The 144,179-nt window shown below is 42.6% G+C and overlaps 5 protein-coding genes across 5 annotated transcripts; 3 read left to right on the forward strand and 2 right to left on the reverse strand.

The window, feature by feature from the left end:
- Positions 1-2,473: 2,473 nt before the first annotated feature.
- Positions 2,474-4,852, forward strand: LOC306789098 (tripartite motif-containing protein 16-like). The gene has a single exon (XM_079284886.1). The coding sequence runs from the start codon at positions 2,507-2,509 to the stop codon at positions 4,184-4,186; it is 1,680 nt and encodes a 559-aa protein (XP_079141012.1). The 5' UTR covers positions 2,474-2,506; the 3' UTR covers positions 4,187-4,852.
- Positions 4,853-32,835: 27,983 nt separating this feature from the next.
- Positions 32,836-35,135, reverse strand: LOC306789096 (tripartite motif-containing protein 16-like). The gene has a single exon (XM_079284884.1). It carries the CDS (start codon positions 35,118-35,120, stop codon positions 33,441-33,443), a length of 1,680 nt encoding a protein of 559 aa, XP_079141010.1. The 5' UTR covers positions 35,121-35,135; the 3' UTR covers positions 32,836-33,440.
- A 4,426-nt stretch (positions 35,136-39,561) lies between these two features.
- Positions 39,562-45,086, reverse strand: LOC306789742 (uncharacterized protein; the record flags this gene model as incomplete). Its single annotated transcript, XM_079285815.1, has 3 exons — positions 43,359-45,086; positions 41,415-41,433; positions 39,562-41,262 (listed from the first exon to the last, which is right to left on the reverse strand). Exons 1-3 carry the CDS (start codon positions 45,035-45,037, stop codon positions 39,562-39,564), a joined length of 3,399 nt encoding a protein of 1,132 aa, XP_079141941.1. The 5' UTR covers positions 45,038-45,086.
- A 3,261-nt stretch (positions 45,087-48,347) lies between these two features.
- LOC306789094 (contactin-associated protein-like 4) lies at positions 48,348-111,799 on the forward strand (the record flags this gene model as incomplete). Its single annotated transcript, XM_079284882.1, has 24 exons — positions 48,348-48,432; positions 68,512-68,622; positions 75,079-75,272; positions 77,836-77,983; positions 78,430-78,636; positions 83,225-83,397; positions 83,581-83,727; positions 84,986-85,253; positions 86,308-86,457; positions 86,749-86,920; positions 90,315-90,421; positions 91,272-91,391; positions 92,182-92,382; positions 93,021-93,183; positions 94,323-94,450; positions 95,044-95,214; positions 98,513-98,731; positions 102,470-102,709; positions 103,691-103,915; positions 104,820-104,953; positions 106,715-106,802; positions 109,437-109,655; positions 110,755-110,826; positions 111,603-111,799. The coding sequence occupies 24 exons, from the start codon at positions 48,348-48,350 to the stop codon at positions 111,797-111,799; spliced, it is 3,939 nt and encodes a 1,312-aa protein (XP_079141008.1).
- Positions 111,800-125,337: 13,538 nt separating this feature from the next.
- Positions 125,338-127,485, forward strand: LOC306789095 (tripartite motif-containing protein 16-like). The gene has a single exon (XM_079284883.1). The coding sequence runs from the start codon at positions 125,353-125,355 to the stop codon at positions 127,033-127,035; it is 1,683 nt and encodes a 560-aa protein (XP_079141009.1). The 5' UTR covers positions 125,338-125,352; the 3' UTR covers positions 127,036-127,485.
- Positions 127,486-144,179: the final 16,694 nt, after the last annotated feature.

Here is a 144,179-nt window from a genome sequence, read left to right on the forward strand (position 1 = left end):
ATACTTTGATTGGACGACATGAAAGACAACACCTCTGCAGTAAAGCCAGGCTGGTTCGACTCTTTAGTGCTTCAGATTACTTTCCTACAGGAATTGGATGTTACAGAACTTCAATCCAATTTGCCCATTTGAATATTTATTTTGTGAATGGATTAATAAAGACTAAATTGACCCTGACTGAACTGAGAGTTTTGAAACCAGTCTTTTAAATTCATGGTTTCAATTCACTGCTTAATAAATGGTAATTTAATGCTCAGCATCGCTCCACTTCCCCCGTCTTTGCTAAGTGAACCTATTTCACCGTGAAATCCACTGACCTCTGATTCATAGTCTGAATCTCCATTTGTGTGTGTGTGTGTGTGTGTGTGTGTGTGTGTGTGTGTGTGTGTCACAGAGCCACACAGTCGTAAATGTCCTCGGTAGCTCTGCCTCCAGGAAAGCAGTTCAAAGTGAGAGGAAAATCTCCATTAACCTCTTCACTGTCAGTGTTCTCAATGTTTCTCTCTAATTTCTTTTGAAGTGAGATAAAAAGAAAATCCACTGTGTTATTTATTCCTCTTTATCTGCTTTCCCCAGGTTCTTCTTCTGCAATATCATGCATATGGAGAGGCTCTTCCCTCAGTAAAACATGAGGTTGGGTGCGATGCTGCAGGGCGCTTGAGACGGAGGAAAAGCAGGTGAGAGGAGGTTGTCATGAGACTAATTGATTGTTTGCCAAATGTCAATTTCCCGAAAACGAACCTGTCCAACGGAATTACATCTAAACTGCACTCTCAGTTACGTCCTGAGGGGAAACCTTTTCTCCTGGATGATGGTCGCAGTTTTTAACAATTTGAAACACGTGGTTGAAGCTGTAAATTCAAACAAAACAAAACAAAAAAACTCGACTGAAGTTCTTGGTTAGGTTTAGTTAAAATGACAAAAATGGAAGAAAAATACAACAAAAGTACATTTGAAACTTTGGTCAAAATCAAATGTAATCCACAACAAAATATGTTTCCCCCCAAAACATAATTCACAAAGCAGTTTCGTTAAATGGGAACCCATATGTTAAGAAGACAGGGCCGACCAGTTAGAGGGCCAGAGAGAAAGAGAGGAGGAGGAAGAGGAAGAAGATACAAACGCATTATTGTTTGCATGTCATCGGAAGCTTTTCTGCTGACGATGTGATGGTCAATGAAAGATGTGACACTCTTTCTATTTTGCTTCAGCTGAATGGACCGTTGGCGACGTGGGAAGAGGGCCGGAGCCGACTGTGAGTCGGCTGTGAGGTAAAGAGTGTTGAGCTCACTGGGCTTCAGGTACACGGACATACTTTCTCTTTGTCATTCGAGGCATGAAGCGTATGTTGTGGTCTATCATAACCAGGTCTCTCTTGAGAATGAGACCTCATGTCTCAATGAGACCACCTGTTCTAAATAAAGTACGTTTAAGTACAAATGGACCAGTCGTGGTGAAGTTAAATCCACCAGACGTAAGAACTAATCATTGTACATGTACTACGTGTGCTGTGACGTTGTGCAGACTGAAATCTGAAACAAACAAGTTGAAGCTGTAGATGTCATGTCCTCTTATTTTTTATCTCAGAAAGGTGTCTTGAAAAACACCGGTACTACAGATTTGTATTGTATTTTATTATTTTTCATGTATTTCTTGTGTTGGTTGTTTTTGTTTTTCCTGGGCTTCTTTCTGTTCAGTTAGAGACACAATGTCAGATTGAATTGATGCTTTCCAACCCTCTGCCTTAATCCACGATCACACCGTCTGTCCGTCCCTCTCCTGACACACACAGATACTCAGACATTAGAACCTGCAGCCTGACGAGTTGCCTCTCATTACGTGTTGCCACATCCTCTCTCTTCACAAGAATACAGACTTAAAAATATGAGTGTTCAACACTCATATTTTTTACTTTTAAACATAACTCTCTCAAAAGTTTTGAAAGAAATGTTTAAAAGTTTAACATTAAATATGAGAGAAAGGTATTATACGACAATTTAAATGTTTCATATTAGTTTAATCTGATAACTCTTTTGTCAGCCAGCTGTTTTTAAGCAGTGAAAGAAAACTGAACAGAATTAGTCTTTTGATGGCTTCATGTTTGTCTATAACTCTTCCTCTGAGGAGACAAGAAATATTGAACAACTAAAGAAATGAAATGTTTTCAAAGGTGGAGCAGGTTTTAACCGAGGCTCTGTTTGTGAATGAGGAAACAAAGTTCACATTCACAGCGCTGCTCCTCTTCCTGGAATGAAGCACAGCTTGATAAGCCCTCCTTCTTCCTCCTGCTCTCAAACACAGCCGGCTCCACTCTGTCCACATGTCTCCTTGTTCCCTCCCCTTCAGATCTACAGTTTTAAAGATGGGTGTAACCAACATGGTGGTGCAGCGATAGAGCTGACAGCCTCCATTCACTGAACAAACACATGTTGTTCAGATCAGAAGTCAAAGCAGAGTCGCTTCTAGTGAAGTGAAACTCAGACAGTCGTTGTTACTGAGAGGTGAAATGGCGCAGAAAGGAGTTCAGCTGGATCGGGAAACCTTCTCTTGTTGCATCTGTCTGGATCTACTGAAGGATCCGGTGGCTACTCCCTGTGGACACAGCTACTGCATGAACTGTATTAAAAGCTTCTGGGATGAAGAGGATGTGAAGAAACTCCACAGCTGCCCTCAGTGTAGGCAGACCTTCACACCGAGGCCTGTCCTGCTGAAAAACACCATGTTAGCAGTTTTAGTGGAGGAGCTGAAGAAGACTGGACTCCAAGCTGCTCCTGCTGATCACTGCTATGCTGGACCTGAAGATGTGTCCTGTGATGTCTGCACTGGGAGGAAACGGAAAGCCTTCAAGTCCTGTCTGCAATGTGTGATCTCTTATTGTGAGAAACACCTCCAGCCTCATTATGAATCCTCTGCCTTTGAGAAACACAAGCTGGTGGACCCCTCCAAGAAGCTCCAGGAGAACATCTGCTCTCGTCACGATGAGGTGATGAAGATGTTCTGCCGTACTGATCAGCAGTGTATCTGTTACCTCTGCTCTGTGGAGGAACACAAAGGCCACGACACAGTCTCAGCTGCAGCAGAAAGGACTGAGAGGCAGAGAGAGCTGGAGGTGAGTCGACTAAACATCCAGCAGAGAATCCAGGACAGAGAGAAAGACGTGAAGCTGCTTCAACAGGAGGTGGAGGCCGTCAATCGCTCTGCCGACGAAGCGGTGAAGGACAGCGAGAAGATCTTCACCGAGCTGATCCGTCTCATGGAGAAAAGAAGCTCCGATGTGAAGCAGCAGGTCAGATCCCAGCAGAAAAGTGAAGTGAGTCGAGTCAAAGAGCTTCAGGAGAAGCTGGAGCAGGAGATCTCTGAGCTGAAGAGGAAAGACGCTGAGCTGAAGCTGCTCTCACACACAGAGGATCACAACCAGTTTCTACACAACTACCCCTCACTGTCACCACTCAGAGAAGCTACAGACTCGTCTGCCATCCACATCCGTCCTCTGAGCTACTTTGAGGACGTGACGGCGGCTGTGTCAGAAGTCAGAGATAAACTACAGGACGTTCTGAGAGACAAGTGGACAAACGTCTCACTGGCAGTGACTGAAGTGGACGTTTTACTGTCACCTTCACAAGCAGAGCCCAAGACCAGAGCTGAGTTCTTAAGATATTCAAGTGAAATCACACTGGATCCAAACACAGCAAACACACATCTGTTATTATCTGAGGGGAACAGAAAAGCAACATTAATGAGAAAACAACAGTCTTATTCTAGTCACCCAGACAGATTCACTGCATATCGTCAGGTCCTGAGTAGAGAGAGTCTGACTGGACGTTGTTACTGGGAGGTGGAGTGGAGAGGAGGAGTTAATGTAGCAGTCGCATACAAGAATATCATCAGAACAGGGAGCGATGATGAATGTGGATTTGGATTCAATGACAAATCTTGGGCGTTAGATTGTGACAAAAACAGTTTTGCATTTTGGTACAACAAGATCAAAACTCCCGTCTCTGGTCCTCAGTCCTCCAGAGTAGGAGTGTACCTGGATCACAGAGCAGGTATTCTGTCTTTCTACAGCGTCTCTGAAACCATGACTCTCCTCCACAGAGTCCAGACCACATTCACTCAGCCTCTCTATGCTGGACTTTTGATTCATGGTGATTATGGAAACACTGCTGAGTTCTGTAAACTAAAATAGTCAGAAGTGATTTAAGGAACAGCAAATTCATTTCTGTGTTTTAATCCTGAAACTCATTTTGTCTCCATCATTGTCTCTTAATTGCTGATGTTTCTTCAGCTGTCAATCAAACATTGTGGGCGGTGCTTTGACGTCTTCTCATTATTGTTGTGTAAATGTTTGAGTGTCTTTAGGTGGAGCTCCTTTCTGTGTCTGTTTAGCCATGGAGGCTATCACTGCTCATGATGATCTTTGTTGACCTGAACTGATATTTCTCTTCATGAAAATGTAAACTGCTCTGAGGTTTAAATCTTTGATAAATATTAGTATTGATGCATTTGTTAGTTGTTGCTTCTCTTCCACTGCATGGCTCTTAAAGAGAGAAATCACCAGAGCTTCTTTCATCAAAGAGATTTAGTTCTCAGCACTCTTTGTAAAGATTCCTTTCAGTGAAATTATGTTTATTTTCTACAACAGATTAAATGTTGTTCTTGTTGTTTTCTTAATCGTTGTACAAAAGAGGTACTATGATGTATTATATAACTAATTATTATAATCATAATCAATAAGTGAATCATTCATTATTCTCTTTACAGAACTGAGATTCTGGTCAAACAAATAGATTGTGAGGATGAAGTGAATGTGTTGATGAAATCATTGAACAAGAGTCATTGAACAGACTTTACTGATGGGATGTGAACAAACTGAAGGTTTACATGATGAATAAAGTATTTCTTGATTCAAGAATGAACAAAGTCTTTTCTTCTTGTCTTATTTACAGGGTTTCATACAAAGCTGATGGAGAAAATGTGAAACTAATATGAGAGTATAACTGAGTCAGTTTTCCTCCTGAAACACCACAAAGTACAGAGTTCATGTTTAGAGCAGAAGAACATGAGTCAGTCAGTCTCTGTCTTTTAAAGCTGCTCGGTGGCAGGTTTTCTTGAACAAACGCTGACTTTCTCTCCGTCTCCTCTCTCTCACAGAGTCAGACACACTGATACAGAATGAACCAACGAGGAAATGAAACAACCGTTTACGAGACGTCAGAGTTTTGGTTTGTCCGTCTTTTCAACGGTGTGTTTTGACCTCATGTTCAAATACTACACAGAGTCAAATCAGCCTCAGCTTACAGTGAATCATCAGCATGTACTTCCTGTTGTTCAGTGAATGGAGGCTGTCAGCTCTATCGCTGCACCACCATGTTGGTTACACCCATCTTTAACTGACTCAGAGTTTTCACTCAACCTGTTTTCTGAAACAGGGCCCTGGATGGTTCGCTGTAAGTCTGTGTGTTCACTTTGTGAATAGAATAATATGAACCATCACTTCTACTCCTGTTAGCATACATCCCCCACTGCTTCTTCTGATCAATTCATAGAGAGCTACGTATTAATTATAGGAAATAACAAATGTAAAAAAGGTTTATTAAGCTTCATTTCACTCCATCCAAATATCCAGTAGCTGATTTCAGCAGACTTGGGCCTCAGAGGCTGACGTAGAGCCAGTGTTGTCTTCATGGGAAGAGAGACTTGTTGAGGTAAACACAGAAATGGAGGCTGGAAAGAGGCTGCACATGCACCAACCAAAGCTGATGAAGCAGAAGGGCTGGAGGAAGCATCACATGTCTGTCCTTTTATAACAGCTAGTTGTTCATGCGTTTGTTTTGTTCTCCCCAGTTCTTCACCAGGAAGTCAGAAAACAAGATGACAACACTGAACAATGAAGCAAAGTTTTTTCTTCAACGTTTCTGAAAGTGTGAATAACATTGAAAGTCTAATTGTTATGAGCTGAGCACATGGACTGTATATAAGAAGGCTGAGTGTCATAACTGTTCTTACTGCACGTTGTATTGACAGATAACACACCCGGCCTCTCACATGAAGCTACACGTGAGGAATGCAGTAGAGCCTGAAAACTCCTCCCTGTGTCTCCTGCTGTCAAACACAGTGAGCTCCACCTCATCAAGGTATTTGCTTGTTCCCTCCCCTTCACAGGTCTGAAGGTCTAAAGTACAGGTATAAACAGGATGTTGTGAAATGAGGGAGGAACCACACGGGGCCTTCTGCTCATGAAGCTCGGGACCCGCATCCTGCAAGACAAAGAGCCAGCGAGACAGAAGATACATGGACATCTAAGGAAAGGAGGAGAGATCCAGCAGCTGCTCCTGATGAGCTCAGCTTATGTCTGATTGTCAACATGAGTTCCTTTATCATCAGGACATTTACCTCTACAGTATTTACCAAATCTCTAGAAACTGGAATATTACCAAATGAGCAGAAAGTAGCACCTGTGGGTAAATGTGAAGTCCATTCAACAACTACCTCCTCTTTCTGTCCCTCCATGTTTCTCAAAGAAGTTGGTAAAGTTGGTTTACAATAAAATGCAGGAGTGGAACTTCCTGTATTACCAGCAGTATGGATTCTGAAATAAAGGTTTGACGTAATTGTCTGTGCTTCAAACTTGTTGCTTTAAAAAACAAGCAATATGCTTCATGAATATTTAGTATTTGACTCTGTGAATCAAACCAATTTACAAAATGGTTCCAATTTAAATCTCTCAATGTCTAAAAATCACATTTGCTGAAAGTCTTTGGTGAATCAGTGAATTAGCCACAGGTCTCATCCACAGGTTTCCTTTGAGTCCTGATTGATGAAACTCTGAGCTTGAAGAGTCATATTCTGTCTGTTTTCAATTAAACATCTAAATCAACATCGTTGGAAGTTTCAAAGTTTGCTTCACTAAAAGTGTTCAACAACTTTCTACGCTGAAAAAAATGATTCGGCACCCCTTATTCTGAATCTAGTTTATTTCATTGATTTTAATGTGTAATTGAATCCTACGTATCTTTTTTAATTGATCTTAAAATGTACTGCGCTCGTTTAAAATGAGTTAATTCCATTCAGGTAAAAGTGATGAGAAAGAAATATGTACAATTTAATTTCCACACGCTTTCCTGTCTGCGCATGGGCAGACTGCTAGAAATTCAAATTCTGAAGGCGGGATTTTTATAACCATATGTGTGTTGTATTTGTTCTAAAACAGAGTTTTCTTTACGCTTTAAAAAAGTGTTTGATAGAAAAAATACTACTTTAGCTAACGTCACAACAGCTAACGTTACAACAGCTAGCTTAGTTGTGTAGTAACATAATGTGAAGGTGATATGTATGTTAACATTAAGCTAACATGATGTTGCTCTCACGTGTAATGCTAGGTGAATTCAATGTTAGTAGCTTTTAGACTCTTTTAGTAGCGTGTGGACTTCACAAACATGCAAATGTTAATGTCCTATTTAATGAGAAGTATTCTCTGCAGAGGTTTGGTGACACCGAATCAAGAGAAAACAATAATTTAAAGGGAGAATATAATGTCTGAATATGATGAGCTATCCAGATTAGCTTGTTAGTCGCGCACAAAGAAAAATAAGATGTGCTCAGTGATGAAGAAGCCTTTGTAAGCTTCAATCAGAATGTTCTTACTGTATCAAACAGCGTGTCAACCTTAAATTGAAGGGTAAAACACTATTTGGGAGTCACTTGCTGGCATTATGAGCTTATCCACACTCTGCAGCTGTGCACGTAGCAGGGATGAATATCTTTTGGTTAAAAGGAAAAAAACATCCGAGACATCCAGCTCCATTTTAAAGTCACGGCTGATGCTCTCATCCACAGAAACGATCAATGAGAGAACCTCCAGCGCTTTGTTATTCTCAGCTCATGAATGTCTACTGGCTGTATTGTAGCTGTGACACAGGTCGTTGCTAGGAGGCACAATATCAGATCAATGCCAACATTCCTCCTCCATGCCTGAGGGTGCAGTTGTCTCCATCAAGGGCAAATAATGGAGCCGATTAGCACAGCGAGTGCATAAGCAAGTGTGAAGAAACAGCTCAGGGATTTGTTGCCACCCTTCTGCTAAACACCGTCTCCAGTAAATGTATTCAGAGCAGAAGATAACTATGAGCCTCTTGAGGAAAATGCTCCTCCATCCAGGATCTCTGAGGATCTGCTGTGGGAAAGAAATTGTAATTTTTCTCTCCACATAATTTCCCCTATAATATCTAAAAAAAACCCCACTGTTGCCTGTGGAGGCGTGTTGGCAGGAAGTGGAGATGTTTGTGTTTTCTCCACGTTTCCATCACTAATCGCCGTTTTGCTGAAACCTGCCAGAGCAACACAACAGTCCAGGAAATCACAGCAGCGTGAATTAAAGTGTGGGAATCCTTTTGCTGTGTGTGATGCAAGCTAACAGGTTTAACTGTGGAGCTGAGAATAACGCCGGGACGCTGCAGGACTGAAGAGAGGAGAATGAAAAGAGAAGCAGAGATGCTGAGAGAGAGAGACAGCCAGTCGTTCTGAGTTATGGACATTCCCAGAAGCTGCTTCCAGTCATCGTGTCCTTTGTAGATTGTGGTGTAGTTGTGCTGCTGTTTGCTGCTGATAAACCTTTGGAAGAGTCCGGTCTCCACTGGATTCTATCAGGAGGCCGTCAGACACAAAGTTTTGGCTCAGCCAGGCAGACAGGATTAGTTTTTCAGTAGCAGACGTTTTTCTTCTTCTTCTTCTTTCTGCACCAACAAGATGACGCAGCATGTGAAGAGAAGACAGAAGCAGCAGACGGAGACAGATATCAACACCTCGGTGTCATCACATGTACATGCAGCTCTTATCTGCAGCAGCTCACAGTGCTGAGAGTGCACGGACTCTGAGTTCAGACGGCCCCAGTGGAAATAGAACCAGTGACTGTGGAGGAGACTCGTCTCTCTGCTGTCTGCGGCGCCATCAAAACACCGTGCTGACAGTTTGCTCTCCAGTATCTCAAAACGTTTGAACACTGAAGGTCTTGATGCGACAAAGATTGAAATAGTTCAGAAGTCTTTCTAAAGCCAGATTTAAGTGACATATATCTATCTGAGTTGCTGATTCCTTCCTGTCTTGGTGGAAGTGGAAGGAACAAGTCCTTAGATTTTTCCGTCAGGAGTTTGTAATGATAAAAAAGTTTTAACATGTCCTCATTATATTTTCTGTGAGATATGTTGCTGTTAGAAAATTCATTTGTACGGGCGTCTGGATGTCTGAACACATTGACATATTTGTTCTAGTACAAAGGTCACTTTTCTATCATATTCGGGACAAGCGACCGACGTGTTCTTTCTGCAATCAACTGCTTCTTGTTGGACTAAACATTTCTGCCTTCGTCTCCTGTGTGTTATCTGTCTCCTCTGTGCCGGCCGGTATAAATACCTTGTTTTGATTCTGCGTCTCCAGAGCATTTCACAGTTCGCTGCAATACGTGGTTGTGTTTGTGTTCTCTGTTTGCAAACATTAAATAATAATGAACCTTTGATCATTCATCAAGACTCTGTTTTTATGTTAAACACTTTGGATAAAACCAATTTCACTCCTGAACTTTTGAAGGAAATATTCCAAAACAAGTTGGTGGAGACCAAAACAGAGTTCAGGGAAATATTGGCCTTAAATATTGACCTTGCGGACACAAACACATGGATGCTAATGAGTTGGCTGCTTGTGTAAAATGACTGTTTACTTATATGTCTGCATGATCAACTTTAGAAGGTGATTTTAAGTGTTTAAATGTTTAAGTGTTTTAAGTGTTTTAAGTGTTTTATGCAGGTTTGAGTGAAAAAATCCTTTGATTAATGTAATCTCTGTCTTGGCCAATCAAGAACCAGCATGACTCTGTGTCTTGACATGAAGTAGAAGTGCTCCCAGGGCGAATACGTCCTTAAAAACACTTCAATCAGGTGGTTATGCATCATTTCCTCAAGCGTCCTCAGCAGTCTTGAATTTTGGAGGAGATCAAAAAAGAATTCCCATTTCATTAATTTGATGTGAACATGACTTTCCATCATATCATCGGTGTTAATCCGCATCAAACGCGCAAAAACGTGTCACTCGTCAAAAATAGGGGAAAAATCATTTGAAACAAGTAAAGAATTAACATCGTATAGTTCAAGTGGCTTTCAATAATGTCTGTAAGAACATAAGAAATCAGCATGGTCAAAGTTTTGATTTGAATTTAATGAGTGTCTGAGATATTAAGGACCAGGTTTGAGTTTCTCCTCTGATTTCATTTGAATGACAAACAATTCATCCAAAGGAATTCATCTTTCTGCTTTGAGCTTAATAAACTCAGTTCACACATTGCAAACAAATTGAAAACTTTAATAATTAAAATGTTAATGAAGCAGTGACAATAATAATTCACGCCACTAAACCGAAACATCGGCACAACCGGCACAACCGGCTCTTCATGCGTTCAGTCATTAAATCCGACCCGCTTCAATCATCTGCTTTAATGGCGTTAAAGGGAAATCCTCCTCACCGAATACGTTTATGTTCACTTCTCTCAGGAGTAGTTCAGAGGACAGAGCTGTTTGATGACTGGAAGTCTCTCAGTGACCTGAGGTAGAGGAAGAGGAAGAAGGATGAAGGCTGCATACTCACACAAAGACATCAGCTTTTCAGGAATATATGATCAAAGTGGATTTCCCTCACTGTGTTTAAGGATTTTAAGGCGATGCAGTTCAGTGAAATAAACTATAAAAAGAAAAATAATTTAAACATGAAAGTAAAAGCAAGCATCACAGAGCTTATGAATAGATAATAATTCATGAGTGAAAAAGTTGTTTCACATTTAGAAATGGAAAACAATTAAATTGTAACATATTTGAACATGAAGCAAATGATAAATGAGCCACACATTTCATACCCGGTTTAATGTTCTCTACATAATGCATAAAAAGACATTAGAAATACGGCGTGAACCATTTAAAAGAAATTATAACGGTAGAAATGAAATGAAAAAGATAAGATCTCAACAAGCAAACAGTTGCCTCGGGCACTAAAGCAGCATCACGCTCACTGAGAGAGACGTTTAACTTCTCTGTTCATCCGTTTCTAACCGTTTCTTTAATTGTTGTTGTTCTCAGGCATCAACAGGTCACAATGTGAATTTGGTGTTCAACTCTTATGCAAATTGATATTCTTATGCTAACGAAGACACACAGACTGCGTCCTGCAGCTATAAATCACATTTAAATCACTTGAAAGCTGAAGCCGAGTCATTTAATGGACCTGTGACCCGAAGCAGTAGCGACCATCAACCACCGACCTCGTCCAGGCTGAGTGACAGCTGGGTGAAAGCTGCCACTCCTGTAGTGCCGAGGCTGCATTAATAGGAGCCCATTAACAATGTAATTGGGGGTAATTAATGGCAACTCAGAACCCCTTTCATTTCATCAAAGTAAATCACTTTTACTGTCGGCATCTCTCTCTCTGCAGCCACAGAGATGTCGTGCGCTGTTCAGAAGAAACAACTTGTCGTCATGACATTGTGTCAAACACAAATAAGATTTAAATGAGATTAAATTGCTGTCACAGGTTTAAACATGATAATGAATTGAAATCAACTTGTTAACACTGTCAATTAAGTGTTCATCACTATCACTCCTGGTGTATTATCAATAAGGTTGAAAGCAATAAGTAAGTCACACCGCTTCATCGTACTTCAGCACCACGGACAACGACAGAGCTTTACAACAACTACTGTTCGATGCTGCAGACACACCTGCCTCTAATTACTTGTTAACCAGATAGTAAAGTCATTAGGGATACAGCTAATGAAGCAACTGTGTTAGTCAGACACCAAACAATAAACCTGCAGCTTTGCTCTTCAAGAGAAAAGCTCCAAACAAACCCCTTACAACTGTGGTTGCCTGGCTCTCTGAGGACTCTTGATCTGCTGCAGCTGAATGCTGATAAAGACAAAAAATCCTCACAAGCGACAGACGGCTTTGTTTCAAACTCTCCCAAACACAGCAAGTCCAAGGTCATTTCACCGCTGCAACAACAACAACAACAACAACAACAGGAGGTGTTTCTGTCCGATGGGAGTCGGATTTATTCGGACTTGACTGGAACTTGTTGGAGCTGAAGGACGTTCTTCAGCTAAACAGACGAGATGAGCAGTGAGCTCTGATAAAAGAGAAGCTCTTCGAACTCATTTCATAATCTCCAGAGAGACACTTCGCTGTCATCATGGCTCTGTGTCACCGTAACGCTGAACAATAAGAACAAAATCCTGAACAAAAGATCACCAATCAATATTCAATGCATTTTGGGAACTTGTGTTGTCCGAAGCTGTTAATCCTTTATGAGCTACGATAAATGAAACAGAGTCTGTAGCTCTGGAGAACAGGAGGACGGTAACATATCCCAGACCGGCTGTCTGCCCAAAGGCAGCCAGAGGCATGTTGCTGTAAAGTCATCAACTCATAATGAGCTCATGCGTAAAACTCTGTCTCCTGTTTTCACAAAACCACTTTCAAAAAGAGCTTACCATGTGAGATTAAAAACACAAAGTGCTGCGGTTTCAAAGCTGAACAGAACAGCACATCCAGTCAGTGAAACAATGGCTGAACATGGTACACATTGTACACATCAGCATGTTGATGTTTTTCTGCTGGAATGCGTGTCTCCTGCAGTAGTCTGTATTTAAACCTATGATTTGGGTTGAGAACAGTCCCAGCTGAGCCTGCATGCTGTGCGAATTACTGGCAGGTTTTACACCCACGTGCACAACATTTTAATGATGAACCATCTGCAGGTGGAGAGTCAACTGTGTTTTAAAAAGAGAAGCTGAGAACTCTGCCAAAACTTCAGGAGGCAGACATTCAGCACAACGTTTCCAGTCGGACTAAAGCGATCGCAGCTATTAGCTGCTGATGGACAGCTGAGCGTGTCTGTGAATTCATTGTCCTTTAATCTCTAAGTAAGTGATGTTTTCTTTCCCTCACACATAATTAGATATGATTAAAATATTTGAACTCCCACTGAAGTGTTATTTCTGATATTTCAGGCTCAGCTGGCTTTATTCTCACAGTATCTTTTTTTTTATTAGGAGAGGATTTACGTGTGACGCTAAAAGTGCACCTGCCATATTAAAAATAAGGTATAAAATGGTTGTTAATGGAGAAAACTACTTGGCTTCGGTTAGATTAAGTCTGTTAGTTACGAAAAAAAAGGTATGGTAAAGTAAGTCAACACAGATTTGTCAGAGAACAAATGTAAAATCTGAAAACTGTGACTTGAATCTGACTTGAGTACCTCAGAACCGTCTGATGTGGGTCTGGTCTCTGTGACAGCGGGCTCATTCCTGCCGGCTGGATGTTTGCTGATAGGAACACGACACCTGACAGACAGACGCTATCGTGTCCCACGGCCAAACCCGAGGGAATACCTCAGAGCTCATTTCTATTTCCTTCCAAGTGAAAGTTTCATCTTTCCCGTTCGGAGACTTTGTGGATGACTCTGATCCGTTTCATCGTCAGTTGGACCTCAGTGATTGGCCGGGTCGGTTTCCATAGTAACCATGTGGTGACAGGAGCATGGCCAGAGGAGAAACGTGACCTCTTCTTCTTCTGCTCTTCCTCCTTTGTGTTTTCATTGTTTCATGATGGCAGATTACTGTGTTACTCTGCGGTAGAGGGAAGCCAACAGAGGACAATTCAACCCCATCGATTGGTGAATAGATCAAAATAATTTGTTTAATCGATAACTGAACTCTGACTCTAAAACAAAAAGTAAATGTATACTAAAATACTTCTGTGTGTTTGTATTTGTGTGTCTTCGACGAGCTTCTATTTAAATCTTTCGCCTTCAGGCTTCAGTGGTTTAACGCCCACATTTCGTGACCCGTGTTGTCCCACGGAGGCTACGAGTGTCTTTCATCCGGCATACGAGCAGCACTCATGATATTGAGTCATCAAAAACAAGCATGCCCAACTAAATAGTAGGATCAGAGGTTCAGATATTTATTTGATGCTGGGTTTGATCTTTAGAAGTTAGTTTTATTTGCCATTTTGTGAAAACAGGGGTTTTCCTTGTTTTATAGCAGTTGAAGTTCCATGTCTTCTGCATTTCTTTGTTCTAGTTATCAAAGTAATAGTTACATAACTATGGATCATTGTGAAGTACATCTGGTTATTCTCTCTCTCTCTCTCTCTCTGACTACCGAAAATAAATTTGAAACAATTTTTCAACAAAGCTCTTAGTGTTGTGAGGAACAGCACATTTTCATGATAAGCATTATATTAAAACGAAGTGCTGACTGACAGAGTTCAGCTCCTAAATGCAGAGACACTTGTTGCTGCCTCGAGGTTAATTAAATCAGGAACACAGTGTTAAAATGTCACCACTCATACAAAGTCACAGTGTCTCCTCATCAAGTTGGGTGACCTTCTATCCCCGAACATGCTGGTTGCAAAGTCTGCGCTCCTACTTGGTCAAATGTGTCCACGACACATGCACACACATACACCAAAAAGGTTTGAGTCGTCTGTGTGTGGATGATTTGAGCAAAGCACTTCTAAGAAACGTATTATTCTACAAATTTGTTGTCACTTAGAATACCTACAAAGAAACACAATAAAGCAGCTGAAGACAGATAAGGAAGCGTCTTTACTCAGGTCAAAAGGATGACTTACAGCTGACTTGAGGCAACTAAGTTGCTGCTATTGTTGCTGTGTATCTTAATGAGGGAAAGAGGAACAGGTGTGCAGGTGGTAGCTGTGAGTGACAGTTCATAGGGTGCTTGCATACCTTTCATACATACACAAATGTGTTCTGCACCTGAGATGTATTGGCATGAAGGTGTCAACACTGTGATTAATAACGTCATTTAGATCAAAAGGCCGCTTAACTCGAGACCTCTGAATTACAGTTTAGAGAAAATAAGGTCATCAGAGAGAGCTGGAGCTATAAGCCAGCTCTCTCTCTGCAGCCAACACAAGCTTCTGCTTCTGAATAAAGCACATTTGACTCCCTCTCACTCAGCAGTGCACCTGGCTCAGTTGAGGTTTGAATCCCTCCTCTCGGCAGCGTTCATTACGTGTGTAATTGTCCTGCTTCTTTCGCGGCTGACTTTGCCTGCAGCTCAGAGAGCAGAACAGAGCTGCAGCCGGGTTGTTAATGACGGCGGAGAAAAGCCACAGAGTCAGACTGAAGGTTCAGGAGACTCACCGACAAGACCGGCGTTACCTGCTTCACTGATTTAATCAAAGATGATGACCGTGGTGGGAACAGATGTTGAAGTGCGCTTCTTCTTCATGTCGCCCTCCCGGATGCACGAGCACCCCTGAACTTATATTCCCCGTTAAATAAATCCACTCTGCTCCAGCGGATGCTGTGCACATTACGCTCTGCACAAACAGAAACAAAGAGATGAGCCGTGGTAATGAGGTTGTTTCCACGTGCTGCAAGTAATTATTATTTCATTTTGACAGCATCTTTGATCAGAATTTTGGTCCCTCAATGTAGCAGTCTGGGTGAAGCAGAGTTGGTCTGAGGAAAGCAGCAAAGACACAACTGCAGTCCTCATCCTCCCAATGCACACCAAAGATTCCCTCTCTCTTCACTTCTATTCATAGTTTTCTTCATTCCATTTGAGTTCAGTATCAGCTGGATGTGTGTGTGTGTGTGTGTGTGTGTGTGTGTGTGTCTACCCTGCAGCTGCGAACATACAAAAAAGCTCTCCATGTTGATCTCTGGTGTTCAGAGCTCAAACACTTCTCCGTGGATAAATGTTGTTAAATTACGCTGAATCAAACATAACAAGGTTCCCATTTCCAAACACACAACAACTTCTCTGTACTGACAGGCGGCTGCAGATGAAGTCGGGTTCATGATGCTCTGGTGCTGAACTGTGATGCTGAGGGCAGTTCATGGCCCACGTCTTCAAAAAGGGATTTTTCTGTTTCTTTGGATTTTTTTTACCATTCCTTCTGGAGTCTTTCTTCTTCTTCTTCTTCTTCTTCTTCTTATGTCTTCATGCTGAGTTTAGGATCTGAGTTTGAGTGGCGTTCCATTGTAATCTTTCTAGCAGGAGATCAAAAAAATGTCGATTTCAGAGTTTTAATTATAAACTGTTGACATTCTGCCAACATGACAGTGTTGCAGCTGGAAACATCTGTCAGCACAGCAACAAACAAACTCGCTCTCAGTCATCTCGGACTGGCTAATGAGCCGAGGAAGAAACTGAAATGGAAGATAATTATAAGCTTTGGTGTAATAATTGATACAAATCTCCAGCTGCAGACACAACCCAGTGCTCAGAAAACAATTACATTTCTTCTGCAGTTTTGACATTTCTGAACCAAAGATATGTTTCATAACTACGTTTTATATCAGCCTCCTATCACGCTTACAGAAACGTACAATGCCGCGCGGTAAATGTTGTGAAAAAAGAGCCCGTTTGTGTTGAAATAATAACATGACATCCGTAACCGTCCTCAGCGGACCAGTGCTGACTTGTTTCACACGGGACACAAACAGTGGTCTCCTGGGTGAAAGTCCCGTGTTTGTCTGTCCCATCGACGACCACCCTCAGTGAACGTTCTCTCTTCTTATACCTCCTAACTTTCAGTAACGGTCGCTCGGTATACTACGTCACCTTCTCTGACCGAATGCAAAAGACGTACCGTGTCCGTGGTTTCGTACAATGCCAGCATCGTTTCGTGGCGACGGGGCCTGCTGCCATCTCCCTGCAAACTATCATGGCTGGTTAGATGGAAGATATACTGCATGATGAGGTAAAGGACTCACTGTAATAAAACTGCAATGTGTCTCTTCCGTTCAGCTTGTTTCAATCTGCAGAGTTCACAGAAAACAACCACAGTGCCCCTTTAATCTACCGGGAGGAGATGAAGATGTTCAAAACTTTTCCTAATCAGAGATTTAAGGAGTTTGAATCGAAATAAATTAAATATACAACTAAATCTGAAGCAGTTACTCAGAACACGAGTAGTATGAGTACCTCTCAGTCTGAGAGTTCTGTTTCTAAAATGTAATCAAAGTGCTGTTTGAAGCCTCCTCTACCTCTAAGGGCAGACGCTGAATGCTGAACTGCCTCCATGAAACACACCAGCAACAACTCAACAAGGAGGAGGATGGAGGACGTCGACTCAATAACAACCAGGAACAGATTCTAGTGTCCCTTCTTTACTTTCCGTGTGAGTGACCATCTGATATGCAACACGATGAAAATATGAAAAGACAGAATGCATTAAACAGGCTGCGAGAAAAAGCTGGTCTTTAATCTGTTCGGGCTTTGTCACCGCATCCTATTCGTGAGGGAATGAACATAAATGCTCCAATTCGAGTGCTTTATGGTCTTTAACTCTTTAATGTCTGCGTCGGGTGGAGAACAACATGTGTGAGTGAATCTGCAGCATTTAAAGTAGTAGTCGTTAAAGTCATTGAAGTAAATTATCTGACGAACATTATCAGAAGAAAGGCAACAATGCAAAACAAAACATCTTTGTCTTTAATGTAGTTTTAATGTTTAGCTTGATACACAAATACACACAGAGAATCAGCTGTAAACAAGCTTCCCCAAGTGTTAATTCTCAGAGATTTGTGATTTTGTTTTGTTTTAATGATAATAAGTTAACTTATGGAAGACTTTAAAGTTTACACTTCTTGTGTGGTATTAGTACGTCTAGGACCTGAATACTTCTTTCACTGCTGCTTAATACACTACACCCTGCACATCCAAACTAAAAACAGGTGGATTTTACCAATATTAAAATCTTAATAACTGGTGTATTTTAATATTGGTAAAATATTAAATATTAAAATATTTCTCTTTTTACCTTTCACCGTTTCCTGAATGTCTTGTTGCATCTTTTTGTTGAAAATGTTGGAGTCGTTAGCAGTGTGCTATTATTTTCGAATTCACTTTTGAGAATATCACACGACCAGAACCGCAAACTTCAGCTTTGTTCTTAAGCTGCTTCCTCATCCATGGGGCCCGGCCCAGCCTCGCTCTCTGCCTCGTTCACATGAAAGGAGGAAGGAAAATAACTCTGGACATGGCCGTTAGTGCTTTGTACATTATTAAGTTGATTTTACGTAAGTAGGCTTCGGTACATACAGTATGTGACATCACGAGGCTACTTTACATAGTGTTACGCAACTTATATTCAAATTTCACATTGTACAACAGTCTTAGGTAAAAGTCATGTGTTTTTTGACCCAACCATCCACCCCAACCTCCTCTCTACGCATCTTAATCATGTTTTCCTTTAATAAATCTGTCAAACGCTTCTATTTCATATTGTGGTCCTTGCTAGTGTATCGCTTATTGTAAGTATCTCTTTTCTCCAAAAAGTACAAGAGGCAGATCCTGTCGAAAAGAACATGTTTCAACATAACTTACAAAGTATTTTAAAGAGTTCAGAAGGTATGAAACCAACATCCTGAACAACTATGTGCCACAAGTCATTTTCATAGTCTGGTCATTCACACAGACATCATAGTCTGGTTTAAAATGACACTGGTTATAAGGAAACGTAAGCTACAGACGCAATGTCATGTGATTATCTGTCAGATGTACACGTAACACACCGTTCGTCGTTATCATTTTTAACTGTAAAATCTTTCTTTTACATTTTTTTCCTCTTAATTTAAAGAACCATGAGCTGCATTTCTTTTATGAAATGGAAGTTTATCTTATTTATTTCACGTCTAAACTTCTTTCTACCAGTGCAGCACACTTGTTTTTTACATGATCCATCTTGTTTTATTGCAATTACTGTGACTTGCTTGACATGAGGAACTTATGATGTTCAATCTCTGAGAAGAAGTTTATGAGCAACAATTAGCCAGCAGGGCCATTAGCCTGCCAGTCAGGCCTTCACAAAGAAAATCAGCGACTGTTTTTTCACTGAGGGGCGTAATGAGGCTTATCAGAGCCAAGGCCAGCTCAGCTGATGTGGGAAACCATACGATTTATTCAATATTTATTCATCACCTAAAGAAAGGTATGAGGCAGTTTGAGATGTTTTTTCTTTTCTTCTCTTTTGTCGGGTCGAGTCGAGTCATTCAGTGATGTGACAAAAAGGGAACATTCAGCATTTAATACGTCTTGGCAGAACATAAATGAGTGTAACTATGAATAAATGACCTGCTGCATCACGGCAGATGGTTAACACCTTTGAGGAGAATTAGAATGAGTTTGCAGGTTGCAGAAGAAAGAGGGAAGAAGGCCAGTTACACACTTATTTTCCTCGCCTCTCCTCAGATCACCATATTACCACATTATTTCTGCCAGAAATAGTCCATTCACCCTTTGAACCTGCAGCCACTGAGGCACTCTGATTCAGTGGAGTCATTAGCGTCTCCATTAGTTCTCCACACTCAGCAGGTCGGCTCCCAGACAACAATCCAAACAGCCCGTGGACTAAACAAGCATGTCTTCAGTCACTGAGAAGAAGCTCATTACAGCAGAGCCAATCGGTTCAAAGTCACAATTCAAATAAAGCTGTGCAGGTCAACCACTACGAGACTGAACCAACAGAAGATTGGTGACATTTAGGACAGTCGTGAGCTCTGAGAAACGTTGCGGCTCACACATTAAAAACGCTGAATTGTCGTATGATTGCTTGACCTTTCGTTAGCAAAGTGCTGATGGGAAATGAGCTGCTGAACTTACTCTGTGTCGGTCTGAGCGTGAGTGTCAGCGTAGATCGAGTCAGACCTTTGATGGGACTGAGCAGGAATCCCACACAAGGTAAAAAAAAAAGAAGCATCTGGCAGTTTTATGCCCCGGTATGGAGATTTCCTCACGTTCCTCCTTTAAGGAAACTGCCACACAAGGTTTCATCATCCTTCATTAAATCTTGTTCAGTTTAATGTTACGTCCTTAATGACGGATGATATGTTGGATGTAAAACATGACAGGAAAGAGCTGAACCTTAATGTGAGCAGAGAATAAGGGCAGGCCTTTTATCTTTGAAACCCAACAAGCACCATCGGCAAACACAAACAGCAACTAGCTGCTGGAGATTTAAGCAGCAGGAGTTGGTGGAGATCAAACCAGAGCTAAGAAGAGACTGAAGATTGGACTTGGATGAATCAGGTGCACACGAACACGACTCTAAAAGAATGCTAATGTTGCTCCATGTCTGCTCGATTCAAAATAACAATAACAAATTCAAAAAAATGCCAAAAGTCAATTCACGTTCGATGTAATCTTGAATGCTTCTGTGAGCAAGAGGATTCTATCGGTCAGTGATATCTGATGGAGCTACATGCACATTCGCAATGAGTTGTGTCTGTTTTTTTTGTATTCCAGGAACAAAATGAGTCCAGCTGTGATTTGATCACATCGGCTCTTTCTCGTCGGCTCACTTGCTGCCGCCACATGGGCAGCAGCGGCAGCAGCAGATGTCCTGTCCTGTAGCGAGCTGTTGTTGGAAGAACATGGGAGGAGTTTGCCTTCGGGGCTTTTACGACCGAAATCGCCGAACAAACGTACTTCGTTCGGTTTAGGAAAAGATCGTGTTTTGTGTTCAAATCAACCCTTTCCGGCAGACAGCCCCGAAGGCACACTTCTCCTGTGTGCCTGTTGGAAACAACTGATGCTCAGAGTTGTTGCAATAGAATCTGACTGCTGCATGAAATTGTCCTCACCTGTTGTGGAATTGAGGTCAAAGATTTGTTGGTTAATGCAACAACTCCCAGTAGCATCTCACCTCTCTCTACTTCTGTCTCTCTCTGTCTCTCTCTACTTCTGTCTCTCTCTGTCTCTCTCTACTTCTGTCTCTCTCTGTCTCTCTCTACTTCTGTCTCTCTCTGTCTCTCTCTACTTCTGTCTCTCTCTGTCTCTCTACCTCTGTCTCTCTCTGTCTCTCTCTACTTCTGTCTCTCTCTGTCTCTCTCTGTCTCTCTCTGCCTCTCTCTACTTCTGTCTCTCTCTGTCTCTCTCTGTCTCTCTCTGTCTCTCTCTGTCTCTCTCTACTTCTGTCTCTCTCTGTCTCTCTCTGTCTCTCTCTACTTCTGTCTCTCTCTGTCTCTCTCTACTTCTGTCTCTCTCTGTCTCTCTCTGTCTCTCTCTGTCTCTCTCTACTTCTGTCTCTCTCTGTCTCTCTCTGTCTCTCTCTGTCTCTCTCTACTTCTGTCTCTCTCTGTCTCTCTCTACTTCTGTCTCTCTCTGTCTCTCTCTGTCTCTCTCTACTTCTGTCTCTCTCTGTCTCTCTCTCTCTCTCTGTCTCTCTCTCTGTCTCTCTCTGTCTCTCTCTACTTCTGTCTCTCTCTGTCTCTCTCTGTCTCTCTCTGTCTCTCTCTGCCTCTCTCTACTTCTGTCTCTCTCTGTCTCTCTCTGTCTCTCTCTGTCTCTCTGTCTCCTCTCTCTCTGTCTCTCTCTGTCTCTCTCTGTCTCTCTCTCTCTCTGTCTCTCTCTCTCTCTCTCTCTCTCTGTCTCTCTCTGTCTCTCTGAGTGGACGGAGGTGTGCGGAGCTGCAGGAGCGGAGTTTTTGAGAGCGAGGATTTACGGTTTTTTCGGCATTTTTCTTCGTTGGGTAATGTTGGGGATGGTAGTGTAGTGTAGTGTGGAGGGTTCACGGGGTGTGTGTGCACTTTTAGGGACTTTGTTTGGGGGTGTTTGTAGCCGATCAGCGCGAGCTGTCGGTGGCTAGGCGCCGCCATGAGCCTCATTGATTTGACCAGGAAGCACGGGGTGCGGATCCCGCCGCTGTTCGGGTGTTCGGTGGAGCAAATCAGTCTGGCAGTAGGTGATCTTATCGGCCACAGCAGCGTGAAGTCCGCAGCACGGATGAACAGCAATGTGGTCGTCTTTTTGGATTGCGTAGAAGCTGCGGAAGTGGTGGCGGAGACCGGGGTGGAGGTGGGCGAGCTTTTCCTACCCGCGTACGCTCTCAGCTCACCGGCGGTAACAGTTACCGTATCAAACGTTCCTCCGTTCATTAGGAACGAGGACATCATCAGAGAGCTGGCCAAACACGGGAAGGTGGTGTCTCCGGTTAGGAGAATGTCCTCGGGGTTCAAGTCCCCGCTGTTACAACACGTAGTGTCTCACAGGAGACAGGTCCGCATGATCCCCAGCAACAGGAGCAGGGAGGTGAACCTCGTGTTCAAAATCACTGTCGAGGACTTTGACTATGTCATTTTTGCGAAGACTGAGGGGTTTAAATGTTACAGCTGTGGGAAAGACGGACATATGAGCAGAGAGTGTCGTGGGGAAAATGGGTCTCATGAGGACCAGAACCAGAAAGGCACTGAGGAGGAGGGCAGAGGGGACAAGCAGGACGGACATGAGGGGACAAGTGGAGCTCAGGAGGCGAGGGTGGAGGAGACAAGTGTGGCCCAGGAGGCGGGGGGGGAGGAGACAAGTGCGGCCCAGGAGGTGAGGGGGGAGGAGACAAGTGTGGCCCAGGAGGTGAGGGGGGAGGAGACAAGTGCGGCCCAGGAGGTGAGGGGGGAGGGGACAAGTGCGGCCCAGGGGGTGAGGGTGGAGGAGACAAGTGCGGCCCAGGAGGTGAGGGGGGAGGAGACAAGTGTGGCCCAGGAGGTGAGGGGGGAGGAGACAAGTGCGGCCCAGGAGGTGCGGGGGGAGGCGATAAGTGTGGCCCAAGAGGTGAGGGTGGAGGGGACGGGTGTGGCCCAGGAGGTGAGGGTGGAGGAGACGGGGGTGGCCCAAGAGGTGAGGGGGGAGGAGACAAGTGGGCTGCAGGGAGTGAGGAAGAGTACTGGAGGACAGGTGGAGGAAGGTAGTGAGGTAGATATGGAGGCAGACGAGGAGCAGCTCAAGGGTCCTCGGATGAAGAGAAAGAAGGGGGAAAATCGTGGAAATTCACAGGCCAAAAAAGTGGCGATGACAGCAAGTGTAGGTGCTGCTGAGAGTGAGCCCAGTCTGGAGACGGACTCTGAATCCAGTCTGGAGAAAGACGCTGCTGCTGAAAGTGAGCCCTCTAAACACGAGGCTGGCAGCCGGAAAGACTCTGAAGGATACAGTGTGGAGGAGATACAGGAGTATCTGAAGAAGAGCAAGAACGTGAAAGGAGCCAGAGTGGAGGACTACCTCTCTGACACGGAGAAGCTCTCCAGCTCGGCCAGATCGCACATGAGGTGCAAGGACAGAGGAGGCCTCACGAAGCAGGAGGGCTTCAGACTAAAGAAGATCGTTCAGACATTAAGGAAAGGGATGAACAAAGATGGAGTTAAGTAAAGGGACCGGGGCCCACGTCCCCACACCGGCTGTTTTACGGACCGCTGGGGGACGGAGCCAGGACGGGCATCCAGGACGGCACGACCCAGGTCTCAGCAGCATGCTGGACCCTCTGAGGACTCAACCGGCGGAGCAGGAGCATCCTGAACTCCTGACTCTACAGATCAGTTTCAGATCTCGGATTAAGTGCAGAGCTGAATGAACTCAACGATTCGTGTACATATTGTGAAAAGACACTATTTTTGATTGGTTTTTGTTTTGGTTTTGTTGTGCAGAGTTGCTTCTAATCCGTTGCCACGGCAACGATGTTTTTGTTTGTTCATATTACTTGAGGAAAGACCAAAAAAAAAAAAAACGTAAAATAAAGGTTTTTTAAAAAATCAAAAAATCTCTGTCTCTCTCTCTGTCTCTCTCTCTGTCTCTCTGTCTCTCTCTCTGTCTCTCTCTGTCTCTCTCTGTCTCTCTGTCTCTCTCTCTGTCTGTCTCTCTGTCTCTCTCTGGTAATAGATGTTTACATGAGAGAAATAGTTTGCTCAGGTCGCCCCGCTGCTGTCAGCAGGAGATTGGTGGAGGGGTAACAAGTGTTGACTGTGACAGGAAGGAGACCTGCAGAGAGAAAGAAAGACAGAGGAGGAGTGAGAGAGAGAAGAGGGAGAATATGTTGATGGGAGACAGACAGGACGAGGACAGCAGAGAGACACACTGAGAGGAAAAGAAGCAGAGGAGGAAATGACATAAATGAAGGAAGAACTTAATCTAAATGGAGAATGGAGCCTGAGGCAGCACTAAATGCATTAAGAGGCAGGAAATGATGATATTACCAAGAAGTGTGAAGCAGGTTATTAGAAATGAATAATTAGTCAAATGTATATGTGGGCAATTTCCCCCTTTTTATAGGTTTGGCGACTGAAACCAGAACAGCAGTGCTGCAGTTTATAAAACGACTCCAACAAACCAGAGATACAAAACCCCTCAGACCGGTCAGCCCTCTTTACTCCCACATCTTACCTTTAAGACGTGTTTCACAATGTAGAGAAAGGAGTGAGCGGGATTCGGGTTACCATTAGACTTCTGCAATTTGAAAACACATCCTCTGGTACCACTTTATAGTTTATGACGGGTAGCTCTTTAATCCATCAGTAATCCTTCCAAAGCCACTTCTGCAAATGTGCATCTTGCAGAAGTGTCCAGTTCCACCTATTTTGTGAAGGCAATGCTGGTGAATTTCTCACTTTCTTGCCACTCTCTGGAGTGACTGGGCAGTCAACCTAAACTTTTAATTGTGTCATCATGTTGTCCACTGATCTGTGGTCAGTTCTGGTCCACTTCGTGGTCTCGTTTAAACCCATCAGTGTTCTCAGAGCGTCCACTAATCTGCAGACAGTCATTCTGTGCTAATAGCAGGTTGAGTCTCGTCATCATTTCACACTATTGAGGCGGTTTCTCTCTTTTGCCAGCGTTTTGTTCCAGATGAGAGCGGCTGTCAGTCACAGCTGACGGGTCGGAGCTGCTCAGAGGTTGTTAGGACTCTGAAGCCTCCCGTAGTGGAGCTCAGGGTCTAATATCACGCTTCACAACACGCCTCAGGGATCCCAGCTGGACACAAAGCCCCAAAATCAGTTATTCAAACAGGAACTCAACCACTCAGTCGTTCATTCAGTCGTGCGGTGAACCTCTGGGCTAATGTCATGCATCACAACACTCTCATGGAAACAGTGAGTTCGTTCATCAGTCAGTAAAACAGTGACGCAGTAAGGCCAACAATAACACAGACTTATAACAAAAGTCAAGACAATTTGCTCTGTTTTAACACATGAACACAGTGCTTCACAGCTCAGCGACTAAAACACACTCCCTCACATAATATCGTTGAACTTTGTGATTTTAAAATGTATGCATGCGCACAGGGAGTCATAAAGATCACATTTCTGTCATTAGTGACAATTCTGGCCCTAATATTTTCTGCAGGGATGACGTCATTCAACATATCCTCCACAGCAAACCGAGCACTCTGACTTTTGCAACATGAATCTCTCTTAAGTACATAAAACAGTTAATTAACCGCGGCGTGCAACCGCCACTCAGTTGGTCCAGAGTGTTGAAGTTGTTCAAAACTTCAATTCCACTGCAGAGCAAACACACGAAGACAAGTGCAAATACATTTTGTCTGCGCTCCGCATGCATTTTCAAAGATAACTAATATGTAAACCGTACATGTAACTGCCCATCCCCTTCTAACAGACAGTCAGGCATCAGGTGGGTATTTAAATACACTAGATTAGACTTTGTAATGGCAGATTCCCAACCCCTTACCCTTGGCATAAATCTGCATCTAAAAAATGTCACGCACACCTTGAATAATCACAAACAAACCAAAAGGTGAACATAGATGTTCTGCAACCACAGCAGCATATTTCTGTTTCTCATTTCTTGCTTCTGATCAAACCTCTCTCCTCTGCTGTATTAGCCAGTACTCAGAGATGAAACAGTCAGTCAACACTTCTCTGTGGACTCTCTCAGTGTCCACATGAAAAACCTTCAAATGTTTTCTCTGTGAAGTGTGCGAGTGGCTCGCTGACTCGATTTCTGTCAATTTACGGGTGTTTGATCCAGTTATCACTTTAAAAGAGAGCTTATCAACAAAAACAACATGGTTGACTTGAAGAGTTTTCCCTGGTCCAGAAAATGAAACAAGTTGTAGAACTAAATAGTGTCAGTGACAGGGTGAGGGTGAGGGCGAGGGCGCTGTGGGACTTCTGCTCATTTTCCATTTGTCTCAGTTAAAACTCAATTCAGGATACGATTTCCTTTCATACGAGAGGAATAATACAGAGATAAGCTTGAAGATCAACATGACATTTCAATGAAAAGGTATTTACCCGACACGCTGTCACCGGCTCTCTCTGCCTGATCTGAGATAAACAGTAATTGTTTGTCCTTCATATATTTGCGGAAGCTCAAGGAGCTCAGACGTCTCTTATCTTAACCCCGGGCGCCTGTCATTGGCAGCCCACTGCTCCCTATATACAGGGGTGGGTCAAATGCAGAGAAAGATGTCCCCCTTAAAGGGATAAAGATAGGATCAATTCTGTTCTATTTTCTATTCTAAAAGAGACGTTTCTGAGGCCGTTGCTTGTGTCAGGTGAGATAAACCAAACGCAGCTTCACAGGTTTAAATGATTCACAGTATTTTCATGTGTATTGTTGCTCCTGTCTGACATTGTGTGAATAAATCTCATCTGAGTAAAGATCTGAAGCACAACTTTGTACAAAGACAGAAAGAACATTTCCATTTCTGAGGCTGTTCAATTTAAATCAGATAAAAAGGTGCAGACATTTCATGCTTTATTCTGACTTTTTCCTGCAAAGACTTTCTGCAGAAATTCAACAGACAGGCTTATAAATAGCCTTCAGTAAAGTAAAAGAGTTTCATTTTCTGCTGAGTATCTGCCGTTCTCTGTCCACCTCTTCAGCTCCGTAACTGCTGAACCAACAGAGACCGGGGAAGAGCCTTCTTTTCATTTCTGACCACGATGTTGCCGCTGTCAGGTAGGGGTGTCGTGTCATACAGGTACTGACAAAAACTGTGATAATTAAAAATGTAATATTGATATCATGTACATTTTCAGGAGAAAAATACAAGGAACAGAGCGACTCTCTCTCCACCTCCCTAAACTAGTATTTTGTAAATACATTTTTTTATGTTTCGTCACAACGATATCGTCATCGTGTATTTTGGCAACGACAATCGTGCAGTGAAAAGCAGATACTGTGACAGCCCCCTAAAAGCGCGACAATTGAAAAAATCTCTTGATCTCACAAATGCTGCGTTTATAGCTGTTGGTCGGAGTGAGCCCTTAGATCCAGGAACTAGACTGTGCATCAGGAACTAGACTGTGCATCAGGAACTAGACTGTGCATCAGGAACTAGACTGTGCATCAGTCAGCAGCTGTCAAACAAGAAACACATGTTTGTTCTGCTTCTTCCGTCCACTGACAGTTAAGAAATAGCAGACATGGTTTAACAGGCGGGCGTTGACAGGGCCAACTCTGAGACACAACACTGCCTTTTTATGTAAGATCAACAAAACTAAATTCATAAAATACCAGCCCTATGATACATACATGAAGAATAATTCAGGGGGGCCACTACTGCATGAGTCTGACTCTAGTGTGTGTGTGTGTGTGTGTGTGTGTGTGTGTGTGTGACTGCCATGCAGTCTATCTAAACACTGATGTTTGCAGCTCTCCACTGCATGTGTCGACTAACGTTAAGATCTTGTCAGGAAGTAAAACTGTGTTGAAGTGAATTCCTGCAGAATAATTCCCCCACCAGTCTGCCCCACCACGTTGGCCTGCCAATGTCCTGGGTAATTGATGATTCTTCTTCTTCTTCTTCTCCTCCTCCTTCTCCTCCTCCTCCTCCTCCTCCTCCGAGCTACAGCATAGTCGTACTGATAGTGAGGAAGAACTGCACATCGGGAGCAGTAACGGGAACGCGCAAATCAATCTACAGCCAATAACAATCGCACCACCAACAAGCGTGTGGTGAGCCATTAGAAATAATCGCTCTCTGTGTGCTGAAGGTTGGAGACGTGGAGACAGATGCAGTAGTCACAGTGGTAATTGTGATCTGCATGATTAATTTCCCCACCGGTTGAGCTGCTGCTCTCCAATAACGGATGATTTGGGCGCTGATGAATTTCCTCTCAACAACATTTTTAATGAAAGAGTGAAAAGTGAATTGAAATGCTATTTTCAGGTTTAATGAAAGCCTATTTCCTCCTTTTCCCCAAATGAGGTCATTAATGGTGAATAATAGCGGAGCTCAGGTGGAATCAATGTACAAGTAGAGATATCTGGTACTGATCAATGATTTGATTAAGTTTTCTTAACATATATGTACCTATAAAACGACAATCAAACGACAGTTAACTGACTGTTGAGATGACTGTTGCCTCTTTAACTCTTTTCACCTCACAGCAAAAGCGCTTTAAAGTAAATTCTGACCTGTTTACTGTCAGCCTCCCATTTGTTTCCTATAAACAGGAATGAGGAAATGTTAACGTATTTGTTATATTGATTCTGAATGTATTCGTTCAACATATTTTGACAATCTATCTTTCATTTGTTTCACAACACAAAGTTCAATCTTGCAATTCAATATCTGCTTTATATGTTTAGGTATCAGTTTGCAAACTCGTTAACTTCACCAAAGTTAGTTACTTAACCGCAGACGGGACTCTGGATGTGAACCCGTTACAGTCCTGTATGTATATATGTCTGTGGGGCAGATAAGGGCAGGACGATTGGACATAGTTTGAGTCAAAGTTTTTGTATTTTTTTGTATTACAGCCAGTGTCATTGCTATAAAACTCCTGTTTTGTCTCGATATCTCACTCCACTAAATACTTGGATTAAATCATACTTTTGTAAATTGTACACTCCAATTAAAAAACTTGAAAAGTTCATGTTGTTAGTAAGACAATGAAACATTTAAGACATTTGGCCTAAAGGAAAAGGGAATTGGGAAGGGATAAATGAAGCGGTAGAAAAGTACTTTCTTCAGCTAGTTATTGCATTCAGATGGATTAACAATATCATCCCTTCATGTGGATGAAGTTATACGGTTAAATGTCATGATCAAAGAGAACAAAGAGAAGTTTGTTCTTTCAGTTTTTAGATTCTGATGTTTGATTGTCATAGGATTCAGAAGAATGTGAGGATTACACCGGGAAAGCTTTCTGTTATGAGATGGGTGGCTCTCGGGTTTCATTATTTCCTGAGGACGCGACTAATAAAACCGTTTCAGCTTTCCATCAGTGTGGAAAGTGACAGCTGACATTTAGTCTGAATGCAGTGAACATAGATCTGTACTCAGTAAACACGTGTGATGTCAGCACTGATGCCGTCATCGCTCTGCTATTTACTCTGCAAAGTACGTATCCTCGATTTCAACGCTCGACCGGCATCTGACATTTAAAGGCAAAGTCTGCAGCAGGAAGGCGTCGCTCGTTTCCATCAGCAGTGAGTCAGAGAGAGAGAGAGAGAGAGAGAGAGAGAGAGCGAGAGAGAGCGAGAGAGAGAGAGAGAGAGAGAGAGAGAGAGAGAGAGAGAGAGACAGAGAGAGAGAGAGACAGAGAGAGAGAGAGAGAGAGAGAGAGAGATATTGTTTTTGTTTTTCAATCACAAATGTTCTCATCATTTGAAACAGATTGTGAATTTATCAAAGTGCGTCGGCCGCCAACATAACTGTAATATGGAACATGAACAAATGAACAAAAGTGAAACAAGAGAGTCTGAACACTCAGAAACACAAATGTTCAACGCATTAACATGGAAGTGAATCTAGAATTGTATGCAGCCGCGTGTGAATGAAACATGAATATTTATTCGATGAAGAAGCAGGCAAATGCCATCATCCTCCCCTACCTAACATGCAGAACTACATGTGAAGGATTCACGTGAAGATACTGACTCTGTCAGGGCTTGTTTATCTCAGCGGATGCCGGTACAGTGCTCCCTGTCACTCCACCGTCACGGCTGAAGGAACATTCAGGGGCCTGGCAGACTCCACTTGCGTTGCCTTGAATGCAGTTCGATGTGCACCATTATCCGGCCCTCTCCGAGCTGTCTGTCAGCCACTCCCTGTTCATTATCTTCCTGGGAGTTTCGACATGTCGCTGCTGGTGTGTTTGGCAGCCGGTTCGTATCACTTTGCTCCTGCTGCACTTAAAGAGTTGTTAAATACACTCGGGCAAGCCAATGCACGTTTACGACTGTTAATATTTCAGCAACTACATGAAAGCCTGTGTGTCTCCATCGCTACCGTGTGATACAGCAGATGGAAACGTGTAAAGTTATCACGTTGATAGCTTCATTTACACCCAGCAAAGAAACAGGGCGCACTTCCACTTAAGCATGGAGTCCCGCATGTTCTCCCTGTGTCAGCGTGGGTTCCTCCCACAGTCACCAAAGACATGCAGCTTAGGTTCATTGACGACTCCAAATTGGCCGTAGGTGTGAATGTGAGCGTCATGGTTGTGTGTAGATATACATGTCAGCCCTGCGGTGGTCTGGCGACCTGTCCAGGGTGTACCTGCACGAGACGCACAAGACTTTCGAGTACAACGTAAACCCATCCGCTTCGTGATTAGACGCTCAGAGAAAATGCTCCGGGAGTGTGTGTTGTTGAGTTATTTTGAAGTTAGTTAGTGACGCTAAGTGATTTGTGTTTCGCCTGCAGCACAGTGCACCGGCTCACACAGTGAGGGCAGAAACAGTTGGGAGGCTGGTGCAGCAGAGTGGCAACTTAAAAGGCAGTTCAGGATGTCAGCCCTCTATATTGGCAGCCTGGTTGGAGGTCAGTGTCGGCCTGCTGGACTGAGAGATCCCCCTCATCATCTACACCTATCACCTCGTCCCATTTAACTTCATGAACAGCGGAGAGAGGGGCAACCCTGTCCTACTGAAATGCAATGCGTCAGTGTAGAGTCCACTGCAGAGTTGCCTTCTCTTTGAAACTCTGGTTTCTCTGCCTCTCTTCTGGCCTCCAGCAGCTTGATCTCTGCTCTCCGCTCTCAAAGAAACTCCTGAGTGTCTTTTTCTGTTTCGGCCAACTGGCCGGCCGGTCGGGCAGCAGGCCTCCAGCAGCCTGCAGCTGCTGCTGTGAATACAAAGCAGAGTCGGAGAGCATCCATCTCCAGCCCGCTCCATCTGGTATTCAACATGAATACCAGAGTGGACAAGAAAAGAGACACTTTCAGCCTTTACTGTTTCAGTTATCTCCCAATAACCGAACACAGACAGCTCACTGTGGCTTTGAATTTTACTGCTTTAAGTCAAATAATTCACAGATATCCTGTTAGCACAATTGAAACAAATATGGAACTGTATGCAGAATAGAATAATGGTTTGCTGTACACCTAAAGCACTTTCCTCCTCTATGCTGTGTATTCGTTTGAAAGCTCCTGTCTTCATTATTATACACAAACATGAACGACGGATTCAATAATTTATATAACTCAGATCAGAGAGCCCACCACAGAAAAGCACTTCAAATGAAAAGCTTCTGTTTCTTATTACAAGTTATCCACTGAATCAAACAGAATTGCCAACAAATCCCGAGTCCATGTTTTCTGAAACATTCACACTGTTTGAACATGAATGTTCAGCTCTTTCTCGTGATAAAACGTTCCCACATCCGCTGTTACAGACGGATGTGTGTGAAAATGAATTATGCGTTGTCCAGGTGACTCTCATCACATCACTTGTATTCACACAAAAACCTGCCTCCCCAACCTGCTCCCTGCTGCTGTCCCTTCTTCTGTTCGACAAGTCCACTCAGGATGTTTACAGCTGTGAGGCGTCAACTGCTGAATGAGTGCTGAGTCATTTACTTCTTTAGTGTGGTTCATAAAGTGAAGTCATAAAGAAAGTCTCTCCACGACGAAGCGTTGGCTTGTCGGGAGAAAAGGTGGAAGCTTTGAACTTTAAAACAATAAAGCCGACGGACACATCTTCAAATTCTCTGTTCCGTATCTCAGGTTTGCTTAGTTCTAAAGTCCGTCACCTGTCTGATGTGAACGTTAAACAGTCAGCTGGTTTCTCTGTGTGTGGCGTGTCTGCAGTCCACCGAGGTGTGTGTGTGTGTTCGTGCACGGTGTGATCCCTTGTTTCTCACAGACCTTGTCTTCAGTGCTATCTGATTCCCCCGCTGTGTTTGCTCTCAACAGGTTTCTCACCATCTCATTCCCCCGCTGTCTGTACTCGGTAGGTTTTCACTACCAGACTCTCCTGCTGACTCTCTGCACGTCTCCCCGTCTTTCTCTTAACGAACAAACCCAGCTGAACGATACCAAGAGCTCCTCTCCCGTGTGGATTTACTGTTCCCCCCCCCTTGTAACAGAGTTGTAAACCAACTTTACCAAATTCTTTGAGAAACATGGAGGGACAGAAAGAGGAGGTAGTTGTTGAATGGACTTCACATTTACCCACAGGTGCTACTTTCTGCTCATCTGGTAATATTCCAGATTCTAGAGATTTGGTAAATACTGTAGAGGTAAATGTCCTTATGATAAAGGAACTCATGTTGACAATCAGACATAAGCTGAGCTCATCATGAGCAGCTGCTGGATCTCTCCTCCTTTCCTTAGATGTCCATGTATCTTCTGTCTCGCTGGCTCTTTGTCTTGCAGGATGCGGGTCCCGAGCTTCATGAGCAGAAGGCCCCGTGTGGTTCCTGCTGTCAAAGCTCAGCTTCACATGGAGTCGCTCTCTTCCTTTGCTGGTGAGACCGTTTTGTTTTGTTTTCACACACAACATGCTCGAATAATTGATTATGTCGAAATAAGTCATAAAAAGTGATGAACATGAACTCTGTACTTTGTGCTGTTTCAGGAGGAAAACTGACTCAGTTATACTCTCATATTAGTTTCACATTTTCTCCATCAGCTTTGTATGAAACCCTGTAAATAAGACAAGAAGAAAAGACTTTGTTCATTCTTGAATCAAGAAATACTTTATTCATCATGTAAACCTTCAGTTTGTTCACATCCCATCAGTAAAGTCTGTTCAATGACTCTTGTTCAATGATTTCATGATCACATTCACTTCATCCTCACAATCTATTTGTTTGACCAGAATCTCAGTTATGTAAAAGAGAATAATGAATGATTCACTTATTGATTATGATGATAATAATTAGTTATATAATACATCATAGTACCTCTTTTGTACAACGATTAAGAAAACAACAAGAACAACATTTAATCTGTTGTAGAAAATAAACATAATTTCACTGAAAGGAATCTTTACAAAGAGTGCTGAGAACTAAATCTCTTTGATGAAAGAAGCTCTGGTGATTTCTCTCTTTAAGAGCCATGCAGTGGAAGAGAAACAACAACTAACAAATACATCAATACTAATATTTATCAAACATTTAAACCTCAGAGCAGTTTACATTTTCATGAAGAGAAATATCAGTTCAGGTCAACAAAGATCATCATGAGCAGTGATAGCCTCCATGGCTAAACAGACACAGAAAGGAGCTCCACCTAAAGACACTCAAACATTTACACAACAATAATGAGAAGACGTCAAAGCACCGCCCACAATGTTTGATTGACAGCTGAAGAACAATCAGCAATTAAGAGACAATGATGGAGACAAAATGAGTTTCAGGATTAAAACACAGAAATTAATTTGCTGTTCCTTAAATCACTTCTGACTATTTTAGTTTGCAGAACTCAGCAGTGTTTCCATCACCATAATAAAAGCTGAGTCCAGCATAGAGAGGCTGAGTGAATGTGGTCTGGACTCTGTGGAGGAGAGTCATGGTTTCAGAGACGCTGTAGAAAGACAGAATACCTGCTCTGTGATCCAGGTACACTCCTACTCTGGAGGACTGAGGACCAGAGACGGGAGTTTTGATCTTGTTGTACGAAAATGTAAAACTGTTTTTGTCACACTCTAACGCCCAAGATTTGTCATTCCGTCCAAACACACATTCATTATAGCTCCCTGTTCTGATGATATTCTTGTATGCGACTGCTACATAAACTCTTCCTCTCCTCTCCACCTCCCAGTAACAACGTCCAGTCAGACTCTCTCTACTCAGGACCTGAGAACATGTAGTGAATCTGTCTGGGTGACCAGAATAAGACTGTTGTTCACTCATAACTGTTGCTTTTCTGTTCCCCTCAGATAATAACAGATGTGTCTGTGCTGTGTTTGGATCCAGTGGGATTTCACTTGAATATCTTAAGAACTCAGCTCTGGTCTTGGGCTCTGCTCGTGAAGGTGACAGTAAAACGTCCACTTCAGTCACTGCCAGTGAGACGTTTGTCCACTTGTCTCTCAGAACGTCCTGTAGTTTATCTCTGACTTCTGACACAGCCGCCGTCACGTCCTCAAAGTAGCTCAGAGGACGGATATGGATGGCGGACGAGTCTGTAGCTTCTCTGAGTGGTGACAGTGAGGGGTAGTTGTGTAGAAACTGGTTGTGATCCTCTGTGTGTGAGAGCAGCTTCAGCTCAGCGTCTTTCCTCTTCAGCTCAGAGATCTCCTGCTCCAGCTTCTCCTGAAGCTCTTTGACTCGACTCACTTCACTTTTCTGCTGGGATCTGACCTGCTGCTTCACATCGGAGCTTCTTTTCTCCATGAGACGGATCAGCTCGGTGAAGATCTTCTCGCTGTCCTTCACCGCTTCGTCGGCAGAGCGATTGACGGCCTCCACCTCCTGTTGAAGCAGCTTCACGTCTTTCTCTCTGTCCTGGATTCTCTGCTGGATGTTTAGTCGACTCACCTCCAGCTCTCTCTGCCTCTCAGTCCTTTCTGCTGCAGCTGAGACTGTGTCGTGGCCTTTGTGTTCCTCCACAGAGCAGAGGTAACAGATACACTGCTGATCAGTACGGCAGAACATCTTCATCACCTCATCGTGACGAGAGCAGATGTTCTCCTGGAGCTTCTTGGAGGGGTCCACCAGCTTGTGTTTCTTTAATGGAGCTACATCATAATGAGGCTGGAGGTGTTTCTCACAATAAGAGGCCGGACAGACGAGACAGGACTTGAAGGCTTTCAGTTTCCTCCCAGTGCAGACATCACAGGACACATCTTCAGGTCCAGCATAGCAGTGATCAGCAGGAGCAGCTTGGAGTCCAGTCTTCTTCAGCTCCTCCACTAAAACTGCTAACATGGTGTTTTTCAGCAGGACAGGCCTCGGTGTGAAGGTCTGCCTGCACTGAGGGCAGCTGTGGAGTTTCTTCACATCCTCTTCATCCCAGAAGCTTTTAATACAGTTCATGCAGTAGCTGTGTCCACAGGGAGTAGTCACCGGATCCTTCAGTAGATCCAGACAGATGGAACAAGAGAAGGTTTCCCGATCCAGCTGAACTCCTTTCTGCGCCATTTCACCTCTCAGTGACAACGACTGTCTGAGTTTCACTTCATGGGAAGCGACTCTGCTTTGACTTCTGATCTGAACAACATGTGTTTGTTCAGTGAATGGAGGCTGTCAGCTCTATCGCTGCACCACCATGTTGGTTACACCCATCTTTAAAACTGTAGATCTGAAGGGGAGGGAACAAGGAGACATGTGGACAGAGTGGAGCCGGCTGTGTTTGAGAGCAGGAGGAAGAAGGAGGGCTTATCAAGCTGTGCTTCATTCCAGGAAGAGGAGCAGCGCTGTGAATGTGAACTTTGTTTCCTCATTCACAAACAGAGCCTCGGTTAAAACCTGCTCCACCTTTGAAAACATTTCATTTCTTTAGTTGTTCAATATTTCTTGTCTCCTCAGAGGAAGAGTTATAGACAAACATGAAGCCATCAAAAGACTAATTCTGTTCAGTTTTCTTTCACTGCTTAAAAACAGCTGGCTGACAAAAGAGTTATCAGATTAAACTAATATGAAACATTTAAATTGTCGTATAATACCTTTCTCTCATATTTAATGATCAACTTTTAAACATTTGTCTCAAAAGAGTTGAGTTTCAAGATATGATTCTGATGCAAAGCAGCGTTTCAAGATTCACATTTATTCATTTCATGACGTCATGACTGGACCTGATATAATCTGCACATTACATTACAGTCATTCAGCAGACGCTTTTATCCAAAGGAACTTCCAATAAGTGTGTTCAACATCGGTTTTCGAGAGAACTAGTCACCAGAAGTGCATCTCCTCTCTTCAAACAAGCAACTAAGAGCATAAACCAGAGCGGTGCAGTGTACAGTGCAGAAACAAACGAATTCAATAAGTTTAAACTAATAAGAAAACAATAAGTGCAATAAGCTGGTATGAATGCACATTTTCCATTTGTTGTTGATGTTGAAACTGTCAATCTGCATGTTTGCCAGCTTGGTGTGTTTTCATGAATTGACCAATTGCTGGCTGTAACCCATTTAGGAATGCATTTTTTAATTGTTGCGCGTACGGACCATCGTCTACGTGTGGTGCTGGGACTGGGATACCGCTATGAGCATCAAACACTGTTTTCAGTCTTGAGAAAAAGTTGCCGATTGGTTCGTCTGGATGTTGGATGCAGTTATTTTTGTCCAATCCGCTCTTTCCCTCAAATGATCTCCACTTCTGGTCAACAGCGCAGCGACACGACCCTGAAACCCGCCATCAGCGAACGCTGTACCCTGAATTTAAAGTTATTATAAATGCATAATGTGTTTAACCCATAAGACCAACTCAACAATCACACAGTCATCTTGAGTTGTCTGATGGTGTGAATGTTCACAAGTAAACATGGAGATCCATATCATCTGGATGCTGAGCACATTTCACATTCTTCTGCACAACACAAACTCTTCAACACTAAATCTGACGTCACACGAAACAATAAACTGTGCATGTGATCAAAAATCTGTTCATCTTTGATATCTGCATCAAGAGTTGAGGCTCAGGGATTAAAACTTTACATTTAACACATTAAAAGTTAGAAGGCACGTGAAGATGAGAGTCAATCAAAGAGAGACAGACGAAGAGAACACAATGTTGTTAAAGGTTACTTGACGCCTCCTCCCCGCTGCTTCATCTGAAATCACTTGGTGCTTGAATTCCCACAATCCTCCGCAAAAGTTGATTTCCAGCCAAAATTCTCTGTTACCCATCTGGTCTATTTCGTATATAAGACAGCCCGGCTCTCTCAATGACCTGGATAGGAATCAGGTACGTCTTCTCATATCTATTCTGGGTTCTCGTTATCTGCCATAGTGCGCCTGCCTCCTCCGTATCTCTATTCTGGTGTGTCGTCTTTGACTCTACTGTACGTGCTTTTGTCAGTCAGACAGTTATTAGTTATCAGTTAGCAAGATGTTACCGAACGCAAAGCTGTCTTACGTCTACTTCAGGGACAGGTTTTGCACCCGATCATTTTGAATGTATTGATTTTCAGCCACTGGTGTGTCTATAAGGCCGGCAATGACGGTCAGCCGGTGCACGGCTTTGGTCCAGACTGAAATACCTCGACAGGTGTTGGGTGGATTGCCATGAAATTTTGTGCAGACGTTAGTGATCCACGAGGATAACTCTCGTTGACTTTGGTGATCCCCTGACTTTCCATCTAGCTCCAGCAGGTCAGTTCAATTATCGAGTGAAATCTCGACATCACTCTTAGAAATGAGGGTTCGTAAAAGGGTTCTTCCTGAGGGGCTGAAGTTCTTCCCAGAACTTATACTTCTGAAGCACCTTTTTAAAAGACAGAGTTCTTCAACGATTGTTAAACGCTAAATCCCCAAAAACTGTGATTGTGCTGCATGATTGTTGTGGGTGACGCTGCACCACATCAGCCTTTAAGAGCCTCATAATGCCCAAGTCTACTGGACGTGGTTCCCATGGACCAGGGCTAACAATGTAAAAGGGAAAAGGGTTCTCTGTAAAACGTTTTTGGTGAGTTCTAAATGAAACCCTTGGACTATAAAAGTATTCTATGTAGAACGGGTTCTTGTTAGCATCCTTAGAAGGTGGAAAGTTTCCAGATACAATCTCCAGAGTGGATTCTGGGTGGAACCGTGACATCAGGGTTCCATGTTGAACCTCTCATTGGGGGTTCTGGTTGAACTTTACACAGATGGATCTAGGTACAACCCTTTATGTTGGGTTATGGGTAGAACCCTAAGCAAGTGTTTTTGTTTGTGCTTTAGAAAGTGACACAGAGGGGTCCCGACACAAAGTGTCAGTAGGTGGTAGTCGGGCAGGAAGGGTTTGTGAATGACACGATTTATTTATTTGCTGTTGTTATCTGTCCCTGTGTAATTGTTTTATTTTTACTTCGCATCATTTGTCAAAACTAAAGAAAATGTACACTTTTTGGGTTAAAGGACTACTGCACATGGTACTTTGTGTGTGTGTGTGTGTGTGTGTGTGTGTGTGAGAGACACACACTGCAGTTTTGCTCCAACCGCAAAGCTGCAGAATAGCTGAGAAAACAACAGATACTACTCAGCCAAGTTTGCTGACCTCCCTTTCTCTCTCTCCCCCCTCCTCTCTCTCTCCCTCACTCTGTAACCCCCCCCTTGTAACAGAGTTGTCAACCAACTTTACCAAATTCTTTGAGAAACATGGAGGGACAGAAAGAGGAGGTAGTTGTTGAATGGACTTCACATTTACCCACAGGTGCTACTTTCTGCTCATTTGGTAATATTCCAGTTTCTAGAGATTTGGTAAATACTGTAGAGGTAAATGTCCTGATGATAAAGGAACTCATGTTGACAATCAGACATAAGCTGAGCTCATCATGAGCAGCTGCTGGATCTCTCCTCCTTTCCTTAGATGTCCATGTATCTTCTGTCTCGCTGGCTCTTTGTCTTGCAGGATGCGGGTCCCGAGCTTCATGAGCAGAAGGCCCCGTGTGGTTCCTGCTGTCAAAGCTCAGCTTCACATGGAGTCGCTCTCTTCCTTTGCTGGTGAGACCGTTTTGTTTTGTTTTCACACACAACATGCTCGAATAATTGATGATGTTGAAATAAGTCATAAAAAGTGATGAACATGAACTCTGTACTTTGTGCTGTTTCAGGAGGAAAACTGACTCAGTTATACTCTCATATTAGTTTCACATTTTCTCCATCAGCTTTGTATGAAACCCTGTAAATAAGACAAGAAGAAAAGACTTTGTTCATTCTTGAATCAAGAAATACTTTATTCATCATGTAAACCTTCAGTTTGTTCACATCCCATCAGTAAAGTCTGTTCAATGACTCTTGTTCAATGATTTCATCAACACATTCACTTCATCCTCACAATCTATTTGTTTGACCAGAATCTCAGTTATGAAAAGAGAATAATGAATGATTCACTTATTGATTATGATGATAATAATTAGTTATATAATACATCATAGTACCTCTTTTGTACAACGATTAAGAAAACAACAAGAACAACATTTAATCTGTTGTAGAAAATAAACATAATTTCACTGAAAGGAATCTTTACAAAGAGTGCTGAGAACTAAATCTCTTTGATGAAAGAAGCTCTGGTGATTTCTCTCTTTAAGAGCCATGCAGTGGAAGAGAAGCAACAACTAACAAATACATCAATACTAATATTTATCAAACATTTAAACCTCAGAGCAGTTTACATTTTCATGAAGAGAAATATCAGTTCAGGTCAACAAAGATCATCATGAGCAGTGATAGCCTCCATGGCTAAACAGACACAGAAAGGAGCTCCACCTAAAGACACTCAAACATTTACACAACAATAATGAGAAGACGTCAAAGCACCGCCCACAATGTTTGATTGACAGCTGAAGAAACATCAGCAATTAAGAGACAATGATGGAGACAAAATGAGTTTCAGGATTAAAACACAGAAATTAATTTGCTGTTCCATAAATCACTTCTGACTATTTTAGTTTACAGAACTCAGCAGTGTTTCCATAATAACCATGAATCAAAAGTCCAGCATAGAGAGGCTGAGTGAATGTGGTCTGGACTCTGTGGAGGAGAGTCATGGTTTCAGAGACGCTGTAGAAAGACAGAATACCTGCTCTGTGATCCAGGTACACTCCTACTCTGGAGGACCAAGGACCAGAGACGGGAGTTTGGATATCGTTGTACCAAAATGTAAAACTGTTTTCGTCACAATCTAACGCCCACGATTTGTCATTGCGTCCAAACACACTTTCATTAGAGATCCCTGTTCTGCTGATATTCTTGTATGCGACTGCTACATCAACTCCTCCACTCCTCTCCACCTCCCAGTAACAACGTCCAGTCAGACTCTCTCTACTCAGGACCTGAGGACATTCAGTGAATCTGTCTGGGTGACTAGAATAAGACTGTTCTTCACTCATTAATGTTGCTTTTCTGTTCCCCTCAGATAATAACAGATGTGTGTGTGCTGTGTTTGGATCCAGTGTGATTTCACTTGAATATCTTAAGAATCCAGCTCTGGTCTTGGGCTCTGCTTGTGAAGGTGACAGTAAAACGTCCACTTTAGTCACTGCCAGTGAGACGTTTGTCCACTTGTCTCTCAGAACGTCCTGTAGTTTATCTCTGACTTCTGACACAGCCGCCGTCACGTCCTCAAAGAAGCTCAGAGGACAGATATCGATGGCGGACGAGTCTGTAGCTTCTCTGAGTGGTGACAGTGAGGGGTAGTTGTGTAGAAACTGGTTGTGATCCTCTGTGTGTGAGAGCAGCTTCAGCTCAGCGTCTTTCCTCTTCAGCTCAGAGATCTCCTGCTCCAGCTTCTCCTGAAGCTCTTTGACTCGACTCACTTCACTTTTCTGCTGGGATCTGACCTGCTGCTTCACATCGGAGCTTCTTTTCTCCATGAGACGGATCAGCTCGGTGAAGATCTTCTCGCTGTCCTTCACCGCTTCGTCGGCAGAGCGATTGACGGCCTCCACCTCCTGTTGAAGCAGCTTCACGTCTTTCTCTCTGTCCTGGATTCTCTGCTGGATGTTTAGTCGACTCACCTCCAGCTCTCTCTGCCTCTCAGTCCTTTCTGCTGCAGCTGAGACTGTGTCGTGGCCTTTGTGTTCATCCACAGAGCAGAGGTAACAGATACACTGCTGATCAGTACGGCAGAACATCTTCATCACCTCATCGTGACGAGAGCAGATGTTCTCCTGGAGCTTCTTGGAGGGGTCCACCAGCTTGTGTTTCTTTAATGGAGCTACATCATAATGAGGCTGGAGGTGTTTCTCACAATAAGAGGCCGGACAGACGAGACAGGACTTGAAGGCTTTCAGTTTCCTCCCAGTGCAGACATCACAGGACACATCTTCAGGTCCAGCATAGCAGTGATCAGCAGGAGCAGCTTGGAGTCCAGTCTTCTTCAGCTCCTCCACTAAAACTGCTAACATGGTGTTTTTCAGCAGGACAGGCCTCGGTGTGAAGGTCTGCCTACACTGAGGGCAGCTGTGGAGTTTCTTCACATCCTCTTCATCCCAGTGTGTTTTAATACAGTTCATGCAGTAGCTGTGTCCACAGGGAATAGTCACCGGATCCTTCAGTAGATCCAGACAGATGGAACAAGAGATGGTTTCCCGATCCAGCTGAACTCCTTTCTGCGCCATTTCACCTCTCAGTGACAACGACTGTCAAATAGTTTAACTTTCTCTGAACAGAAACAATCTGTGTGTTCTCTTGCTACTGTGAATGATGAATCACCTCCCTCATTTCACAACATCCTGTTTATACCTGTGCTCTAGACCTTCAGACCTGTGAAGGGGAGGGAACAAGCAAATACCTTGATGAGGTGGAGCTCACTGTGTTTGACAGCAGGAGACACAGGGAGGAGTTTTCAGGCTCTACTGCATTCCTCACGTGTAGCTTCATGTGAGAGGCCGGGTGTGTTATCTGTCAATACAACGTGCAGTAAGAACAGTTACGACACTCAGCCTTCTTATATACAGTCCATGCGCTCAGCTCACAACAATTAGAGTTTCAATGTTATTCACACTTTCAGAAACGTTGAAGAAAAAACTTTGCTTCATTGTTCAGTGTTGTCATCTTGTTTTCTGACTTCCTGGTGAAGAACTGGGGAGAACAAAACAAACGCATGAACAACTAGCTGTTATAAAAGGACAGACATGTGATGCTTCCTCCAGCCCTTCTGCTTCATCAGCTTTGGTTGGTGCATGTGCAGCCTCTTTCCAGCCTCCATTTCTGTGTTTACCTCAACAAGTCTCTCTTCCCATGAAGACAACACTGGCTCTACGTCAGCCTCTGAGGCCCAAGTCTGCTGAAATCAGCTACTGGATATTTGGATGGAGTGAAATGAAGATTAAAACGCCTTTTTTACATTTGTTATTTCCTATAATTAATACGTAGCTCTCTATGAATTGATCAGAAGAAGCAGTGGGGGATGTATGCTAACAGGAGTAGAGGTGATGGTTCATATTATTCTATTCACAAAGTGAACACACAGACTTACAGCGAACCATCCAGGGCCCTGTTTCAGAAAACAGGTTGAGTGAAAACTCTGAGTCAGTTAAAGATGGGTGTAACCAACATGGTGGTGCAGCGATAGAGCTGACAGCCTCCATTCACTGAACAACAGGAAGTACATGCTGATGATTCACTGTAAGCTGAGGCTGATTTGACTCTGTGTCGTATTTGAACATGAGGTCAAAACACACCGTTGAAAAGACGGACAAACCAAAACTCTGACGTCTCGTAAACGTTTGTTTCATTTCCTCGTTCGTTCATTCTGTATCAGTGTGTCTGACTCTGTGAGAGAGAGGAGACGGAGAGAAAGTCAGCGTTTGTTCAAGAAAACCTGCCACCGAGCAGCTTTAAAAGACAGAGACTGACTGACTCATGTTCTTCTGCTCGAAACATGAACTCTGTACTTTGTGCTGTTTCAGGAGGAAAACTGACTCAGTTATACTCTCATATTAGTTTCACATTTTCTCCATCAGCTTTGTATGAAACCCTGTAAATAAGACAAGAAGAAAATACTTTGTTCATTCTTGAATCAAGAAATACTTTATTCATCATGTAAACCTTCAGTTTGTTCACATCCCATCAGTAAAGTCTGTTCAATGACTCTTGTTCAATGATTTCATCAACACATTCACTTCATCCTCACAATCTATTTGTTTGACCAGAATCTCAGTTATGAAAAAGAGAATAATGAATGATTCACTTATTGATGATAATAATTAGTTATATAATACATCATAGTACCTCTTTTGTACAACGATTAAGAAAACAACAAGAACAACATTTAATCTGTTGTAGAAAATAAACATAATTTCACTGAAAGGAATCTTTACAAAGAGTGCTGAGAACTAAATCTCTTTGATGAAAGAAGCTCTGGTGATTTCTCTCTTTAAGAGCCATGCAGTGGAAGAGAAGCAACAACTAACAAATACATCAATACTAATATTTATCAAACATTTAAACCTCAGAGCAGTTTACATTTTCATGAAGAGAAATATCAGTTCAGGTCAACAAAGATCATCATGAGCAGTGATAGCCTCCATGGCTAAACAGACACAGAAAGGAGCTCCACCTAAAGACACTCAAACATTTACACAACAATAATGAGAAGACGTCAAAGCACCGCCCACAATGTTTGATTGACAGCTGAAGAAACATCAGCAATTAAGAGACAATGATGGAGACAAAATGAGTTTCAGGATTAAAACACAGAAATGAATTTGCTGTTCCTTAAATCACTTCTGACTATTTGAGTTTACAGAACTCAGCAGTGTTTCCATAATAACCATGAATCAAAAGTCCAGCATAGAGAGGCTGAGTGAATGTGGTCTGGACTCTGTGGAGGAGAGTCATGGTTTCAGAGACGCTGTAGAAAGACAGAATACCTGCTCTGTGATCCAGGTACACTCCTACTCTGGAGGACTGAGGACCAGAGACGGGAGTTTGGATCTTGTTGTACCGAAATGTAAAACTGTTTTCGTCACAATCTAACGCCCAAGATTTGTCATTCAATCCAAATCCACTTTCATTCCAGCTCCCTGTTCTGCTGATATTCTTGTATGCGACTGCTACATCAACTCCTCCTCTCCTCTCCACCTCCCAGTAACAACGTCCAGTCAGACTCTCTCTACTCAGGACCTGAAGATATTCAGTGAATCTGTCTGGGTGACTAGAATAAGACTGTTCTTCACTCATATATGTTGCTTTTCTGTTCCCCTCAGATAATAACAGATGTGTGTGTGCTGTGTTTGGATCCAGTGTGATTTCACTTGAATATCTTAAGAACTCAGCTCTGGTCTTGGGCTCTGCTTGTGAAGGTGACAGTGAAACGTCCACTTCAGTCACTGCCAGTGAGACGTTTGTCCACTTGTCTCTCAGAACGTCCTGTAGTTTATCTCTGACTTCTGACACAGCCGCCGTCACGTCCTCAAAGTAGCTCAGAGGACGGATATGGATGGCGGACGAGTCTGTAGCTTCTCTGAGTGGTGACAGTGAGGGGTAGTTGTGTAGAAACTGGTTGTGATCCTCTGTGTGTGAGAGCAGCTTCAGCTCAGCGTCTTTCCTCTTCAGCTCAGAGATCTCCTGCTCCAGCTTCTCCTGAAGCTCTTTGACTCGACTCACTTCACTTTTCTGCTGGGATCTGACCTGCTGCTTCACATCGGAGCTTCTTTTCTCCATGAGACGGATCAGCTCGGTGAAGATCTTCTCGCTGTCCTTCACCGCTTCGTCGGCAGAGCGATTGACGGCCTCCACCTCCTGTTGAAGCAGCTTCACGTCTTTCTCTCTGTCCTGGATTCTCTGCTGGATGTTTAGTCGACTCACCTCCAGCTCTCTCTGCCTCTCAGTCCTTTCTGCTGCAGCTGAGACTGTGTCGTGGCCTTTGTGTTCATCCACAGAGCAGAGGTAACAGATACACTGCTGATCAGTACGGCAGAACATCTTCATCACCTCATCGTGACGAGAGCAGATGTTCTCCTGGAGCTTCTTGGAGGGGTCCACCAGCTTGTGTTTCTTTAATGGAGCTACATCATAATGAGGCTGGAGGTGTTTCTCACAATAAGAGGCCAGACAGACGAGACAGGACTTGAAGGCTTTCCGTTTCCTCCCAGTGCAGACATCACAGGACACATCTTCAGGTCCAGCATAGCAGTGATCAGCAGGAGCAGCTTGGAGTCCAGTCTTCTTCAGCTCCTCCATTAAAACTGCTAACATGGTGTTTTTCAGCAGGACAGGCCTCGGTGTGAAGGTCTGCCTACACTGAGGGCAGCTGTGGAGTTTCTTCACATCCTCTTCATCCCAGAAGCTTTTAATACAGTTCATGCAGTAGCTGTGTCCACAGGGAGTAGTCACCGGATCCTTCAGTAGATCCAGACAGATGGAACAAGAGAAGGTTTCCCGATCCAGCTGAACTCCTTTCTGCGCCATTTCACCTCTCAGTGACAACGACTGTCTGAGTTTCACTTCACTAGAAGCGACTCTGCTTTGACTTCTGATCTGAACAACATGTGTTTGTTCAGTGAATGGAGGCTGTCAGCTCTATCGCTGCACCACCATGTTGGTTACACCCATCTTTAAAACTGTAGATCTGAAGGGGAGGGAACAAGGAGACATGTGGACAGAGTGGAGCCGGCTGTGTTTGAGAGCAGGAGGAAGAAGGAGGGCTTATCAAGCTGTGCTTCATTCCAGGAAGAGGAGCAGCGCTGTGAATGTGAACTTTGTTTCCTCATTCACAAACAGAGCCTCGGTTAAAACCTGCTCCACCTTTGAAAACATTTCATTTCTTTAGTTGTTAAATATTTCTTGTCTCCTCAGAGGAAGAGTTATAGACAAACATGAAGCCATCAAAAGACTAATTCTGTTCAGTTTTCTTTCACTGCTTAAAAACAGCTGGCTGACAAAAGAGTTATCAAATTAAACTAATATGAAACATTTAAATTGTCGTATAATACCTTTCTCTCATATTTAATGATCAACTTTTAAACATTTGTCTCAAAAGAGTTGAGTTTCAAGATATGATTCTGATGCAAAGCAGCATTTCAAGATTCACATTTATTCATTTCATGACGTCATGACTGGACCTGATATAATCTGCACATTACATTACAATCATTCAGCCGACGCTTTTATCCAAAGGAACTTACAATAAGTGTGTTCAACATCGGTTTTCGAGAGAACTAGTCACCAGAAGTGCATCTCCTCTCTTCAAACAAGCATCTAAGAGCATAAACCAGAGCGGTGCAGTGTACAGTGCAGAAACAAACGAATTCAATAAGTTTAAACTAATAAGAAAACAATAAGTGCAATAAGCTGGTATGAATGCACATTTTCCATTTGTTGTTGATGTTGAAACTGTCAATCTGCATGTTTGCCAGCTTGGTGTGTTTTCATGAATTGACCAATTGCTGGCTGTAACCCATTTAGGAATGCATTTTTGAATTGTTGCGCGTACGGACCATCGTCTACGTGTGGTGCTGGGACTGGGATACCGCTATGAGCATCAAACACTGTTTTCAGTCTTGAGAAAAAGTTGCCGATTGGTTCGTCTGGATGTTGGATGCAGTTATTTTTGTCCAATCCGCTCTTTCCCTCAAATGATCTCCACTTCTGGTCAACAGCGCAGCGACACGACCCTGAAACCCGCCATCAGCGAACGCTGTACCCTGAATTTAAAGTTATTATAAATGCATAATGTGTTTAACCCATAAGACCAACTCAACAATCACACAGTCATCTTGAGTTGTCTGATGGTGTGAATGTTCACAAGTAAACATGGAGATCCATATCATCTGGATGCTGAGCACATTTCACATTCTTCTGCACAACACAAACTCTTCAACACTAAATCTGACGTCACACGAAACAATAAACTGTGCATGTGATCAAAAACGTCATCTTCGATATGTGCATCAAGAGTTGAGGCTCAGGGATTAAAACTTTACATTTAACACATTAAAAGTTAGAAGGCACGTGAAGATGAGAGTCAATCAAAGAGAGACAGACGAAGAGAACGCAATGTTGTTAAAGGTTACTTGACGCCTCCTCCCCGCTGCTTCATCTGAAATCACTTGGTGCTTGAATTCCCACAATCCTCCGCAAAAGTTGATTTCCAGCCAAAATTCTCTGTTACCCATCTGGTCTATTTCGTATATAAGACAGCCCGGCTCTCTCAATGACCTGGATAGGAATGAGGTACGTCTTCTCATATCTATTCTGGGTTCTCGTTATCTGCCATAGTGCGCCTGCCTCCTCCGTATCTCTATTCTGGTGTGTCGTCTTTCACTCTACTGTACGTGCTTTTGTCAGTCAGACAGTTATTATCAGTTAGCAAGATGTTACCGAATGCAAAGCTGTCTTACGTCTACTTCAGGGACAGGTTTTGCACCCGATCATTTTGAATGTATTGATTTTCAGCCACTGGTGTGTCTATAAGGCCGGCAATGACGGTCAGCCGGTGCACGGCTTTGGTCCAGACTGAAATACCTCGACAGGTATTGGGTGGATTGCCATGAAATTTTGTGCAGACGTTAGTGATCCACGAGGATAACTCTCGTTGACTTTGGTGATCCCCTGACTTTCCATCTAGCTCCAGCAGGTCAGTTCAATTATCGAGTGAAATCTCGACATCACTCTTAGAAATGAGGGTTCGTAAAAGGGTTCTTCCTGAGGGGCTGAAGTTCTTCCCAGAACTTATACTTCTGAAGCACCTTTTTAAAAGACAGAGTTCTTCAACGATTGTTAAAAGCTAAATCCCCAAAAACTGTGATTGTGCTGCATGATTGTTGTGGGTGACGCTGCACCACATCAGCCTTTAAGAGCCTCATAATGCCCAAGTCTGCTGGACGTGGTTCCCATGGACCAGGGCTAACAATGTAAAAGGGAAAAGGGTTCTCTGTAAAACGTTTTTGGTGAGTTCTAAATGAAACCCTTGAACTATAAAAGTATTCTATGTAGAACGGGTTCTTGTTGGCATCCTTAGAAGGTGGAAAGTTTCCAGATACAATCTCCAGAGTGGATTCTGGGTGGAACCGTGACATCAGGGTTCCATGTTGAACCTCTCATTGGGGGTTCTGGTTGAACTTTACACAGATGGATCTAGGTACAACCCTTTATGTTGGGTTATGGGTAGAACCCGAAGCAAGTGTTTTTGTTTGTGCTTTAGAAAGTGACACAGAGGGGTCCCGACACAAAGTGTCAGTAGGTGGTAGTCGGGCAGGAAGGGTTTGGGAATGACACGATTTATTTATTTGCTGTTGTTATCTGTCCCTGTGTAATTGTTTTATTTTTACTTCGCATCATTTGTCAAAACTAAAGAAAATGTACACTTTTTGGGTTAAAGGACTACTGCACATGGTACTTTGTGTGTGTGTGTGTGTGTGTGTGTGTGTGTGTGTGAGACCATAGCGCATTTCAGTTTTGCTCCAACCGCAAAGCTGCAGAATAGCTGAGAAAACAACAGAGATACTACTCAGCCACGTTTGCTGACCTCCCTTTCTCTCTCTCTCCCCCCTACTCTCTCTCTCTCTCTCTCTCTCTCTCCCCCCCCCCTCTCTCTCTCTCCCCCCCTCTCTCTCTCTCTCCCCTCTCTCTCTCTCTCTCTCACCCCCCTCTCTCTCTCTCTCTCTCTCTCTCTCTCTCACCCCCCCCCCCTCTCTCTCTCTCTCTCTCTCTCGCTCTCTCTCTCTCTCTCCCCCAGCAGCCTCCTGGCTTCTCCGCAGCCTCTCGCCGCTTCATCATCATGGATTTTAGGAGTAAAAGAGCCGCTGGGATTATCGCTCAAATCGTCCTGCTACTCTGCAGCTCGTACGGGACAACCGGAGAAGGTGAGCAGGCTATGCTCCTTTTTTTTTTACTTTTCCCCGGAGGAGACGGAGCGAGTAGCCTACGGGCAGCACGGACCCGGGGGGTCCTGGTGCTTCACCCTTCTATCATGTAAAGCTTCTGCTTTCTGGATGCAGTGCTGTTCAGCTGTTGGTCTCGTGTACTTGTTGTGTTAATTTGGATGAAGTACGGGGATTTGTTTCTTAAGGCTATTGGATTTTGCGCGCTTAGTTGTGAAGAAGAAATACAGAGAGATAAGTGGTTTCATTTAAATGCTGATTCTGGATTGTATGTTAATACGAGAACTGACTCAGTGTTAAAAGTGGACGTCTCCTCACAGGAGTTTGAGTATCCAAATCCATAAAGATGTTTTGTCGCATTTTAATAAGTTATTTATTGACTTCCAGGATTAAATGATCAGATTCCCTTATGGGGAGCTTGAAGACGCTTTCTATCGCAGAGCCAAACACATTTAATTGTTGCCCAAACCTGTTAGAAACCACCGTGTGCGTAAAACAACACCATCGCTTTGTTTCCCGGTTAATTTGGTGCTCAGCGCAGCATCATGGGAATCCTGGGACTGAGCCACGTTTGTGCACACACACTCCAGAGCAGCCAGAGTGTGAAGGAGCGCGTGAGAGGGAAAAAGAGGTTGTAGCATTTGCTGGTTGGAGACGTTAGCGTGGGACTGAGAGGTTGCTGGTTTGATTATCTCTCCTCTGTGAGGGAGAAATGAAGGTGAAGCTGTCTTGTCTCCGGCCTGTGTTCAGTTATTGCAGCTTGTAAACAGGCAGTTCATCTCTGCTGTGAGTGTGTATGTATGTTCTCCTGCATGAAGAGGGGTTGGAGGTAAAGAAAATAAATCAAAGAAATGAGATGAAGGGAATTTGGATGAAGGGAGACATCCTTGTATGTGATGGAAGCAGATGGTTGTAAAGGTTCTCCATCCTTCCACACTTATGTTCTCCTCTTTCACAACTTATTGTCACCTGTTCTTCTTTTCTGTATATTGTATTGAGTCTCTTTTATGCGCTTCCCTTGCTTTCTTAGACCAAGACCCTCCACACGTCAACCTATCCTTTCTGGCTTCCTTTGAGTTTTAATTTGCTTCGACTGTCACTTATCAATCATGATAAAGAAAATATCGAAAATGAAACATGTGCAGTGATCATTGGGGTCTGCTGCAGTGCAATGCACAGGCAGTCAGCTGTAAGACATGAAATCACAGCTTCTGCAGTTGGACGTATGACAAAAGAAGTGATGTATGAGGAGGAATATGCAGTCAGAACAGATCTGTGGTTTTTCAATGTTCCTTCCCGAAAGAAACATCCACGACTTTACCAAAATATCAGTTTTTCTCTGTCGCTCTTCCTGCTGTTGTGTCCCTCCTTCGGTTACGTCCCTTGCGTCTGTGTCTGACTCAGATCTGCTGCCAAACTCTCCGTCCTCTCCTCCCCGACACATCTTTCTGCTCGCTGCTCTCTTCTTCTTCGGTCCCTACTGTTTACTGTCAGCTTCTCTCATCCTCCTTTCTTCTGTCAACAGATCACCCCCCCCCCTTATCGCCTCCTGTCTTTCTCCTCTTCTCTCTCTCTCTCTCTCTCTCTCTCTATGCTTGCTGTCTCTTTCTGACTCACCTCCACCTGGATCATGTTGAATCAGAGAGCTGCTGCTGTGTTGCTGTGTTGCTGGCTCCTTCCTTTCTCATTTCTTCCTCTTCACCCCCTCCTGCTTGTGTTCTTCCTGCTTCTTGGCCACATCTCCTCGTATCTCCTTCTGCTCTTTTCTTTCCCTCCTCTTCTTCAGCTGATTTGACGAGTCCATCATCACCTCCTTCTCTGCAGCAGTTACAAGTTGTACTTCATGAATAACTTGAGATTTCAAGACCTACACCAATGCTTTAGTTAGTGTTCTCCCTCAGTTTTATTCCTGTCAGGGTGTAAAAAGCCTCTAAAACAGCATTTAGACCACAACGGGACACTAAAATGCTCCACTAAGGGCTCAGATTGATGGCATTGTTTCAGGGTTTGCAGCTGTTTAAAGCAGGTTTACCCACCACACCAATTCAGAGATTCGTCCGCATGTTTTACAGTTTGTTCTCCAGCACTGTGGTCATACTTATTTTTTCATTTGTTGCCAAAGTCTCTCTTTGTGTCTCTTTCTCTCATCTTTTCCTCTTTGGTTTTGGTTTATTTTTCCCCGCCTTGTCATCATCTGCATCCCCTGTGGATTATTAGTTTATTTATACGACTTGATTTTTATCTTTCATTTCATTTACTTGTGAGCAATGCTGCTGTAATCCTGTAATTTCCCCACTGAGGGACGAATAAAGGATTATCTTATCTTATCTTATCTTATCCATTTTCTTACTCTCTCTGTTTCCCCCTCACCTCTGTGCATCTCTCTGTTTATCTCGCCCGGCCTGACTCAGCCTCACACCACTCATCATGCACGGACCATAAACCACAGCAGCATATTAAGTTCGGACTGCAGAGGTGGAGGGATCCCAGCCGCGGGTCTCAGACGGAGCCTCACTTCTCGTTCCACCCGTGCAGACGGCTCACTGTTCATTACGGAGGTGGTACTAAATGATAACAAAACAGGAATACATATTTAAACAGCCACAGATGGCGCTCTGTTGACTTGTTAGCCAGAGGAGTGAAGCGCTGGGGTTTATGTAATGAGATTCAAGGAAGTCAGCGTGAAACAGATGCCTGCAGGACACTAAAGTCACTGTGCGGTTAATCGCCTTCTGATTTGAACAGCGCGATGGAGTCACATTGTGTTTGAAATGACTTCTTGCATGAAGGTACTGTGGTCGGCCCAGTGTGTGCAGAGGCCATTATGAAACTGAAAGGTTGTATCTTATCCGGAGAAAACGGAGTTCAGGTGAAGATAAGTGATTGTTCTGGTCACTGGGGGGCAGCAGAACAACCTGTTAACAGTTAACTGAAACATATTATTATTTATAAAGACAGTTGCTGTTCGACATCCAGTATGGCAACATTAGTCTTCTCTGGAGTCGTGTTTCTGAATGAGTTACGGACCGTAAAAACCAAAACAATGAGGCGAAAGACCCGTAGGCCGCGTCCGCACTGGATACGTTTTCATTTTAAAATGTCTAACGTTTGCTACGCCTAGCGGCTTTGTTGCAGTCTGGATGGGCAGAAACGGTAGACCTTTGAAAACGATTGACCCAGTCCCCCACATTTGCTTCTGTATTGGGTCTCATAAGTCTCGACATGTCGTTCCCCCCCCATGTGCGCAGCTATTATTTGAGCGCTTTGCAACAATTCCCGTGTCCAGCGGCGATATCAGCTCTGGTCATGTGAAGTGCTTGTCCAGGCGTGGTATCATGGACGGGGATTATTATTACTGAAACGGAGCCAAAACGCTTGTCTGGACAGAGATTATGTTTGTGTTGAAACGCTGTTTTAAAACAAATGAGTGGTGGTAGTCGTGTGGATGTTGCCTTGAAAACACTGAGCTGAGGGCGTGTGTCACCACGAGTCACACACAAAGTTCTTTCATCTATTTTCAATAAAGAAGCATTGATTATTGCAGCTTTAAAGCAAAAATGAGAGGAACTTTGCAGGTTTAGTGTTTTTTCGAATGAGAGCAAAAAAAACTCCTTAGCATTTTCAGAGTTGTGTGTCAGAGGAGCAATGGCTTCTCTTTCACTTTTGCACTCATGTGCAAATTACAGGGAGCCTTCCATTGTAAAGAGCAAGAGAGACAGAAAAAAGTCCAAAATCCAATGCAGCCTCGGGCCGCGTCGTGCGCTGAATAAAGCATCGTAGTTATGGTCCACAAACAAGACAGTCAGCCCGGAACCTGTTTGGCTGCTCATACACTCAGGCTGCCATTGTCACTCCCAGTATGACTGTTGCTAAGATATTGGCAGATGTCACGTCTCCTGAACTTAACGTCAACCTCAGGAGATCATTAAAGTCAGCTCCCTTTTGGAAAACATCATGTCATGGTAAATCAAAGTGATGGACCTGCAGTCAAAAGGACAGACACAACGATCAATAGAGACAACATGGCTAAACATTTGAATGTGTGCCGCTGACTTAAAATTAAGCTGAAAAACAGCACCTTTTTCTTGCTAACCTCCCTGAATAACTATCACAATAAAGCCGGCTCCAATGTCCTTGAAGCGCAGAGAGACTGTAGTCTTTATTGGTATCCTGCTGCGTCTCTAATTGTGCCCTCAGAAAGTTTCAATCTCTTGTGAGTTATTTTGTTCTGCTGGATCTCGAGGCATTATTTAAGTACAACACTGCCTCGAATGCATCCCTACATTAATTAGTGGAGCATTTAATTAGCTGCGCTGCGCTGCACTGTCTCTGCTGCCTGCAGAAATCCTCCTAGTTCTTGCGTTAGTTCTGCTTCTGGAAAATGTTTCTCAAAGCAAGAAATCAAGCGCATCAAAACACGTCAAGTTTGGGTATGTAACTCCACACGCTTGTTGTTCATTGTTAACTGTACCGTGACACTATACATTAAGGCTCATGTGCAACATTAGGATCAGCTGGGAGACAAACAGATCAACGAACACTGAACGTATTGATCGTCGGGGCTTGATTGGATGTTGTGCACTTAATTAAAGAAGCAAGGGCCCGTGCTTTTCACAAGTGGATTTGAGTACAAGCTCACTGTAATTAAAGAATCAGATACTGTTTGTTGTGTGATGTGTAATCCATTACTGCAGTTAGATGTGAAGCGTCATAATTAACTTGTGTATTATCTTTTACTGTGTCTACTTACTTATTACACTTCTAGGATGTTCCCCAGAGAAGAATCTGAACTTGTTCCTCATATTTATGCTTTTTAGCTTCAAATGCTTTGTGTTTTTGTTAAAGCTTCTCATTTCTTTTGCCTGGTTATTGAGCAACTATGCGGTCAAGTCAATGTTCAAACCAAAAAATATCCCATAATCATTATGAAAGCATGCCTTTGGCAAACAGGGATGTGAACAAATGGGCTCACGGATGTCATGTACCAAAAAAACCATCATTATGTTCGAGACTATTTTAAAAGTGTCCTCCCACAGTTCAGTATTGTGCTTCCATGAAGCTGAGTGAGTCTGGAGAGACGGGCTTAAAAAAGAATAAAAAATAAAAGCAGCATGAGACCAATATATCTGAATTTATGTGTCAAGCTCCACAACTACTGGATCCTACATTTCCCAGAATGCAACTCAAGCGGTTTAGTTCGACCTTTCCTTCCCGTCAGACGTCAACAACTTCTAAACTCCACACAACTCCACACAAAAGCCAGAGCTGTAACTGTAGAAAACCAACTGAATGCTGCCATCGCCTCTGGATTGAACATGCTCCAAGCCAAACTGGTGTGTGTGTGTGTGTGTGTGTGTGTGTGTGTGTGTGTGTGTGTGTGTGTGTGTGTGTGTGTGTGTAACTACTGCCACTGCAGGTTTAAATTAATTGGATTGGCCCTGGGTGTTTTAAGCAAACATGAGGTTAAAGTGTATGTAAGCACATTAATATGAAGATGTAAGTGCCTGGAGAGAAATAGAGACATCTGACCTTCTGTTAAACAGTAGCGTTGCTCTGTGGAGGAGAGGGCTCTGCCTCCACAGGACTACTTCCTCAGGCTGAGGCTGTAAATCAGAGAGTATTCCCACTCTAAAAGGCTTGCTTAAGTGCAGTAGAGTGGACAGAAAGCAGCGGTGGTAATGTACATGAACGCTCCTCAGGGTGTATTTACAGGGACATTAAAACAGCAAAGATGACGAGCCTGACCGTAAAACAATGTACACATGAGATGAGATGGAACTTTACTGATGTGAACTGATTCAGTCAAACCAGGGATGAAAGTTATGATAAAAACATATGGATTACAGAAATAAAAGTGTAAAGAAGCAGAAGTTTAATAAAAGACAATGAATGCAAAGTATGTGCCATTTACAACTAAATATTGGTGTAAATATTGTTGACACACATAAATATATGTATATTATAACTTGAGGACACAAGCTCATTTTCCAACATGCCGGGTTAAATAAGGGTAAGATCACATGGTACACTGGCATGAATCATTCTGGATGGATCACTGGTGTAGAACAGGGGTCTTCAACTGAAATTCCAAAAGGTCCAGATTGAGAAAATCTCCTCGGGCAAAGGTCCGAAACATTACAATAATATCGAACTCGCGCTATTTTGTGCCATATATATATATATATATATATATATATATATATATATATATATATATATATATATATATATATATATTGAAGAAGCATAGTAGTAGTAACAATGTCTCTGTGAAGTCAACAACTGTCAAATCAAATAAAGAAAGTACACATCTATTATATTTTAACAATTTAACGGTTACAAAGCTTGAGAGCCCCTTACCACCATATTACATCAGCTTCCATTCAAGAATTTACTTGTCTTTAAGCCAAGTACACACCCATCCACTCAATACTTCTCTCCTCATGTCATGTGCTGCAGTTCCAGGGTCAAGGTCTGGCTGAAGAAGAATGACATGAAGGAGCTAAAGTACATACGTCCTGAGGGGTTATGATGTTTGTGTTTCTTTACAATAATTCAGCATCTGTGTGGAAGTTGTTGGACATGTTATACATCAATCATGGAAGGAGCGGAATAGTTTTATTATGTCTTCGGGGGGGGGGGGGGGGGACCCCGAATATACGACTGTTCGATCCGAAACATCTATTTAAAACCACAAAAAGCAAGCAGAACTATGTCTCTCTGTCGAACAAGCTCTGCTCTTTATATTATTATAATTAATTTATATATTATATTAAGAAAGCAATTTCATGAGGTCCATATTTACAAGCCCAAAAAGAAAGATCCTTTGAAGGCACAAAATCCTCCCCGAAGAATTCAGTTGGTGGTTCAAAATGCTCCTCATCTTCCTGAAGTTCACTTATTCTGAGTAAAACAGAGTAAAACAGGATCCCGTTACGATCAATACACGGAGAGGCTTTGATGACACAAATGACCCATCATTTGTTCATTCAATACTATCTTCTCTGGCAGGGAAATCAAATGTTTTTTGTCTGCTAAGTCATCAATCACGTCACTCACCATCCACACTGAGTGATAGATGTCATCGTCGTCATCTGCTCTCTCTCTCTCTCTCTCTCTCTCTCTCTCTCTCTCTCTCTCTCTCTCTCTCTCTCTCTCTCTCTCTCTCTCTCTCTCTCTCTCTCTCTCTCTCTCTCTCTCTCTCTCTCTCTCTCTCTCTCTCGAAGCCTTTATCTCCCCTCTGAGCAGAGCCACTGGAGTGTGTGCTATAATCACAGCCTAATGGCAGATAATATCAATAACACTAAATGATTTTTAATCCCAGTTTAATGACAGCGAATACCACTTGTACTGTGTGTGTGTGCGTGTGCGTGCGTGTGTGTGTGTGCTGATTTGCATTTTCACCCTCATGCGTGGGTGTTACGTAATACGATGGCGGCTCACTGGTTCTCTGGTTCTCCGGCGTCCTGACGGAGAGAACTTTGAAAGTATAGTTGAGGAGTTTACTTTCTGCCTGCAGAGAGGAAGAACGGCGTCCTGTCCTGCCTCAAAATCAGTTGTTGACTTTGAAAGGCTTTTTGGTGAAAGTCGAGGTGAAATTCATTCACATGCAGGTTGGTTCTGTATGTCTGCTACCTGTCCTCCATTCGTCCTGTGATCACGCCACAAAGAGACATGAAACGCAGGTGATCATGATATTTTAGCTTTTATCTTACATCAGATTAAAGACAGGTTTGTTATTAACATGTTTGAAAATTAAAGATGTTATTGAGATGCAGGAGGCTGAATGGCAAATTCAGGGGCGGTGTTATTACTCAGCCAATGAAGGCTGTTTGAGTTGGATATTTAAAATGTGCACGGGGGAATATCAGTGGTACTTGATTAAACCGCATCATAAATCATTAATAATACATCTTTGAGTTCATGAATCACCCCTCATCTGTTCCAGGATTAATCTGGTGAAGAAAATACAGAGGAGGGTGCAAATTCAGCAGTTCATTTCATGCACTGCCCTGTGTCATATGAATTTACCGTCTTCCAGTAAGCTGATTGTTTGCAGCGAGAAGAACATAAACCTGTGAATATAAACGATTGAAATTCCGAGCAAACCTCCCGGTCCTTTGTGATTCATGAGAGGGCAGCATCAGCGAGAGCCAGGACGAGTAGCCGAGGATAAATCCCCTTCGTATCTCTTCTTTACTGTCATTCATAGAAATGTGGATGTGGATGTGGATCATGAATCTGGATTTATTACGTAACTCAGGAACAGGTAGTTAAGTGAGGAGCTGACGGGGGACATCGGTCCATCGGTTTGATCTTGGGACCTGCTGGACTGTATTTGTTCAAGGCCGTCCCCAGAAGGAGCCTGTCTCCCCAAAAAGAAGAAGCCGTTGATCATGTGAGATTGTCATCAACTCAGATGACTTGTTGTCGCTTGGAATTCTGGATCCGTTTCTATCCGTGGAGGTCACGATACTCCGTCACTCAGATGTTGAGGGACACAACTTTCTCTGTGATTGTTTTTCCAGTTTCAGTTGTGATCGACTGTGTAACTCTCAGAAAAGAGTCGATTCAACTCAGTTGAGACTTTGCATAACCAGTCTCACATGAACAGCTACGAGGACTCTGTGTGTTGTGACGGCGTTATAAGCGTTTAACCGCCGCATGAGCTCAGTGCAGAGTGGTGGCTATTAGCCGGCCTGTTCAGTAGGCACTCCCAGCTCATCGTATATTTATCGACGCTTGGTCAGTGTCCCTCAGCTTCAAACTGTGACGCTCTAGGTTCCCCTCGAGCGCCAGCTTTGGACATGACAGGCGTGTCAGTTTCCACTGGTTACATGCAAAGTGTCTGCACTAAAAGGCACGTGCAGGCTACTGCAACAACAGCAAAGCAAGATTTTAGCACTGCCCTTACTCTCACTTTAACCTATACTAAAAGTGATGAAATACAGGCTCTGCATGGAGAGAGAGCGAGAGAGAGAGAGAGCGAGAGAGAGAGAGAGAGAGAGAGAGGCTCAGACTGCTATGGGAATTTTAATGTCACATTTTGATATGTCCTCCACGCATTAGAAGAATACGGTTCACCTTGGAAAGTGTGTTAATATAAGTTGCTGAGGGACTCTACCAAACTTGTGCAAGCCTAATTGGCAAATATCTGTCCTCAGCATCAGTGCATCTACATGAGCTCCTCATACCGTCCCAGACCCGGTTCTAATGCGTCCTCGTTTCAAACTAAAATAGATGCTGATCACAGCTCGATGCTGTCACTGCTGTGTAGTTCTCATGAAGTCAGTACTGCGTGACCACAGCTCTGCGGAGTGCTGATGAGACGAAGCAGGGCCGGTCAGTTTGTATTAAAGAGGAGGACGGCGCTGAGTCAGTGGCCATTAAAGACGGACGGGGAAGGCTGGATTTCAACAGAACGAGACAGAGCTCAATCAAAGGTAAGCACATTGAGGCGAAACAGAGGAGGAGGGAGGAGGGAAGGATGCAGGAGAAGAGGAGAAATGAAGATGAGGCCAATTGAATGTGGATAAGAGGAGGAAATAAGTGGAGAAAGAGCAACATGAAGTATGAGAGGATACGGTTTATGGGGTCAGAGTCTGCAGGCTGTCTGGTAGCAGCACATTGCTGCCTTTCCCATTTTATCCCTCAATGTCTTTGCTGTGTGTGTGTGTGTGTGTGTGTGTGTGTGTGTGTGTGTGTGTGTGTGTGTGTGTGTGTGTGTGTGTGTGTGTGTGTGTGTGTGTGTGTGTGTGTGTGTGTGTGTGTGTGTGTGTGTGTGTGTGTGTGTGTGTCTGCATACGGGCCACCATCTGCTTTCTGGAAGCACCGGCTCACATCTTTGAGATGATTTGACTTCAGGAGACGGCTCAGGAGGAGGAGAAAGATACAGGTATAGTGAGGAAAGGGAGACGAGGAAGGAGGAATTAGGACAGTAAAAGGAGATGAGTTTGGGGCAAAGGATAAAAGTGAGGTTAGTAAGGAAGGTAGAAGGTTCAACAGAAGGGAAGGGAGTAAGAAAGGGTGACAATGAAGGTACTGGAGGGATGTAGAGATAGTTTTGCTCAGATAATTCAGCAGTTTCCTGCTGTGACATTCTCAACTGCCTCTACAATTTCACCACCCGCTGGCTTTTGAGTGTGTGTGTGTGTGTGTGTGTGTGTGTGTGTGTGTGTGTCTGTGTGTGTATGTGTGTGTTTTCAGCCCTCGGTTTTGAAGAGCACTGCAAGTTGTGGTTTTTTTGCAAGATTGCAGCTGTATTAATATTGATGCCTGGCCCATAAAAGAGTGATTCTACTGATGTGTGAAATTTGAAGAAACAGCCCTTTTTAAACTAGGATTACATTATTCACATTATGTCATTATTATAAGAGTTAAGGACTTATGTAGGATCTAACTTTATTTGCAGTGACAATGAGGTCATGGTATGTAAGTTATTATAGCATAATAAATATATAATATAATATAGAAGCAATAAACAAAACAGCCATCAGTCTTTTGTTCTTTTCAAATGAAAGCGGCATCACGAGCTCCAAAAGTTGCTCAATGTAGCTCGAAAGTCCCCAAATCTGCAAAACAGACAGCCCGTCTCTGAGGCCACTCCCCCAGAATTATCACAATGACGGTAAACAATGAACTTGTTTGTCGTCAGTACTCATATCCGTGAAGCTAGCAGCTGGAAGGCTCCGGTGACGCACAACGACCGCGCGGGAAATGAGTGCATAATAGAACTTTTGATTCATTGATCGCTGTTGGGTTGTAAAGACAATTTCAACAAATCACAAAAAAGTTTTTTCTAAAATACATTACCTACTTAAAGGATTTTGGTTCAACGGACGCTTAAAGTCAGCTGAAGAACAGATTAGTTTCATGAATTGAGGATAATACGATTCTTAAAGCGTCTATTCCACAATTGAAAGCACCTGTGTGTGTGTGTGTGTGTGTGTGTGTGTGTGTGTGTGTGTGTGTGTGTGTGTGTGTGTGTGTGCCAGTGTAGCTGATGTGAGTGCTGCTGCCGGAGGTGTTTAGGTCTCGACCCGATGTATCATTATAACAAGAGTGATGAATTTCATCCCTCCCAGCATACCAAGCAGCAACAAAAATTTAAAAATTTATAAATTTTTGTTTTATCAACATGGAGATGAAACGCTTGAAACTCTTGGAAAATATTAAATTGAAAGCAGGCAGAAAACAAACGCTGCAAAAATGCTGAATCTTACCGAGCACATTTGTGTAATTAACAGTCAAAGTATTTGACACACATCCTAACAGTGATATAGAGCTCAAGATTAGTTTCCCCAGCTCATTCTATAGATCTATTTTTGTCTTGAAAGACCTAAATATCACATCTTATATCCGGAAATCTTACCTGGTGAATTTTCACTTTGGAATTTTTCTATTGGCAGATTTTTCTACTTAATCCAAGCAGGAACACGCTGCATACCAGTGAATGTGTGTAATACTGGTCTGGAGCTAATCTTCTGCTCCCAAACCACCAGCAGCGTCTTTCTGGCAGGAAGCAAGAGAGCCTTTGGTGTGAAGAACACGGTGTGTCGGTTTGATGTGTTATCTGGTGTACAAGGCGGTGTTCTGAAAGGCCTGCTATGTCTTCAATCTGGTTGATTCATGCTTTTTTCAAATTGATGCACCAATCTCTTTGTGATGAAGTTTCTATGTTCGATCAGACATTTTCACGAACAATCTGCTCAGAGAAGGACGTGACCAACAAGCGATGACAGGAGATATTCACCACCATATCCTGTATTTCTGACCATTGCCCTGGAGTCTGAGGAGTCTGAGGAGTCTGTCGTGACGTATCCCCAATTACACTGTCCTGTGATGGTTTCGTAGTTCAATGTGAAAGTGCTGCATCGTCGCTTCTCTCCACAACTTCTGGAAGGAACAAAAACTCTTGGTTTAGTCGAAGAAGTCTCGGGAGAAGCCGAGCTCCGAGTGTTTGATGGGCGGGAGAAGACGGACGACATCAAATTATCTGCAGAGAAGTTTTTTTAAAGAGCACTTATCTGCTAACGTCCCCCGCGGGAAGACGTCTGTAAAGTAGAACTGTAGATGCTGTGACTGCGGCGGCTGTTGTGGTTTAGTGGAAGTGTAAAGAGGCTCCACACACACACACACACACACACACAGGAAAAGACAGAGACAGACTGAGCTCCACTCTCCGCTGTATGTCCTGTGGAGCTTTTATAAAACTCAAAGTTACTGCAGCACCAGTAGTATAGGTATCGTATGCATTTTTTTTGTCTCTTCAGCAGTGCTGCAAAGTGATGAGATTTTAAATTTTTTTCCCAGTAACAAATGGTGCAGGATATTGCAATTTCACAAATCTCAGTCACGCTCAGTCACTTTGTTTCTCTGCGTTCAGGGGACAGACTGCTGACCCCGGGCCTGCATTGGCAATCGCCGTAGTGTGGCTGACTCGCACACCAATCGTCTTCCTGCGCTAGCCTCAGCAAATGTGGCTACCGGCATACGGCTAAAAGTCTCTCTAGGCGGAACTCATGCTTGCAGACTTTGTTTCCGCATTACGTGCATCGACGTGCAGCTGCGTGCACCGGACCGTCGCGGTTCGGCATATACCGCTACAGCCCTATAAATTAGTGTCATTGTTTTCTAACAGTGAGTTCGTTGAAGTTGGCATGTCCAAACTCACTGTGCAGTTTGTAGAATGTGTAGCACGTCACCTCAGTGCTTGAGGCAAAAATTGTTGCGAACATTTCGGGGAGCTCAAAATGTTGCTCCTATTATCCAATGAAGAAAACATTACCCTTAGATCAGTGAAGTGACAAGAAAAGAGGCTTTTAATTCGCTGTTCAGCAGTATTTTCTACATAACTCCTTAAACTGAAGCAGCGCCGCCCCCCCCCCCCCCCATTTGATTCAATGTCTCACTTGTGAAATAAATAAATATTGCTAAGCTGCCTGGCTGATGTGAATATTTGTGTTATTTTTGCCTAAATGAATGAAAATTAGCTTTTTTTCTCTACGTAAATGTGTTTTTAATTAGGAGGCAAATATATTCAAAACACTTACTTAGTGCAGCTGGTAGATTAGTAGGTGTTTTATGATATCTCCCTCTGGAGCTATTAGTACAAGTGATGTAGCCTGCAGCCCTCTAAATCTGCATAATTGTGTTGTTATGATTGACAGTGCATATTTGGAGCTTCAGTCGTGTTTGTACTGCACCCTGGGTAAAAAAAGAAGAAGATCTTGTTTCTCAACAGATTATTTCAACTCTCTCTTCTTCCTTTGGTTAAATCTGGCAGTTTAAAGATGAGGAGGTTTTAAATGCTGCTCGTCGCTGTTTTTGATGACCTCATTTGGTTGATGTCTCCACACAGCCGCCCACGTCGCTACGCAGTGTGACGAGCCTCGGTGAGGAGGAGGGTTGTTCTCGCCTCTCAAAGGCAGCGGATGATTAGTGTCGTACGCATTAGGCTGCTTTTCGTGTGGGCTGCTCCCTGTACATATGCATGATTGTACATTTATGAACCATCTGACAGATCTTTTGACACCAAGCAGAGAAGCTTTCATTCTACCGTGTTTCTCTCGAGTGCGGAGTGACCTTAAAAAGGTGGGGCCACACATTAATTACAACAGCTCAGCATAACTTCAGCAGACGGGTCAACAACTTAATCATTGCTTTTTTTGGTTTAAGCTAAGTTTAAGCAAACCTGCTTCCAACTGTAGCTTTAAATGTAGGCCTAGCGTACAGACGTGGTATCGATTTTTTCATGAATCTATATTGTATATTCTGTACGTTTGGTATTTGGGAGACTGGAGTTGGGACCATGAATGTCAAACTGAAAATGGAAAACAAACAGTGAAAGTGTGCGACTCTGTTTCTCACAAAATTACGTTCCCACACAACTAAACTATAAATATTGACTTGCAGTTTCAAGTATTCATATAGTTTTATTTTTCATGGAGGAATGCAAATGAAATCAACATGCTGTAAAGATTGTTGTTTTTTATATTAATAATGTTCACGATGATAATGATGATGTTGAAGCTGCAAATATCACCAGGATGGCCGAGTGGTTAAGGCGTTGGACTTAAGACCCAATGGGCAAAAGCCCTCGTGGGTTCGAACCCCACTCCTGGTATGAGATTAATGTAACAGTATTATTCTAGCAGCGTAAAGAACTAAGTCTAGTGGAGTAACTTCTACTTGTGTTGAAAATGAAGCCACATGGCAGAAACTTTGTTGAACTACTTGGAAACAAGTCCAAAGCCTCTGTACATAATAACACTCAGCTGGCTATTGGTCACCTAAACCAAAATATATTTTTGGGGCCCATGACTGATGTCGTTCTAATATTGTGTTTCTTTGTTTTTATTATAACACGAATGAACACCAGGATGGCCGACATTTTGTGGCTTTCTTAGGCTTTATTTGGAAACAAGACAACTTTGTAAACTAGTCCTATTATAAAACACGTTAAGATCAAACTGTATCGCCTGTGTTGCACTTGTTCATTATTGTTTTTTTCATAGTAATAATGTTTTATTGCATGTGTCACCAGGATGGCCGAGAGGTTAAGGCGTTGGACTTAAGATCCAATGGGCAATAGCCCTCGTGGGTTCGAACCCCACTCCTGGTAATATATGATTCTGATTCCTCGATATACATACGCCTGCATGTGTATCTGAATGCAACTTTCCATGCAGCCTTGTTTTTCAGAAATGTACAATGGCATTATTTCTCTGCCACCGATAGTAAACACGTCTTTTTGGGGCACATGACTGATGTCGTCGTTCTTCTTGGGAGGATAATCTAGCATTGTTTGTAATGAAACACTAGTTTTTTGCATTGACATTTTGTGGCTTTATTTGGAAAAAAAGACAATGTTGCAAACTATTTGAATGCGTAGCATCCTTCCTCCGGTTGCCCCTCAGGTTTACTTGTCAGTTCATTTTGTGCACAGAATAAATAAGACCTTTAAATGTGATTGCCGTTGTTTTGTTTCTATTCATGTCTGTTTCAAGCATAAGCGTAAACAATCTATGGATAGGTTGACATAACTTATGTTTATATTATCCTAAAATATGTAAAATGATTCCCCCCGTGTCAGTTTATATACGTAGAATGAAGTGCATTAAATGGCTGGCGAGGTCTTTGCAGTTGCAGCGTGGCTGTAGATGGAAGGTGCCATATGCTGGTGTGAAGCCTGATCGGATTCTCTCATTCTGTGCTATTAATTATGTGTCAAAGCAATGCTAATTAACCGAGGAGAGGAGAGCTCCTGCCATGTCCTCACCTTCGGGGTATTAGTTAGCACGGTACGCTGCTCTGCATTTCAATTAATCAATTAAGTCGGGCCACAGGCGGCTTGAGAAGCGATACTGGCTCCTGTTGAATAATTCAGCCGTTTTAATCAGCTTGTTCTATCTTTCACGGCCAGAATATAAATCCAACACGGTGTGTGCATTAAATTAATTAAAAACAATACATATATATATCTTCATTTTATCTTGTTTATTCATTTTACCACTACTGCACACTATTCCACCACAGCATTCTATTTTATATGTATTTTATTCCTATTTTTGATGATTTTGGTGATTTTTTTCATACATTTCCTGTTTAGCAGTTAAAGGGAGCCTGAGATCACGAATGCCATCGCCACCGACTGCTCCACTGTAACTGTTGAGAACTTGTTGACACTGTGCTACATCAACAGGGTCGCCATCAATAAGTTGCGTCTAGATATTTTGTGAAACCGCCAATGGTCAAGCCTACAACATCATTGCAATGTCAATGTTGAAGGATTTGGTCAAAAAAATGTTGTGATATTTGATTTTCTCTCACTGTGATGAGTGTTCCAGCTCACCCAGGCTTGCCTGAGCCGACTTCATTCAGTGCCGTGGGAACACGCTCGTTCAAACTGAGGAGGCTCCTTTCTCACTGCTGAACGGGCTCATTTAATTAAAGCATGAAATCCTACAGTATGGAAACAACCACAACAGGTCGGTCAGCCCTCGTGGGTTCAAACCCCACTCCTGGTAAAGGTTCATTGTGATATGTTAGTGTTATTCTAGCAAAGAGCTGACGATCGAGTGAAGTTATTTCTGCTTGAGCAGAGAATGAAGCCACATGGCAGCAACGTAATGCTACGTGAATAACTTTGTTTGCAACAAAACTACTTACCACCGTTAACAATGCATTCAGTGCCGTGGTAACATGCTCATACAAACTGAGGAGGCTGGTGTCACCGAGACATCCAGAATATTACTGTGTGCAAGCCAAAAATGGCCTCTCTATCTCAAAGTCCCAAGTAGATTTTCAGTGCCAGCGCGGCCTCTTCGGGTGTAACTGGAGGTAGAAGTTGAGCGGATTAGTAAGATGAACGTCGATGTTTTCTGCTTGAGGATGATTGTTGGTGCTCTGCAGCAAAAACAAGCGTCCGTCGGTGCCTCGTTATCCTTCTTACTGCTACATGCTCTGAATGGCTGAACGAGTCGGCTCACACTGAGTAGCACTGCACGGACCTTCTGTTCACTGCTGTTTGTGGAGGTGATGGATGGAGCTCATCGGTATTCAGGGTCTCCGGCTCCGTCGTGGACTCTGTGGGCACTTTGTTATTCAGCGAAACATAAAGAAGTGGACAATGCAGGTGCATGAGCTGTGGCCTCCCTCTCTGGCTCTCCTGTGCCAAGTGCAAGTCTACCTGTCACGTCAGTCGTGATTAATCGGGCTTGACAGCGCCAAGGCCCCGGGACTCCGAAGATTTTTTTACTGACTTTTTACTGCCGTCAGATTCTCAGTTTATTCACCCCGAATGACAGAAGACACTTGTGGATAAATAGATGGACTGTAGGTACAAGACACTGCTAAATATGAATTCAATGGGAGGATATTTTATTGAGATGAAAAACCTGCTCTTGTCAGTGAAGTTCTGCATTACACTTCTTCTCTTTTTTTCACCTCATTTTGGCCCAGTGATAGGTCAGTCCACGCTGTTATCTTCTACCACAGATCTAAGAGAGCTTAATCCCTTCCTATGTTCTGTTACAGGCTGAGACGTCTATCAATCACCTCTTCAACTGTATTTTATCCTGCAATTGCATCTGAAGTGGTCTCATCTTGACGCAAAAGCAGCTCTCAATTTACAAGCGTTATTTGTCATAATAACCTTTCCAGAGTCAAAGAAACGGCCTTTTCTGCTGAAATAGCTGTGACATCTTGAACCACTTACTGTTGGTTTCAAACAATGCTACTTGGTCAGAAATGTCAACTTCATTCTTCTGTTAATCTGGAGCCTCAAAGGTCAGTGCCAGGGGAAGCTCTTTAAGTTCACCCTTGTTTAGACGATGAGTCTGACAGAAACAGAAAGGAGGTGCGTAAACCGAGGGATTAATATTCATGGAGATCTCTGTAACACAGCCGGGGTCGGTGTCGAGGTTCAGTGGCTGCAGAGTCCAGCAGGTATTCAACATTTAGCTCCATTTCCCTCTGAGTAGTCCGTGTTCGTGCTTCACTGGTCACAATGTCAGGGACGCCGGCTCTTAAATGCCAAAGCTCAGCTGAGAGAAACCGCCCCCCCCCCCCCCTCATTGACACAACATTTTTTGCAAGAGATGTCTTTACAGCATGTTGATTTAATTTACATTCCTCCATATTGACGAGTAAATGTTTTTTACATTATATTACAGCCTTTAACATCATGTTGACACATTTACACATTTGTCCTCTTTAGGTCGGCCACATATTGAAACTGCAAGGTATTTTGGGAGATGTAATGTTTTTCAGAAGCACTTGCACTAGCAATGCCAGAGGTGGGAGAGAGGAAGCTCTACCAGTGTCTCATTTGTTAGTTGAAGGCATATTAACAAAATATGAACTCAAGATAAATAATGCAGCATGTTGTGCAATCCGTGTCTCTTTAAAGTGAGAGTTGTTGCTGTTTTCAAAAGTGAAATCATCAGGCCGTGGTGGATATCGAGAGGCAGATGAAGACCTTGTGCTGAAGTGCTGTTCACTAACGCTGACAGAGAGATCAAATCTAAAAGCCTGGTTGTCAGAGTTGTGGGCTTGGATCGGACGGCAGCATGAATCATGATAATTGTCTCTTATCTCAGCGTTGGAGAACAACATCCATGAACAGAGCGGCGTTAGATGGAGGCAGCGTTAGTTTGGCTTCAGCTTAGAGTTCGGAGCTCGAGGGGAGAAGATGTGAATATTTATTGAGCCGACGTTCATGAATCTGTGTGAATGTTTGCGTGGCCTATCACCACAGCCTGCATTTGTACTGTGTGTTGATTTACTGTTGACTATTTCTCCAAACCATGAATGAAACAGTTGTTGCTGCAGTGCCTCATTAGACAAGACAAGATTTATTCAAATGTATTTTAATCTAAAAATAATTAAGAGATGTGAACATTATGGGATAGGTAGGATGGCTTAATATCATTACTTAGTTTCATAGGATCCTCGACCAGGTTAAAATTGCAACACTCTCAAGATAACTGTATTGAATTGGTGTAATTTTGCATTTTCAGATGTTTGCAAATCTTCACACCTGTACATCTATCATGTACTGCATGTTTATTGGATTTATTGGATGCAAAGAAAAGCCAATTAAAAGGATAAGTATTGCGATATTGCATATAATATATGACGTTTTTATTGCAGCCAGTCATCCACAAAGAATTAAAGTGTGAAACGTTAAAGGTTTCTTCTGACAACACTGATCCGTCTCCATCAGGATCCAGCCAGTCAGGACGCCGTTCATCTCCACGACACGATTACTACATTCATTCATCCACATTATTACACTGTTCGTTCCTCTAATATGGCGCCATTACAGCTGAAAGACCTGCTTCCACCCGGGGACCATTAAAAACCTGCTTCTCAATGATTAGACTCCACTCTGCCACTCGTCTGCTCATATTCACAGACTCGACAGGAACAAAGACGACGCTGTGAAAACCTTTTGTTTTGGATATGAAGGCATTTGCTTCTTTGTGTTTTACACCTGGATGAATACTGAAATGCACGCTGGTCAAGCTGAAAGCAAGTGCGGATGATTTTCATCTCTCAGCATCAGTTCTTGGCTCAGTCTGAGATGGAGGATAATAATAACCTCCAGCTGCGTCTGGTATTGTGCCGTCCTCGGAGTGTTTTTAGTGCAGAGCTCTGCTCTCTGCTGTAAAGATGTTCTTTCCGTCTGCTTTTCTGTCCTCTGCCTCTCATGCTATGTTTTGGTACTTCTGTTTTACCGTCTGTACTGTTCTGAACCTCTAAAAAGATGAGACGTTGATGCTGTTGAATGGATGGGTTTTAGATTTGTACATCTCACACATAACTGTGTGATCCGATTCATTCTGTTTATTGCTTTGTGATTTTTATATTCAGTCTCACAGCAGCTGCAAAACAATATTTTATTCCTTTAGCCGCAACACAGTGAGGAGCCAATGATGGAGCCACTGCTTCACTCTAGTCAGGGAGCAACCTCTGGGTTTGAAAAGTGAATGCAGAAGGGCCTTAAAGCTGCATTCTCTCTAATGTCCAGCAGGGGGCGACTCCTCTGGTTGTATAGAAGTCTATGAGAAAATGACTACTTCTCTCTTGATTTATTCCCTCAGTAAACATTGTAAACATGAGTTTATGTCTCAATCTCTAGTTTCAAGTCTTCTTCAACACAGCATGATGTTCATTTTGTAAATTATGGTCCATTTAGATGAGATTAAGATTAAAGTTCTGGTGGCAAAAAAAGAAAATGGCGATGACCAAAATGCTGAACTCGAGGCTTCACAACAGCAGTCCACAAACACAGAATGATGCACGGGGACATGGTCCACTTCTTATTTACAGAATATGGTGACAGTGCCACGTGACATTAGCCATATATTATTGATTATAATGAACATCTTGTTTCCTCAAATGAAAACACAAAACATCCTGTTTGGGCTTCCCCTGTCAGTTCACTTGAACTTTGAGAAGCAGAGTTGAGAAAAGATTGGGCTTTCAAAGCGTAGGCAACAGATAAGTGTGAAGCCCTAACCACGTTCTGTTTTTTTCTTTGTGATTGGTTGACAGAGGCGTGTGACAGCGCGCTGGTGTCCAATCTGCCGCCGTCGTCCTTCAGAAGCTCGTCACAGCTGTCCAGCAGTCACGCGCCGGGCTTCGCCAAACTCAACAGGAGAGACGGTAAGGAAGACAGATTGGATTATAGACTGGAGAATGTGTCGTGAGTGGAAACTAAAGGTGAAGTGTAGTTGATTTATAGGTTCAAACTGTTAATAATATTGGCTGGTGTCATTTGCAATATGCCTACATGGGACTTCATTTATAAGAACTTTCTTATAACTGTTGATGTGTTACTGGTTAAAGAGGCTTTTTATACTAATACGTTGTCGATGGCTGCATGTTGTTGTCACTTTTTTGTTGACTTAAACAGCAACAAGTTGGAATGATTTACTTGGTGTTGCTGCGGAAACTTGTCTGATTAGAAGTTGAATGGTATTTTTTTTGGCTGACAGTGTAAAGACAGACAGGAAGGATGAGAGAGAGAGAGAGAGAGAGAGACAGAGACAGAGACAGAGAGACAGAGAGACAGAGAGACAGAGAGACAGAGAGAGAGAGAGCTTTCTTACAATGGGAAATTAACCACGTGTGTGTGGGAGGAACTTGAAGGATTTATTTTTCTTGTCAAAACTAGAAAGAGAGGAAAAAGAAAACACACTCTTATTACATATTCATTTATATATATCAAGACAGCAGTTTTGAAAAATCTATTTGCTTGTTATGGCAGAGTTTACTGACAAAAACCTTTCAAAGAGGACAAAAGCATGTCTCTGCCTAGAAAACACCTTTCATCCACTGTTGTCCAGGAAACCTTTTGTTTGTTTGTTTGCAAAAGCAGCTGAGGCATCTTGTTTCTGCTGAGTCGCTCATATTGCAACGAGAGAGACATGCAGGGGTGTGACATGCAGCAGAATTCAGAACAAACCTCACACATTTAATCCTGGTATGAATTTACTCCACTTCCCTGAAACCTTTTTAAAGTCTCAGTCATATTTTTTTAGCTTAATTTTAAATGTCTGCAATTTATAGGATTTTTGAAAGATTTATGTTTTCAGTTTTTTGTGTGAAACACACCAGAAACTCATGCTACTAAATAGATCAATGCAACTGAGTTTGATGATTTAAAGTGGTTTTTTTCTGTACGTGATGCTATTAAAGTGGAGAAATCCACTTTAATGATCCGAGATAACAATGGAACTCATTTAAAATGGAATAATCTACTTCACTTCACAGTTTCTGTGGAACCGGGGAATTTATCTCATGGTGACTGATGTTGTTTACAGTTTCTGTTTTCTCCTGAGATGCATTCAAAACGTGGCTGATGCACAACACTCTCAATTAAGACTAAAGGCCTTTACACACCGGGGACATTTTCTTTTTTATGCGTGTGATTTGTGCGCACATCACGATGTTTTTTTCAAACTGTTTTTGTCAGGAGCACTTTCACACAGGATGCAAAAAGAGCGACGCCATTATTTTATGGAGCAAAGGTCTATTTACTAATCACGTTGTGCAGAATGGGCTGAATTGTGCCTATATTTACTTTATCAACTTATATATCAACTTATTATTCCTCCAACCTCGACGAAGGCAGCACAGAGCCACTCCTTACATTTTCATCTTTTACAATAATATTGCAGGCGGGTATTTTTCATTTTTGTGTCCATTATTTGTGCAGCTGGTGATAACAGACAACAAAGGCATCACTGATGCACTGATGCACTGATGCACGGCACGAGCCCAATCCCCACTCTATTCTTTTAAAAGATGTTAACTCGCTCAATCTTTCTCAACATGAATCAGAGATGTTGTTTTCTTCATCTGGCGCCGGTAATCCACAGCCAGTTGATGCAGTCTTTGTTGAGACCTACAGTACGGCATGGTTTAACGGATTATGGCGAGTTTAACATGCAGGCAAAGGCTTCAGCTCAGAAAGTCCACAAATACCCTCTTTGAGGTTCTTTATTGCCACACAAAGCTCAGCAGTGATGAATGTGTGTGTCGGTCTAAAGCATGCATGGAGATCATCTTTTATACAGAGCAGTTTCTTTTGAAAGGTGGCACACTCACTATTTTGCTCATGCACATCATTTTTACATCTGGTGCCAGGATTGAGATAAATGTCTCTTTCACCAAGAAGCTGCTGCATGATTGACTCACTATTTTGGGCTTCCCACCGCTCTGTCCTCAGGCCGTCTTATTCTTCATTTTGATTTTACACCTTTTGTCTTTGATTCCTCGCCCATCCGACTGTCTTCCTTGCTTTAAATTACGATCTTTTAAATGCTCTTCTGCATTGACTTTGTTCTGTTGTAATAATTACTTTCACTTCCTCCGCAGACACGTCTTTCATCTGTACGGCCTAATTCAGCCAGCTCTGCCCGTTTTATTTTATTGTCGGGCAACAGTGACAGTCAGTGATGCTGTTGCAATTATGTTGGAATCAAATGTATAAGCAATTATTGTGCCACAGTAATCATTTTGCATCTAAACTAGGTTGACCTGTTCTGGTTGTGTGAATGGATTGCCAACTAATTGATTTCCATGTGCGTGTTCAGTTTGTACTTCATTGGAAAGTTCCAGTGTTACACTTGAGACTCCAATCGAAATATGTTTGCCTGAAGGAGACATCTGATGTTTTCCAGCCTCCCATTAGGCTCTCTGGCCGTCTGACATGTTATCAGGTTGCTGAAATCACCATCCAGGCTTTGGTATTCTCATGCAAATGACGAGCTCTCACTCCAAGTATCGACCAGTCTGCCTGTTCACTACCCGCCTCTTCCTCTGCCTGTCCGGCCTTTTCCATTGCGCTTGACTCTTCGTTTCACTCACGTCTTTTCTCTTTGCGTGTTTCCGTCTGTCCTCCGTACCCATCAGGTGGAATATCGGTGCATTATTGATGATTCAGCAGTCCTCATAGTGAAGCTGGTGTCCGGAGCGGACTCGCGTCACGCTTGGTTTCCCTTCACCGGTGGAGCAGAATGAGAGCTGTGCAGCCTGACCGGCTCCGATCATCACCTGTGACATACGCTGCCTGTACTGCTCCAATAACAAGAGGAAGACAAATTGAGTTGGTTTCGGGTGTCAGAGCACTTACCGGTGAAGTGGATCACTGACGCATCAGACGAGAAGAGAGCAGTCAACCCACCTGGAGTTACGTTTTTGTTTTGTGAAACAGAATTGGCCCTTCATCTTTCAAGATGAATTGAAAGTATAGCCTAATATCAGACTGGCAGAGGAACGTACAGCAATGCTGACAGAGGGGTGAAGGTTCCTGGTATACACCGGCACTTAACGAGGGAAGTAAACGTGTGTGTTTCAATGAGGAAATGCTGAGGACAGCTGTGCTAGAAAGATCCATCGTGGATGCTGGAGCTGGAGGGAAGAGAGGAGACAGAATAGGACAGAGAGGCAGGTGTCATCATGACAACCGCAGAGCCATGGTGGCTCCCTGTGAAGGCTGTGATGCTCTGACACACAGTTGTACACCATGTCAGGCTGAGGTACCCAAGTGGTCAAAAGTGCCTCCCTTCCTTCGCTCTGAATGTATGTTTTTTTGTATTTGTCTGTGTGGTTCAGTCAAATGTACAAATATGCACGACAGGCTCACAGACACAGTCTCGACATTCAAATAAAAACAATTTCATCTCGGAGGAGAAGATCCACCATGGCTCTCAATCCGTTTTGCGGCCGGAAAGGTTTTCTCGTTGTGATTTGACAGTTTCCATTTGCTCGTTAAGCAAAGCTTCTCAACATCAATCACACAGATTGCCCCATTGGGGCAATCGGGATTGGTAACGCCCCTGACGTTGGAGTTTGTAGTTCTCATTGGCTGGCAGAGCAGTGACGTCACACTTCTGACCGTCATTAACACATTTCTCAGTGGCTGGTTAAAGTGGGTTCCTTGACAGACACATAAGGAAAGGAAAGGAGGAAAACAGGGAGATCTATTTGATTCATAGTGACAGCCGTGTCGGAAAGTGTTCAGACCGCCAGCCATCACTTCCCTTCTGTTTCAATGATGTCTGTCCGGGTGGACGCAGTCAATCTGTGAAACGCCGCTCTGTCTCTGAGCGGTTTCCTTCCGATTCCGTCTTTTTCTTTCCCAGTCTAATCTCCATGAGTAAAGGTCAGAGTGTCTGCTCTTTTCTGTTCTCTTACTGGACACGCCCGTTAGTCAACTGCTTATTAGCTTTGGCCTTTAGCTCTTCATAGATCAGGTTCCATCAACCGCCAGACCGATTTTTATGTTTCACTGCTGAGCTTTTCTGCTCTGCCTGTCCAGAGACAAAGTGAGGCAACACGGAGACGGATTTATTTTCCAGTCCCACTTTTCACACTCAACTCTGGTAGCAATTAGTATTACTTCAACACATCAATAAAAGGCAAAGATTTAACCTTAATGAAAATACCGAAGGAAATATCAATCTCAACAACATTCACTACACGTGCTTTTGCAACAACACTGACATTTTGCCATTTTCTGTCCCGGGTTCCAACATCTCCTCTAGGTCCCTGCTTTTTTTGCCCATTTGACTTTAGCTATTTAGGCGAATGCTGAACCACACAAGTCACTCACAGAATGACTAACTTTGTGTGGCAGAAAGACTCTTTAGGCTGTCGGGCATCACCTTCAGCTCATCTTCCAAAAATGAGTAGCTCAGCACTGTCCCCTGGAGGCTCAGGATACATTCTGTTGGTTGCTTTGTTTCAAAATGTTAGCTTCCTGCTGCTGCAACAACAAGCAGACAACAGCATGGTAACATGAGGACAAGTGACATTTACATTGTTTGTTTGTCTGTTTTAATGCTTTCCAAGAGTGTGTGTGTGTGTGTGTGTGTGTGTGTGTGTGTGTGTGTGTGTGTGTGTGTGTGGTGTCTTGCTCTTCCTCTGTATTAATACTTCATGATTGTGCTGTGCTCTGTTTATTTGAGTATGTGTGTGTGTGTGTGTGTGTGTGTGTGTGTGTGTGTGTCTGAGGCATCGCTTTGACCTGACAAAGCACTTTCCAACACACACACACTTGTACTTACATCTTTGTGAGGACACTCAATGACATGAGTCCTCACAAAGATATGAGTTCACAAACTGACTCTGAAAACACAAGACACATTTCATGAGCTTGGATGAGGCTAATCAATAACACCACAGCCTTTATTGAAAGTGTTTGCGGATAAGACATATTGCATAATAAGCAATAGGCAATACACAGGAAATGCCGCAAGCCTATTGAATTTTAAATACTCAGTCTTTCTTTCATCAACCCCTCTTTTCAGTTCTTTCAACCTATTCATCTAAAATACAACTGATCAATATGTCACAACACTGCTCGTTGTTGGTGATATTTAATACGGGACAGGATGCAGACCTGCAGGGGTAAAACTAATCAGTGCTCGGCACCACAACCTCCTGTCGTTGATTTTCTATATAGCAAAGGATGCAGAGCTGCAAACAAACTATACAACTAACCAATAGATCACGCCACAGCCTCTTAGCAATGCTATATCTGATAGGACGCTAATGACCTTGCATTCTGTGCAGCGGATCAATGCATGGCAGCTCAACCGCATATTGATGATGTTTTGTTTCGGAAATGCAATACTCAACAATGTGCAGTAAACTTGTTTGTCGTGAACTAATTCCAGTAAAATATCTCAGCAATGAGGTCAAAGCAGATGCCAGCAAATGGATCTTGTGTCAGGACATTGAGAGGAGCAAATGTGGCTCTATGGATGGCTCCCACACTTTGGTCCAGACTAATATATCTCACCAGCTGCTGCACGGGTTGCCATGAAATATCCCCCAGGATGAACTGCAGTGACTTCGTGCCACAATGAGGCATTTTAGTGTGTCCTGTACCATCTAATTGTGATTATTTTGACTGATATTGCAATTGAAATATGATTTGCTATATTAGAGGGAATTGTAATCATTATTTTATTATTGTGAAAAACAGTGATTATGGTGTAATTTTTGTTTTTTAAAATGGTATTTTGACACATTTTGCCGTCTCCGATGTGAAAATTGCAGCAGGCCATTTTGCGAGAACAAAAACATTTGATTTGATGCATAATGGTGCATTTGTGTGCTGTGTGGAAAAGAAGTACGAAAGCGTGTCGACCAGAAAGCCTGCTAAACAACGTGGCATTGTGTCATCAGAGAAAAAGAATCTCATTCTTAAGACAAATGTCAAACCAGCATGAAAAGCTGTGGAGGCGGCAGGTTTGTCAATTGGAAAATTGAACACAATTTAAGGCTTTCATTCTGATGAATGTCTTCTTTTGATGTATGAAGACAAATTGACTCATAAAAGGATCAAAGGAAATGTTCTGTCGAATACACAATAATTCTGAGTGCAATAAATTATTTTATATTCAATTTCCTACATTCAATAAATCTTGCACTGTCTTGGAATGAAACCAATAATCTGTCCCAGCACAACAAGCTGTAAATACTGTTCAACTATGGCACAATGATGTGCTATTATTCAGGCTGTGTAACAATCAGACTTAAAGGTCAATGCACGTAGACTTATGCCTCGTAGAATGAAATATAATGGATTCATCTCTCTCCCTGCAGGAGCTGGAGGCTGGTCTCCTCTCGCCTCAGACAGGTATCAGTGGCTGGAGGTCGACCTCGGCGAGCGGACCAAGATCGCCGCTGTCGCGACTCAGGGCCGCTACGGCAGCTCTGATTGGCTGACGTCGTACCTGCTGATGTTCAGCGACACGGGACACAACTGGAAGCAGTACAGACAGGAGGACAGTATCGGGGTGAGTCCAGAGGTGGTGTTTCTTCACTAAGATGTTCCTCTAAAATGTATTTCAGTAAGTAATTCATTTTAAATGAACATATACAGGAAGCACGACTTCACAAATACCCTATTCAAGTGTTCGGTAGTCACAGTATTGTCCGGAGAAACAATTCTCATTCTCAACTCCGTGTCCGGCAAACAGAAGGTAGAACATGTGTCAAAAATACAGTATGTGTGAAGAGATGTGTCAATGAATTCACAGTGAACACTAAATGTGTGTTGCACACTCTTAACTCTGGCTTACCATTCATTGAATAGCCCTCTCATTAAATGCATCGTCTTGTAACTACAGTCACACTGGCAGGAGGACATGATCGGTATCTTTGGTGAACATTTTAAAACAAAACTCGTGTGTTCGGAGCGAGTTTTCTGAAATGTTGTGTTTAAAAATGCAAAAGAAATATTCTAATGCAGATTCAAGTCGACATCTACAGTAAAATAAACACCTAATTGTGTATATTGGACATTTTATTTACACTAGCCTCAAAGAAGACAAAAGCTTTAAACCCAAAATCTCAAAATGATGAGTCAGGTGGTTTAAAAGGGTACCGCCTTAAGTACTGTTACACAAACAGTTCTGTGAGTATCAGGTAAGAGTTCATTACAATTCATTTGCCTGCACTTCCACAGTCACATTCAGAGGATATGGTGTTCAGCAGTGCCGGTCTGCAGGGATCGGTCCATCCTGAGGAGATAATCACAGTCATCAGGAGCCTTTGACTCCTCATTAATAATGGATGAACCAGTGAAAGAGCTCTGCTGACTGTGCAGACCTGTTGCCACAGAGCGACACAGAGAGGCAGCCGAGCGTCTCTTTCCTGGCTGAGGCGACGCGTTGCGGCCTGGAGCTGAAATCAATGAGGACAAAGTCCACCGTGTCAAAGCTGTGGTGCTCTTACACACAAGTTCAATCTCAGTTGGTTTGCTTTTTTCTTCCAAGAATGACAATAAAGTCATGAGAACGGATGGGACAACTTGAAGTGGTGAATCAGCTGTGTTACATATTTCTATGTGCACTTTGAAGTTGCTGTATTGAAGCGGAAAATATTGATAAAGTTACTTTAATTGCGACAAAAACGTTTTTAGGCTCTTCTGAGGTGGTTTCTGGCTTTGTCGAAAAAAGAGTTGCTGGATTATGGAAACGCTTTTGACGAATACATTTCAGAAAGCTCAGCTGGTCTCTGTAGAGCTGATGAATGAAGAAATCCGTCAGATGGACAGCGGAGGCAGCGAGGCATCACCTCCCACCTCCTGGTCCACACACAACTCTTCTTCTGTGTTTTTCCGGGTTGGCCTTGTATTTGTCCCGCTGTGGTGATGGTGCACGGTTCAGAACGCAGCCACAGGAACACCAAGTATTTGTATTTGTGGAAAAAGGAAAAACGTGATGCATCCTGTCGGCACAGAGAGCTTGTTGACCTGCATGGTCATGAGCCGCGCAATACAAACATGGAAACATGGTATATTAACACACTGTGAGAGTGGACATTCATCCCGGGTGAACCCACGTCTGTTTATTTGTGTAAAACAAAGAAGAAAGCGTGTGACTCTCATGATTAACAGGAGAAAAACAAGAACTTCTCATCTGCTTAACACGTGTTCCGTTCCATTGAGGAACTCATGAGCAACATCCAAACCCACCTGTTGTGTAAATGCATTATATGGCTGGTAACAGTGAACCCAGGAACCAGCACGGTACGCCTCCTTAACATTCTGCGTGAATAGACTTCCTTCCCATGAGTCTAATCGACGACACAGAAGTATCATCACACAGCAAGCGAATATGTGCTCGTGCATCCAGCAGTGAATTGAATTGGCTCCTTTTAGCTGAAAGAACGACAAACAAACGATACATTATAATACTATTAAAAGTTACACAACATCTCTCTTCGTCATAAAAAGACTTCCCTCTCATGATTTCAGAGGAATTAATAAGTTCATTATGTGTCTCAGCTTTTATTCAGCCAGTTAACCTGCATGTCAACTTCAAGGGAGGGATGTAGGATGGATAGCCAGCTGAGAGCGATAGAAAGCATTCAGCCCATCAGTTCACGCTTCATGTTCCAGACTTTGAAGGAAATGTTCATTGGGAATACAGAAGAATATCATATGAAAATTAAGTACTTCACTTACAAATGATGGCAAGACAAAGTATTTCCACTGTAAGTGCTTTAACAACGTATCCTCATGTTCACATGTTTTCCTACGCATGTCCAGCAACGTGAGCGATCAGTGCCTTTTGATCACGTCAACCCTTTGAGCAGTCATTTCTGCATCGACTGGATAATTAGTGTCACTAACAGTTAATGTTGATGAGCCCAGCTCCCAATCCTCCCTTTAATTTAACGGATGTCTTATGCTTCTGCTCGGTTTAAATGTGTTATATTTGTATAAAAACCCGACTTCTGTGCTAAATGTAATTACATTTAGGAACAAAGGAACAAACAAAGAAAGAGACAAATAAATAAACTGATTTTTGTGTGTTTTTTACTTTTTGGTGTTTATTATGTTTGTAATTTCAGTCTTTTCCAGGTAACAGTAATGCAGACAGCGTGGTTCAGTACAAACTGCAGCAGCCGGCCATCGCTCGCTTCCTCCGCCTCATTCCTCTGGACTGGAACGCCAGCGGGAGGATCGGACTCCGGCTGGAGACCTACGGGTGTCCGTACAGTAAGTCCTTTCTTTATCACCGGCCTGACTGGACTCGCACTCTTTATTTTGTCAAGAATAAAAGACGTTTTTTCATCAGTGCAATGCAAAAATGCAATGTGGGAATCCGGAAAACAGCGAACATCAGCTGTTGTGGCTAGCAAATGAGTAATTCTAGTTTGCAACGGGTCTCTATTCTGCTGAGCTGTTTTAAACTTTCCACGAACTAATTCTTAAAATACTTCGTTATTTATATATGTCCATGGATACCACAAGCCACAAGGGCATCACCGCAGCTTTGCCCAAATCCCCAACAAGGACAAACCATTAACTATTAATATCACACTTTTGTGTTTGTGGTTTAAGGACCCGGCCTTAGTTTAAGGTCTTTGTTTGAATGCCTCACTACAAAGTTACATACTGAGAACGACCATTTCCTGAACGCTGGATCTCTTTTTGTCTTCCAGCCTCTGGCGTTGTGAGTTTGGACGGCGGCAGCAGCAGTCTGGTGTACAGGTTGAGTCCCGGGCCGCGGGGGACGTCCAGAGAGGTCGTCTCCCTGAAGTTTAAAACCCTGAGGAATTCTGGGACACTGCTGCACGCAGAGGGAGAGGGAGGACTCGGCCTCAGTCTGGAGTTAGAGAGAGGAAAGCTATTGCTGCTGCTCAGACAAGGTACAGCACAATATTCATACTGATATCTGATACATGGGAGGACTGAAAAAGTTGTATAAATACGAGCTTTATCTGCAGAAGGATCGCATGACCCAATCTACCTTTACGAGAAGAAATGGTCAGCTTAAAACGCTTATATTGTTGACATATCCACTCAATGGATATGTCAATAAAAATGAACAAACAGTTTGATGGGCAAGAAAACATTTTATTTGCTTGACATGTAATTCGTGAGTCACTTTGTAGATTGTATTGGTTCAGAATATCTGCATATAAAGCCCTCTGAGATAACTTCAGGTTGGTTGTGGTTGGTTGTGGTGGGCGACACGCACGCTGCCGCCTGATTGGTTCAAATCTTGGCCCACGCTCTGCTGCTGCATCTCAGTCGAGTTGCAGACATGATGGATGGTACCCGCTCTCTGTAGCATGTGTTAGGGCCGGACTCTGCAAGACGTGCTGCATGGCTTACAGCCTGTACATAGGGAGGTGTGTGTGTGTGTGTGTGTGTGTGTGTGTGTGTGTGTGTGTGTGTGTGTGTGTTTAAATGGGGTTAAACCAGAGGTTGTCAGGCTGCCATGCTGAATCATCACCATATGGCTCACCTCTCATCAGGAACACCATCTGATTGCTTAAATACTTTCTCCATCCATCCAGCCAGCCGTCCCCCCCCCCCCACGTCATCTCTCTCTACCTCCCTCCATTCTTCCCTTCTCTTTGCCTCCTTCACCTTGCACCATTTCCTCATCTTTCTCTTTGGCAGTCTGTTCTTTCCACACGTTATCCCTACATCCTTACATCCTCTCTTTCCACCATCCATCCTTTTCTCTATTTTTCTCCAAGTTCTCTTGAACTCCATGACTGAGATGTATTAGGCCGCAGGGCTACACATGAAGGATGTCTCCATTGTCACATGAATTAATGACACAGGGAAATAGATACATACACGTTCTAATTCAGGTGCTTAGTTGTCTCTGGTTGCTTGTCTTGTACTTGAGGGTGTGTACACAGAAGCGTATGCCAGCAGGTGTGATTGGCACTCACAGACAGACGGGTGGAGATAAAGTTTCGCTTCACTGAATCAGAAAACAGGCAAAGGTCAAACCCAGGTAGACAGTCAGAACATGGTGATCAGGAAATGAGACACAGGTTGAGACAGGTGGGCCGTTGTCAGGTGATGGAAAAGGGGTTACTGCAGGGCAGGAGGGAGTGGACAGGATGGCTTGTAAGGCTGCAGGGAAAACAGAGAGAAACAGAGAACAGAAAGCATGAATAGGAGATGTGTGATTCCATTTTAGGTTGTGGTTGAGATGATTAATTTCTCTCTCATCCTCCTCCTAATTACTGTCGTTTGTCTCTACAGATCACCTAATCCTTTGTTTTTAGCATCACTGCAAGAGATGTTTTCAGCTCTTCATGCTTCATATACCTCAACATCTTTTCTGTTTTCTTGCTTTTTTTCTCTTAGTTGGATGCACTTCATCATTCCGTCTCTCAGTATTTCTGTCTCAGCCGTTCTGCCTCGCTCTTTCTCTCTACAAAGGCTTTCTGGTTACACGTCGTGTAATTCAGGTCGTCTGCCGTGTGCACGGTCGGCTCTGCTCTGTTAACACCTCCAGGTCTGACCCGTCTGGAGCAAATGTAGTTGGCTTTCAGGCAACACTCAGCAATCGCCCTTCACAGAAACAGCAGCTGTGTCTAACATGACGATACAAAACATTGACCGATACAAACTTGATGGTAGACTAACTCGTTGTTTTCTTACATCCAAGTTGAATTTTGAGTTCAGCATCCAAGGCACAGCACTCCAACAGGTGCCAACAGAAAAGTATTAAAGTTAACATAAGCAACGAATACAATTAAATAAGCTCATTTCTTAAAATGATTCCTTTCATCTTCTTTGAAATTAGATCATATTTAAGGTGCAAACAAAACAGGGACTTGTGAGTTGTCATGTGATTCGCTACAGTGCTTTTCAATGCAGGCATTTTTATATTTATTGCTTTTGTCTTTGACGTGTTTGAAAACGTGAAATAAGACAGTTAATGTGAATGTCACTTCGCTAGTTGTTGTACAGCTTGAACAAACATGGTTTAATACGATTCTACACAGTTGCCCAGTGCGTTCCTGTGACTGAAGTCATGTTCGGAAAACAAACACGCTCCAATGCATGGCGTTAACTCTCAGGCCTTGTTTGAACCAAGCGCTCATACAAAGTCAGCAAGCCATCTCACCCCACCTTCCTTATGAGATGAAAACCTTTGAAAGACAAGATCCAACAACGTCCTAATGTGTGCGATCTGCAATATTTGCTTTCCCAAAGTGTTTACAGACTGAAAATGATGTTTGGAGTTGATTACACTGACAGCAGCTCCTGATAAGGGCCATGTTATCTTCCTGCATAATCCCATCTGGAGTCAATGTGAACAGCTGTAATGGAATTGCAGGCAGGATACTTTGGTGGGAGAAAACAAAGCGTTCAGCAGCACACATCCACCCGGTCCCTCCTCGATAGCAATAAATCAATACGCAGTCATTTGCAGTGGTTGAGTCTGTTATATACTCGCTCTTCTTCAGCTGCAGCGTTACAACCATGACTTTATGTCAAGGAGAACAAGTAACGCAACACGCTTGTCCTTTTGCAAAAACGGGACCAAAACCACAAGAAAAGGCTGAAGCACTTTCAGACTTTAAGTGGAGGCTGACAATGAATGGCTTTCATGAAAATGATTCACAGAGAAACCAACTAATGTTGCAGAAAGGGAAGCAAAATCGGCAAAATAGCAACAGAAAAACAGAAGCTAATTCAGGGCATTTGTCCAGACAGAGTTTTTCTCTGATGGAGAGAATGCAGCGCTCCCGCTGTGGGTCATCGCCCCTCTAACCATCGTATGACTGTTTTCTTTCTTTTTATTGTATTATATTTGAGCTACTACCCATTTGTTTGACATTGCTTTTTAACATGAGCACCGTGTTTGATCACCCGAAAAGGAGCGCTGATGACAACACAGCGCCTCAGCGAACAGTTTAGAGATTTTCATTTCAGAATGCTTGGAGAACAAGACGCTCTCTCTCCTAAACTCAGGTCGGGGCTGATTACACCTTGGTGTCATTTTTGATTTTTGATTCGGTGGACTTCGGCTGCTGACAATAAAAAAAAAAAGGAGAAGCAAAATAAATAGCAGTGGTCCCCGACAGGGCTTCCTTAAATTCATCAAGATAAAGATAAATGATGGGTTCACAGAGTGTTCACCAGTTACAACAGCAGCACCAGCCCAACAAACAGCTCAGTGGCATGAAAGAAAAGCCCCGGTTCCGGGGGGTTGATATACAGCCCCGCTGACGATGTTCAGGTGTGAGTAATGAGTCGCTCAGAGAGGGGCGTAGCAGGCCTGCATTTTTGAGAGCTCGTTATCTCTCTCCTGTGCCTCCGGCACGCTGACCCGCTGCTCGTTAATATTTCCAGTGCACGTTCATGCTCCCATCGGGAAGTGACCTATAGATTTCTGGCGACCCCGCGTCACGGTTCATGGAATAATCTCGCTCAAGGACTCACTGACGGTACACAGAGGACAGGTTTCCCCCGTTGGTCCAAAAACAAGAACTCTACTGACTGCCCTGTCGAGAAACATACATATGCAATTATTGCTGTCACTGCACTTCTTTTTTCTCCCTTATGCCCTTGATACCGCAGTAAACGGATAAACAGAGGAAAATAAAGACGTGAAAAAGGAAAGAGGGGGCTCTGTATATCAATATCAATTCATTTTCTATTTGTTTGAGCTCTCGTATTGATTCCTGTTTTCTCTTTCCAGTCATTCAGCCAGTAATCAAATCATCCATTCAATGAAGCCCTCGATCATAAAGTCCTCTCCCTCTCTTCTGTACCGCCAAAGAAATCTGGTTTCTTCCCATCCTTCCTCTCATATCGATCTCACTCTCTCTCCACTCGTCCGAACTGTAACTCATCTCAATAAATATGTTGACAGGATCACGAGGTCTGCATCCTAACGTCCTCTCTCTGGATGAAGTCGTTTTTTCTCCTCCGAGCTGCAGACAAATGAACCTTCTCACATACTGGGCTGCATTATCAGAAATACATTCGTCCATCATCTTCAAACTGTCTCTGTTTCTCTCTTTGAAGTCGGAGTCGTCTCTCCCTGAAGAATGTCGAAAACATCTTTGACTGGCTGTGTTCGGCTCTGTCTACAGTTCCGTCTCTCAGCAGAAACACAACGTTTCTCTCCCAGTGCTTTAAGGAGCAATGGATCCACTAATATGGACCTGCCGGTGCTCAACTGTCATTATCGATGTCTCACCATGTTTGCGCTGCACCTCTTCCTATTCGGCATTATCACACATTTGGCTTTGGCTCTCAAATACGCTGATATCTTGAAGTCCTGAGTGAGATGAGACAGGCTGACCTCTCTGTGCTCCTCTCTGTGCGATACTGAGAACATTTAAATATTCATCACAATAAAGAAGATTGTATTGGCCTCATGTTCACTTCTCTTTGCACCAGGTCAGATAACGGAAAATAATCTCCATATACTCACTCTTGTCCCCTCACTCCTCTCGCCACCTCTTCCAGGTACTTCCTCCTCTGAACGCCGGCGTCTCGCTTGCCTCGGCAGCCTGTTGGATGATCAGCATTGGCATCATTTAGCGGTGGAGCGGCGCAGCGCTCAGCTCAACCTCACCGTGGACAAACACACGGAGAGGATTCAAATCCCCGCAGAGTTCAGCGGCTGGAACATGGAGCAGGTGGGATAAAAAAAACAGGTTATCATTACACACAATGTACGTCTTTTAGACATTATTGTAATCCCAATACACCCGCACTGTACAACCACCACAATGGCCTCGGAGACAGGGGAAGAGTATGTTGTATTTATGATATTTAATGTGCATGCAACCCTCTGCGTGTGTCTTTTTGTCCCCTCGCAGCTGAGTGTAGGGACGGTCCAGAGCCGCCGATCTCAGAAAGCAGTCGTCTCCAAGAGGAACTTTCATGGCTGCCTGGAAAACCTTCAGTACAACGGCCTCAACCTGATAGAATCAGCCAAAAACAAAGACCACCGAGTCACTATAACGGTACGTTTATCAAGATAAACATAACCGCCTGCTGTTAGTTCAGTCTGGGACGGTGCATTATCAATCACTGGACAACAGCCTCTGGAACAAAAAGAGGAATAAAACAAAAGAAACACAACACAGTGCATACGTAAGCAGAGACCAGCACGTTCATCTTCAGTGTTGTGGGTCATGGTTTATTTAGTTTGAAGTCATAGGGCTGTTTGTCTTTTATCGGTCTCTCTTGTGTGAATGCATTCCCTCTGTGTTAGATTCCCTTTGTCCCGTCTTGGTGGTGAAATATGGGCTTTACCACCGGCTGCTGCTGCTGAACGAGCTGCTGAACTGGTTAATGAAGCCAGGACAAAGGACTGTAGACAGTGGTTAGACTCCCACTAATGCCTCCTCATCTTGGCCATTAGGACCTTCAGATGTCTCTACGTTGTCGATGAGTGGAGCGAGCTCATCAGAGAGAGGCTGTGAAGCGTTTCTACAGGAAGTAATACATGTTCCCCCATTACAGTAAAGGCCCCGGCAGCAGAAAAACAAAAACATGAATTCTTGGTAAAGAGGTTCAGAGATTTCCCATGCATGGCTAAAGATCTAATAGAGGCAATTTACTGTTGGCTCGGTGGCTCTTAAGGTACTAGCCAACAAAGTTATGATCCAATTTAAAACAGAGAGTAAATGGAGCTTCATACGGCTCTGCGAGGGGGCATTAACACAAAGAGCATCCGGGTGTTACGGAGGAAGGATTGACGTGTCAGTGCTGAAGTCCTGCTGTCGGCTTTTGGAGATTTTTAAGTTGACTTGTGTTGTCCACTCCCAACATGAGTTATTGTACGTCACTTTAACTGCACCACAAAGGGCTTTTAGATGTCACCTGTGTTTCCGGAGCATTATGAAGATGGCAGGCTGATATTCCCTGCAGAGGGCTGGGACTGTAATATATAACTGCTGCAATGGACCCGGTGTCATTACCACTACTCAAAACAATGGGCTGTAGCAGAGATGTCAAGATATTGTGGTAGCGGGCTTACTCTTCTTTTATTTGTATTCTTTGTCTCTTTTACCGCCACGCTGGGTGACTTTGGTACGCTCTAGTCTCCTGATCTTATTCTGAGCCTTGCTGTTATCATTATGGTAATACCGGTGTCCTCTAAAGGAGACTTGCTGATGAGATCAAGTGACACGAGGTCACGTCGGCACGCCCTCTGCAGCTGATTAATATTCATGTTTAATGTTGTTTAATCTCTCTTGTAATCACTTTCTCTCTCAGGGCAATGTGACCTTTTCTTGTGCTGAGTCGGTGTCCGTCGCCGTGACGTTCCCGGGCCCCCAGAGCTTCCTCCAGTTGCCGGGGGCGTCTGCGTCCTCGTCGGGGGGCGTGTCCGTTGGGTTCCAGTTCAGGACGTGGAACAAAGCGGGGCTCCTGCTCACCTTTGACCTGCCTCGGGAAGGGGGCGTGGTCTGGCTGTACTTGAGCGAGGCCCGACTCCGGCTGCAGATCCATGAAGCCGGCAGGGCGCTGCTGGAGCTCAGTGCAGGTACACCTACAGCTTCAGATCCAAGTTAGTGGTTCGTCTTACATGGATATCGAGACATTGCTGTGTCAACCCATATGCGATTTTTTTAACACACATTTTTTAAAGAAACCATAAATCAAGTGAATACAAATTTCTAAATGGTCATCAGATTTTTCCAAATGGAAAGTAACCTCGATGCGCTACCTGTGAACCGTGTTAGAAGAAATCACAGACAAGGAGATTTGAGGTTTCACGTGCACTGCATTTACAGAGCACCGCCTAAATTGCTTTGTAACTTCTGACTTCTTTGAAAACATCAAAACACTGATTCAACGTTGCTGATTGTTTTCCCTGGAATACTTTTCTAAGCTGTCAAAGCATCTATCAAACAACACATGAATCATACCAGGAGTGGGGCTCGAACCCACGAGGACATGTGTCCATTGGATCTTAAGTCCAACGCCTTAACCACTCGGCCATCCTGGTGACAATAATTCAATTTTCTAACAGGAATCAAAGTTATGAAAGGTCATAATCCGACTCTAAATCAAACCGTATTTCTAATACATAAGGTTTGAACCAACAAGCACATCTCTCTGTAATAAAGTCTCACAATTGTTCAGGAGTAGTTTACTTTATAATCGACTGTATCTTCCTCATTACCTCAAGTAAGTGCTGTGAAGCCGAAGCCACTGTCAGATGACTGCGGTGTGCTCTTTAGCAAAGTATTGTCAGTAAGAAAAATAGAGGAGATAATGAGGTATTGATTCATTCCCTTAACTCCTAACAAGATACACACTCACAAGGCAGACACAGCGTTGCTGGTACTTGTTGCAGATCAATCACGAAGAGGACGCCTGTGTGGTCCGCACTCATCTGCCCCTCACGGTTTTGGAATGTCGAATTTGGTCATTACTACATGATTGGCTTCAGCCTCGAAATAAATTTTTTGGAGTTCCAACATCTGCTGCAGGTCTTAACAGCCATGAACACTTGGGGGGGGGGGGGGGGGGGGGGGGGGGAAACAAAATCTATTTTTCAGCAATGCTTGTGTTGATGGGTATCTGGCTCCCAGGTTCTGCTCTGAATGACGGCCAGTGGCATTCGGTGGGGCTGAACTCCAGACGAGGTCGTCTGAGCATCGGCGTGGATAAAGAGGAAGGAGGCAGCGCTCAGGGCAGTCACTCGTTCCCCGTCTCCGTAGAAAGTCACCTCTTTTTTGGTGGTAAGAGTGGAGCAGGTCAACCGTGTCTTTCTATGCACTTAAACCCCGTCGAGCACCACATACTTATGTGTAATTTGACTGATGATGAAGATCTAAAAATAGTTCATGTATGATGTAAATTCATGATCAATTTACATCTATGTATGTCTTTCAGAATTAAGAATTGCATTGCTCATGTCAATAACCATGATATTTCTAAGACAAGAGTAATAATATATCTGATGGGTTTTAAAAAAATCGTTTTTCATGTGGACACTTCTCGTACTGATGTTCTCTCTGTCTTCTTTTCAGGTTGCCCTGCTGAAGACGAGAGGCTGACATGCAGAAACCCCTTTAACGTCTTCCAGGGCTGCATGCGCCTCTTAACTCTGGACAACCAAATCGTGGACCTGATAATAGTGCAGCAAAAGCAGCTGGGCCTCTTCAGCAACCTGCAGATCGACATGTGTGGAATAATCGACAGGTCAGATCCCCCAAAAAACGTTCTTTGTTGAAGTTTGTTGAAACACAAATTAAATCTGCACAGAGCTTTGGCTCACTTTGACACACAAATTGCGACAAGAACAGGATTTGTCTTATCGCAAAACTTCTGACAGTGCTGACAGGAAGCTTTCATATTAGAAGTGTTTCACCATCCAACTTAATGGAACTCCGCTCTGCCAAAGCATACTAAGACGTTATTCTAACACCACAAAGCTTCCAGTTGGTGAGGACGCATGAATGAATGTTGCTGAGCCACTTCCTGGAACCAACCATGTGTCTTTCTTTAAGCTGTTGCATTATTTCAACTCCCTGTAATGAAAATCCACTGACCAGGAGCGGGATGTGAACAAAGTGAGACGAAGAAGTATATAAAGACCTATTTATGCTTTTCTACGATTCAACGTCTCGTCAAAAGTCCATGACTCTATCCTGTAATAATTAATGGATACTAGGAGTGGGGTTCGAACCCACGAGGGCTTCAGCCCATTGGTACTTAAGACCAACGCCTTAACCACTCGGCCATCCTAGTGACAACAACCATTGATTTACAGCCCAAAAAGTTGCACAAATCCTGTTCTTCAGCAATAAATAAATATTTGTTGAGAAAACAGGTCAATATTTCATTAGATTTTTGGATCCTCGACACACCACTGCGATTGTGGGTGAGTGGGGTTTCAATCCATGACAGCGTTTGTCATTAAGACATTTAGCACAACGCCTCAAGCACTCAGTCAGCCTGGTGACTTTAGTTACGCCTTACTGAACGGGAAAAAAACAAACAATGTGTGGACAAAAGACCTGCTGTTATCTGCCCAATACATTCACCCAAAGCACTGAAACACATCTGTTATAAGAGAGAGAACTTCTCACGATATATGTAAGAAAGATCTCCAGCTGTTTGCTGAAAATAACAAAATATTGAAATATTTCCAGTAGTAGAAGGATTCATTAAGTCATTATATCCCTTGAATTCAAGTCCAATGAGCTCATAGTGAGAACAGTGTTCGGAATGTCGAATTACTGCAGTGCAATGGAACAAACAGCTTTCCTGTTTTGCTGTCACGCCAAATAGCAGCACAATTAATGAGACAATTACAACAATTATAAACCCTCCCATAGGGCATAGCACACACACACACACACAAAGAAACACACGTACAGTAAACACCCACATGCACACACGTATTGAACTAACCACATATCCTTGCTGGAATAGGAGACTCTGCTTGAGTGATTTTAATTCACTGCCTCCCTGTTCCTGCATTCATGAGATCATTCAGCAGCACACGGCTCCGGCACAGATCTGATTTTTCACTGAAAAAAAATCCTGTTTTTTCAGTAAAGAGAGAACAATAAGTCTCCCTCGCGCTGTTTCACTGTAATCCTGCTGACTGCATTTTGGGCCGATGGGATATATTGCACTGTAACGTCAGGTGGAAAATAGGCTCACGTGGTGGTCATACTTCAAAACAGGTTATTACATCTGCAGCGCTGTGGATGTGTGCTTCATCGTTGTTGCCAGCAGCAAGTGGAGCTCAAACCCACAACATCAGCTCAACACCTTTAGACTCCATTAAGATGCATATCAGGGTGCATGTGCTCAGCTTACTCTTTCATTGTTATTACAATAATCTTGTTTTTATATTTTCACATGAATAATCGACATCATGCTGATGAAGATGGGGATGGGCTTGTGTTTGGTTTGATGAGTCTAGATTGGCCACATGGCTCACAGAGCGCTGCGGGATGGAGAGCATGCTGGATCCTGAGTTGGTGTTTTAAAGGGTTGTTCTAGCTGCGGGATGGAGAGCATGCTGGATCCTGAGTTGGTGTTTTAAAGGGTTGTTCTAGCTGCGGGATGGAGAGCATGCTGGATCCTGAGTTGGTGTTTTAAAGGGTTGTTCTCGCTGCGGGATGGAGAGCATGCTGGATCCTGAGTTGGTGTTTTAAAGGGTTGTTCTTTGGGCGCCTCAGGCCTGAGTGTGAACACTGTGTTTCTGTGAATGACATTTCAATGGATGTGTGGTTTTAAATGAGGCTGTTTTCTGTCTGAAAGAGACTCAATTGTCCATCTGTCACACAGCAGTGTATTGTCTCTGCAGGAGAAACTTCACGGTTGTCAGAAGACATCAGTGTTATGTTATCGTGATATGTGTGTGTGGGGTGGAAAGTGTGTGTATGTGCCTGCAGTGTGTGTGTGTGCCTTGGGGGGGGGGGGGGGGTCATTGTGACTGGTGCTTGATGTCTTATTAAAGGAGGGTAGGAGTCAAATTCAAATAAGCTCAAACCCTTTATTGGCACGAATGTTCAAGCTACATTATTGCCAAAACTAATGCACATACTCTTGAATAATACTTAAATCTTCTACTCCTCCTTTTCCTCTTTCTTCTTTATCTTAACAATGCACCTGTCATCATCTTCATCATCTTCATCATCATGGCTGAACAAACAAATGAACGCCACCCCCAAGAATCGTATCTGTTGCCCACTAAGCCTCAACACAAAGAATAAGACAGCAGCAGGCGGTAGTTTAGGTTGACATGTATTGTGAATGCTAAACAGCTCACTGTGGATCCCGACGGTGTGGAGATGAATGGAGGTGCAATCGCTCTCTAGCAGTGCTTGTCTGCTGAAGGAGTCGGCCATGGAAGCAATTCTTGTGGGTAGAAACAGTGTTGTATTTGTCAGACGCAACAAGAGAAAGCGGTTCCAGAACAGGCCGAGGCGGGATAAATATGAAGACGGTTTGAAAGCGCCCGGTGCACGAGGCAACAATTCACTCTCTGGATGACATTGACTGAGGAAGTGTAATCATGTGTAATCTTCCTCAGGACGGACAGCACAGTAGAGTTGTCTTTCCTGTCAACAAAGTGTTTCAGAGAGATTCTTTTTTTCAAAACGTACCACAACATGTTGCCTAAATGGAAAACATTTCACAAGCTCCTCCAAATATTAAAGATGAACTATTTCCCCTCCCCTCCAGTTACATTATTCCTGACCCTCCTACACACAGTTGGCCATGACAAGAAAACGCTTGTGTAAGCATAATGTCAATGAAAAGAGCTTTGTGTAACAGTGTGACACAGTTTGAAAGCATGTGTTGTGCTAATCATCACAATTCATTATTGTCTGTAAAGTAGATCTCAAAAGGTCAAAGACTTGATCCTGACACACCGTTATGGGTCCACAAACACATTTGCCCTGCTCGCTCGCTGCAATATGAGCGACTCAGCAGAAACAAGATGCCTCAGCTGCTTTTGCAAACAAACAAAAGGTTTCCTGGACAATAGTGGATGAAAGGTGTTTTCTAGGCAGAGACATGCTTTTGTCCTCTTTGAAAGGTTTTTGTCAGTAAATCTCTCTCTCTCTCTCAGGTGTTCTCCCAGTCGTTGTGAGCACGGCGGCCGCTGCAGTCAGTCCTGGACCGTCTTCCACTGTAACTGCTCTGAGAGCGGCTACAGCGGCGCGACCTGCCACAGCTGTAAGTCGAACATCAGCACATACAGTGTCCATAGCAACTACAGGGCCAGAATAAACCATTAGAGCACCGCCACCAACAACCCACCGGTTGCACTCAGCAGATGGAACGTGGCAGATCCATTATATTTTGCCGACAGCCACAGCTGAGCTATACTTCCCCCCCCCATGTTTGACATGTGAAATGTTTTTCACACACAATGCATTACTGTATAAAGATGTCTTGAAATAAAATATAAAGCAGGCAGGGTATTTAAGAGACTGTTCAAGTTGGCAAATGGCCAATCTGCCAATCCCAGATGCACTTACTACACTTTCAGTGATTACAGTTACATCTTTGTCCTTTAGTGTAGGTGCTAAACTGTGAGTTATGACGGAACAGAAAATAGACTGTTCCTTCGTTTCTGTCAGAGGACATTTTTCACATGGAAATAACCCCTTTGCGAGCTGCAGAATGTTGATTAAACCTGTTTGCATATGGATTCGACTGGAAGGCCTTGATTCTTTGATTGCAGGATGAACTGGTGTGTGTGTGTGTGTGAGAGAGAGAGGCAGAGAGAGGAGGGAGGAAGACTCATGGACACAGAGAGGAAGAGGCAGGGCTTTTATTCATTGAGTCTCTGTACTCCCATCAGTCATGTCCTCTCCAGTTGGATTAATCTTTACTTTACGGGACGCCGGCTGCAGAAATGAAACGGAAGCTGATTGTCTTCACTCTGGTTATGAGACAGTGATTCAATGGCAGCAGTCCTCCACAGTGTGTAGTCCTCCTCCCCTCACAGCTCCTGTGTGCGTCTGCCAGCCGACGTGCTGATGTGATTCATGTTGAGCTGATCTCGTTATCTTCCTCCCAGCTGTGTACGAACAGTCCTGCGAGGCGTACAAACACAGCGGCAACACGTCGGGACATTTTCATATCGACGTGGACGGCAGCGGACCAATCAGACCGCAGCTGGTCTACTGCAACATGACAGGTGACACACACACACACACACTTTCACTCCCCCTCATCCTCGTATCATCACTCAACGTTTTTTATGATTACAATTTACATAATTGATGTTGCTCCTCTCATCAGACCCCTTTTTAACATCTCTCTCTCCCTCTCCCTCTCTCTCTCTCTCTCTCTCATAGTTTTTATAAAGAAAGAGAACATTGTTGATTTCATTTTTTCCCTCCTTTCTTTGTAAACATGTCTCTCGTCTGAATATGTGCTCTACGTAAATTACATCATTTTTTAAAAAGGTGCTGAATTAAAATGAATTCAGTTGACACTGTCAGCTGCGTTGCCATTAGCTCTTAGCACTGTTAGCTGCTAACCACTGGATCAGTCGCCGCCACGCTGAGAGCTGTGTAGAGGCAATCCACATTTTAGTGGAGAACTGGAGAACTACGGTGGCCTGCAGGTAACGTAGAAAGGCTATCTAGAAAGGCTATCTTCTGTAGAAACATCACAGTGCAACACAGCTGACTCCGTGAAGAGAACCAGCTCCGTATGAAGGTCTCATCCTGAGACGCTAAGTCTTAGTGAGGTGATTATACACGAATGAAAACATAGTCCCCCAAAATGACACAAACTGGACCTTTAAGACAACGAAAGTGAAACAGAAAGAGGACAGAGGAGTTACTTGTCGAAGGTAAAAACAGAGTTGTGAAGAATACCTTCCATCCTGATCTTCAGCCCTCTAAGTTGAGCAGAACACCTTTGACCATAAAGTGTAATTTGCATCATAGTAATGCTTGTGTTTGTCTGTCCGTCTAAAGAGGAGAACACGTGGATGGTGATCCAGCACAACAACACAGAGCTGACCAGAGTCCGACCGTCTCCAGGTGTAGACCAGCACTCGACTCACTTTGACTACTCGACTGAAGAGGAGCAGCTATTGGCCGCTATCAGCCAATCGGAGCACTGCGAACAGGAGCTGTCCTACCACTGCAGGAAGTCCCGCCTCCTCAACACTCCAGGTAAGTGCCTGTTTTTATTTTTATTTCTTTCAGTTGGCTCTTTTAACATCCTGGCTCAGATTTTCCTCACAGGGATTCAAACCAGCAAAGGTAAGCTGCGTCTTTTCTAATTTACTCAACCTGTACCCAGCAAACCGCACTGAGAGTTGTTAAAGAGGAAATGTATGGACCTTCCCTGACCCTGTTCTCATATTAATGATGCTCAGGAGACATTTTTATTTCATGGACAAAAAGGTTTCAGTTTTATTGTAAGAGCCCAGATATACTCAGGGAAAGTGAGGAGAAAGCAACACACAACAACAAATAAAGTTTCATGTTTGTGTTCTTGCGTATCATCATTGAATGCCCACAGCTTGTATGCTGTTTCAGTGTTGGCTCATATGATGTCAACATGGTGTTTAAATGAAGGAAAAGTGGAAGAAGTAAATATTCATATCTTTTTGTTTTTATACAGTCAGCACTTAGCTCTCGTCTCCCAGCGCACATTTCTTTGTTTGTTTCCAAAATAAAGGTGCATTTGTGAGTGTAAAAAGAATAATAAGACGATGATTGAACCAAATGTTTTCTAAGTTATGACATGTGTATCAGCTGATGGCTGTGCGTGTGCGTGTGCGTGTGCGTGCGTGTGTGTGTTTCAGAGGGCTCTCCGTTCAGCTGGTGGCTCGGTGGTCCCGGTGCCGGTCGTGTCCAGACGTATTGGGGCGGAGCTCAGCCGGGCAGCCAGCAGTGTGTCTGCGGCCTGCAGGGCGACTGCGTGGACCCACAGCACTACTGCAACTGTGACGCCGGCCGCATAGAGTGGTACCGAACACATTTGTGTTTATTTAGATGCCTTTTTCGGGGTATTTTGCTTGTGTAAATGTACACATTTCAGTTGAAGCATCTACCATCCAAAGGCAATCAACCAAGAGACTTATTGTTCATATTCATTTCAAACATGGGAGACAATTTAGTCAGTTATCTGTGTGTACAGAAAATGCAGAAATCTGCCATTTCATCTGTGGTGGTGTCATTTATTTGAAGACTTGCTACAATATGATGACAACTGCCTTGAAATGCAACACTTTCCAGGAAGTAATGACAATGGAAACTAAAATAGTAAATAGTATATAGCAATTTATTCATTAATACACAAATAAAGTGTTCCCGTAAGTTTTAAGGTAGAGCGCTAAACTTCGTAAATAAATAAATATAGAATTGCAACATCAGAGATTCATTATTTCATTTGTTATGTCGTTCATATAAAACTTGAGGTGTAGAACATTTGGCAATGAGACCTCATTTTGAATGTATTTCTTTCATTCGGTGGCAACCCCATGACGCCAGAATGAGATTTTTCCTTGACGGTAAACAGACATCTTCTTTTACTGATTATAAGAAATTAATCATATGAATTTGATGATCAGAGATCATCTCCCTAAATGAACTGATGCTCTTAACTGCTTTTTCTCGAAACTTTTGTCTTCAAACTGACTTTTAACTTTGGCAGCGAAGTAAACAACAAATCAACTGGGATAATTTGTTCAGAGATAAAAACAAACAGTTTTCAGCTTTCCTCGTGTTGTAAGCAATCCCACCTTTGCCTCACTTCCTGCCTCATTTCATTTCCCAGTACAAGCCGTTTGTGCAAGCCAACTCTATTTTTACAGACCGGAGCTGCTGCTCTTCAATATTTCATCACACTCACAAAGTGCTATATACACTCCTCGCTTCCAGTCCTGGATGTATTTTTAGACACAACTTTCCTCTGCAACGGAGCTAAGAGGAGGATTATCCTCAGTGCCTGAAGCTGCGTGTGGGCGTGAATGGACAGTAGGTGTCTTGTTTTGGGAGCAGCTGTTCCAGAAGCTGCCGGCGATGGATGCTGACAGCCAAGATTCAGGAATAAATAGGTCCCTGAAAAATCGACGAGTTTTGCTCCATCTTTTCTTTTCCTGCAGGGCTGAAGACTCGGGCCTGCTCACCCACACGGAGAGCCTCCCGGTCAGGTCTCTGGTGCTGGGTGACATCCAGAGGGCGGACTCAGAGGCCGCCTACAGGGTGGGACCGCTCCGATGTCATGGAGACAGTAAGTCCAGCTCAGTTCTCCTGCTGCCGAACGTTACAACATGATGACAGAAACCGTCCTATTCTGAAAATAACTGTTTATTCTGTCAAACACGGACAAACTGTTTGAAAAAGTGTCATAATACATCTTTATACAACACACCAACTTCAGTTTTCATCACATGGTAACCCTCCAATTCAGTTATTTCAGACCCAGAAATGCTTTTTTAAACAGTTTAACATTTTGGGAAATACTCTTGTCTTTTTGATAAGAAGCTACAGTAGCTTGGCTCTATCCAAAGGCACAAGTAAAATCTCACTGACGCATAACATCTTGTTCATTTAATCCAGATGTTGAACTATTCCTGGAAGTAGTGTCTGAAGAAATCGAAAGAGAAGAGAATATAAAACCCGATAACTTTTTATTTATTTTATTACAGCTGTCGCTGGACAACATTAAAACTCTCGTTCCTTTAAATGTTTTGTGCAGTTTTTAATTACTCCTTGAAATAGACACATTTACTGTAGACCTTTGTTTTCAGCTGAATAACAGTTCGGAAAATTAGTTTCTGATTTGATTTAATTCAGAGACATTTTTTTGATCGTGTTTCTCAGAGAACTTGTGGAACGCTGCGTTTTTCGACAAGGAGACGTCGTACCTCCACTTCCCCACCTTCCACGGAGAGCTGAGCGCAGACGTCTCCTTCCTGTTTAAAACCACGGCCTCCTCCGGTGTCTTCCTGGAAAACCTGGGCATCAAAGACTTCATCCGGATCGAACTGCGCTGTGAGTAAAAACGCTTGTGTATATATACTTACAATGTGTTTACTCGTGCTGGGATTGAAGTGTTTTATAACAGAGGATGGTGACATTTTCCCTCATTTATCCCTTTACTTTGTATGTTGGGTGAAACGTGCTGGTTTTGCACGTAGTTTGTGTTTTCTGCTGGTGCCGCTGGTGTGCTTCTAATGTTTTGTTCTGGCTGAATTCTTTGTTGATGTCCGATCAATTTCCTTCCCGCACAGAACACGTACGCAGCCGTAGATAACGTGTGCTGGCCCACATGGGACCACAATGCATTCACAACAAATGAAATGTATCCAAGGTGAAATCCATAAAAAGGATGCTGTCGGAGCGCTGGTTTTTTTAAGCACCCCAGTTTTTAATTTGACAGTTGCTTTATGAACTCTTTGGGGCTTTTCAGCCGTGACCCTACATTAATTCCTGTCGATTGATTCTTGTGTAATGCACACATTTATGGGCTCCATAGTGTGTTGTTTAGATTATTACAGTGATAACCAACATGGTGTTATTTAGTTTGTGTGGTGCCGCGGATATGTGGCAGGCTGTGAGTCGTGTGTTTACAGCCTGCCATATATTGTGTCATTTAAAATATAGCTGTATTACCCAACAATGTCCTTGTGTTTATACGGTTATGACAGTGTTGCGGATGGCATGAGGTACACATTTATGGGCAGCAGTGGTGTGTGTCATTCATAACGCTTTGTATAGATGCCTTGAATCAGTTATTCGACTCATAGTTGCCTTTTAAAGCTCTTTCACCTCACTTTACCCTCCTAGTTTGGTTCAGTTTGCCGTTTCGTGGTTCTTTTTGTGTTGTATTCGGGAGGAAGTTGTTTTAGAAACGGGACTTAAGGCACACACACACACAGAATCTAATAATACAAGGACACTGCTGCACCAGCAGTCTCTCTCCTCGGGGAAATCATTGTCAGTGTGGTTGTTCCAGCTCTGAATACTGCTGCGCTGTTGCCGGCTGCCTCAGATCTCTTTGTAACACTGAGGCTGAAAACAATTTCTATATGAAGTTACTGCAGGGTGCTGGGATAGTGTGTCATCGTGCTCTGTACTTCCATAGCAATACATCCTCACCTTCCACCAGCACAACATGAAAGACGATGGTTTGCTTTGCCTGCTCACTCTCTTAAATCATTTGTGGTTGGTGGAGAGAACAAAGTTGAGCAGAAAGAAAGACGAGACGCGCAGCACTGCGGAGCTGTCCGTGGTGCTGGAACTGGGCTGCACCAACAGGGCCAAGGCGCTGGCCGTGGTCCTGACTCATGATTCTGTGGCTCAGAGGGAAACTTGCTTAAGGGCGGTGGTGAGGAATTATTCAGATCCTTTTACTAGCAGCAATACCACAAAACAAAGTACAAATACAAGTCAAATGAGTCCATTATAAGTGACAGTTTCCCAAAAGTAAAGTTTGAACGAGTCAATAAAAGCTAAATAAGGTATTTTAAAATCAATTCATTCCTTATTGTGCACAATGTTTCAAGCTTTCAGAGTATAAGTTGATTAGAATATCGTTTCAATGATGTAGTATGAAGAACAGTTTGTTGCATTTAGGGGGATCTATTTGCAGAAATGCAATATAATATCGTGAAGTAGGTTTTCTTCAGTGAAAGAATTATCGTGTTTCCGTAACCTTAGAATGATCCAAGTTCATCTACATACAGAGCGGGTCCTCTTCATGGAGTCGACGGCAATTTGTCACAATAAATTAGCATCTTACATGTTTGGTATGTATTGTGTTTTGAGTAAAAGTCAAATCTAATCACTGTCAGTTTCGATTCCTCGGTTCCTTATCAATACAACGTGAGCAGTAATACACACAGACGTGGTCTGATGAAAAATAATGAACCCACAATGGAGACTTTTATTTTGGTACATCAGGACATCAGAGGGCTTTATTACATATATCAACATGGATGATTGCCACTGAGAAGCTGCGTCCAAATCGTCATCCACTTCTTACAATATTACCAGTAAAATTATCTTCAAAATGTACGGTCAATTATTTACCCCTTCACAGTGTTATTACCATCATGATCATGATTGTTATGTAATACCCATTTGCAGCATTTACTGGTGTATCAGTGAAGCTAATTTCAAGCACTTCGTTAAATATAATCACAATATCATAACTAATACACTATATACTCTATCGCTTGTCTTAAGTTGTACCACAAAACTGTACAAGTGCAGTAATGTAAGCTACTTGCTGAGGGCAAGAGGCCCAGAAGAGAGTCTGCACCTGCCTCTACCAGGTTCCTTTCACACTCAGTGTGAAATAAAGAACGGTCTGGAAATAAACACGGCACATCTGGTTCTTCCAGCTAATCAGTGCATAGCTTCTTACCAGGCTCTTGAGTCTTTTGTTTGTTGTTATCCTGTGAGAGCTGGCGGTAGAAGCTCTGTTGGCCTTTCTGTTTGTTGTTCTGTTGTGAAAGAGTAATTAAAATGAATTCCTGGGAGCTTTACGTTTCCCTCGTCTGCTTGTTTGGTCTTCCTTCACTTGAGTCCAACCTACCTGATTGTTAAAACTCCTGCTTATATTCCCAATTGTGGCATTGGCAGGTTTTAGACCGACTTTAAGAGCTGTGTGAAAATATGCAACTATAAAGTGAAGATTCATGTCGGCTTTTTTATGTAAGAAAAAAAGCCGACATCAATACTGTTTTAGCCTTAACCACAAAGTAAGGTTTTATCAGTCTCGTTCTCATTAATTCAGAGGCTGCAGACGCATCCTGTTTGCACAAATGAAAGGCTGGTTTGAGGTCTGTGGTCTTCTTTGTTCAGAGGAAGAGACTCGTGAAAGCTCCATCTGAATTTAAAGTAGGACAATATCACATCTCCACAAATATACAACTGATGCTTTTTTAGATTTTGCATCTCTTCAATCCAAGAAAAACGGCGAATAAAAACCTTTTATAGAAATTGTATTTAGTTGATTGACAGACCTGAATGTATCTCCTTGATTCAATTTGGTTCTGTGGGGGAAAAAAGTATTTTTTGTGACAGTTTAATTAAAGCATTGTATTTTCTGAATCTAGAGCTCGATTTGTAAAATATCTTGACACAATAGAACACCCAGTAACATTTGTCAAACAAGTTGTGAGATGTGCTGTGAAATTGATTGAATACTCGTCCAATTCTGACTCACACATAGCATTGATTATGTTTTTCCTGCTTTGATACTTCCCCATATCCCCTCTATTATCTCCATCAATCACCTTCCTTCTTTATCTTCCTTTCTTCTCCATCTCTTCCCCTCCATCAGCCTCCACTCAGGTGGTTTTCTCCTTCGACGTTGGCAACGGGCCGCTGGAGGTTCGCGTGGAGTCGAGCGTCCCCCTGAACGACACCCGTTGGCATCGAGTCCGAGCCGAGCGGAACGTCAAGGAGGCGTCGCTTCGTTTGGACGGACTTCCTGTCGCCACACAGGAGGCTCCTGCTGACGGACACCTCCACCTGCAGCTCAACAGCCAGCTGTTCATAGGTGAGGAGTGTGACTCCCCCATTAGTCTGTTGTCTGATTATCTTGTTGCTTCTTTAACGGGCTGTTTAGGAATGTAAAATAGTTATATAACAGTACAAATGTGTGTGAGTTTCTGTGTGAGTTGTGGCCTCATTAGTCTCAGTGCTGGTGGGTTCAAGGCCCTTTCTCAAGTCTTCTGGATTGACAGTTTCTTACCGTGTCTCCATATTTCTCAGGCACTAACTTCCACACATACTTGCCTTGTTTCTCTCATCCCGTTTCTCAGAGTTTCTCGCTCTCTGGAGAACTGGTAGTTCAGCGCTTTCTGTCTCAGCAGCTGGATCACAGGACGTTTAGTCAAACATCTTTTGAGACTCTCCCGGCAGAAAAAAAAACCTCCGTTTCTTACCCAAGTTCACAGCAGTACTCCATGAAACAGACAAGAATAGTGCTTTGTCTCGTTACTCGGGGCTTTAGTAGAGAACAAGTCATTTACATTGGAGGCCATTGCATTCAGTCATCTTAACCAGGGAGTATGTTCCCAGTCAAGTTTATTAATATCACAGTGAGTCAAAAGACATTAACAAGACATACAACAATTAAATGGTCTAAAAAAACACTGTTGATTCTCACAAACCTTAAGGCCACATGTGGTTGTGCATTTCCTTCTTCCTACAACATTTCTGAGACAATTTTTGTAGCACTTTATGGGGACTCTTAAAAACATTGCTCGATAGCGTTACTAGTGGACAAAAACTTCACTGGTTCCTTTAACAAACAAACGTAATAAAGACAAGCATAGAAAAAACTCAATCATTTGTGTGTGTTTTTAAGTTAGAGTACATGAGTTGGGTTCAGCTGTAGCACTGATTTCTCGTCATATTTCTGTATAGTATTAGGACACATGCTTATTTCCATCAGGTTGTGATAAATAAGGAGGATGACATTTTGTATCCGGAGGATCCAGTGCTGTAGCAGGTAATACACGATGTGATATGTACAGAGTGCTTTGTATCCACGTCAGACTGGGATTAAATCCTCAGGAAAGAGCTAAAACATTCTCTCTTTCCACACATGTTAATCTGCTGGCTGACTCTTCTTGTCTGCTCAGCGGTATTGGACATGAAGGTGCTGAGTCTGCATGTCTATTCTGTCGGGTTTCTTTATGCACAGCCCTACAGTATGCACTCTGGGTAGACTGGGAATCAAGCCCCAAGACAGCAGCAGGTCTGACCTCTTCCTATGGAGTCCTACTTACTCGTTCGAAGGAAATGAAATATTCAGTTTCAAAGTGCTAAACTGCTGTCGGCTAAATGTCGGCAGCTGCTCAGCACTATCGGATAGGAAAGTGCTGAGTCGATGGTTTCTGACCACAAATAATAATCTTGTTTGATAAACAAAGCATGCATCAGGGAGCAGTAACGTATAGAGTTGTGTGTGCATTGAGGGTCTTTCAATAATCTGTAAATGAAGCTGAACCTGTGAATGATTCTTCAGGCCGTCATGTAATTAACCAGCGAGCTGAGAATCTCCAACACAAACTCCATCAACACTGCAGCCCGGTTCATCTCAACTCCATCAGTTATTCCCCATGTGACCTCTCACCAGAGCTACAGGGGGGAAACGATGAAAATACATTTATTATCAGGTCTTTTCATTCTGCAAATATTATGTACGGCAGTTCATATCAGTAAACACACACTGTGTGGGGAAAAGAAAGCAACAAGCAGTGGTGAGATTGGATGAAGGCAGCGGGGAAATCTAGGTGAATATCAGCCTGAACCCCAATATGTTTTCCTCTGAATCATCGATGCAGTACTCATGTTTGTGTGTCTGAATTAAGATCTGATGGCCTTATTTTCCAGAATGGTTTGGTAATGGATGTTTGTGTTGTTTGACTTGATGGTCTTGATTTGATGTGCGGGAATGAAGAATTCTCACCTCTCCTGATTTAGTGTAACAATAGTAACAAGTACAAAGTTAGTGTTAAAGTCTCCTCGAGAAAGCTCATTGAAAAGTACATAATATATGTATGCAAATAAATATACGAGTATTCATATCTGCTCAGGTGCATGCAATCATAAACCATAACACTGCTGTAGAGATTATGCCCATTTTATTCATGAAAATATTCATGAGGAAAAATGTATATCTAATCCTTTTGTGCATTTTAGATAAACTGATATCACATGAGACCTCCACAGATTTAAGTCAGCCTACTTAGTGTTGTCGTCCATGAATTCATTAAACAGTGTATTTATGAGCTTTAATTATCCTTTGTGCAGATTTATAAGGCAGTGGATGACTGTTTCGATTAATAACCCGTGTTATTGCCTTGCATGGATTTATACGCCATGGGATTGGCGTTACGCTTTCTTTATTGCCTGCTATTTGTAGGTGTAAAATATTCACACGCAGCAGTTTCAAGTGAAATATGTCTGCGTTCTTTGCAAGCAGCATTTCACATTGCCTGGTTTGGATGGATAACCAGCAGCTTAGTGGTGCTGCGTTTGCATCCATGGTGGCTGGCGCGCTGGTATATTTCTTCTCTGCATGCTGTGAGTGGTGCATAAGGGACAGTTTTTACATTTTGTTTAAAAAGAGGACCTGCAATCCCCTCCAATGACAGTTTGGCGTTTGTCTGAAGTTGAAATTCACTTTGCCCGTCTGTTGTTGGTTTGTGTTGCCCAGTGCAGCGGTGCAGAGAGCCACAAAGAGAGGGCAAGTTCATTTAAATAAGGCAGCACAGCGATAGTTGTTGGTATGTTAGTGGAAGGTGGGTTTTGGACTTTGCGCTGAGAATAGACGTCTGAGCACCACGTCTGTTTCTGTTCCGTCACTCAGCTGCCAGCCTGGCAATTTTATCAACAAGAGCAAACTAAATACTCCGAAATAATCAGAGTCCCCTCCATTAATTACGATATCCTGCTTTGAGAGGCTGCACTGTTTGATATGCGATCAAAACATCCCTCTGCTCCAGAGCTCTCTTCTTAAAAACTCTTTGAGCTCATTCTCTCTTTTCACACTTTGCTTCGTAATTCTTTGTATTGTGAGCCGCACGCACTTCACCTTCGACGCTTGCTTTGATCTGCATTCCACGAATTGTTTTTGCATTCACTCTCATGTGGTCTCATACTTTATGCACAGAGTGGGCTCTCACAGCATGATCTTGTGTAGAGAGGCTGCAATCGTCTTGTTAGAGCCGAGGTTCTACGCCAGGTTGAAATTCTCACCGATGTTGAAGGTCTCATTATCTGCATTTGGACGTTTTGATCTTTGCTTTAATGTTTACCCCACAAATCCCTCCTTTTCTAGAAATGATCTTACCTTCCAATAACAATTCCAATAACAATTTCAATCCGTGTTCTTTGCAGAAATGACAGGCTGTCACGTTTGAATTCTGATTGCTGCCGTCACATACGAGGAGCGTGTGTGTGTGTGCGTGCACAAAGGTGGACATGCATTTTTGACATATTTTCGTGTGCTCAGGTTTGCAGCTATTACGATTAGAATCTGACAGATTGCAAGTTAGGTGCTGGAGATGGTGAAAGGGTGCAGGTGATTGAAAGGGAAGGAAATTGGCCATTCTTCTCCACACAGACGGACAAAAAGACAGATAAACTAGAGAGAGAAAATGTATACACTTGTCAACACAAGGACATAAAAGAAAGGCAGGAACAAAGAGGAAAGACACTCGAATCTTTGATTTCTTGATGCTCGTGATGAAGTTTAAAATGAAGCATTTAAAAATGTTTTCAGGAGGCACGGCGTCCAGGCAGAAGGGCTTTCGGGGTTGTATTCGCGCCCTGCAGCTGAACGGCGTCACCCTGGACCTGGAGGAGAGGGCGAAGATCACCCCGGGGGTTCGGGCCGGCTGCCCGGGTCACTGCAGCAGCTACGGCTCGCTCTGCCAGAACCAGGGCCGCTGTGTGGAGGGAGCCAACGGCTTCCACTGTGACTGCAGCCTGTCAGCATACACTGGAGTCTTCTGCCATACAGGTACATGCACACACACACACACACACACACTGGAGGTGTTTAGGCAAGTCACACCATTAAAAACAATATTATTATTATTACATTGTTGGGCTTTTGTCACAGAGATCATGTCACACCCACTTTTTTGAAGGTCTTGATCTCGATTCCCACACGTAAAATTCCCCTCTGCAATGCCTGTTGATTACCACACCAGGTACACTTATACAGTAATAAAAGAAGTGAATGGAGAGGACCTTCATTCGTTTTTTGTGGATGTTTTTATGGGACTGTGGATCTTTCAGATGACTTTGAGGGAGTGCCAATAGTTTGCATGTTCCGCATTGTGTGCGTCATGCAGTGTGGGACTGTCACTGGTATGGTTCTGGTCTTTACTTGGTTTCAACCCTCTCAAAGTCTTGATTCACTCTGGTCTTCGTCATGAACTGGTCACAGTTTAGGTGGTCTTGACCACAGCACTGCATTGAGGTCTAACAAATGTTTCCTGCAAAGCGTCCTGCTTATCTCAGTATTCCCAAAGGGCCTGTACCTGACTTTTTAGATGTGGGTCAAATGAAATCTAACAGTCCAGCTGAAGGTCTTGGTCCAGTTGGACTCTGGGGGTGTATTTGCGGTATGAAAACATCATTGAGAACAAAAGGGAGTGAATATAAGAAGGTATTGTAGAAACAACAAAAGAAAGGTAGCCTACTCAAGACTACCGCCTTGATGAAAAATCAATGGCAGAACTCTTGATCTGAAAATATCAAAAAGCCTCCATTTAGATTAAAGAGGTTTAAATATGTCTGTTGTATGAGACAGTGGCCAAAAATAAAAAGCTTCATAACGCAGTAGTTGTGGTCACAAAGAGATCTCTGGTATTAGTTTTGCCAGTGTGGCAACACTGTTTTCAAAGGAACTCGCTAATCAGCTCTCATCTCTCTTTTCCATTTCGGATATTGCCAAATAAGAGCTTGCCGCTGTAACCTGTGTCTCTTCCTTCAGAGGTCTCGGCCAGCTTCAAATCGGGGACGACCGTCAGCTACACCTTCAAGGAGCCGTACGAGTCGAGCCGGAACAGCAGCGCCCTGCCGTCCTCCATCTACTCCGACAGGACGCTGAGAGGAGAGAACGTCTCCCTGAGCTTCAGCACCAACCAGAGTCCGGCTCTGCTGCTCTACGTCAGCTCCTACTACAGAGAGTCCCTGGCCCTGCTCATCAACAAGCACGGTGATGAGGATTCAAGTAGAGCGTCTCGTTTTCTATTTACATCGTCTTATCTACCTCGACTTCTTTCCTGCAGCTTTCATTTATTTAGCCTCCTCCTCCTCCTCCTCGTGTTTCATAAACTTTGGTGCGACATAATTACATTGTAGCTTTTAAGTGCATTCACCAGACGTCTCCGCGGTCAGCATGAAACCTTTAATGCACTGCTGTCCATCAGCTGTCTCTGAGTCATTAACACCAGAAAATAAAATCCATTTGCAGCTAATCTTTGTGCCAATTTCATTGGACTGCTGAAAATGTAATTTTAATTCCAAAGTGCCTCCTACTTCTTTTAAACTGAAGTGTCCAATTAAATCCCTGAGAGATTTCTTTTGTTCAGCTCATTTCGTATATATTTTCCTCCTCTGCTGCATTTAAACCTCCTCCAGCACAAACCCTTGTCAATCCCTTAAGGCCTGTTTTCAAAAATACATTTATTATCAGAAACAGCTAAATGGATGAGTGCATACTCCAAACCAGTATTCCTTCTTGGTAAATACACCTTTTTATTTTGAAGAACAGTGAGTCTTTATGGGATTAAGTACTATACTTGAAGAAGTATTTAGTAATTATTAAGGACAACGTGTTATTTCTTATCCTTCTCTTAATCTCAAGAGCACAAAGACATCACACGGCTTTCATTAAATCTGCATTTAATCCTCAGAATATTATGAAAATTAATTCAATTTGGAGTTGTATTATTGATAGGGAATTAACTTCTAATCCTCTTAATATCGAAAGCTTTATTGACTCAGATTCATCAGCGAAAGTAAAAAACAAAATAAATCCTTAAAATGAGATTCATAAAAATGATAGAAGCAAACGAGAAAGTTTAAAATGGAAACACTTTGTGTGTTTATGGGTGAAGATAAGCTGGAGGTGAGATACAAGCTGGACAGCGGCAGAGATGCTGAAGTGTTGAGGAGCAGCGTGGAGAGCCTGGCCGACGGACAACTACACACCGTCACCATCAGCAGACTGACGGACTCTGTGTCCGTGCAGGTAACAATACGCACACAACCATCACCGTGTATGAACAAACACACAACGCTATACTTTGGGAGAATGGCCTGAAATGTATAAAAGCATATCGTTGATTTGGTCTTACGGTTCTTTCGTCTAATTTCAAAGTAAAAGCTGTGACATTTACAGCCACCTGGAGACAATGAGCAATGTGGTCAGTGTTGTTTTAAAAATGAAATATATGTTCAGCTTCAAACACAGGACTTTCAACCAGAAGACTAGTTGCTGTGTCCCAAGGTGTTCATAGCTTATTTTGACGCGTTTTCCGTACTTGTGTATTTATTTGTTGCAAGTGTGTTTGTTTGAATTCACAACGTTAATCACGAGTTTACCACGACTGTAGTGGAGCATCAAAGTTTGGAACACAGTGGGTAGCCCAGCGTGTTAAAGTGTTTTGCAATCTCAAGTGCTCAGAAAAGAGAAAAAGAGCGAGCGAGCCTGCACATTTGGCTTTTAAGTAACATTTTCAGGTCGATACTTGTGTTAAGATTTTTCTACCAGATCATATTTACATGCTTCAATGTTTAAAATCACATCTACTCACACCGTCGGTCTGATGCCTGTATTCACCCTCTGCCTGAAACGCTCAGTTTTAAAGCCCGTTTCTTTAATCCCCAAAGAGCCCAGGCTGCTGCGATTGACTTAAAAAAATAAATTATCTATCTATCTATCTATCTCACACCTTTGCAAAGGCCTTTCTCAAGCTGTGCGTTCAAATCGTATCGGGATCTACTCAACGTCTTATCTTGTCAACAGGCTCAGATGATAAATGAGGTCAACGTCATCTGTCCAGCAGCCTGAATGTCTTTGTAATTATCAACCCCCTGAGATGAAAAACAAGGTGACCTGGCCTTGCATGGGTGCAGCGGCCGAGGCTCCAGTGAAAAATGAAGTGCATCTCATTTTTGCCACTTTCCTTCACCTTGAATCATTATATCGTTAGCAACATTCTCCGGGGACATCGGGTCAACCTCAACAAGAGTTCCAGCGTGGTTTGTCCTGATGGCCAGCAGCCTGAAATATACACACTGGTCTCGAAAGTGGACAGTATTACATCCTCTCCCCTGAGCAGATGTCCCGTCGAAAGATGACTCCCCGAAGCCCAAATCACTTCAGATAACTATTTACAAAAACAGAGGACAGAGGGCATCAGAGAGGCCAGTGTCCACGGTTTCCCTTCAAGGGTTTCCTGTTGATTTCACATCATGCTCCAGTTAGTCCCGCTCTGTTCTCCAGAAGAGAAACGCTCCAGCTGATATATGTGGAAACTGAAATCATATCAATTTAAAGCAAATAAAACTTTTCCTTCAGCTTATCTCGATAAATATCAGCAGAACACACAGCAGCCACTAACCACAGTATTGACTTTTCTTTTACGCAGCACAGTACTATTATTATCCATCAGCAACATGCACATCTACCAGAACAGTTACACTCGTGGAGTATATATCTATTTTTTGATAGAGACCGGTTTGTAAAAAATACTTATTAAAAGTAAAATATTAATATCTCTTCAAGCATTGCTGTCAAATGGATGAAGCTTATCTGAAACTTGAGTTTGGTTTCTTCTCCGCTGCCACATGACCAGACTCTGTGGAGCAGCCCTCATTCAAGAATTAATTTCCAAATTCAGATTATTCTTTCACACGAAGTAATGGGTCAAAAAGTTACTCTTTAATTAGTCCTCTGAGGCGACACCATTTTTAACAACAGTTAAGAAAAATATGTTTGTTATTTCAGATTGACCAAAATCCCAGAGAAGACTTCAACCTGACATCTGACGGAGAATTCAACGCCATCAAGTCGCTGGTGTTGGGCAGAGTGCACGGTGAGTGAGCAGGCAGTCGAGACACAGTCGAGGCTTTCAAGTTAGAAAACACTCCTTTGAATGACAGCGCAGAGATATTTGGCTTCATCTGACATCATGTGCTCTTTTATGAAAATGTGCAGGCATGAATGTAGCCAAACGTGTTTGTACCAAAGATAACCTGGAGAGAAATGATTTTGTAACTATGCACCATTTCCTCTAAAATCTAATCTGAAATTAGACAATGTCTCATGAATGGTCGCTACCAGAGACGTATCATGCGTCTCTACGTTACTCCTCCGCATTCCAAATATGGTAACTTCCGTTCATCGGTTGCAAAAAAGCCAAGATGGCGACGGCGAAATCGCTGAACTCGAGGCTACACTTTAAACTGAGACTTACAAGTTGAACATGTGAGCAGGTGTCGAGTTGGTCACGTTTTTAAGTTAATGAGAAGAGATTGGAATGGAGCAGGAAGTAAAGGTTGCAGAGAACTTGCAAATCGAACTGAAAATAAAGTAAAACATGTGAAACAAGGAGTTCAGGGCTGAAATATGTATTAAAACTAAAATTGTCACTAGTTTACTCAGATAACCATGAATCCAAAGAACATTTTATTCCTTACTTGCTTCGCCCCAATTAAAAGCAGTCTGACTAATTGTTCTGGACTGAAAAAAGTCAGACTGTTTAGTCAAAGCTCGGTTTGCCGTCACATCCGGCTGCCTCCACCTCACTCCAGTTACAGATGTTAACAGGAGTCCATGCAATGGATGCTTTACTGTCTCCAACCCGGGCTTTTTTAATGCCCTGCTTTATCCATTTAGCGGTGTAGTGCTGGACGGGGACCTGTAGCAGAGTCGGGGTGAGACAGTAATTGGCTCCATCAGAGACGGACTGAGATATAAGCGAACATGAGGGATTGGAGAGGCCGCAGTCACAGCTCTCTGACGACAGACACAACAGCCGCACTGTCAATTTAAAAGCAAACACAGATTAGTGTTGTAAAACGCGTCGGATTCTTCAAATGGCTTTCATCAGCACTGTAGACCAATACCAAGTGAGAAAATGTCTGTAAAGTATCGTTTTTTGGTTTCTTATTAAAGTAGCTACTTACTAGATTATTGTAACTGAGGTGAGGAAAGCATGCAGAAGGTTCTTAATGCTGTTATGTGGTCAGTACATCGTTCTGAGGTTGAACCTTGTTTAAAAAATGTCTGGTCCTTATTTTCTGTTTTCATGGACATGATGCAGTTTGTTTGATTGCACATTTCTTCTGCGAGTACTCGGTGCTGCCGTGGAATGTGAAACCCTGAAACAACCTCTGAAACTGTTCATTGGAACCTACAGACGCCAGCATTATTTTCTATTGATTCAATACAAATTACTCTTTGAACGTCTTTGGCAGTAATTGGTGTTTCAGAGGCCTTTTACTCTCAGTGCTTGAAAGTTAATTAATGACTTGTATTTTTTGGCATTCAGGAAATGCAATAATTTAAAATGATTGCATGAATTGTCATCGGTTCCCTTCAAAACTTAACATACCATTTCATGCAACTAAATGTCATAATAAAACAATGTATGTGAGCCATGCACACCACATTTCTTGTGGAGTAACTATTACATAATCCAAGATCTTTTTATTTATTTTTTTGGCTGTGAAGCTCCGGGATGCTGTAACTCAGCTCGGTGTGTTTTGACCCCGTCATGTCAGCATGTGACCGGTCCTCCCCTCTGGCAGATCAGGATCAGAAAAGCAGCAGGAAAGTGGATTTTCTGTCGTTTCCTGCCAACCCCGTCATCCATCAGCCTAACTAATGGACCCGGAAGGAATACAGAGAGACGGGGGGGGGGGGGGGGGGTGATGGAGTGAAGAGTGTTGCTGCTGAGGGGAGCTTACAGGCGGCAGTAATGCTTCCTGCTGCTCTCATCAACATACAGACGTGTCACCTCTCAGTCATCTGAACAGACACTGATGCAGATGCTTACAGCGGTAACGTCGGCTCTCACAGCTGCTGTGGAGGAGTGGAGGTGAATGATGAAGGGATTTAAGTCCATAAAGTAGACAGATTGGAGGTGAAAGTGCACATCTGTCCCGAGGAGCGATAGATGCAGACTGGTGTAATGGTAACTGTCTGTATGTTTTACATTCTCCCTGATTGGATGGCGATGCGCATTATGGATCCGGACTTGATCAGTTTGTGTCCTGCTGCTGCACTCAGAGTAAATAAACAAAAGCATTGTACTCAGTATAACGAATGAATGATGTTTACAGGCGCTTAATCAGTTCAAGTTAATGTACTGCCCACAATGAGGGTTAACGGGACGATCTGCAGCAGAGTCAGTGAACCCGTTAGCATGGCCATAAGTATTGAGTTGAGATAAAGCCCATAAGCATGAAACATATAGCTGACAAACTGTGAAAATGCCTCTCATCTCAGTATAGGTCTGTTTATTTACTCAGTGTTCAGGGATATATTTCAAAAGCATGCCAGGACTGTATAGAAGCAGCGTTATTCATCACCGACTTGATTAATGTCTGATGTCAACATAAGCTTTATGAAATATGTACAGCACGTGTATTCTGTAATTTGTATCTCTTTTCTCGAGTTTAAAACAAACACATCTAACCCTCTCGTCTTCCATTCCTTTCGACAGAGTCCGATGATTCGGATCCAGACCTGTCCCGGTTGGCGTCTCTCGGTTTTACCGGCTGTCTCTCGGTGGTCCACTTTAACTCCATCAGCCCTCTGAAAGCTGCTCTGCTCCACCCGCACACCAGCACCGTCGTCATCACCGGACCTTTAGTCCAGTCCAACTGCGGCGCCTCGGCGGCGGCCGATCCCTACGCAGCAGAGAACACGCACCACCTGTCAGGTAGGAGGGGAGGAGTCGGTTCGGTTAATTCAATATCAAGTTTTATACAACTGTGTGCTCTTTCACATGCCATGGTGCGGATACTCATTGGAGTTTTGGTTTCTACAAATGTAACATAAAAGAATCAAAAGTGAGGTCCATTATGTGTTTTGACTTCATTTGTAGCGTAGAAACATCTTATAGCTTTGCTCGTGCAAATAGTAAATCCTTGAAGTTACAAAACATGGTAAATGACAATTAAAAATTATAAAAAGCAAGAAAATCACATTCCCTTTCACATAGAAGACTGAATGCAGACGCTCGGAGGATAAGCTGTGTATGTGTATGAATATACATACACACACACACACACACACACACACACACACGCTGTAGTTAAGTCCTGCTGCCAAAATTCCACCACAGAATACAGTCCCAAGAAAAATCCCCCGAGTATTTGTTTTTTTAACAATCGTGATTAACTGTATTTGAAATTAATTATTCTTTTATTTTTTTTTAATCTGTGAGCCGCTTTTAAAGATTTACTTCTTCAGCATGAAGCAATGGGCTTAAGGCCAAGTGACATTGATGACATTGTTGAATTGATTGGATTCGATTTCAGACGACGGGTCATATTCCAGCTCCGTTTCTGGGAATCTGCTTGTAGAGTAGCACACGTCTCCTGTTCTCTTCATTTCTGCGAGTTGACATTGCATGAAAATTGCTTTTCCAGTTCGTAAAGAGGCTCGTTAATCTCAGTATATCCTCCTTGTTTTCTGGAGACTAATGACAGTGTGATCAATGCTTTAATTCATTTGGACCACAGATCTTTTGGGATTTCCTCGCCTCCGGGCTCGCTCTCATCCAGTTTGTGATGCTTTATTAGAGTCATTTGGAGAGCTGATGTAGTATTCCCCGTCTACTCTGAATGATGTTCTGATCTTGTTTTTCCTTCCGTCTCTTTCTTTCTGGTCCTTTCGTTTTCTATGATTTCTGTAATTCTTGTCTCTTCATTTCTTTCTTACTCTTTGACATCTGCTCCGTTTCTTGGTGCCCTTTGATTTTTCATTTCCTGTCTTTAATACATTTTTCCTCCTCCTGTCTTCTGTCTCTGCTGTAGACCAGTCTGGTTCAGTGGGTTCGGGTCAGCCTTTAGTCAAAGCCATCAGGACCGGCTCTGCTCTGATTGGAGGTACTGAACCTTTTCACTGTATTTCACTCTACTGGAACAAGGACCAGCTCCATCGGCACAACAGCAGAAACTTTGGTTTTTGGTACACTGTTGAACCGTAACTTGAATGCATTAGTTTGGTGAAACATTTTTTTCAGGTATTTTTTCAGGATCAGGTATTAAGGTTCCACATCATCAACGATGTGGACAGATGTTGAGCTCAAAGAACGAGTAAAGTGATGTGCCAGGCAAGATTCCTTTTAAAACTCATTTAAAACTTTGTTGCTCTGCCAGCACAGATTGATTCAAAGAGAAGACCGAAAAGGTTCAATCTATAATGGTGTAGATAGAAAAGGTGAGGCCCAGAGAAAAGTCATTTAAAACTGTCCATTAAACTGGCCTGACTGTCTCAGTGCACAAAGGGCAGCTCACCTAATTAAACCTATGCAGGAATTGCTTGCTGATGGGAAAACTTATTTGCAGTTATCTCGAAAAAAAGAAAAGCATGGTTTCTTTATAATGTAGTATTAAATTGATTTCAGTCGTATTTTAGAATTCCAATTAAATGAAACCTGCTCTCATCTTCCCAAATGTGCTCAACAGAGCAGATGAGCCCGATAGTTTCAGAAGATTTCAAATTGTGTTTAATGTACTTGAAAGTTCCATGAGAAAGATATTCAAAACATGAGTAGGCATGACTTTTGAGTATCGCTTTAATCATTCATGTGGATTGAAATTTGACATGACAATGTTCTCACATCTCAGCCTATTACATCTTGAACGTCTCTACCTTGCAGGCGTCATAGCAGTGGTGATCTTCGTGATCGTGACCGGCCTGGCGATAACCGGCAGATTCCTCTACCGCAGAAAGGAGACGTATAGGAACCAGGAAGTGAAGGGAGTCAAACAGGAGGACAGCCAGGATTTCCCCTTCAACAACCAGACGGACTCCCAGAACGTCTCCACTGGGAACCCAAAGGAGTATTTCATGTAGCTGGAGGCCTGATGAACACGCCTCAAGACTCAACGCTGCACGAGGAGCCACTCGGACACTTTGATGGCAGAAGTGGATCAACAGCATGTCGAGGCAAAAAAAAACAAGTTTTGTCTTCTGATGCTTTACTGTAAATTGTGAATATACTGATACAAACGGGCAACAGTGTTGGACTTATGAGGTGTTGATATTCTTGTTTCAACTAAGTATTCAAAAATGTAAATGTGGAATTAATGTCTTTGTAAAAATTTCTGGCGAACGTCACCGTCCTATTGAAACGTTGGAAATAATGCAGGTATCAGTATTTGTATGGCGTATGGGTAAGAAAATATGTGAAGCTAGGCCCTCTTGTGGTTCGGTTTCCTGTAGACGGAGATGGGTACTTGCAATGTTCCCTCTAATTTTTCATGTGTCTGGGCATACACACAAGCTCCCTGAGCACACTGAGGACCACTGTGAGCAACATCAGATGTGCACGCTGTGGCCACACACCAGTATCACACCTGTTCAAAACCTTGGATCATAGCAAGTTACATGGCTTATTAAAAGAATCAAATTACAGCAGCAATTTTCACTAGTTTACTTTTAATATAAGTGATTTGACAAACTTTAAAGGAAAAAGACAAAAATCTTGTTGTTCATGAGATGTGTAGTATGTTTTATGTGAGAGTCTTGCTTTGGGCATGGGAAGAGTCCTGCTTTGGCCTGTGTGAGGTCCTGTTGTGGCCTGTGTGAGGGTCCTGTTCTGGAAGAAATGATACATATACACCTTTCAGACATAACATTTTGTTCACATTAAAACATTCACATTTTGCACAATGACGTGTGCTGTAGCTTGTGATACAGTGTAAATTCCTGTAACTCTGTCTGTAAAATATGTAATTACTCAGTTTTTTATTATCATTTCTACTATCCATAAATTATCTAGTAGTAACATAATTTAATGATTAATATCCATAAGTAAAAAATCTTAATAAATGTCACGAGAATATGCACAAATCTGACTTAAATTTTACCTTATTTTTCACGTCTGTCCTTCTCACTTCTCCAATGGTTGTACACTTTGTCCAGGTTGATGGATTCGTCTGCTTCTTGCTTTGACTTTATGCGCATCAGCTGGTCCAAATGTGCCACTTCAAGACGATTTCTGGATGCTGTTTTGATTTTATTTTTATTTTTTTCTGCTGAATGTGACGCTTGAGGTAGTCCAACTTCCATTCAGTCCACATTTTTCCCTCGGAAAACTCATTTGCTACTTTAGCTTCGCTGCATGTTTTGCAGAGTAGACCCTTCCCCCTCGAAAAAGAAAAAATCTCACCCAGTTTCACCGCTTGTTCTTCTATTTGAACATACTCCGACAGCCATTCCATCTTAAAAGAACCACATTTCTTTTTTCCAATGGCTTGGTGAGTGGATGTGTCGCTGCCCGTTCGTTTCGCCATGATAAGGGGTTAGCATTTGCGTCTCGTAACTCCGCCGCACTGTTGTTATCTAGCTAACCTGCACGGCGCGAATGGGCAGGGCAATAGTGTCAATGCTATGATTGGCTGCGTAGCGTAAGTGAACCGAATCGTATCATTGGCTGGACACCTGTCACTCACTGAGTTACGTTGCAAAATAGTACAGAAAACAAAATTATTATTATTATTATTATTATTGGTTTAATTGATTAGATAAGATAGGACTAATATTAGATATATTAATTAATACGTTTATGTTGAATTTTATTTTATGCGCTGCATAGATTTTCTTGTGCGCTGAGAATGTGCGAGCAGTGCGCGATTGCTCAAGCGCGCAGCTTAGAGGGAACATTGGGTACTTGTATGTAGAGACAGGAGAGCCCTTCAAATTGGCAGGATGTTGTTTTATATCACCTGGAAGTTCAGTCTTCATGTCTTTGGTCGTGATCATCTGATTTACTTTGGGTCTGTAAACCCCAAGGGTTGTCGTAGGATACCGTCATCCTCCAGCTATTTGTTTTTCTTTCAAACATCCTTCCCACCTATACTTGCAGCTTTTAATCACTCTTTGAAGGTTAAAGCTCTGTAAGACCGTCGGTGGAAAATAATTTCAGGAAATATAAATGTTCAGCGAGGGAAAATGTTCTCGCCATATTTCAAAAATGATTCCAAATGTATGAGCTTAGCTATGCTTTGAAGTTATAATCCTTAAACTGGATATAAATCGGTATCTTTTCATAATGATGTTTCAGTTGCAATGAGAAAACAGTGTGCAAGCGTATCAATAGGAGCGACCTCTTTCACATTGTGAGAGAATAATCAACCAAATCTGCAGCTCTACTCTGCTTTACAGTTACTTTCAGCTCAGTGTTTAGCTGTCAGGGCAGCAATTTTACTTTTTTTTTTTTAGTTTTGTTTCAATCTCATAGCAGCAGGCAGCCGTTTTTAGCGAAACAGTTCTAATAACCCACGGTACACTCCCTGCTCGACCCCAAACGAAATTGTTGGCGCCTATCCAATGAACATAGTGGATAATTTAGTGGCGAAAGAGATGGAAGTTTCCCTCAGGAGTTGGTGGAGACCAAAAACAAAACTGAAATAGAATGAATGTTTAGATTAAATGCATCAGATAAACACAACTCCAAATTAATGACAATGTTGCTCTGTAATGGCTCAATGTGTCAATAAGCAAACTGTTACAATGTTAAAAGGTGATAACATTACTTTTACATTTAATAAGGCAAGGCGATGGGGAAAATCCAACAACCATATATTTGATCAAATATCTTGATTAATATCGCAACCGTATTGTATGGTTGACCATTGATGCTTTCAGGAAATATCAATACAATGAGATTTTTCATAATCAGTATGTGGGAATTATGGAAAATTGTAAACAGACAGCTGGAAAAGTTTTGAAGATGTTCAGAAAAGGACATCACTTCACTGTAAGGGAGGAAGGCTTTTGATGTAAAACCAACTGGAAAATATTTTTTAAAAAATGGGTTTGAATTTATAGAAAATCTGAGGGAATATCACATAAGCAGTGAAGATTCAGCTTGGAAGGAGAAGCCTCTGAGAACGTCAGAAGAAAGCTTTGAGGTCAGTTAACTACAAACCTTTAACTAACACACACACCTGAAGGAACAAAGATTTATCTGAACCATATCATTAATGCAGCAAAGAAACACTTATTTTTAAAAGTAAAGACTTTTCTCACACAGAAACTCTACCAGAGTGACTCGCACCCTTCCCATGGTTCAAACAAAAAACTGTTCTCTTTAAACTAAGCTCCTAGTCTGTTGTCTTATCGTTTCCCCCTCCTCTCTTCTCTAAACATAGTGGCATTGGCAGGAAACTAAGTCACATCTGTGACCTAGATTTCCATCACATGTGCATGTGGTTCCCTTTGCCGTTTCTTTCTACCCCCACTTAAGTTGTCTCCTCCCTGCTGTAAGCTACCTGCTGGGAGCTTCATCTCCCAGCTCTCTAAATGTCTGTGAAGAGTAAAGCTTTGAACACCGACAGCAGCGCAGACTCGACAACACTGCGGCTGTGCGTCACCTCTCGCACCGCAGGCAGAGACAGTCAGTGTTTTTTGAAACGCTAATCTGCTTCTGTCTGACAGGTGGGTTGTGACTCGGTGGAAAGCAGAGCGATAATCAGAGAGAGACGGGAAGATAATCTGAGAGACGGGTCAAGCAGACGTGAATGTAATGAAAACTGTATTTGAAAATAGTTTTTGTTGATGGTTTGGTTTCTTCTCTGCCAATGTTTGTAGTTAAGCGGAATGGTTCTCAGTATAATGATGATGTCATGGTACCTATTATTGGTGAATAACAGTGATGTCAGTGAGTTTGAGTGACGTGCCATAAGAAAAGAGAAAAAAAAACATATTCAGAAGATTTTGAACCATGATTCTGGTTGTTTGGTTACAGACAAAATCCTGTTTAAAGAAAATAAATTGTTTTTTTCCAGAGACTTGGTGTGATTTTATTTTCTTTTGGTGGATTCGAACCCCAAAGTATACATGGATAAATACATGTTCAAGAGGTTATGCAGCAATGCAATAATAATTTCCTCTCATCCATAGTAAAGCGTGCAGTTTGCTGCAGAAATCTGACTGATGTGGTGACACATTCAATTTCTGTTGTAGAATAAAATCCTCTATTTGAAAAAAAAATAAAAAAATTTAAATAAATATAAAGCTTTAGTTTGTGTGACGCTGGCACACAGCAAGAATTTACACCTCAACTGAGTATAATCAACTTGGCAGGATGTTCAGTGTGGTCACATTCTGCAGACAACAGATGAGGGATATAAGCACACAGGAGCAGAGGACATCAGTGATTATCTGTGAAGCGCCACTTAGACTGTTTAAACCAGGGGTCTCAAACTCCCGGCCCACGGGCCGAATCCGGCCCGCGCCATCATTTTATGTGGCCCGCGAATCCGCCAGCAAAAAATTAAAAAAAAGTTTAAAATTATTATTTTTTTTTTTTTTAAGTTAGACTTGATCATAAAATTATCCCCATAGTCGAAATTATGAGATAGAAAGTCGAAGTTATGAGATAGAAAGTCATAATTCTAGACAGAAAGTCAAAATGATGAGATTGAAAGTCAAAAAGATGATACTTAAACAGTCATAGAAGCAGCTCTTTGGCTGGTTACTGTACATTTAACATGGAAATGTATTGTGAGTACATTGAAGACTACTTTAAACTGTGAATGCAGAGAGTTATTTAACAATATGTTACGAGTAGTGACATTTACAACCAGCCCTTTGTGGGAGACCATGATGCTGATGTGGCCCGGAGTGAAAATGAGTTTGAGAGCCCTGGTTTAAACACTCGGATGCCTCTCATGATTCAGATCAGTGATTCTTGTCTGATTCATTTAAAATCACTTATTATTGGTTGATCAGACACAAGCTGTGAAACTGAGCTGCCTTATATTCTTGGATATCACCAATGCCCCAAAACTTTAAAAGGATCAGTGAATCAGCTGGAATGTAATACATATTCCTTTCATCTGTAGGTAGTGCAGTATACAGTTAATGCATTTGATCGGGACGATGTACCACCAGGCTCTATCTTTTCACTCTGCTGTCAGCCAATATTGTTGAGTTGGAAAGCTATTGATATATCATGCATGCATTGTAGTTCTTCTACTACAAACATTCTCACAGGAAGAAGTTAAGTCTCAGAGCCAGAGTATGTTGCACATACAAGGGATTTGACTCGATGGAAGGTGCATAACATTAAACAAACAGTGCAAAATACCAGACATGATTTAAAGATAGAAACATGTTGAAATTTACAACAAACAAACAAGAGTACATTAAAACAAGTATATTATTAAAGTGTATATTAATAGGGAAAGGAGTGCAAGGGTGACCGTTTTACTATGGCTGTTGATGGAGCCACTGGTGGGGTAAATGAGGATCTCGTCTCATTACAGAGCAGAAGTGTCTCTCTGCTTCGACTTGTAATCCTCCATGTTTAGTCATGGTTGCTCTGCTGGAGAGAAGATATTACTTCTCCAATATCAGGCTGCTGGTAATTATCCAGCCCACCTACCGTTTATAATCTGAGTGAATGTGGAGATGTTTCTCACACTTCAATCAGGTGAGCAATTAGATGGCAGTTTGTCCCGCTAATAATCAGCCCACCTACAGCATGTAGGAGGATGCCAGTTCACCATCACAAAAAAAAACACACTAAATTGGTCAGGGGTTTGGCAAGTATTTGAAATTTCTTGTTAACAGCATTGGAGCAGAGATGGGTTGTGTAATCATTCTGGAGCCGTCACAGACCAAAGACCTCGTTATATTAATATGCTCAGATTCAAGGTAAAGCAGAAGTCGGTATGAAATAACTAACCCAACTATGGCCACCATTTTAAGTTGATGTAAATGAGCCTGAGAATTCGTGGAAGCCATCATAGTAAATAGGATTAGAGTGACATTAAGTTTCTTGATTATGGGGAATTTAAGAAAAGTTCTTAGTTTGCTCTGATAATCAAATGAAGCAGCACTTTCTCCAAAACAGGTTTAGGAGCTCTGCAAAAGGACAACTATTAGATTTGACTGTTTCTATTTTGTCATCTCGAGTTAAAGCACATAAAAATGACTAAAAGCTCTGCAGAGCCGCTGACTCCAACATCAAGCGTAAGTGAGAGTGCCAGAAACAACTTTATATACAGCTTTGCCAGACACATCCGAAGCATCCTATTGGATGTTTGGAGCCTGCAGTAATCAGGCTGTCATCTGTGTCAGCTGCAGCCCCACCTGTCTACACTTTGCAAGTGATCAGTGCCATCCTGTGATCCACCTCATTGTGGCTCTTGTGTTGTATTTTTACACAAAATCCAAGATTCTCTGAATACAAAATCTAAATCAATCTCATTCATAACAACAAAAACATTTACACAATTGAATACTAAAGAAAGAGATGTAAAGTCCGTCTGGCAATTATTTGATTGATTTATCCAAATCACTTCCCGTTTCAAAATCCATAAATAAGGATAAGGATGTTTATTGTCATTGTAAAAACATACAACGAAATTAAGTTGGCGACTCAGTCAGTACAGCAGCAACAGGTAAAAAATGTATAAAAACATTAAGACGAGACATTTCTGATTTAAAACAAGAAATAAATAAATATATACAATGTAAAACACAGGCATCAATGGCTTTAAAGTGAAAAATGTGCTTTGTTAAAGTGTCATGTTATTGCCTATTTTTGTTTAAATCCACCTTATCTTGAAACAACAGTTGTCAGTTTGAATGAAGGACACATTAGTCCTGTTTGTGCTCTCCAGGTTCCTCAAAGAATCACAAAAGCACCATAGCTGTGGTTATACAGCGGAGACAACAAGGCCAGTGAAAGTAAAAATTTCTGATCACTGTCTAGAAACAAGTGTTGAATGTACCAGTGTAAATAAAAATATATTCATTCAATGTTAAATAATATGAGCTATACTTGTAAGCTTATATTGCGGAGTTGTGAGGTCACTGTAAGTAGGTCAAAAACTCCAAGCAGGGCATTCCGTCGCCTGTTCGCACGATAGAAACAGATACAGTGGCCCTGAAAGAAACACTTGCTTAAACCACCAGATTAGGGCGGAAACTGCCATCTTAGAGTAGGAGAAGAGTTCTCTTTATCTATTCACAGAGAGAGTTCGATATAGCTTAGAACTGCACCCTTTTTTGGCACCTTAAGTGTTAACAATATGCTGTTACATCAACATTTCACACACACTGACGTTCCAGAGAAGGCGGGATCCGAACGTGAGCCAGTGTGGGCGGAGATGCCCAGTGCTCCAACAGGCTGTCTGAAAGATAGAAACAGATCCGCCTCCAACTTTGCTTTAACCAATAGGCTTCTATCATAATGAGAACCTTTAACACGCATGTGCACTCTGTCTAAGCGCCTTTTAGCTTTTCATTCGCTCCTACAGAGTGAACTTTTCTAGGTCCGTGCACGTTTAACTGCTGGACATAATACTTCTGTTACAAATAAACCTTATTGCTTGAATTGAGCTAAACGCCTCGACCTAAGTCTGTTCACCTGAGTTTTCTCCTCAACATGAGTTTTATTCTCAACACCAGCAATGGCATAATATGAGCTGTAGTGAAAAAACTAGTGCTGGGCAACGATTACAATTATTAATTGTGATTAATCGCATGATTCTTTTGCAATTTAGCGCATTGTTATGTGCAAAATTCAATAATGAATTCAAAAGTAGTGTTTGCGCACTTTCATTTTAAAAGTACTGCTATATGAACAAAAGTGCAATAACATTTGGTTTGCAAACACTTTAAACAAATCAGGTTCTTTTTAACAGCAGTATTCCCTTTACACAGTAGCAGTTCTAATACAGTTATAATGATTCTGATAATAGATATTCAGCCGGTGTTCACAACTTTATCTTCATGTGTGTAATAGATGCAATTTGAAATGTACACCTTGAAAACCGGAAACCTATCTACGTCATGTTTTATTTTTATTTATTTTTTTCTTAAATTCTCAGTAGCGATAACTAAACGATATGCTTATTATACAAATTCCAAACAAAAACACTTCAAAACACTCAAAAGATTATTTAAATTAATCATTTATTTTTTGGTATTTTAGTCAGACACATATGCAATGCGGATTACTTTAATATGTGTGGTATTTGTTATAAATGTACGTTGGTATATAGTGGGTGATAAGAAGCTGTACATGGAGGGACTTAGGACCCAGGGGACCCAGGGGACTTATGCTTCTGTTCAATACCAAAATCCTCATGTTGCAAATTTCCTTCAAAAGTTGTTTTTGTTGTTATCAAAAGTTGGGCAGACGAAGACCACAATGGGAATAGCCTAGTGTTTTAAACCTGCTTTATATGTCAATACATTTGTTTGTTTTACAGTTTATTTTATTTTCTTTCATTTTATTTTATTAATTGTCTTGGCATGTTCTCATCTCATTTTTGCTTTGTTTTTTTAAAACTTTGTGCACTATGTGTGTGTTTGTGTGGAAGAGCTTTTTTAATTTTCTAACAATAAAACCAAAGTAACCATTGTACTGCTAGTATAAAGTTTTTTTTAAGCAACTGAGCAAATTCATTGAGCAATGTTTATATTATATGTAAATAATTTTAAATTCCTGGAGTTTTTAATGATTAAATAATTGTCTTTATTTCTAAAAATACCATATATTGAAGGAACAGGAAGTGTGTCTGGCACCTCACCTGACGCACGTCCTTGCTAATTGGGAATCACACCTGTGGCAGGGGAAGTCAGGTCTATAACGTGATCTTTCAGGTGTGCACTGTTTGCCCTGAGAGAAGTCAGTAGAGCTGACACATCGGTCCGTTGGCAAACACATTGTTCATGAACTGATGGAAGGAAACTATCACTGTTTGCCGCCACACTGAAGCGCAACATTAAAAGATTACCCTTGTGCCCTGAGACATTAGGAGAAAATTGAGTTTGATTAAGATGAAGCTAAAGTCATCCTACTTGGCAACATTATAAAAGTTCTTTAAGAACAGAATTTATGAGAATGAAATGATAGATCACTGACTGTCATTAAGAACTCTTAACATATTGAGAAATAACTCAAAATGACTCCATATGAAAGGGTTCCATTTTTATTTAACTTTTGGTCTTAACCGTTTCCTGCTGGTAGAGAGATTCTTACATAGTGTAAGATCTAATTTCATGTTTTGAAGCAATTTATTTATGTAATGCAAGTCGCAAGCACTTTTCTGATAAGATATCTACATTTGTTAATGCTACTATGTGAAATATTTGTTTTCCCATCTACTGTTTTAATTGGGAATATGCTAAAATCTTTGGTAGTCCCTTTCAAAAAATGCAAATGTGTTATTTCAACCATTTCTTTTTCTTGTTTGTATGATAATATTATCTGACTTACTTCCACTTTAATATGTCGATTACCCCTTAAACTCAAAAAGTCCCTTGTTTTTCCCAATAAAAAAAAAACACTTGTTCCATAATGTAGGACTTGATCATCGACAGTGTATCGAGGTGTATGTATGGTTAGGTAATAGGCCGAGGCTTGGCTAAATACTGTGCTTGTTACCCTGTCTTTCGCCTCTTTCTCCGCATCAGCTCATTGTAGGAGCTGTCAGTCAGGGCCACAATACGTCGGGCATTCTGCTTCCAAAACCCCAGCCCTAAAGACAAGATAATGGAATAAAGAAAAAGAATGGAGAAAACAAATCCAAGGAATTTGCTAATTAGACAAGATTGGAACAATAATTGATATACAAGATGTATATGTGATATATGTTATTTTAACTACACTGAAGTAGAAATTAAGTTTTTACAAATACATACCAGTTGGCCCGGTGCCTTCCAGCAGGCGGTTTCCCTGGCCGTCACAGAGGACGATCTCTTCCTCTGTACCCAGGTAAGTTTTCACCTTCTGGGCAATGTTAGCCAGATTGGCCTCACGCTCGGTAAAATCTATGTAGAGTGTTCACCTATCGGCCCGAAGTACACCCCCATCAACCGTACCTATTGATATGCTCCTTTTGAGAGAGAAAACAAATGTACAGAGAGAGAGAAGTTCAAGCTAGTGTCAGGATCCCTGTCAGACCAGACACCTCCCATGGCCACACAGCTGCAGCTAATCGCCTCCTGCGGGCTGACACACCAGACCCAGATCCTACTAATGAGGTCTGGGCAGTATTTGAACCCTGGTCCTCCAGACCTGTGTTGTCAGTTTGTACCATCTTTCACCCGCTTCAACCCCGTAGCATCTTCTGCCTCGAGAGCCTGCCTCCGGTGTCCGTCGGTCCGGGAATCCCCCGTGCCCTCCTTTTGTGTTAACGGACTACACACAGCCGCTCTGCCCTCCGTGGTGTTAACGGACTACACACCGCAGCTCTGCCCTCCGTGGTGTTAACGGACAACACACAGCCGCTCTGCCCTCCGTGGTGTTAACGGACAACACACCGCCGCTCTGCCTGCCCTCCGGTGTCGAGCCATGACTCACATCACCGCTCTGCCTACCTTCCGGTGTCGAGCCATGACTCACATCACCGCTCTGCCTGCCCTCCGGTGTCGAGCCATGACTCACATCACCGCTCTGCCTGCCCTCCGGTGTCGAGCCATGACTCACATCACCGCTCTGCCTACCTTCCGGTGTCGAGCCACGGGACATCACACCGTCGATCTGTCTGGTGTCGAGCCACGGGACTTCTCTTTATTCAGGCTAAATAAAACCTGTTTATATCAACTTCTGTCTCCTGTGGTCTTGCTATTGGGTCCTAACCGTGAACTCCTGTGACAGCTAGTTTATTTTCTCATTCATTTTCTCATTCAGACTGTCATACAATGGTTTTATGTTTTCAAAAATAATCCTAGTGCATTGTAATTATCCATGTTCAGCTCTGTATTTGGTTTAGGTCTAAACAAACCTGGAAAAACTTCTCCCAACTTGGGCGGTTGCAGGTCCTGAGCGGCTATTGGACGCCACAGGCCTGGCTCCAAGGCGAAAGAGGTTAGGTTGGGGTTGGGACAGGCAGGCTTGCCGTTGCGGCAGGAGTTTCTTCACTGCAAACCTCGTATCTGTCCTGGACAATTATCCCTCCAAAAAACCCAGTCACGCCGGGCACCAGGACAACACCAGTCTCGGATATGAGGTACAGACTTGCTGGTGTCAGCTGCAAATGCAGAGATGAAAATATCTTTGTCTGTTTGTTGGAGCCATAATGTAGTTTTGTTGTTGAGTTTTAGCTTTCACCTGCATCATTAAAAAGAGATACTCATGCTTTCAGTGCTTTTTTTTTCAGGCGAACCTGAAACTTTTCAATTTGAGCTGTATGCCAGCTTCATTTGCTATTAACCAGTAACATATACACAATATTTACACATCTGAAGAAATCTGACAAGTGTTGCCTGTATTTTAATTATAACATCAAAACTTGAAAATGCATTGGAATGCTGAAATGAATTGCAAAAACATTGCTGAAAATACAGAAATAGGAGACTACCTGTCTGAAAAATGTTGAAGCCCGAAAGCAACATCTTGCACGTGAGGAATTTAAGTTGTAAAGCGCTCCTAGTTATGGATATAATGTGATCCAGTATATTTACTTGTAAGAGTCTGGTCATTTCATGCATTAAGTGTCTGTGAGAGGGGGTTTGAGGAATGTGCTGGAGTGGGGGTTGTGTGAAAGTGGCTGCTTGAGGTGTGAAGTTTAGGACAATGGGGCATCGGCCCAGGAGGGGCTTGTTGGACTTCAGCAGACGATCTGGAAACCCCCAGAGTTTCAAACCCTTTGTCCCCTCAAAGACACACCCGGCCTCTCACATGAAGCTACACGTGTGGAATGCAGTAGAGCAGGGATTCCCAAAGTGGGGTGCGCGCACCCCTGGGGGTGCACGAGCTGCCTCTAGGGGGTGCGCGAGAGGAAAAGTGTGATGGTGTAATAATATTAAATGTAAAAAAAAAATGTAATTTTAATTTAAAAACTGTCAGGTGGGACATCTGAAGCTATCAGTCGTAAAAGAGGAGAGGGCGAGAGAGAGAGGAATCGGAGGCGAGGGGAACGGAGAGATGCGTTGGGGAGAGACCGGGAGAAGAAATCGAGTCAGAGGAAGATGAGACGGAGGAAGGAGGAAGGGATTGCACAGACAAATCGGGAGCACATCGGCCCATCGCGGAGTCGAGGTGAAAAAAGAGGAAACGAGAGTGAGCATCAGACTGGGAAAAAAAGAGGAAATATGATGAAAAGTCTCTGTGTCTGGGCTTCACTTGGATTGGCAACGCAGCTTCCCCAAAGCCACAGTGCGTGGTGTGCAGTGAGGTTCTGGCTAACAGTCTGAAGCTCTTATTTACGTCGCCACCTGAACACCAAGCATGCCAGTGCAAGTCAAAAGCCCCTTACATTCTTTATATCCAAATTGGAGGAGTTACAAAACAGCCAAAAACAACTGGAGTCTCATTCATGTGTTGGGTCTATAAATGACGCACTACGGTCTTCATATCTGGTTACAGAATAGCGAGAAAGGGGCTACCGCACACAATCGCCGAAGACGTGAGCTTGCCAGCTGCCAGAGAGATGGTGGAATGTATGATTGGGGAGAAAGAAGCAAAAAAGTTGGACATGATCCCGGTGTCCAACAACACTGTGTCGCGCCGCATCTACGCTTTGTCCGAAGACATCCTGGCTACATTAGTCGCTCATTAATTGTAAATTCAATGTGATAATCTGCCTCTGAGCCTGTGCGTGTGTGCTCGCATCCGTATTGCTCTTTAAAAGTGACGCCTTGTGTCACTGAAAGTTATTGAAACTTTGTTGCAGTGTTTCAGGGCGTTTTCACACCTTCAGTTCGTTTGCTTTGTTGCAGTTGCTCCTTTGTTCGGTTTGTGTTCACACTGCAACATTTAACAGCGGACTAAATCTTGTAAACAAATGCCACGCGCGAGCAAACTGTTCTCTCATTGGTCCGATTCTTATGCGGCTATGAAGGCTTAAAAGGCTCTGTTGCTTCTTTTTTTTTTTTTTTTTATTAATGGAGGGGGGGTGCGCGAACCTGGTCGGGATGTAGAAGGGGGTGCGCGGCCTAAAAAGTTTGGGAACCGCTGCAGTAGAGCCTGAAAACTCCTCCCTGTGTCTCCTGCTCTCAAACACAGTGAGCTCCACCTCATCAAGGTATTTGCTTGTTCCCTCCCCTTCACAGGTCTGAAGGTCTAAAGTACAGGTATAAACAGGATGTTGTGAAATGAGGGAGGTGATTCATCATTCACCAAGGCTCTGTTTGTGAATGAGGAAACAAAGTTCACATTCACAGCGCTGCTCCTCTTCCTGGAATGAAGCACAGCTTGATAAGCCCTCCTTCTTCCTCCTGCTCTCAAACACAGCCGGCTCCACTCTGTCCACATGTCTCCTTGTTCCCTCCCCTTCAGATCTACAGTTTTAAAGATGGGTGTAACCAACATGGTGGTGCAGCGATAGAGCTGACAGCCTCCATTCACTGAACAAACACATGTTGTTCAGATCAGAAGTCAAAGCAGAGTCGCTTCTCGTGAAGTGAAACTCAGACAGTCGTTGTCACTGAGAGGTGAAATGGCGCAGAAAGGAGTTCAGCTGGATCGGGAAACCTTCTCTTGTTCCATCTGTCTGGATCTACTGAAGGATCCGGTGACTACTCCCTGTGGACACAGCTACTGCATGAACTGTATTAAAAGCTTCTGGGATGAAGAGGATGTGAAGAAACTCCACAGCTGCCCTCAGTGTAGGCAGACCTTCACACCGAGGCCTGTCCTGCTGAAAAACACCATGTTAGCAGTTGTTCTGGAGGAACTGAAGAAGACTGGACTCCAAGCTGCTCCTGCTGATCACTGCTATGCTGGACCTGAAGATGTGTCCTGTGATGTCTGCACTGGGAGGAAACTGAAAGCCTTCAAGTCCTGTCTCGTCTGTCCGGCCTCTTACTGTGAGAAACACCTCCAGCCTCATTATGATGTAGCTCCATTAAAGAAACACAAGCTGGTGGACCCCTCCAAGAAGCTCCAGGAGAACATCTGCTCTCGTCACGATGAGGTGATGAAGATGTTCTGCCGTACTGATCAGCAGTGTATCTGTTACCTCTGCTCTGTGGATGAACACAAAGGCCACGACACAGTCTCAGCTGCAGCAGAAAGGACTGAGAGGCAGAGAGAGCTGGAGGTGAGTCGACTAAACATCCAGCAGAGAATCCAGGACAGAGAGAAAGACGTGAAGCTGCTTCAACAGGAGGTGGAGGCCGTCAATCGCTCTGCCGACGAAGCGGTGAAGGACAGCGAGAAGATCTTCACCGAGCTGATCCGTCTCATGGAGAAAAGAAGCTCCGATGTGAAGCAGCAGGTCAGATCCCAGCAGAAAAGTGAAGTGAGTCGAGTCAAAGAGCTTCAGGAGAAGCTGGAGCAGGAGATCTCTGAGCTGAAGAGGAAAGACGCTGAGCTGAAGCTGCTCTCACACACAGAGGATCACAACCAGTTTCTACACAACTACCCCTCACTGTCACCACTCAGAGAAGCTACAGACTCGTCCGCCATCCACATCCGTCCTCTGAGCTACTTTGAGGACGTGACGGCGGCTGTGTCAGAAGTCAGAGATAAACTACAGGACGTTCTGAGAGACAAGTGGACAAACGTCTCACTGGCAGTGACTGAAGTGGACGTTTTACTGTCACCTTCACAAGCAGAGCCCAAGACCAGAGCTGAGTTCTTAAGATATTCAAGTGAAATCACACTGGATCCAAACACAGCAAACACACATCTGTTATTATCTGAGGGGAACAGAAAAGCAACATTAATGAGTGAAGAACAGTCTTATTCTAGTCACCCAGACAGATTCACTGAATGTCTTCAGGTCCTGAGTAGAGAGAGTCTGACTGGACGTTGTTACTGGGAGGTGGAGTGGAGAGGAAGAGGAGTTTTAGTAGCAGTCGCATACAAGAATATCAGCAGAACAGGGATCTCTAATGAAAGTGTGTTTGGATTGAATGACAAATCGTGGGCGTTATTTTGTGACGAAGACAGTTTTACATTTTTGTACAACGATATCCAAACTCCCGTCTCTGGTCCTCAGTCCTCCAGAGTAGGAGTGTACCTGGATCACAGAGCAGGTATTCTGTCTTTCTACAGCGTCTCTGAAACCATGACTCTCCTCCACAGAGTCCAGACCACATTCACTCAGCCTCTCTATGCTGGACTTTATATTCATGATTATGATGGAAACACTGCTGAGTTCTGCAAACTAAAATAGTCAGAAGTGATTTAAGGAACAGCAAATTCATTTCTGTGTTTTAATCCTGAAACTCATTTTGTCTCCATCATTGTCTCTTAATTGCTGATGTTTCTTCAGCTGTCAATCAAACATTGTGGGCGGTGCTTTGACGTCTTCTCATTATTGTTGTGTAAATGTTTGAGTGTCTTTAGGTGGAGCTCCTTTCTGTGTCTGTTTAGCCATGGAGGCTATCACTGCTCATGATGATCTTTGTTGACCTGAACTGATATTTCTCTTCATGAAAATGTAAACTGCTCTGAGGTTTAAATGTTTGATAAATATTAGTATTGATGTATTTGTTAGTTGTTGCTTCTCTTCCACTGCATGGCTCTTAAAGAGAGAAATCACCAGAGCTTCTTTCATCAAAGAGATTTAGTTCTCAGCACTCTTTGTAAAGATTCCTTTCAGTGAAATTATGTTTATTTTCTACAACAGATTAAATGTTGTTTCTTGTTTTCTTAATCGTTGTACAAAAGAGGTACTATGATGTATTATATAACTAATTATTAGAATCATAATCAATAAGTGAATCATTCATTATTCTCTTTACATAACTGAGATTCTGGTCAAACAAATAGATTGTGAGGATGAAGTGAATGTGTTGATGAAATCATTGAACAAGAGTCATTGAACAGACTTTACTGATGGGATGTGAACAAACTGAAGGTTTACATGATGAATAAAGTATTTCTTGATTCAAGAATGAACAAAGTCTTTTCTTCTTGTCTTATTTACAGGGTTTCATACAAAGCTGATGGAGAAAATGTGAAACTAATATGAGAGTATAACTGAGTCAGTTTTCCTCCTGAAACAGCACAAAGTACAGAGTTCATGTTTAGAGCAGAAGAACATGAGTCAGTCAGTCTCTGTCCTTTAAACTGTCCTCACTGAAACATCTTTGTCAGAGAAATGAGCAGAGTTTGATATCACGTGTCGCTTCTTACAACCAACATTCTGTTTGTGCACTTTGTCAATAAAGAGGATTTATTACACAGACATGAAATAATCTATAAAAATAGTGAATTACGGTAGTTTGGTGAAGTTTGGGTGTGAAGGGATTTACATAATCTAATATTACGACAGGGTGACTTGTCAGATTTAACTTTTCACATATTGCTGTGAAACATGTCAACATCCAACAATCAACTAAAATAAGATATTCTACTTGTGTGAGATTTGTTTTCTTTAATGGAGAGTGATTTCAGTTTAAAGTGACTTTAGAAATGCTTCAATATCTGAAGTTCATTTAGTTTACACAGAGTGACAATCGTACAGATTACATCTCCTGAAGAACAATACTTGTTAGTAAGAGGAACACATGCAATTCAAACTTTGTTTATCACAGCTTTAAAAGTGACGTTTTACAGATGAATAAAAACAAAACTTGAATCACCGCCTCGCAGTCGTATGCCTCAAAAATGTCATCACTTTATTTTATCCTATTTGACATATTTGTGAAATTGCCAAAATTATTGTGTTAAGTTTTAGCCATAAGCTCACAGTTCCTCCTTGAGTTTGTGCCAAATTTGAAAAGTTTCCCTCCAGGCGTTGCGTTCAAGGACCAGAGGGACGGATGAACAACAGGACAACATAATGCCTCCGGCCATGGCTATCGCCAGGCATAAGAACCCCAAAACTGGTGGTAAATGGGGGCTCTAGCAGTACCAAACTTTCAATACTATCACTGGTCTATACAACTGAAGAATGTATCAGAATGGGTGGCACAAGACCCCAAATCAATATAGTTAGACTTCGAATTGCAAGGATGTAACACGTTTTCATTGTCAAGCATACCATTCTTGAATAAAGTTAAACGAGCATCGAGCATTAGGGACAACTTTATAAAAAGTAACATCCTAAGCACATGGATAAAGGTAATGAAGGCATTCTCCAACAATAGAAGATACTCTTTTTATGCACCGATTGTTAATAACCTCGATTTGACTCCTTCTTGCATGGACTCTGGGTTTAAAGAATGGAACACATATGGGATTAAGGTAATAAATGATCTCTATAAAGGTGGCACGATGAAATCATTCAATCAACTTCAGGAAGAGTACGGGCTACCCAAGATTCACTTCTTCAGATTTTTACAAATACGCAGTTTCTTAAACTCTGTAGCCCAATATAAGGAAGGTCAAGGACCAGAGCAGATAGAGACAATCATCCACCAGGTCTGTCAGCTGAAGAGAAAAAAAATAAGTTCCATTTCCCATAAACTGTTTTCTTGAAGCAATATAAGTACTCACAGCTGCAGGCAATCATGGGAACGAGATCTTAAAACTGCAATCACAGATCGCCAATGGAAAACAATCATGTTAAACAGCAAAAGAATATGTAGCAATTACACATCCCAAGAAACTCAGTTTAAGATCATACATCAATTACAAACTACCCCATACTGCAGGAGCAAATATGACAAGGACTGCTCTGGAGTATGTGTAAGATGCAAGCAGCATGTAGGCACCAACGTGCACGTAATGTGGCTCTGCCCGGTAATTCACACATTTTGGGTTGAAATTGGAAACCAAATATCCTCCATAACACAATGTCCTATTGAGCTCAATCCTCTACAATGCATTCTAGGCCTAGACGCTGCCTCACCTGTATTAAACAGGTATAAAAGAATCCTTAGTGTTCTATGGTACTGTGCACGGTTATCAATCTTACAGCACTGGCTAGATGATGCAAAACCATCTGTTTCAAGTTGGCTCTATAATGTTCTTCAATTAATCCCACTGGAAAGGCTCACACGTGTTCTCCATGGAGACATAGATGGGTTCTTCTCTGTTTGGGACCCTGTTATGGATGTTATTGGAGAGGAACATGCCGAAATTCTACGAAGAGGTTTTGCAATCGTGGGATCCAAGTGACTCTGAAGGAAGAAGGTCCACAATATTTTGTTGGTCACTGTGTGTGACTGTTTGTATGGTTGGCCGCCATATTGTATGTAACTCATGTGGAGGACAATATTTGGCACATACAATGTGTGGGCTGAAAAGTGGATGTGTGTAGGAGGGAGGTTTTTGTAACTTCGGGTTCCGGGGGACGCCCAGGGAGCTATATTCATAATATTCATAATGTTTATTGGTATCTAGTGGAAGGATGATGACTTGTTCTTGTTTTTTGTATTTTTGTGTGTGTCAGGGATTGGTTGTTTGTGTGGTTGGCAGGTATGTTACGTGCTGTTCTGTTTGTGAGTGGCATGTCGTACTCCTGTGTAAACTGAAAATAAAAAGAATGAAAGAAAGAACCCCAAAACGTCCACATCACCAGGTCGGGTTAAAGGTCAACCCTGGTTGAGAGAGAGTTCGGTGCTTGGCTGTAGAACACCTCTCAAAAGAAAAGAATCGGAGGAACAACCCTGGTGACTTAAAGTCTGAATTGAAATGTTTTATTTTACATTTAAATGCACAGAACATCTGTGAACCGCTGGGTTTAAGGTCACTTCATTCTCATTGTATGACTCGAGTCAATAATCTTCATTCCGTGTTGCAGACCGGTGGCCAGAAAGGTTCTGCTTTGATGGACAGCTGTGATGTGCTTCTGAGCATCCCGACTCATTTTCAGCAAACGCCGACCCGTTTGGTTTGTAGATGAGCTGAATGTGTTGTTGTCGCTGAAGATGAACATCTCGGTGTTTATTTCACTACTTTGTCTGTTTGGATGTGTAGATTTCTACTTTATCACCAAAAGTTACCATTACATAATGCCTCATTTGCATATTTAAACATAACATTTCAGGAAACTTGCATCAACTGAAGTTTCATGGTGACATCTATGAGTTCATTCTTTGTACCCTACTCACCTGTAGTGTCTTCAAAATGTGTGTCATTTCCAGGAGCTCTTTTTGGGAACTGTATGCAATTTAGCACATATGTGAGATGAACATTAAGATAATGCCTCATTATGTTTTTAAACATAGATTTTCAGAAAAGTTGTAATTCAAAAAGTAATTGTTTTAATGTTCAAAATAAACTTCAGAAGTTTCATGGTGAGAAGGAAAAGGTGTAGGAAAGTGAGGTGTGTCAATCAAACACAGTTCGTTCGCCTACACGCCCGAGAAGAGGTCCTAACATGACACACGAGGGGGGAAGGTGGTCGACAGACATTCAGAGGGTTTCATACACAGGATCGATTGAAGGAGATGCTGTTTGGACTGGAAACAGACCTAAAACACGGAAATGAGTTCCACTTTTTGCACTTCCTGGTTTCCGTCTCAAAGCCAGTGGTTTTAAATGGGTTTTGCTTTGATGTCTGAAATAAAGTCTGTGGTTAACACAAGCGTGCCAATAATAAAAACCCTCTCTTTAACTTTGAGTCTTCTACATGTCTTTAACAGACGGTTGTTAACAAGTGAATAAATGAGACTACAACATGTTCTTTAGCGCAGTGGTGGCGACGTGAAGTCACGTGACCGTGATGTCGTGTCTTGAAAACATAACGTTCAGCGTTTAACATCTGGTGATGGCATTCACGCTTCAAGAATCACAAAAGTGGTTTTAAATTGCGAAGACACAAACGTGCAGCTCACAAAGCCCCAACGAGCCACGAAGGCAGAGCACCAGCGCCTCCTACTGGTTACAGTGGGACACAGTTTGATTTTAGGAGGGATCAGTTTCACATCATCTGACTTGAACAATCTGAACAACTTTCTGAAGATGATGACGCTGTCGCCGGTCCTTCTGCACATTCAGGCCATACACAGAGGTGAAAGGTCAAGTGTGTAATTGTGGCTACCTGATGATCAATCACAATAAGGGACACAATGATAAAGTGAAAGATATATATATATATATATATATATATATATATATATATATATATATATATATATATATATATATATATATATATATATATATATATATATATATATATATCTTTCCTTTTTATGGCACAAAGTTGTTTGTAGTTTCAGGAGTTAATGACACAAAAAATGGAAAATAAGCAGATGTGGATGAACTACCAAGAAGCTTTTCTAAATTCATTTAAACTAGTTAATTTACATAACACTGAGTATCACATCACATGATGTATAATGCATCACATCTTGTACTCTCCAATGTAAAAAGGGAATAGAGACAAATGAAAAGGTAACTCTGATTGTCTTGGACCGCTTTGTCTTCTCCGCCCCCCCCCTCACTATCATGTCATTGATTCTATACTCTAATTGCACATAATAACGTTTGCACACTGAAATCAGCCAAGCAGATAATCTGTCATTTTCACAAGAGAGAAAAAACAAGTGATGAGATTTCATGGATGTAAATTTGGACAGAGCTCCACATTCTCCTCAGCACTCAGAGGACAGATTAATAATCAAGAGTCATAACTCAGTTATTTATGAAGTGCTGATTTTTGCTCTGAATACATTGTGGTCTACAGACTTTGATTCTTTCTGGTTTTGTATGTGTGTTTGTTGGTCTTCTAGCGCCACCTGGTGACAGACCTTCTACTTTGGATGGAGCAGATCTCATCTCTGCAAATCTGACCCAGTTTCTGTATGGACCTGGTACATGACAACCCAGAGATCAGACCAGGAAGCAGAGTTGCAGTCTTACACACTCCTCTGAGCTTCCATTAGAGCAGTTACTCACGCAACACCACATAGAGACTGTGTCTGCCCCACGGCCACTTAAATTAATTGAATCAAAAATAAACGATCGAGGAGTTAAACAAAATAACTTAATCCAAGTTAAAACTACCGCAACAGTACAACAAAATAGGATAATTAAATGTGGACTCTTAAATGTCAGATCTTTGTCATCTAAAGCTCTACTAGTAAATGAGCTGATATCAGATCATCATATTGACTTATTTTGTCTTACTGAAACCTGGCTGAGTAATGATGAATATGTCAGCCTAAATGAATCAACTCCTCCAAGTCATATCAATACTCACATTCCTCGAGGCACTGGCCGAGGAGGTGGAGTAGCAGCCATCTTTGACTCCAGCCTATTATTACACCCTAAACCTAAACTAGACTATAACTCATTTGAAAGCTTGGTTCTTAGTCTTTCACACCAAACCTGGAAAACAATACAGCCAGTTATATTTGTGATAGTGTACCGGGCCCCGGGTCCGTATTCTGAATTTCTATCGGAATTTTTTCAGTTTTTATCAAGTCTAGTCCTTAAAACAGACAAAGTAATTATTGTAGGTGACTTTAATATTCATGTGGATGTCGAGAACAACTGCCTCAGTACTGCATTTATTTCATTATTAGATTCGATTGGTTTCTGTCAGAATGTACAGAAACCCACTCACTGTTTTAACCATACTCTCGACCTGGTTCTGACTTATGGCATTAACATAGACGATTTAATAGTCTATCCACAGAACCCTCTTCTGTCGGATCATTATCTAATAACTTTTGAATTCTTACTAACTGAGTTTACACCGTTAAGCAAGAGTTACTACACTAGATGTTTATCTGATGGTGCCGTAGCTCAATTTAAAGAAGCGATTCCGTCTGTATTTAACTCAATACCATGCTTCGATGTGACAGAGGACTCCTGTGCTAACTTTAGTCCGACCCAGATTGATCATCTTGTCGACAGTGCTACAAGCTCACTGAGAAGGACACTAGACTCTATTGCTCCTTTAAAAAAGAAGTTGGTAAAACAAAGGAGATTCGCTCCATGGTATAATCCTGAAACCCGCAAATTAAAGCAAACATCGCGAAAACTTGAAAGAACATGGCGTTCCACTAACTTGGAACAATCTCGGTTACTCTGGCGAGACAGTCTTAAGACATATAAGAAGGCCCTCCGTAATGCTAGAGCAGCTTATTACTCATTGTTAATAGAGAAAAATAAGAACAACCCCAGCTTCCTCTTCAGCACTGTAGCCAGGCTGACAGAGAGTCACAGCTCTGTTGTGCCGAGTATCCCTATAGACCTCAGTAGCAATGACTTCATGAACTTCTTTAATGATAAGATTATGATTATTAGAGACAACATTAATAATCTCCTGCCCTCGACCGATCTTTCCACAAATAGAGTAACCTTAGAAACAGCTGTAAACCCTGATATATGTTTAGATGGCTTTACTCCCATCGACCTTGACAAACTGACTTCAACAATTTTTACGTCTAAACCGTCCACCTGTCTCTTAGACCCTATACCGACTAGGCTGCTTAAAGAAGTGCTACCATTAATTAGCACAACTTTATTAGACATCATCAACCTGTGTTTAGTAACAGGTCATGTACCACAGTCCTTTAAAGTAGCTGTGATTAAACCTCTTCTTAAGAAGCCCACTCTGGATCCAGAGGTGTTGGCCAACTATAGACCGATCTCGAACCTTCCCTTCCTCTCTAAGATCCTTGAGAAAGCAGTTGCAAATCAGTTATGTGACTTTCTGTGTAACAATAGTTTATTTGAGGATTTTCAGTCAGGATTTAGAAAGCATCATAGCACAGAGACAGCTCTGGTAAAAATAACTAACGACCTTCTAATCGCATCAGACAAAGGACTCGTCTCTGTTCTTGTCCTGTTAGACCTTAGTGCTGCGTTCAACACTATAGACCACTACATCCTGTTGCAGAGACTGGAACATTATATTGGCATCAAAGGAACCGCACTGAACTGGTTTGGATCCTATTTATCGGATCGATCTCAGTTTGTTTATGTAAATGATGAAGCCTCAATGAGGACCAACGTCAGTTATGGAGTTCCACAAGGTTCTGTGCTTGGACCAATCTTGTTCACCTTATATATGCTTCCTTTAGGCAATATTATCAGAAAACACTCTATAACCTTTCATTGTTATGCAGATGATACTCAATTATATATATCGATCAAACCGGACGAAACCAACCAGCTTGCTAAACTGCAAGCGTGTCTTAAAGACATAAAAACCTGGATGACCTGCAACTTCCTGATGTTAAACTCAGACAAAACTGAAGTTATTCTACTAGGCCCAGAACACCTCCGAAATCAGTTCTCTAATGATATAGTTTCTCTAGATGGCATTGCGCTGGCATCCAGCAGCACCGTCAAGAATCTTGGAGTTACCTTTGATCAGGACTTGTCTTTCAACTCTCAGATAAAACTTATTTCTAGGACTGCCTTTTTTCACCTACGTAATATTTCAAAAATCAGGCACATCCTATCTCAAAGCGATGCAGAGAAATTAGTTCATGCATTTGTTACCTCTAGATTAGATTACTGCAATTCCTTATTTTCAGGCTGCTCTAATAAGTCTCTTAAATCTCTCCAGCTGATCCAGAATGCTGCAGCTCGTGTACTAACAAGAACTAAGAGGAGAGATCATATTACTCCTGTATTAGCTTCTCTGCACTGGCTCCCTGTAAAATCTAGAATAGAATTTAAAATCCTTTTACTGACCTACAAAGCCCGAACTGGTCAGGCTCCATCATATCTTAAAGAGCTTATAGTACCATACTGCCCTACTAGAGAGTTGCGATCCAGTGATTCAGGGTTACTTGTGGTTCCTAGAGTCTTAAAAAGTAGGACGGGAGCCAGAGCCTTCAGTTATCAAGCTCCTCTTCTGTGGAACCAGCTTCCCGTTTCTGTCCGGGGGGCAGACACACTCACCACATTTAAGAGTAGGCTTAAGACTTTCCTCTTTGATAGTGCTTATAGTTAGCGCTTTATAGTTAGGGCTGGCTCTGGCTTGCCTTGGACCGGCCCATGGACAAACTGGTATAGGCAAAAACTACAGGGGGACTTCCTACACTGAGCACCTCTCTCCTCCTCTTCTTCACCTCCGTCTGGATGCATTGATGTCCCATTAATGCTGATTACTAACTTTACTTCTTCCCTGGAGTATTTGTGCTTTCTCGCCTCACAGGATGACCGCAGTTTTATCTGGACACTGGTTCTTCAACCAGCCATGGCCCTGCTGACATCTACTACGATCTTCATGAATTAACATTATTAATCCTATTACCGACACCATTAATGCACAGTACTGATTATTAATCCTATTACCGATACAATTAATGCACGGTACTCATTTTGTCTCTTCCCCGGAGTCCTTGTGCTTCCTCTCCTCACAGGTTTCCATGGAGCATGGTTTCATCTGGACCCTGGTCCTTCCTCCTACCATGGCCCTGCTGACTCCAACTGCTAATATCCCTTTTATTATTACTCACATTACTATTTCATACTACCGATACCATGAATGCACATTATTGACCTGCTTCTTCACCAGAGTCTCTGTGCTTTCTCGCCTCACAGGTTCCTGTGTATCCGGGTTTACCTGGACCAGGTCTTGCCTCCTGTCGTGGTTGTGTCATACATTGAATGTGCTGTAATTACATTGAATGTGTTGTAATTCACTATCCTGTTCTACACATGACATCATTGCACGCCTGTCCATCCTGGGAGAGGGATCCCTCCTCTATTGCTCTCCCACAGGTTTCTTCCTCTTTCCTCCCCGTTAAAGGGGTTTTTGGGGAGTTTTTCCTGTTCTGATGTGAGGGTCCCGGGACAAGAAGATGTCAAACGTGTACATATTGTAAAGCCCTCTGAGGCAAATTTGTAATTTGTGATTTTGGGCTATACAAAAATAAATTGAATTGAATTGAATTGAATTTTGCAGCTTTAGGAGGAACTCTGCTTCTGTTTTTGACCCTTTTCTTCTCAGCAAAACAAACCTGCTTCCACTGAGCATCACAGACCCTTTGCACTTGAAAACAACATACAGATTGTAACCTTTATTGAATAATCTCATTGAGATCAAGATGTATTTTCCAAGAGAGACCCGAGCACACCAGGAGAAATGGAAAAACGTCATGACAACTGTTAAAGAGCTGAGAACACGTTCTGTTAATAAATGAGCCGAATTATTAAAGACACTATTCAAGGTCTGCCAGGCCTGACTGACACACATAAGAGACCACATCAACATCCAGAACATTCCTGCATGTTTTAGCTTTGTATATTTCAATATACCTTCACAGAACTGTTGTTTTAAGCATTTATGAACTATTGAGCAACTAAGACTGTCAACTAACTGAAGAGTATTCCTGAACAACAAGTCTTAAAACATGTATTTATAGACATCAGGACCAAAAGCATTTTGTAAAGAGACGCACTATGTATGCCTCAAAAATATTTGAATCGATTTTATCTCAACTTTATTGATTTGGCACCTTTCATGGGAAGTATCTTTTAGTAATTGTGAAAAGATAAGACTTCTAACAGCACACAGGTCTTGCATAAGGCTGGAGGCGTTGGGGTGGAGCAGGGAACAGCCCTGTTCCTTCACGTACAGTATGACTTCATGTACAAGCTGATAACACTGAAACACTGACTCACTACTAAAGTCGACCACAAGAAGGAAAAGCTCGGGAAGAACCGGCGCCCGTGTTTCTGGAACCTCGGCCGAGCCGGGGGACGAGGTGGAGCCTGACCAGATGAAAAACAATGAGATGGGATGTCTCAGGAACTCTACCAAGTTGATGGGAGACTTCTGCTTCATAATCTGAACTTGTAATAACACATTTCCACAAGAAAAACAACCGTTTTGTCTTTCTTTTTTTTAATTCAGGCACACCTGGGTTTTCTGGACTTTTTTTACTTTTACTTTTCTGAGTTAATAAACTCAACTTCAATAACAGAGGTATTGGAGCTATGAGAGACCATCTATCTTTTATTTGCCGTTTGTCACCACTTCCTTTGTGGCCTTGGCTCTGCCTGACCCCTCCCTGATTCTAAGAGCATAAACCAGCACCAACGTAAAGTGCAGAAACAAACGAATGTGAAAACGATGAGTGCAATAAGCTAGTATGAATACAATAGATGCAAAGTAAGTGCAAAGCGGAAGGCTAAGGGTGGGCCTTCTTGAAGAGGTGAGTTTTCAGCCTGCATTCTCGAGGGTTCCACCAGGTGGTGTTTGTGTTTGAAGGCCTTCGTGCAGATGTTGCACTCGTAGGGTCGCTTTCCTGCAGATGAGAGAACAAAGAGTCGGACAGGGACTCAGTCGGGGAAAAGTGTCAAAACTACGACTTAGAATGGAAGTGGAGGAAAGATATTAACAGAGATGATAAAGGGGGTCAAACAATAAATGCAAATCTTAAAAAAAGAAGAAAAAACAGCCTCCCCAGCACCCTACCAACCCTTTACTGCCAGAGAAAAACACTATATGGACACAAGCCCCTATTCAAATTATAAACAGATGAGTTCACACACATAAATATTTAAGGTGTGATTTCTAAAACACCATGTGCTTGATTGAGTATTTCAGAAGTAAAGCACAGTAGTAAATGTGTTCCTGTGTCTGAGCATACTGTGAGGCTACCTGTGTGTTCATATCTGTGCCTGAGCAGGGAGCTGCCCTTCTGGAAGACTTTGGAGCAAAGGTCACACGGGTAGACGCCGTTTTCCAGCCGTCGCTTCTTCATCAGTGATTGTTCACTGATCACTGATTGTTGTTGATTGTTAAATGCGAAGTGTCATCAGAACAGAGAGCGCTTCTCAGCTGACCTCATGTGTTTTCATATATTTACAGGAAATGAAATGTGTTGCACCAGAGTGAGCTTCGTGTCATTCTTGGTCCTGTAACATGAGCAACAAATAAATGCATCTGAAACAGTCATGATGAGGGTTCCTCACAGCTGAGATTGCTTTATTGCACCGTCACATGTAAAGTTACTCCATCTTTTCCAGTTCAGAAGTTCTTTAGGAACAATTTAACAACCGTGATGATATCCATATGAAACGCTGCTTTCAGTTCAACCAGAATCAACATCAGAAGGACTCGACGTCTGAAAGCAGCAACATGTTCAGTCTCATGTTGAGTCATCGAGACGCAATCATTGATGGTTGCTGGAGATTCATGTTGTTCCTGAGGAGTTTTCTCAGTCGTCACTCAACCAGTGAGTGACTCAGCTTTTACAACAGCTGCAACATTTTAACATCAACAACAAATGGAAAATGTGCAGATTATATCAGGTCCAGTCATGACGTCATGAAATGAATAAATGTGAATCTTGAAACGCTGCTTTGCATCAGAATCATATCTTGAAACTCAACTCTTTTGAGACGAATGTTTAAAAGTTGATCATTAAATATGAGAGAAAGGTATTATACGACAATTTAAATGTTTCATATTAGTTTAATCTGATAACTCTTTTGTCAGCCAGCTGTTTTTAAGCAGTGAAAGAAAAGTGAACAGAATTAGTCTTTTGATGGCTTCATGTTTGTCTATAACTCTTCCTCTGAGGAGACAAGAAATATTGAACAACTAAAGAAATGAAATGTTTTCAAAGGTGGAGCAGGTTTTAACCGAGGCTCTGTTTGTGAATGAGGAAACAAAGTTGACATTCACAGCGCTGCTCCTCTTCCTGGAATGAAGCACAGCTTGATAAGCCCTCCTTCTTCCTCCTGCTCTCAAACACAGCCGGCTCCACTCTGTCCACATGTCTCCTTGTTCCCTCCCCTTCAGATCTACAGTTTTAAAGATGGGTGTAACCAACATGGTGGTGCAGCGATAGAGCTGACAGCCTCCATTCACTGAACAACAGGAAGTACATGCTGATGATTCACTGTAAGCTGAGGCTGATTTGACTCTGTGTCGTATTTGAACATGAGGTCAAAACACACCGTTGAAAAGACGGACAAACCAAAAGTCTGACGTCTCGTAAACGTTTGTTTCATTTCCTCGTTCGTTCATTCTGTATCAGTGTGTCTGACTCTGTGAGAGAGAGGAGACGGAGACAAAGTCAGCGTTTGTTCAAGAAAACCTGCCACCGAGCAGCTTAACTGACTCAGAGTTTTCACTCAACCTGTTTTCTGAAACAGGGCCCTGGATGGTTCGCTGTAAGTCTGTGTGTTCACTTTGTGAATAGAATAATATGAACCATCACCTCTACTCCTGTTAGCATACATCCCCCACTGCTTCTTCTGATCAATTCATATCGATCTACGTATTAATTATAGGAAATAACAAATGTAAAAAAGGTGTTTTAAGCTTTATTTCACTCCATCCAAATATCCAGTAGCTGATTTCAGCAGACTTGGGCCTCAGAGGCTGACGTAGAGCCAGTGTTGTCTTCATGGGAAGAGAGACTTGTTGAGGTAAACACAGAAATGGAGGCTGGAAAGAGGCTGCACATGCACCAACCAAAGCTGATGAAGCAGAAGGGCTGGAGGAAGCATCACATGTCTGTCCTTTTATAACAGCTAGTTGTTCATGTCTTTGTTTTGTTCTCCCCAGTTCTTCACCAGGAAGTCAGAAAACAAGATGACAACTCTGAACAATGAAGCAAAGTTTTTTCTTCAACGTTTCTGAAAGTGTGAATAACATTGAAAGTCTAATTGTTATGAGCTGAGCGCATGGACTGTATATAAGAAGGCTGAGTGTCATAACTGTTCTTACTGCACGTTGTATTGACAGATAACACACCCGGCCTCTCACATGAAGCTACACGTGAGGAATGCAGTAGAGCCTGAAAACTCCTCCCTGTGTCTCCTGCTGTCAAACACAGTGAGCTCCACCTCATCAAGGTATTTGCTTGTTCCCTCCCCTTCACAGGTCTGAAGGTCTAAAGTACAGGTATAAACAGGATGTTGTGAAATGAGGGAGGTGATTCATCATTCACAGTAGCAAGAGAACACACAGATTGTTTCTGTTCAGAGAAAGTTAAACTATTTGACAGTCGTTGTCACTGAGAGGTGAAATGGCGCAGAAAGGAGTTCAGCTGGATCGGGAAAGGACTGAGAGGCAGAGAGAGCTGGAGGTGAGTCGACTAAACATCCAGCAGAGAATCCAGGACAGAGAGAAAGACGTGAAGCTGCTTCAACAGGAGGTGGAGGCCGTCAATCGCTCTGCCGACGAAGCGGTGAAGGACAGCGAGAAGATCTTCACCGAGCTGATCCGTCTCATGGAGAAAAGAAGCTCCGATGTGAAGCAGCAGGTCAGATCCCAGCAGAAAAGTGAAGTGAGTCGAGTCAAAGAGCTTCAGGAGAAGCTGGAGCAGGAGATCTCTGAGCTGAAGAGGAAAGACGCTGAGCTGAAGCTGCTCTCACACACAGAGGATCACAACCAGTTTCTACACAACTACCCCTCACTGTCACCACTCAGAGAAGCTACAGACTCGTCCGCCATCCATATCCGTCCTCTGAGCTACTTTGAGGACGTGACGGCGGCTGTGTCAGAAGTCAGAGATAAACTACAGGACGTTCTGAGAGACAAGTGGACAAACGTCTCACTGGCAGTGACTGAAGTGGACGTTTCACTGTCACCTTCACAAGCAGAGCCCAAGACCAGAGCTGAGTTCTTAAGATATTCAAGTGAAATCACACTGGATCCAAACACAGCACACACACAGCTGTTATTATCTGAGGGGAACAGAAAAGCAACATTAATGAGAGAAAAACAGTCTTATTCTAGTCACCCAGACAGATTCACTGGATGTCATCAGGTCCTGAGTAGAGAGAGTCTGACTGGACGTTGTTACTGGGAGGTGGAGTGGAGAGGAATAGGAGTTGATGTAGCAGTCGCATACAAGAATACCAGCAGAACAGAGAACTGGACTGTAAGTGGATTTGGATTGAATGACAAATCGTGGGGGTTAGATTGTGACGAAGACCGTTTTATATTTTTGTACAACAATATCCAAACTCGCGTCTCTGGTCCTCAGTCCTCCAGAGTAGGAGTGTACCTGGATCACAGAGCAGGTATTCTGTCTTTCTACAGCGTCTCTGAAACCATGACTCTCCTCCACAGAGTCCAGACCACATTCACTCAGCCTCTCTATGCTGGACTTTGGATTTATTATTATTATGGAAACACTGCTGAGTTCTGTAAACTAAAATAGTCAGAAGTGATTTAAGGAACAGCAAATTCATTTTTGTGTTTTAATCCTGAATCTCATTTTGTCTCCATCATTGTCTCTTAATTGCTGATGTTTCTTCAGCTGTCAATCAAACATTGTGGGCGGTGCTTTGACGTCTTCTCATTATTGTTGTGTAAATGTTTGAGTGTCTTTAGGTGGAGCTCCTTTCTGTGTCTGTTTAGCCATGGAGGCTATCACTGCTCATGATGATCTTTGTTGACCTGAACTGATATTTCTCTTCATGAAAATGTAAACTGCTCTGAGGTTTAAATGTTTGATAAATATTAGTATTGATGTATTTGTTAGTTGTTGCTTCTCTTCCACTGCATGGCTCTTAAAGAGAGAAATCACCAGAGCTTCTTTCATCAAAGAGATTTAGTTCTCAGCACTCTTTGTAAAGATTCCTTTCAGTGAAATTATGTTTATTTTCTACAACAGATTAAATGTTGTTCTTGTTGTTTTCTTAATCGTTGTACAAAAGAGGTACTATGATGTATTATATAACTAATTATTATCATCATAATCAATAAGTGAATCATTCATTATTCTCTTTACATAACTGAGATTCTGGTCAAACAAATAGATTGTGAGGATGAAGTGAATGTGTTCATGAAATCATTGAACAAGAGTCATTGAACAGACTTTACTGATGGGATGTGAACAAACTGAAGGTTTACATGATGAATAAAGTATTTCTTGATTCAAGAATGAACAAAGTCTTTTCTTCTTGTCTTATTTACAGGGTTTCATACAAAGCTGATGGAGAAAATGTGAAACTAATATGAGAGTATAACTGAGTCAGTTTTCCTCCTGAAACAGCACAAAGTACAGAGTTCATGTTTAGAGCAGAAGAACATGAGTCAGTCAGTCTCTGTCCTTTAAACTGTCCTCACTGAAACATCTTTGTCAGAGAAATGAGCAGAGTTTGATATCACGTGTCGCTTCTTACAACCAACATTCTGTTTGTGCACTTCGTCAATAAAGAGGATTTATTAATTTGGTGAATTGTGGGTGTGAAGGGATTTACATAATCTAGTTCACCACTCGTTCACCACGCCGTTGGTACCGGCTGAAGTTGCCGGTGCCGCCATCACAGGCTTGCACTCGTATTCCACAGGTTGAGATTTGATCTGGGTGACGGGGAGCTGCTGTCAGTCTCCTCTTAAAACCATGCGGGCCGGAGCAATTACAGACGGGGTGCGGGGGGGTTTGATCGACGTTCAAGGGACAGCATTGGGAGGTGCTGCACCCACACACCTCTTAAAGCTGATGTGGGATCATTCACAGTTCCTCACCTAAGAGGGGCACACAGAGAAATTACAAAAACTGTAAGAAAATAAATAAAATAGAAAGAATCTCTATCACATCTTTAAATTAATCTTTTTCATGTTTTCTTGTATATGCCACCTTTCTCTCTGTACAGCTTAGTTGTCAGTTAGGCAGGGTATCAATCCTCGGCACAGTAACATAATTTAACATTCATTTAACTAACCATTGCAAAATGCACTCTTGTGCAATATTAAAAACAGCCCAGCAGACACCGCCGGCAGACGGAACCATAAGAGGCGGATGAGCAGCTGATTTGACTGTTATAAGCACATCCTGTCCATCCACACGTAGACTTCAGGCTCTTTCCTCTTTCCTGGACATAGAATTCTCACTCATCAGTTGAGTTTGTGTGTATTCTTGTGTCTTGTAAAGTCATTGGTAGTCAGACCTCGATGCACAACGTCACGATGTCAAGGAAAGTATTCAGGATAATTCATGAGGATTTAGGAAAAGACAACCCCGGTGCTCAGACTCCGACTCCACTTTCACTAAACTACGTGATGATGATGCTGTGATGTAGGTCTGCTGTGGCGAAACTACAAAGGAGGACTACAAAAAGCATGACGAAAATATGACCCCATGAAATCTATTGTTCTGAAGCATGCAGGCTATATAAACAGCTCCATCTGTTACATGCTCCTTCCTTCCTGCTGCTGTCACTGAATAATCAACACGATCAATGAAACTGTGAAATATCAATATTTACTTTGTGCAATAAAATAGATTCAACCGTTCGGTTATATTTTGCTTTTGAACAGTTTGATCATTGAACTGATTCTTCTTATTATTGAGAATAAGAATACATTTATTGACAGTTTGCTATATTTATTTATTTAACTTATTTGTTACATGCAAATGTAATGTCAAGTAAATCAATACATATTAAATAAAAAGTCTAATTTCTATTTAATGACTTAACAGTGAACAGTGTGGTAATGAATCAATATATATATATCAATGACATAATCGCTTCTAACGTAAG

This window comes from Melanostigma gelatinosum (assembly GCF_949748355.1).
Source record: "Melanostigma gelatinosum genome assembly, chromosome: 15".
Classification (NCBI taxonomy): Eukaryota; Metazoa; Chordata; class Actinopteri; order Perciformes; family Zoarcidae; genus Melanostigma; species Melanostigma gelatinosum.

Coding starts and splice junctions, on each gene's coding strand:
- LOC306789096 (XM_079284884.1), bottom strand. CDS start 35,120: ATGGCGCAGAAAGGAGTTCAGCTGGATCGGGAAACCTTCTCTTGTTCC.
- LOC306789095 (XM_079284883.1), top strand. CDS start 125,353: ATGGCGCAGAAAGGAGTTCAGCTGGATCGGGAAACCTTCTCTTGTTCC.
- LOC306789098 (XM_079284886.1), top strand. CDS start 2,507: ATGGCGCAGAAAGGAGTTCAGCTGGATCGGGAAACCTTCTCTTGTTGC.